Genomic DNA, 139,856 nt, shown 5'->3' with positions numbered 1-139,856 from the left:
TGCGCGGTGTACCTATCCAACCGATCGCCGACAAGGAGCGTGTGGGGAATGACTCCACAAGAAGCCTGGAGCGGGAGAAAGCCAGGAATTTCCCACCTAAAGGTATTTGGGAGCAAAGCCTACGTGCATGTACCAGATGAGAGAAGGAAGAAGCTCGACGATAAAAGCGAAGCATTCATCTTTATTGGGTACGACTCTAACTCTAAAGGCTATAAGTTATATAATCCAAATACCAAGAAAACAGTGATAAGTCGAGATGTGGAGTTCGACGAAGAAGGAGTGTGGGATTTTAATCCCAGTGGTGACTTCACCTTCATCCCACAATTCGATGATGAAAGGACAGTCGAGCAAGTTGGAGAAGTCCAACAAGAGGTAGTGACTCCGCCAGCTTCACCTATACAAGTTACTGAAGACTCGCCACCATCTTTCTTAAATGAAAGAACCACACCACGAGCAAGGAGTTTGGATGAGATATATGAAGACACTGAAAGGTTAGAAGATCTCACCTTGTTTTGCCTATCTGCTGATTATGAACCTGAAGCAGCAAATAGTGAAAATTGGCGAGTTGCAATGGACGAAGAGATCAAAGCTATAAACAAGAATGATACGTGTAAGCTCGTGACACTACCGGAAAGGCACAAGGCCATTGGAGTCAAGTGGGTGCATAAGATTAAGAAGAATTCCAAAGGTGAAGTTGAAAGATATAAAGCAAGGCACGTCGTGAAAGGATTTCGCCAAACTTCAGAGTTTTGCTCAGAATGACAAATCAAGTTTAAGGGGGAGTGTTGGAATAAAGTAATAAACTTGATTTGTAAGAATATTCTAGAATTAGAAGAAAAGAAAGAAAAAAAGAAATTAGAAGAAATTTGTAGAAATATCTAGAATAGTTGAGAATGAAGAAAAATGTAGAATGGTTGAGAATGTATTAGAGAAAGAGGAATAATCTAGAATAGTTGAGAAAAAGTTAGGATGAAAAGAAATAGCTAAACTAGAGAATTCTAGAGAAGTATTAGAAAAATAATAGTTGAGAATATTCTAGAGAATGTAGGAATCATGTACTCACCACTATAAATATGTAACCATGATTGGAATGTAATGAGAAGAAAGAAAGTTAGAAAGGAAGTGAATTGAAGAAAGATTGTGTTAGCAAACTCCAATCCTCCCACTCAAATTCCTAAGCACACACACGTCCACAACCAATTTCTCCAAATTTCCTCCTACCAATTAAATAAATTCTCCATTATATATACTTATATTCCAACACAACGCTCTGTACTCGATAACTCAGAAAATCAAGTTGCAGAATTGGATTTCCCAATCTCTCATAACTCCATCGTTGGTTGTTGCAATGGACTGGTTTGCCTTGTACGGAACAGACAGTTTGTGTTGTGGAACCCATCTACCAGAATCTCCAAGAAACTGCCTCACTTAGACGACTTAGACGATACCGACGATTACGGTGACGTACATATATTACGACAGTTGTGGGTTCGGTTGGGATGAATCGAGTGGCGATTACAAGGTTTTTGCGACTGCGACTGTGATGGCCGGGTTGAGACACACCATGGCTATAGCTATGATGTATAGCTTGAAGCATGAGTCATGGAAGGAAGTGAAGGGTTGGGATTCATGGAAGAAGACGAATGGTATTGGTATAGTTAGGGATACAATGAGGATGGGGATGTTAGCAAGTGGGAGTCTTCACTGGGAGAGGTGTGATAGACGAGGCGTGGTTGCTTTCGACTTGAAGAGGGAGGTGATCGGGGCGGTGGAGCTGCCGGAGTGCTCGGAAGGCTGCCGGTGGCTGGGAATTGGGGTGATCGGAGAATGCCTTTCGGCATACTACAGGCGCGAGTATTCGAGTTGCGTGGGGATTTGGATGAAGAAGAAGGAGTCTTGGGAGAAAGTGGTGGTTCTTGATCAGCTGTGTAATCCTCTCCATATTTCTCCGGCCTTGGCTCCTTTTTGGGGTGGTGGGTTTTTGTTGATCAAGATTGGGAATTTGATGGTTTTTGATAGGAAAAGGATTAGGGTTATGGTTTCTGATGTTTACATTGAAAGTTTAGTCTCACCGTTAGAGGCCTAGGGAGAAAGAGAGAGTACTATAGTTTCTTGTTGGTTTTGTGTGATTTTTAATTTTGAATATTATTGATTATTAATGGCTGCGTTGAGGCTAAATGTTTCGAATTTTATTTACTTTTAAAATTTCTATTTACTTCTGCTTAATTAATTAATTTATAAGATTCCGTTAATTGCAATGATATAGTAACAAAAGAAATCAATTGAAAAAAAATAAAATAGTTATACTATATGCACTTTCTTCTTACTAATTTACATGTTTCCAATTACAACAACAAACTTATAGGCTAAGAAGGATAATTGAAAAAGAATGCCATACAATTTTTTTGATCCATTTGCAGCCTGATCCCCTTGTTCATCACCTTCAGCAACAATGACATTTGGTGGTGTTCTAATTCTGCCGCAAAAGACTAGAGGATTCATACATACTTAATTGGCATCGGTTTCTGCAAATTGGGAGTTGGGAATGAAGTAGTAATAGTAGAAATCCCCAACACATCTTCACAATCATAAATATCTAGTTCTTTCAATGTTCGCCCAACCCAGTCATAGACTAGTAGTTGACGGCAGCCCTGAGAAGTTTCTCGTGAAACTTACATCAATGAACCACTCCAAATCTGCTACGAATTTATATTTTTATTGCAAGTTTCACCCGAGTTTGATTTTCGAAAAAATTAGAGCTTAATTGACAGTCGAAAGTTCACTTGATGTTGGTCTAATAACTTGTGATGATGATGAGTATTTAGAAGCTCGAATGGTTTAAGAAGGCAAAAATTAATATATGTGACTTAATTTCGACTGTCAATTTATTGCGTGAGAAATCAACTGATGTAAACTTTGTCCAACTAAAAGAGTGATAGAAATCAAGTTGGATTGTTTTAAAAAATCAGGAAATCTTTTTAGGTTGCAGGAAATCAAGTTGGATTGTTTTAATATTAGTTTTTTTTTTTTTTTAATTTTAAAATATATATAGATATATATATTTATACCTATTATAAAATAATTTTATTTTATAAAAGAGTATTTGGTTATTATATTCTCTCATATAGTCATATATACTTAATTTAAGGATAATTATGTTATTTAAAACTATATAATCTATGAAATATTGTTTGTTATTATTACTATTATACTTGTCTTTTAATAAAAAATGCCAAATATGTATGAAATGCTAAAAAAAATTATAATGTATTGAAACTAATTTGTAATATATAGAAAATATATAATCTATGAACATGTTGTTTGTTATTAATATTATTATTATGCTTGCCTTTTAATAAAAAATGTCTTAAATATACGGAACGTCAAAAAAAAGTTTTGTGATATATTGAAACTATATAATCTATGAAAATATTGTTCGTTATTATTAGTATTATGCTCGTATTTTAATTAAAAAAATACCTTAAATATACAGAATGCCCAAAAAAAAATTCTCGGGGGCTACCGCCCCCGAACCCCCGTACAAGTTCAGCCCCCCCGAACTTAATTCCTAGCTCCGTCCCTGTACACGTTTGAATATTAAATTTATGGAGAAACTAATAACAAAATATACAAGTGTAGGATTCAAAATAGAGAAATTATTAAAACAAACGCTAGAGAAGCTTCGTCGAAGAAAAGAGGAGATAAATTATGGACACGAGTATGGAATATAACTCTTCTAAAAATAAATTATGATTTTCCATACACTTGATTTCACAAGTGTATGAACACGCAAATTAACACTTTTTGAACGTAAAAGAATTATTTGTTTAGATATCTTGAGAAATATTAGTTGAGTGCAAGATTACGCATTTATTATTATTATTTTTAAATTATTGGTAAATCTTAAATTTTTTAACATTAATATTACTCTACAATTATAAAGTGATACATTTCGAATGCAAAATTTGTATGACTTCTCATAGTATGATAATTATTCTTAATTAATTTATGTAAATTAATTAAATCGCGTGCAATGCAGGCTTTCTATATATGCCTAGAATATCTAAAACAAGACAAATCTGATATGTGCTAATTCTCGTAAAATAAAATGACATAGTTAATTACCAACACACAGAATCTCTTTTACAGCTTAAATTAAAGAAAGTTACATGCAAAAAAAAAAAAAAAAAAAAGCTTCAAACTTACATCAAACACTAAACACCCTTGTTTATATCGTCAACTTCTCTGCTGTCTCCTAATCTCTTTTCTCATCTCTACTCTTTTTCTTCTTCTTTCATGTCTTCTTCTCCTCGCTCTCTCGTAGAAAATCTTGTCAACAATCTCTTCTATTTTCTCGAAATATCTTTCTCTGAAGCTTCTGCGGCATAAAAGCGTCCACGCAATGCTTCCTAATCCCACAACATAACCAAGCGCAGAAGATACATACTCCCACTCGATCTCACTCTTCTCTTCCCCGTTTTCATCTTCTTCTGGCGACAAATGATCACTGTCATCACTATCAGTAGTGCAGCTTATGTTGAGATTGAAACCACACAACCCCGCATTCCCTTTGAAGGAATCAGCTGAAAATGTTTGTAACTGACGCCCATTTGGGATCTCTCCAACCAGCTTATTGTAGGACACATTCAAGAATGAAAGGAATGTGAGCCCTGCAAGCTCCACTGGTATTGGCCCGATGAGTCGATTTACAGAGAGGTCGAGTGATTCGAGATTCCTCAACTGACCAAATGAGTTTGGGATGCTTCCATTGAGGGCATTGTGGGAGAGGTTGAGCTGATGAAGTGAGGTAAGATCACCAATTGCATTTGGTATCTCTCCTCCGAAATTATTGCAAGAGAAATCAATGATACCAAACTCTGACCAAATCGTGTGATACTCTGAATCTGTCCCTTTCATGATTAATGTGATGCTTAATGAAGTCCACAATTGTGAGTAATTGAAATCTGAATTGCCGTACCTCAATTGGAAGATATATCTAGAATTTGGAGATCTTCCCAGCTCATGTCGTGACATCTTACTTCTCCATAGAATCTGTTAGAATGCAAAACAAGAACTCGCAACATCGATGATAGCATGCATGGGAAACTGTCAGTGATGTTGTTGTTCCCAACATTCATGAACCGCAACCGCTCGCATTTTTCAAGGGACTTTGGGATTTTCCCTTCTAAAGTATTATTGTTAAGATCCAAATATCCAAGTTGACAATCCATAGGAAAATCATCTGGAATGCTACCGCTGATGTTGTTTTGGCTTAGATCTAACTCTGAAATGTTTTCAAGTAAGCAAGGGGGTATGCTGCCACTTAATCTATTGCCAGACAAATCAAGAACAAGGCGGCTCGTGGCACTGCAAAGGGAGGTTGGAATCGATCCACTTAAACTGTTATTACCAAGAGATACGGACCAAAGTTGAGACGCTGGTGGAATGGGCAGGTATAGCTCACCCTTGAGCTGGTTAGACTGCAAGAATAGGTCTTCAAGAGAAGCAGGGATATGGTAAGGCTTTTGCAGATGTGTTAGAAGATTGAAAGAGAGGTTCAAATACTGAAGTTGTGTTCCCCAAATCCAACTAGGTATCTCCCCACCAATCCGATTGTATGAGAGGTCTAGTGTTCTCAAATCATCAGAATGTTTGATGAAATTAGGAAAATGGGACAAGTTACAAGAAGCTATTCTTAACTCTTTTAGTTGGAGACTTCCATGTGAAGTTGAATTGACGTTGCCCACATCTACTGACGACAATCTATTGTAAGATAGATAAAGTCGGGTTAGACTTGGAAAGTTGTCAAGTTGCAAAGTGCCATTGAACTGATTGCTGCTAAGATCAAGTTCCACCAATGAAGGGAGAGCAAAGAGAGAGTGGGGAATATTACCAGAGAGTGAATTACTTGATAAATCTAAATATACAAGATTGGAAAGACCTTCAAACAGCGTAGAAGAAAGTGAGCCTGTGAATAAGTTACTTGACAAATCGACACGAATCAGGTTGGTTAGGTTAGCAAAGGTGGGTGGAATCGAACCCTTCAATCTATTGTGAGATAGATCAAGTAGGGTTAGATTGGCAAGGTTTTGACATTTGTCTAGTTGCAAAGTGCCATTAAACTGATTATTTCTGAGATCAAGTTGCAACAATGAAGGGAGAGCAAAGATAGAGTGGGGAATGTTTCCAGAGAATGAATTACTATTCAAATCTAAATAAATAAGATTGGAAAGACCTTCAAACAGCATAGAAGAAAGTGAGCCTGTGAAGAAGTTATATGACAAATCGAGACGAATCAGGTTGGTTAGGTTAGCAAAGGTGGGTGGAATCGAACCCTTCAAACTGCAGCCATAAAGAGACAAAGTGGTCAAACTTGGAAAATTGGCGAACAAGTCTGGAAGTTCTGTCCCAAGAGGGTTAAAATCTAGTCGAAGGATGGAAAGGGAATGGAGTTGCGAAAAGGACTTATCTAAAGGGCCAGACAAATCACAATACGTCAAGCTCAAGGCGGTGAGGTTGGGTAAATATGATGGTATAATGTGGCTCCATTTTCTTCTCTCATGAGAGGAAGTAACATCAACAAGATCAAGATAGAGCTCTCCAATTTCACAGATATTATATAGGAGATATTAAGATTTAGATATATCCCATACGCGTTAGAGATATCGAGACTAACCAACCTCCTCAAGGAAGAAATTTCAGCGGGAACCTGCCCACCAAATCCAGCATCGGATAAATTCAAGTGTGTCAAATAGGTGAGATTGTGAATACCTTTCGGAATGGGAGTGTTGTTGAAATCATTGAAGGCTAGATTTAGCTTCTGCAGATGCATAAGTTTGAAGAGACTCGATGAATCCGCGATTCCACCAGAAATGGACTCATTATGGAGCTGCAAACTAACGACATAGCCAGCAACATCATATTCCACACCGTGCCACTTGCAGCACTCATCACTTTGATTCCATCGCACCAATTTTGTTGAAAGAGAAGAATTGAAACTCAACTCATCCTTGAGTTGAAGCAACAAGATTTTCTGATGGTGAAGACACTGGGTATTATAAGAATGAGTAGTGAAAATAAAGGAGGAAATTAGTGTAGAAATGACGAAGAACAACTTTGGAAGCATTGTGATGAAGAGGCTATTAATTGATAGTATTGTGATTTGTGTTTTCTACAAACTTGTGCAAGTGGCTTTAAATAAGCCACTTATAAGTATCTATTAATTAACTTAGGGCGAGCTTTTTAGAATGGACCATAGGTAGTTTTATCTCATAGCATCACTCAAAAATTGAATTTAATAATTACTAAAAATTAATTAGTTATTTGCAAGAGTTTGCTAAGTAATAAAAGTCGTTATTGCATTAGGATTACAGAGTCTAGCTGATAGTTAGTCAAATATCTATACATATTATAAAAGTGCCTTATTTTATAAAATTTTATTTGCCTATTATATCCCTCATATATACTTAATTTAAGGTTAATTGTGTAATTTAATATATTATACATATAATGTATCTATAAATATATTATGGTTTATCTTTTATATTTTAATAGTTATTTAAGTAGTAGTATCCATTAGGACTCTTCATCATATGTTATTATTATTTTTATTATTTAATTTTAATAATTTAGAATTAAAATACAAAGGATTACTTAATATGTAGTTGTTTTAGAAGTTTAATTAATTTTGCTTGAATCTTGGAATTAAAATTAATTATGTAAAGATGAAACTTATAAAATAAATATCACGACAAAATTATGTGATGTTTAATTAATTAAAACTATTATTTTTATACTAAATTTATTTTTTTGTTTTAATTTTATGAGTTCTATATACTTTTAAAAAATTAACCAATAATTGGTTCAAAAAATACATTAAAATGATAAATATTGCTATAAAACAAAATAAAATATAAATGTACACTCATAAAAAATTATTCATTAAAATAGTTTCTTTTTACGTGCGAACGCACGTTATCTCTGCTAGTATTCCAAAAGTAGGCCAATATGCGTAACGAATTTTTGTAGCTAGTAATCATAAATATATAGAAAGACACAAAAAAGTGGGAATAGAAGAAATTGCCATTGATATGCTTGTGGATGTGGTGAGAGGAAGACTTTTTTTTTTAGAGAAGGAAAGACTAAATGGTTGACATGGAAGACTAAATCAATTAATTCGTGTACAATATTAATATATGTATCATAATTTAGTTCATAATTGGTGTCCCATTTTGTACTTAAAACTAAATGGTTGCAACTTAAAACTACCCATTTCTTCTTAAAACTCGTGTCATATCTTTTGGTCCATATAATTTTTAGGGACAGAGTGAGTGATAATTTAGTTCATAATTGGTGTCTCATTTTGTACTTAAGAACTAATCATGGACTAAAAAGTTCCATCTCTAATAAACCATGTAGACTTGTAGGCAATTTGTTGATCTTTGATGAGAAAGAAATTAATGCAACGAAATTTTTGCAAAATATATACTCTTTTTATTAATTTAATCGTTATTGTACATTGATTTTTAGTCTCCTACGTTATTTAATGTAGTGTTGTTGAATTAATAGTTGATAAAAGTCTAGGTCCACAGGTAGGCCATCTCTAATAAATTAACCATGTAGACTTGTAGGCAATTTGTTGATCTTTGATGAGAAAGAAATTAATGCAAAGATTTTTTGCAAAACATATAGTCTTTTTGCATTGAGTGGCTGGCATTAAAAAGCCAAAGATAATAAATTTAGGATTGAGTATAAAATGGTTTCGGAAAATTCTTATCAACGAGAAAATTTCACTAATCAATATCTGAATAGCAAAATAGAATAAAAAGAAAAGGAAAAATCGCTATCCTGCAGTATACGTGTATGTGGAAATTACAAATCGTGAAAGATGGCTTTGTCTGATTAGCAACTAAACCCATTAACACTCTTAATTAAGGTGGAGACCAATTCAAAATTCTAATGCTAGAATTTAGCCCAAGGATTGATTGGTCGAGCCGTCAAGCTTATATGCTTTTTTCCAAATAATTCATAGTTAGGACTTAGAAGAGTCTCAAGTCAACGATGTGTGGCCCACGTTAAAGCCACATATCAGTTATATCATTTTCTTCTAATCCCAATCACGTAGGCCTACTTGTGGAATTTACAAAATACAGATTTATCCTAATTTCAAAACATTAGTAAATTAAATAATACACTTAGCCTGCGATAAATTAATCTAGTATTGGTTCAGACAATTGATCGAACACCTTTAGTTCACTTTCTCCATTGGCAGCTGAATCAGTCATTTTGTCGAACATCTATTGAACATCTATTGCTCAGTCTGGTCTTGAAACTCAACCATGTTCGTATGATTCACGCACAATTTATGTATTTCTACTTTTAGGTTTTTCTTTTCACATAAAATGAGACAAAGATTATAAATATTTGGGTTAAGTACCAAATACCCCCTCAACGTCGGGGCCCCTATCACGTATAGGACTCTATAGTCAGGGGTAGGCGCTGTTTACTACCTCAACGTGGCTAAACCTAAGCAACCCCCCCCCCCCAACGTTGGGTATTAAGTACCAAATACCCCCCCAACGGTGACTTAACGCAGGGGGGGATTTGCTTAGGTTTAGCCACGTTGGGGGGGGGGGGGATTTGTTTAAAATTAGCCACGTTGAGGTAGTAAACAGCGCTTACCCTGAGTATAGGGTCCTATTTGCGATAGGGGCCCCAACGTTGGGGGGGGGGGGTATTTGGTACTTAACCCTAAATATTTTATTATTAAGATGTATTAAAAAACGTTCATAATAAAACAAAAGAAGAAATTGTTCATAACTAAATTTATTTCATGTATACGCTCACATATTTATATTTCATATAATTAAATACTATTCTCTAATAATGTAATAAAAATTAATTAATTTATCGTGTTGATAGACTAGTTGTTACAAAGATAAATTTATCTGAGTAAAAATTTAAAATGCCCACTTCCTTATCTTTTTTTGTAAAAATGACCTCTCTTATTATACAAAGCATTCTATGCCCACTTTCCTACTTCCTTCATCCCAATAATATTGTCTCAAATTTCCTTTTTAGGTGTTTCATTTATAATGTCACAACGTAAAAAATAAAATAATTTACTTTATTCACTCTCTCTATCTCTTTTCTCATTTACTTTATCTTTCTCTTACTTTTTCACTACTCTCTCTATCTCTCTCCTCATTTACCTTATTATCTATACTTTTTTAATTTGTGTACCCCATTTTTATAGAAAAGAAATTGTTCATAACTAAATTTATTTCATGTATACGCTTAGATATTCATATTTCACATAATTAAACTAATATTCTCTAATAATGTAATATAATATCAAGGAATTGAAGAGATATATAGTGTAAGGTTTTATTGAGAAATTAAATATTTTTGTTCAAATATTCCACATATATGTCAATCAATCATGTTTTCATGATAGTTATGGTGATTAGCATGTATAGAAAAGAAAAGAAAGTGTGAAAACAAAGAAATTGCAAAGTGGGCCATGCTAGTTGACTTGAATAATTGACTTGAAAGACTAATTCAACGGTATTCATTTAGCTAATAAGATCCCAGCTGTGACCTGATAAGCTCACTCAATAACTAATCTAGCCTACTCAATTTATTTTCACACTTTACACGAACGATTTAAATTATTAAAGTGTTTTCCTTTGAATTTTTAAATTTAAATTTGAATAATATCTATACTAATATAAAAAGTGACTTGGGAACAATATGTGAACCTATTTCACCCTTATTACATATTTTATTTTAAAATTAAGTTCATAAATTACATATTATATATTATTACAAATATATATTAATTCATTAGATATTAAACTAAATCTATTTGATATACATCAGAAAACGTAGAATCTTATAGAAAAAACTATACAAAACCAACTTGAAGCCCACCAAACTCAACCAAGTTGAACCCACGGACGAACATGCCCATTTCAATCCACAAGCATGGGCCCAGCCCAGGCCCGCTATAAAGGTTATCCGTGAATAGTGAAAGGCGATTTTGTCTCATTAGCAACTAAACCCAATAACACGCTTAACGTGGAGACCAATTCAAAATTCTAATTGTAGAATTTAGCCTGCGGATTGATTGGTGGAGCTTATAAGATTTTTATAATATAAAAAATATAATACATTAAATTACACAATTGACCTTAAATTAAGTATATATATGAGGAATATAATAGATCAATCAAATTTTATAAAATAAGATTTTTTTATAATAGGTATGGATTTAAAAATAATTATATATAATTGCAATTGCATTGGATTTTGGCAAATTGCAATTTAGATCCCCTTGTCATTTTGAGTAACTCCCTAAAAATAACTCATTTTGAGTAACAAGTTTTACCGAAATATTGTAGAGGCGTTTATCAATAAGCATTTATTTTCCATAAATTAACCTCGTTTTCCCTGTTCTACATACTTAAAAACCTTATATCCCCATTTCCCGTGCAGTATTATTTGGGTAGAGAGAAGACTTAGTCATACTGCATCTATTAATGGCAGTCTTATTCCAAGGAAAAAAAAAAAGTGGAAAAAATCTAAAATGTAGGACCACGTCGTGGAATTTGCTACTGAAATGAGTTCAACAAATAGAGTTAATTAGTGATCTAATACAATTATATATTATCAATTTTACTAGATAAATATGAGTTGTGCCTACTAATTATTTATATTTTTCAATCTGACTCATTTAAAAAGTATGTTCACGAATACTATAAAACTCAAGTTTGATTTGTTTATTTTTCAAACTTCACTAAACGAACTTGGACGAGCTTTTTTCCAACCAAATTTCGAATAATTAGCAAGGGGCTTTATTTTTTTTACAGTCCTATGTTTAATGATGATTTTTTTTAATGAAATTAAAATCTATAATGCCCCTCAATAGAACCCACATTGTGAAAGGGGGTTCTAAAAAAAAGTGGAGAATTGTAGAAATTGTCAAATTGCCATTGATTTGCTAGATATACTTGTGAATGTGGTGAGAAGAAGACATTGGATTCCAAAGAGGCCATGAATTTCGTTTTCAAATTGTTAGAAAATCTATGTACTGCGTGTTGATTTTTGGGCAGACAACCAAAGCATGTTATCATTTTTCTAGGGATAATACATCCATTTGCTACAACTCATCCTTTTATTCACAAAAAGTAACTTAGCCTACTAATTACATCAAATAATTAACATAATATATAAAATGCCACAAGAAATCACAAAGTTTTTGGTGACATAATCAACCTAACCCTTCTGAACTTTCTTCACAAAGCTTACTCCAGTAAACATTCCAAGATCTGCTGCACTTTGAAAGCGACCGCATTAACAAATTTAAAACTTGGTCATTATACAATGTTGATAATATAAGCAAAAGATAATTCTTATCAACCAGAAAATTTAGGATTAATGGAAAGACTTTTTGCAAAACATATAGTCGTTTTGCATTGAGTGGCTGGCATTAAAAAGCCAAAGATAATAAATTTAGGATTGAGTATAAAATGGTTTCGGAAAATTCTTATCAACCAGAAAATTTCACTAATCAATATCTGACTAGCAAAAATAAAAGGAAAAGAAAAGGAAAAATCGCGACGTGTATACGTGTATGTGGAAATTACAAATAGTGAAAGCGGGTTTTGTCTGATTAGCAACTCCCCATTAACACGCTTAAGGTGGAGACCAATTCAAAATTCTAATGCTAGAATTTAGCCCAAGGATTGATCGGTCGAGCCGTCAAGCTTATATGCTTTTTCCAAATAATTCATAGTTACGACTTAGAAGAGTCTCAAGTCAACGATGTGTGGCCCACGTTAAAGCCACGTATCAGTTGAAACTCAACCACGTTCGTATGATTCACGCACAATTTATGTTTTTCTTTTCACATAAAATGAGACAAAGATTATAAATATTTTATTATCAAGATGTATGAAAAACGTTCATAATAAAACAGAAGAAGAAATTGTTCATATGTATACGCTCACATATTTATATTTCATATAATTAAATACTATTCTCTAATAATGTAATAAAAATTAATTAATTTATCGTGTTGATAGACTAGTTGTTACAAAGACAAATTTATCTTTTGTTAAGATATTCCACAGAGATGTCAATCAATCTATGTGTAGAGAAGAAAAGGAAGTGTGGAAACAAAGAAATTGAAAAGTGGGTCATGCTAGTAGAACTATCGAAAGACTAATTCAACGGTATTCATTAGCTAACAAGATCCAAGCCCACCAAATAAAAAACTATACAAAATCAACAAGAAGCCCACCAAACTCAACCTAGTTGAACCCACGGAAATGCCCATTGCAATCTACTAGCATGGGCCCAGCCAAGGCCCACTATACATGTTATCCTGAGCCAAGCCGGGCCTAAATATTTACGAAAGCTGACCCAGGCGATTATATGTACTATCAAAATAAATAATCATACTTTCGTCGTAACATATCTTGCACAGATTTTGCCCTAATTCTCGCTGCGACGACGACGACGACGCGGCGGTTTGGTGATTCCTGTCGTCGGAGGCGAAAAATTTGTCGTAGACGGAGCTGAGATTCCAATTATTCTGGCAGAGGAGGGTGCAGGCGGCGCCTCTCGAGACGGAGAGAACGTCGGAAACTGTGGAGATATCGTCGTCGAGGAGTTGCTGGATGTCGTCCTCTGTTAGGATTTTGTAGGGTTTCTGGAGGCGGCTGACGGCGGCGTAATCAGCGAAGCTGTCATCCGCCGCCGTATCACTGCTGCTGCTGTAGAAACCCTCGCCTTCAGAATCCATGGAATCTTTGGCGTGTGTAAATAATGAAATTTAGTTTTGTTTGGATCGTGGTAAATTCCGGTTTTAGGTTAACTAGGTTTTGGTATAATAATAATGGCCCACAAGCCTAATCTAATGGACAACTACATTAAAAAAATATACTATTAATAAATAAATTGAAAATATTATTTTAGAGTTATAATAATAATAATGATGCAACGAGACTCATAGTGATCGATACTCGCTAACGTGATAAGGACTACTATGTCAGGGGCTTATTTGATACTTTGCCCTAGATAAAATTAGTAATGCTAATCCCTTATATATTTTAGGCTCTTATTATTTCTATCATTTGAGCTAGTTTTGCGTGTTTTTTATCACGTCATTTGAGCTAGTTTTGCGTGTTTTTTTATCACGTTTGAAATGGTGAGATTGGAGAAATCCTAAGTTATTATTCATGAGAAAACTTCCTCAACAAATCGGAATCAACTTTGAAATTCTTGCAATGTATCATTTCCAAGCATAACGACACGAGACATAACACAAGATATAGGTAAAAAGCCAAAGCCTTATCACAGTAAATGTGGGTTTTCTTTCGAGCTTTCATGGCTGGATGTCGATCTTCTGAAAACCTTCGAGGACGAATTCTTCAGCATTTTGTGAGCTGTGGTTAATTGTTTAGATAAAACATTAGTTAGTCAAGTTATTGCACAAATTAATGATAATATAAACTCATATTTGGTGAAACATAAACCACTTACATTTTTGCATCATTCGGCAGCAGAGCACAATTCTCAGCATAATAAAAAACCTTCATCGAAATCCAGTCATAAACTAGCTCAACTCTATCATCAACATGAGAGACAACACTCACGTTTTGTGCACGAGCATCAGTATCATATTTCTTCAACTCCTTCGTAATACAATCATAAACTACTAACTGATAGGGCTTATCACTACCGAATATCTTCCTTTTAAGAAACAAAAATCGACCATCCTTCAATCCCAACGGGTTTTCAATGCCGTAAAGAGCAACAACATATGATTTGGCCCACGAACTTTCTTTCCATACCAAAAGCTCAAAAGACTTGGCTCCACACTTTGATTCTTCATCGGTAGATTCATAGGCAATAGCACCCAGAAACCCACGACACTCGACAAGATCATATGTCAACCCATCATCTCCAGTCGGGGAAGGGATGCAAGAGAAACATTCACTGGTGAAGTCAAATGATAGAACATCTAATGCTGGTTCACTTGATGGACCACCAAAGGCCGAACCAAGTCTTGCTTGCCAATAGCAACTCCCCTCAACGTACACACCACAATGGGCGCAAATACAAGCATCAGGACTCGGAATCTCCTTCCAAGAACAACTTTTAAGCGAATACAACTCAGTTTTCGTCTCTTCATAATCAGAACGATGTCGGACATTGCACCAAGACCATAGGTGATACTTCTGTATCAACTTGTAGTCGCCGGATTTAGCATCGTATCCGAGACCACAACCCTGGAAAAGGATATTACATTGAATGGGTTTCTTCGGCGGAGCAATAAATTTCAGCTCTTTAGTTGTTAGGTTGCAAAGAACAATTTTGCCTTGATAATAGAAATACAACAGCATCCGGCAAATATTACCACTAACATAATTTTCATTATCATAAAAGAAGAGATTGGTAATTTCAAAGCCTTCCTTGGGAGACATATCTTGGGGAGACGTAATAGATAAATAATACTCCTTATTATCGCCACCACCATCGAAACATTTCAAAACAAGCTCATTCATCTACAAAAACAAATTAACAATAGAATTATACATCATCGACCAACTCGAAAATACTTTCTCCTAGATAGAATCAAATATCAAATATATATGTAGTTTGTAAAAATTCACATACCTTTCTTGTACTATAGAATCAAAGCTTAATAACGCTTCAAGGCAACCCAATCAGGCGAATCCGCCAACTCTAGAGAGGTGAGGGAGAGAAGAGAGAGTGAGATGAGGATCAGTCGTTAATATGATTCTAATTAAAATCTAATTAGTGCAAAACTTGCGGATCATCAAGCCTTAATATAAAAAGGATTACGAGGGATTAAGATATCTATAATCTATAATATATTAAAAAATAACTTTAATCAACGTGCGGAACAAGTCAGGGTAAAAAAAAAGGTTATAAATTTCAACCTGTGAACTCGCACAAGAGACTAGCTCAATATTATATTTGGTTAGATCTATTAATTTTTATTTATTTATAAATAACTTATGGTAGGAGAATCGTATACTGCAATTGATTGAATTCGCATTCGCAATTCCCTCTCTATTCTCCCCTCTCTAGAGTTCCGAATTAGGTTGGCTTTTGAAGCGTTAGTATGCTTTAATTCTATAGTATAAGAAAGGTATGCGAATTGATGATGTACGTATATTTATACATATATTTGATAGTTGATATTTGATTGTTTGTAGAAGAAAGGTGGGTAAGTGATCGGTTCTGATATTTGATATTTGATTGTTTGTAGGAGAAAGTATTTTCGTGTTCGCCGCCAGCTATGGAGACCCGAGACATTTACCCATCTCTTTCCAAAGAAATCATCGAAGAAATACTGTTAAGACTACCGGTGAAATCACTCCTGAGATTCAGGTGCGTCTCGAAAGCATGGCAATCTCTGATCGACAGAAAACGATTCATCAGAACCCACCTTCAAAATTCGGCAAGAAACCCTAGTTTAGCCCGCCACAAGGTTTTGCTGCTCAAATATGTGTCTTCACTGCCAACGCTGTTGCAACGCTCTGTACTCGATAGCTCAGATACTGATGATGCTCTAGAATTGGAATTCCCATTCGATTTTATTAAGATCGTTGGTTGCTGCAATGGGCTGGTTTGCCTTTTACTGGATAGAGAAAGACAAAGAGAGTTTGTGTTGTGGAACCCATCTCTCAGAATCTCCAAGAAACTGTCTGAGACAGACATGATGTCATTCTTTCAATTCTACTGTTGTGGGTTCGGTTGGGATGAATCGAGTGGCGATTACAAGGTTTTTGCGATTGCGAAGAGAGCCAGCGGCAAATCTATATATTGGATATATAGCTTGAAGAGTGATTCATGGAAGGAATCAGAGGAAGTGAAGGGTTGGGATTCATGTAAGAAGGAGGATCGTAGTAGGTATGACAAATGTGAAATGGGGGTATTTGCAAGTGGGAGTCTTCATTGGGAGACGACTGATAGACGAGGCGTGGTTGCTTGCGACTTGAAGAGAGAGGCGTTGGGGGCGGTGGAGCTGCCCGAGTGCTCGGAGTGCTGCCGGTGGCAAGGTATTGAGGTTATTGGGGAATGCCTTATGGTATATTACTGGTGCGAGGATTCGAGTTGCTTGGATTTTTGGATGAAGAAGAAGGAGTCTTGGGAGAAAGTGGTGGTTCTTGATGACTACTTCTTTAGTCCTCTCTATATTTCTCCCACCTTGGCTCCTTTTTGGAGTGGTGGGTTTTTTTTTATCAAGATTGGGAATTTGTTGGTTTTTGATGGGAAAAGGTTTAGGAATGTGGTCTCGTTGAAATATGCCGATGTCTACATTGAAAGTTTAGTCTCACCATTAGAGTTATAGTCCCCATGCCCATGGTAAAGGTGTAGCTTCTTGATTTTTTTGTCATGCATTTTTGTTTTTGACTATTATTAATGTTTCAAATTTGAATCCATCTTAACGTGACTTTTAATTTAAAACTTGTAGTTATTCAATAAGCGAAACTTACAAGGATACATGCTTTTATAATTGCAACAATAGAAATTCGATTGTGAAAAATAGTAATTATATTTATATGCACTTTTGCTTGATTTACAAAGGTGTAGCATGATTCAAGTGTAAAGATATTTGATATGTGTGTATTTTAATTATTTATATTCTTAAATTATTTGTGTTTTAATTAATGGAATTTAGTATACATAATTAGGTTTAATTTGATGCAAAAATTGAAGAGTTCGACGGAATCGAGTAAAAGGAATTACAATAAAAAGAGATTTTTGGTGCATTTTTGAAGAGGCCGTATGATGCTAGAAGTAAAAGAATATACCGGCTATATATCCTGGAAAAATATTGAAACTAAGGTACACCAAACTTTTCGGTTAAAGTATGATCTGATAGATACCGAACCGGTTATACCGTACTAGAAAAAATACTAAACTTAAGGTATACCAAATTAAAGTATGATAGATACCGAACCGGTTATATCCCACCCTCCCGAAAAAATAATAATTAATTTCATATCAAATTAAATATTATACCAAAATTTGATTATACATATTATAAATATAAATGTGTTAAAATTTTCATTTATTAAATAAGTACACATTACAATTGAAGAATAAAGTACATTGAATAAAGTACACATTACAATTTTCATTTAATACGTTAAAATAATAAATATAATAGTAATACACAAAATTATGAGAATTGGATCTCATACCATGTATGCAGCTGATTAGAGAAGAAAGGTATGATTTTTCGGATATATGGCTGAAAATAACTCATAATTTGTGTATTTCCTTTTAAAAGATTGATTTTAATTCCAAAGAAAAATTATAATAAAATTTATTTTAGAATATTTTTTTTAAAAAAATAAAATTTATTATAATATTATGAATTATTCTTATTTTTAATTTTGAATATTAAAATATTTCAAAATTCTATACCATAATTTTATGTTTACCGCTTTTATTATTAGCTGATAAAAAGAAGATTAAGGTAAAAAATAATTATTATTTGGGTTTTTACGAATTTTTGAACTACACATGGAAACAAAACAATTGTTGCCCATATAAGGCCTGAAACCCTAGCTAGGCTTAAATCCCCAAATCACCTCTCCTTTTCCGGCGATAGAGGAGCCTCCACTAGCAGCAGCAGCAGCCGCCGTTTCGACGGAAAGCTTCAAGACTCTATTTTGAGGTAGGATTTTATTTTGTAGGGATACCATTTTTGTGATACGATTGAAAGGCAGTTCCGATGGCTGTCGCTGTTTACAGGCTATTTGATATTTGATTGTTTGTAGGAGAAGTATTTTCGTGTTCACCACCAGCTATGGAGACCCGAAACATTCACCAATCTCTTCATCTTCACGAAGAAATGATTTTCCCATCTCCTGAGATTCAGGTGCGTCTCGAAAGCATGGCAATCTCTGATCGACAGCAAACGATTCATCAGAACCCACCTTCAGAATTCGACAAGAAACCCTAGTTTAGCCCGTCACAAGGTTTTGTTGCTCAAATCTATCGCTACACTAGAGCTAGAGCTAACGCTGGTGCAACGCACTGTACTCGATAACTCAGAAAATCAAGTTGTAGAATTGGATTTCCCAATCTCTTACAACTCCATCGTTGGTTGTTGCAATGGACTGGTTTGCCTTGTACGGAACAGACAGTTTGTGTTGTGGAACCCATCTACCAGAATCTCCAAGAAACTGCCTCACTTAGACGACTTAGACGATATCGACGATTACGGCGACAATCGTGCATTCGACAGTTGTGGGTTCGGTTGGGATGAATCGAGTGGCGATTACAAGGTTTTTGCGACTGCGACTGTGACGGCCGGGTTTAGACACACCATGGCTATAGCTATGATGTATAGCTTGAAGCATGACTCATGGAAGGAAGTGAAGGGTTGGGATTCATGGAAGAAGACGAATGGTATTGGTATAGGTAGGGCTACAATGAGGATGGGGATGTTAGCAAGTGGGAGTTGTTAGAAAATGGAGGTGATTATATAGTGGTTGAGTGTGGTGAGTGATTGTAGTGAAGTGGTGTAGAGAATATTGTGAGTGTAGTGTGGGTAGAAGATAGAGAGAATGATTTTAGAGTGGAGCTCTTGTCTCCAAAGAACTTAGATAATATTAGATAGAGTGATGTTTTTGAGATGTTTTTGAGATTGGTTACAAATGGCTCACAAGAGCTCTATTTATAGGTGTGGGAAGATCTCTCTAGATCCCACTACACTAACTTGTATCTAGAATTCTCTACTAGCATCCACTTAAGGAATTCTCTAGATACTATATAGAAAATATCTAATCTCTAGAATACCATACATGTCCTAGGTATTATTTAGAATACTCTAGAGTAATCTAGCTAGTAGTGAATTCTCTAGATTATGCATAGTATATTCTCACTTAGAATATTCTAGATAAATGCATCACACTTCAATAGGAGTCTTCACTGGGAGAGGTGTGATAGACGAGGCGTGGTTGCTTTCGACTTGAAGAGGGAGGTGATCGGGGCGGTGGAGCTGCCGGAGTGCTCGGAAGGCTGCAAGTGGCTGGGAATTGGGGTGATCGGAGAATGCCTTTCGGCATACTACAGGCGCGAGTATTCGAGTTGCGTGGAGATTTGGATGAAGAAGGAGTCTTGGGAGAAAGTGGTGGTTCTTGATCAGCTGTGTAATCCTCTCCATATTTCTCCGGCCTTGGCTCCTTTTTGGGGTGGTGGGTTTTTGTTGATCAAGATTGAGAATTTGATGGTTTTTGACAGGAAAGGGATTAGGGTTATGGTTTCTGATGTTTACATTGAAAGTTTAGTCTCACCGTTAGAGGCCTAGGGAGAAAGAGAGAGTACTATAGTTTCTTGTTGGTTTTGTGTGATTTTTATTTTTGAATATTACTCCCACCGTTTCACAAAAACATGACATTTGTAAGTGGCACGAGTTTTAAGAAATGTTAGATAAAAGTGTATTGTGAGTGGAGAAGGGGTCTCACTTTATAAAAAGTAGAGATGAAAAGTAAAGGGGTTGTGATGGAGTAGTGTCCAAAAATAGAAATGTTCATATTTTTGTGAGACACCCAAAATGAAAAAACGTTCATGTTTTTGTGAGACGGAGAGAGTATTAATTATTGATGGTTGCGTTGAGGGCTAAATGTTTCGAATTTTATTTACTTTTAAAATTTCTATTTACTTCTGCTTAATTAATTAATTTATAAGATTCCGTTAATTGCAATGACGATAGTAACAAAAGAAATCAATTGAAAAAAAATAAAATAGTTATACTATATGCACTTTCTTCTTACTAATTTACATGTTTCCAATTACAACAACAAACTTATAGGCTAAGAAGGATCATTGAAATTAAAAGAATGCCATACAATTATTTTGAACCATTTGCAGCCTGATCCCCTTGTTCATCACCTTCAGCAACAATCACATTTGGTGGTGTTCTAATTCTGCCGCAAAAGACTAAAGGATTCATACATACTTAATTGACATCAGTTTCCGCAAGTTGGGAGTTGGGAATGAAGTAGTAATAACATCTTCACAATCAATGTTCGCCCAACCCAGTCATAGACTAGTAGTTGACGGCAGTGAAACATACATCAATGAACCATTCAAGTTCAATGGTTTATCAACATTATCAATTTAGACCATTCTCCATCTATTCCATATTCCCAAACCTCAAAAGACTTTACCTCTCCAAATCTGCTACGAATTTATATTTTTATTGCAATTTTCATCTGAGTTTGATTTTCGAAAAAATTAGAGCTTAATTGACAGTCGAAAGTTCACTTGATGTTGGTCTAATAACTTCTGATGATGGTGAGTATTTAGAAGCTCGAATGGTTTAAGAAGGCAAAAATTAATATATGTGACTTAATTTCGACTGTCAATTTATTGCGTGAGAAATCAACTGATGTAAACTTTGTCCACAACTAAAAGAGTGATAGAAATCAAGTTGGATTGTTTTAAAAAACAGGAAATCTTTTTAGGTTGCAGGAAGATAGGCTTAACTTCTTTAGTTGGGAAAATGTAATGACTATCAACTATGTTGGGATAGAAACTATAGATCACTATCAACTTTATAATTCTAGTAATTTTGAAAATTACACGTCAAAAAAAAGCAAAACAAAAAATTATTTAACAAACGAAATTAATTAGAGATTTAGTATAATTATTAATTTTAGCATACGCGTTTGAATATTAAATTTATGGAGAAACTAATAACAAAATATACAAGTGTAGGATTCAAAAATAGAGAAATCAAGAAAATAAATTTATGGTTTTCCTTTAACATAGAGATGCTAGGTGTTTGGTTTGAGTGATAAGACATTACTGATAAAATAATTCACCTTAATCAAGTGTTTGATTATGATTGAATTAGCGATTGATAATATGGCCCGCATCTAATCATGCAATTGAGTGATTATTTAAGTTGGGTGCATTATTTAACCACTTCTCAAATCCTATCAATCTTATCAATCATATCTATCTCATCCATTAAACCAAACGCTAGAGAAGCTTCGTCGAAGAAAAGAGGAGATAAATTATGGACACGAGTATGGAATATAACTCTTCTAAAAATAAATTATGATTTTCCATACACTTGATTTCACAAGTGTATGAACACGCAAATTAACACTTTTTGAACGTAAAAGAATTATTTGTTTAGATATCTTGAGAAATATTAGTTGAGTGCAAGATTACGCATTTATTATTATTATTTTTTAATTATTGGTAAATCTTAAATTTTTTAACATTAATATTACTCTACAATTATAAAGTGATACATTTCGAATGCAAAATTTGTATGACTTCTCATAGTATGATAATTATTCAATTACATTAATTAATTTATGTAAATTAATTAAATCGCGTGCAATGCAGGCTTTCTATGCCTAGTAATAACAATAAAATAACAAATGAGAAATCCTAGAATATCTTAAACAAGACAAATCTGATATGTGCTAATTCTCGTAAAATAAAATGACATAGTTAATTACCAACACACAGATACAGCTTAAATTAAAGAAAGTTACATGCCAAAAAAAAAAAAAAGCTTCAAACTTACATCAAACACTAAACACCCTTGTTTATATCATCAACTTCTCTGCTGTCTCCTAATCTCTTTTCTCATCTCTACTCTTTTTCTTCTTCTTTCATGTCTTCTTCTCCTCGCTCTCTCGTAGAAAATCTTGTCAACAATCTCTTCTATTTTCTCGAAATATCTTTCTCTGAAGCTTCTGCGGCATAAAAGCGTCCATGCAATGCTTCCTAATCCCACAACATAACCAAGCGCAGAAGATACATACTCCCACTCGATCTCACTCTTCTCTTCCCCGTTTTCATCTTCTTCTGGCGACAAATGATCACTGTCATCACTATCACTGCAGCTTATGTTGAGATTGAAACCACACAACCCCGCATTCCCTTTGAAGGAATCAGTTGAAAATGTTTGTAACTGACGCCCATTTGGGATCTCTCCAACCAGCTTATTGTAGGACAGATTCAAGAATGAAAGGAATGTGAGCCCTGCAAGCTCCACTGGTATTGGCCCGATGAGTCGATTTACAGAGAGGTCGAGTGATTCGAGATTCCTCAACTGACCAAATGAGTTTGGGATGCTTCCATTGAGGGCATTGTGGGAGAAGTTGAGCTGATGAAGTAAGGTAAGATCTCCAATTGCATTTGGTATCTCTCCGCCGAAATTATTGCAAGAGAAATCAATGATACCAAACTCTGACCAAATCGTGTGATACTCTGAATTTCTCCCTTTCATGATTAATGTGACGCTTAATGAATACCACAATATTGAGGAATGGACAACTGACTGTAGCATCATTAATGTCTTCCAAGTAGAAAAGTTTATTGATTCCAGATTTCCGCTGAACTGATTGGAAGATATATCAAGAATTTGGAGATATGGCCAGCTCATGTTTTGACATCTTACTTCCCCATAGAATCTGTTAGAGTGCAAAATAAGAACTAGCAACCACGTGGATGATAGCATGCACGGGAAACTGTCAGTGATGTTGTTGTTCCCAACATTCATGAACTCCAACCGCTCACATCTTTCAAGGGACTTTGGGATTTTCCCTTCTAAAGTATTATTGTTAAGATCCAAATATTGTAGCCTACAATCCATAGGAAAATTATCTGGAATGCTACCGCTGATGTTGTTTTGGCTTAGATCTAACTCTGAAATGTTTTCAAGTAAGCAAGGGGGTATGCTGCCACTTAATCTATTGCCAGACAAATCAAGAACCTCGAGCCTCGTATCACTGCAAAGTGAGGTTGGAATCGATCCACTTAAACTGTTATTAGCAAGAGACAACTCCGTGAGTTGAGACGCAGGTGGAATGCGCAGGTGCAACTCACCCTTGAGCTGGTTAGACTGCAAGTGTAGCCATACAAGAGAAGAAGGGATATGGTAAGGCTTTTGCAGATCTGTTAGAAGATTAAAAGAGAGGTCCAAATCCCCAAGTTGTATTCCCCAAATCCAACTAGGTATCTCCCCACCAATCCGATTGTATGAGAGGTCCACTATTTCCATATCCAAATGTTTGATGAAATTAGGAAAATGCGACAAGTTACATGAAGCTAGTCTTAACACTTTTAGTTGGAGACTTCCATATGAAGTTGAATTGAGGTTGCCAACATCTACTGACAATCTATTGTGAGATAGATCAAGTCGGGTTAGATTGGCAAGGTTTTGACATTTGTCTAGTTGCAAAGTGCCATTAAACTCATTGAAGTTAAGACGAAGTTCCAACAATGAAGGGAGAGCAAAGAGAGAGTGGGGAATATTACCAGAGAGTGAATTACTTGACAAATCTAAATAAACAAGATTGGAAAGACCTTCAAACAGCATAGAAGAAAGTGAGCCAGTGAGGGAGTTATATGACAACTCTAGATCAATCAGGTTGGTTAGGTTAGCAAAGGTGGGTGGAATCGAACCCTTCAAACGGCAGTTAAAAAGAGACAAAGTGGTCAAACTTGGAAAATTGGCGAACAAGTCTGGAAGTTCTGTTCCAAGATGGTTAAAATCTAGTCGAAGGATGGAAAGGGAATGGAGTTGCCCAAAGGACTTATCTAAAGGCCCAGACAAACCACAACTAGTCAAACTCAAGGCAGTGAGGTTGGGTAAATATGATGATATAATGTGGCTCCATTTTCTCCTCTCATGAGAGGAAGTAACATTGGCACCATCAAGATAGAGCTCTCGAAGCCCTGTTAGATTTTGAACAAGCATCTCCAGTTTCACAGATATATCATTATAGGAGATATCGAGACTAACCAACCTCCTCAAGGAAGAAATTTCAGCTGGAACCTGCCCACCAAATCCAGCATGGGATAAATTCAAGTGTGTCAAATAGGTGAGATTGTGAATACCTTTCGGGATGGGAGTGTAGTGGAAATAATTGTGGGCTAGATTTAGCTTCTGCAGATGCACAAGTCTGAACAGACTCGATGAATCTGCGATTCCACCAGAAATAATGGACTCATTATCGAGCTGCAAACTAACGATGTAGCCAGCAGCATCACAGTCCACACCGGGCCACTTGCAGCACTCATCACTTTGATTCCATCGCACCAATTTTGTTGAACGAGAAGAATTGAAGCTCAACTCATCCTTGAGTTGAAGCAACAAGATTTTATGATGGTGAAGACATTGGGTATTATAAGAATGAGTAGTGAAAATGAAGGAGGAAATTAGTGTAGAAATGACGAAGAACAACTTTGGAAGCATTGTGATGAAGAGGCTATTAATTGATAGTATTGTGATTTTGTGTTTTCTACAAACTTGTGCAAGTGGCTTTAAATAAGCCACTAGAAAGACTATTGCACTTATAAAGTATCTATTAATTAATTTAGTGCGAGCTTTTTAGCAACTTTCATTTGTTCTAGAAGGTGGATGAGTTGATTTGTTAATTAATGCAATAAGCTTGGTATTAGAATGGACCATAGGTAGTTTTATCGAATAGCATCACTCAAAAATTGAATTTAATAATTACTAAAAATTAATTAGTTATTTGCAAGAGTTTGCTAAGTAATAAAAGTCGTTATTGCATTAGGATTACAGAGTCTAGCTGATAGTTAGTCAAATATCTATACATATTATAAAAGTGCCTTATTTTATAAAATTTTATTTGCCTATTATATCCCTCATATATACTTAATTTAAGGTTAATTGTGTAATTTAATATATTATACATATAATGTATCTATAAATATATTATGGTTTATCTTTTATATTTTAATAGTTATTTAAGTAGTAGTATCCATTAGGATTCTTCATCATATGTTATTATTATTTTTATTATATAATTTTAATAATTTAGAATTAAAATACAAAGGATTACTTAATATGTAGTTGTTTTAGAAGTTTAATTTTGCTTGAATCTTGGAATTAAAATTAATTATGTAAAGATGAAACTTATAAAATAAATATCACGACAAAATTAGGTGATGTTTAATTAATTAAAACTATTATTTTTATACTAAATTTAATTTTTTGTTTTAATTTTATGAGTTCTATATAACATTATACTTTTAAAAAATTAACCAATAATTGGTTCAAAAAATACATTAAAATGATAAATATTGCTATAAAACAAAATAAAATATAAATGTACACTCATAAAAAATTATTCATTAAAATAATTTCTTTTTACGTGCGAACACACGTTATCTCTGCTAGTATTCCAAAAGTAGGCCAATACGCGTAACGAATTTTTGTAGCTAGTAATCATAAATATAAAGAAAGACACAAAAAAGTGGGAATAGAAGAAATTGCCATTGATATGCTTGTGGATGTGGTGAGAGGAAGACTATTTTTTTTAGAGAAGGAAAGACTAAATGGTTGACATGGAAGACTAAATCAATTAATTCGTGTACAATATTAATATATGTATCATAATTTAGTTCATAATTGGTGTCTCATTTTGTACTTAAAACTAAATGGTTGCAACTTAAACAAAACTACCCATTTCTTCTTAAAACTTGTGTCATATCTTTTGGTCCATATAATTTTTAGGGACAGAGTGAGTAATATTTTAGTTCATAATTGGTGTCTCATTTTGTACTTAAGAACTAATCATGGACTAAAAAGTTCCATCTCTAATAAATTAACCATGTAGACTTGTAGGCAATTTGTTGATCTTTGATGAGAAAGAAATTAATGCAACGAAATTTTTGCAAAATATATACTCTTTTTTATTAATTTAATCGTTATTGTACATTGATTTTTAGTCTCCTACGTTATTTAATGTAGCGTTGTTGAATTAATAGTTGATAAAAGTCTAGGTCACAGGTAGGCCATCTCTAATAAATTAACCATGTAGACTTGTAGGCAATTTGTTGATCTTTGATGAGAAAGAAATTAATGCAAAGATTTTTTGCAAAACATATAGTCTTTTTGCATTGAGTGGCTGGCATTAAAAAGCCAAAGATAATAAATTTAGGATTGATGGTTTCGGAAAATTCTTATCAACGAGAAAATTTCACTAATCAATATCTGAATAGCAAAATAGAAGAAAAAGAAAAGGAAAAATCGCTATCGTGTATACGTGTATGTGGAAATTACAAATCGTGAAAGATGGTTTTCTCTGATTAGCAACTAACCCCATTAACACTCTTAATTAAGGTGGAGACCAATTCAAAATTCTAATGCTAGAATTTAGCCCAAGGATTGACTGGTCGAGCCGTCAAGCATAGTTAGGACTTAGAGGGTGTTTGACTGAGCTTATAAGCTCATCAAAACAGCTTATAAGCTGTTTAGGAGCTTATAAGATCTTTCAAAGTGTTTGGCAAAATAAGCTCCCAAACAACTTATAAGCTCCAAAAATAAGCTCCAAGAGCTTATAAGCTCCCCAAAAAATAAGTTCCTCTACCCCAACTTATTCTTTTATAATCTCATATGCAACGATCATTTTACAAATATTTTTCAACTATAATTTATTATTTTCATTATATATCATTCAAGTTCATTTTTCTTCGATTTTCTCTTTCTAAAAAAATATTTTCTATCTCTAACAAAAAATTCTCTTTCTAGCTTATAAGTTCAATTATCCAAACAGTTTGACAACTTATAAGCTCTTAAAAATTATATTATAAGTTCTTAAAACATCTTATAAGCTAAGCTCTTTAAAATAAGCTTAGCCAAACACCCTCTTAGAAGAGTCTCAAGTCAACGATGTGTGGCCCACGTTAAAGCCACATATCAGTTGAGTATATCATTTTCTTCCAATCCCAATCACGTAGGCCTACTTGTGGAATTTACAAAATACAGATTTATCCTAATTTCAAAACATTAGTAAAATAATACACTTAGCCTGCGATAAATTAATCTAGTATTGGTTCAGACAATTGATCGAACACCTTCGGTTCACTTTCTCCCTTGGCAGCTAAATCAGTCATTTTGTCGAACATCTATTAATTGAACATCTATTGCTCAGTCTGGTCATGAAACTCAACCACGTTCGTATGATTCACGCACAATTTATGTTTTTCTACTTTTAGGTTTTTCTTTTCACATAAAATGAGACAAAGTTTATAAATATTTTATTATCAAGATGTATTAAAAACGTTCATAATAAAACAGAAGAAGAAATTGTTCATAACTAAATTTATTTCATGTATACGCTCACATATTTATATTTCATATAATTAAATACTATTCTCTAATAATGTAATAAAAATTAATTAATTAATCGTGTTGATAGACTAGTTGTTACAAAGACAAATTTATCTTTTGTTAAGATATTCCACAGAGATGTCAATCAATCACGTTTTCATGTGTAGAGAAGAAAAGGAAGTGTGGAAACAAAGAAATTGCAAAGTGGGCCATGCTAGTAGACTTGTTGAAAGACTAATTCAACGGTATTCATTAGCTAACAAGATCCGTCAAACTCAGCCTAGTTGAACCCACGGAAATGCCCATTGCAATCTACTAGCATGGGCCCAGCCAAGGCCCACTATACATGTTATCCTGAGCCAAGCTGGGCCTAAATATTTACGAAACCTGACCCATGCGATTATATGTACTATCAAAATAAATAATCATACTTTCTAGAGTATGTATTTTTTTTTCCCAAATGATTAGTATTTGAATTTAAATCTAAATTTAGAATGATCATTTAAACTTGAATAGAAATAGGGGTTATGACCAAAAAATACACGAACTTTGGAAAAAGTTATAATTTTTACATGAACTTTTAAGTAAACCAAAAAATACATAAATTTATATTTTTGTTACAATTTTTACAAAAATACACTATACATTGTCTTCCAATCCCAATCATGTAGGCCTACTTGTGGAATTTACAAAATACTGATTTTTTCCAATTTCAAAACATTAGTAAAATAATACACTTAGCCCTGCGATAAATTAATCTAGTATTGGTTCAGACAATTGATCGAACCCTTCAGTTCACTTTCTCCATTGGCAACTAAATCAGTCATTTTGTCGAACATCTATTGCTCAGTCTGGTCTTGAAACTCAACCACGTTCGTATGATGCATGCACAATTTATGTTTTTCCTTTCACATAAAATGAGAAAAACGACCAAATATTTGTGGAAGTCCTAAAACTTAAATTCATTAATTACTAAAATGTTCATTGGTTTTTTTTCTTCAATAAATTCCACAGGTAGGCTGTAGGCTTATGTGACAATCCATATTTTAAAATTAACCTCCAAAAAATTGAGAAAGACTAAACCAACTCATATAATATTTTTATTAGCAAGTATACAAGATTATAAATATTTTATAATCAAGATGTATTAAAAACTTTCCTACTTCCTTCGTCCCAATAATATTGTCTCAAATTTCCTTTTTAGGCGTTTCATTTATAATGTCACAACGTAAAAAATAAAATAATTTATTTTATTCACTCTCTCTATCTCTTTTCTCATTTACTTTATCTTTCTCTTACTTTTTCACTACTCTCTCTATCTCTCTCCTCATTTACCTTATTATCTATACTTTTTTAATTGGGTAAATATCATATTAAACCTTGAATTATACCCGTTTTATCAAAAATACCCTGAAACTTTCAAAATGCTCTCTAAACTCTCAAAGTATCATGGTTTTATCAAATATATCCCGCATCTTTTTTACGGCCACCAGACTTGTGACGTGGCTTGTCGGATGCCACAGTGTAATTTAAAATCTTTTTTTTAAATGATGTCATTTAATAATCTTTTTTTTAAAATCCATGTCATTCTATAGATCAAAATTTATCCTGAAAATTAAAACCCAAATGAAAACCCTTCTGCCCAGTCTCTATTTTCCAAATGAAAACCCTTCTGGAAATTTAACAAATGAGGGATAATATTTTTTTCTGTGATAGAATCCTGAACTCAATTTTGCTTCCAACTAAACAGCACTGGTCCATAGTAGTCATCACCACTCAATGAGAAATTGACATCAAATCCATCAACCATTTTCTCAATTATGCTAAAGCAGTTTCAAGTTTTTAGAGTGGAGGAAAATATCTGCTTCTCGAGCTCACAATTCGAAGCCCTGCAATATTCCCATGGCCCAGAATGCTTCTTCACCGCTTCCGCCATTGAAATGCGAAGCCAAGCCCCAAAACCCCGTGTTTGGTCCTCACGGTTTAGACCCTGTTAGAGTATTTATATACTCTTAAGTATTATTGTCATTGTGTAGATAAAAAGGAGTTTCTGCTGAAGTCTCACAGAATGTCTCTTGTTGAGTTGCTTGTTCGGTTGCAAGGTTCTGCTGGTTTGTTTCCTTGCGGGTTTTTTGAAGTTTTTTGGAAAGATATCTTTAAGATATTGCTTTTGCTTGAAGAGTCCGTTTCTTTAGGGTGTCCTCGTACCCTAGGACTTGCTGCCTTATGGAAACCCTACAGGGCCCTACGTTGGTTTGGTTTGACAGTTCATGGGCTCTCTACTTCTTGGCAAGGGTTTCATATTTAAAGAGACGTCATCGATCGAAGGCTGCGGCTGCACTCATCGTTATTCTACTTATTTTGAGAGAGTATTTTCGTGCATCTAGAGAGCATACAATACGTGAGGGTGTGCTGTTGCTTTACTCCTTATTTCTTTGGAAGCGTGTGTTGGTTTTATGTTCGTTCATCTGTACTCTGGCTTGTAGGAGTGTTTCTTGATGTTGGTTTGAACGTGGATTGAGAGGCAATCACGTTCTGTGGGTAAGTTCTATCTTGCTCTCTTTTTGTTCACGTAGGTGAAGGTTTGGGAAGAAATAGAGGCTAGGAAGATCGAGTCTTCGCGTGTAAGTCCTTTGTATTTCTTATCTTCACTAGTGAACTGTTGGAACTGGGCGTGGCCCCCCAGACGTAGGTGTGTTATCACCGAACTGGGTAATCATTGTTGGTGTCTTGTGTTCTTTACTTTCCGCACGTTTTGCTTTAAGTTTCGCTGCTTACGTTATTTGTGTGTGGCCGAGACAATTGATTGTTGGATAGGTAAAATTTCAATTGGTACCAGAGCGGGATCACCCAAGTTATCGGTGTTGATTCCTGGTGTATCTATCCTGTTCTTTCCGCTGCTGTGTTCGTGTGTTTAATGGCGCTGCAAAGAGAAGGTGGGTTTGTTGTGAGACCACCCCTACTTGATGGAAGCAATTATATCTACTGGAAAATGCGAATGACTTCCTTCATTCGTGCGGTTGATGAGAATGCCTGGACCGCTGTGGAAGAAGGGTGGACTGCTCCTTGTGATGAGGAAGGGAAACCCAAGCCAAGGATCAAGTGGACGTTCAATGAATTGGCTGCTTCTAATGCCAATCAAAAAGCTCTGAATTCTATCCAGAATGCTGTAACTATGGAGGTGTTTGCTCTTATATCAATGTGTGCTAACGCAAAAGAGGCGTGGGATGTTTTAATGAGTACTTATGAGGGGAATTCTAAAGTTAAAAAACAGCGTCTCCAACAACTTGCTACGAAGTTTGAAGAACTGAGGATGGACGAGAATGAGGATATTAGCACCTTTCATGGCAAACTACTTGCTCTTGCTAATGAAAGTTTCTCTCTTGGAGAAAGAATTCCTGAGGAAAAGCTTGTGCGAAAGGTGATGCGTGCTCTACCTGAAAGATTTGACTACAAACTCACTGCCATAGATGAAGCAAGAGACGTCAGTGATATGAAGCTTGAAGAACTCATAGGTTCTTTAAGAACGTTCGAAATGAATCTTCGGCCAGAGAGAACTGAGAAGAAGAAGAGTATTGCGTTTGTCGCTGATTCCGGAAACAGCAAGAAGGGCTCTACCAAATATGATTCTGATGATTTAATTGAATCTCTTGCTCTTTTTACCAAAAAATTTGGTAAAGCTTTCAATAAGTTCAAAAAGAGAAATGATGGAGGTAGAGGTTTTCAGAATGCAAAAAGCTTTCAACTATCTCAAGGGAAGAAGGATCAAGGGTCTGCTTCAAGATCTGGAATTCAATGCCATGAATGTCATGGTTATGGTCACATTCAAGCTGAATGTGCGAACACTCTGAAGAAGCAGAAAAAGTATAACAAATCATACAATGCTTCCTTAAGTGATGATGAAACGGATGACAGTGGAAGTGAGTCTGAAGATGAACCAATTGCACTTATAAGTTCTGCTGATCATACAAAGGAAGAGGAAATCATCGATGATCCCCTGAAAATTGGAGTAGATTCTGACTCTGAAGAAAAAGTTGTCGCCTTTACTGCAAAATTGGAGGAAGTCGCTCCAAGTACCTCTTCAGATGATGTTACTGTGGAAGAGACTGAAAGTGATAATGAGGATATTGATGAGAGCTTCTTGACAGAGAATTATGAACTGATGTACAAGAAGTGTGTAGCTGTGCTTGAGCTGAATAAATCTCTTTCCACTCAACTTACCAATGTCTCGAAGGAACGTGATGAACTTGTGGATCTCTGTGAAAAACAAAAGGCTGAACTGGTGGCTCTTCGACAGACTATGAAATCTAAGATTGATGAACTGGAGCATCATCAAAAACTTGTTAAAATGATGAATACCGGGACTGAAAAGTTGGACGAAATTCTGGAAAATAGTCAAAGCTCTGGAAATAAAGCTGGATTAGGCTTTCAAGGAAAAGGATGGATTCCCAAAGATGATGGAGGAAAAGCTAAAGCCACGCCCCCCAACGCAGTTGATCAGCCGCCTAAACCACCTGTGCTTCGACCAGCTGCTTATAAAAATGCTCATTCGAAGAAAAACTACAATAGAGCTTTCGTTCCAACTTGTCACTACTGTGGAAGGAGAGGTCATATCAGACCTAGATGTCGATTTCTTCTACGCGACATCCAAAATATGAGAAATTCCCAAAATTATCGGCCAAGGATGAACAGAGGATATGTTGTTCACAACTCTCTTTGGTCTGGCTTTCATCGGTCATGGTATTTAGATAGTGGTTGCTCTAAGCATATGACTGGAGATGAGAAGCATCTGGAGGATATTCATACAATTGTTGAAGAAAGAGTAACTTTTGGTGATGGTGTCCAGGCAAAGGTCGTAGGAACAGGTACTTTGAATGTTCCAGGTATGCCTAAACTAAAAAATGTCATGCTAGTTGAAGGTTTGAAGGCCAATCTGATCAGTATCAGTCAGCTCTGCGATGAACAAATGACGGTCATTTTCGACAAAGATAAGTGCATTGTTAAAGATGGAGATGAGGAGTATATCTCGGGCAAGCGATCAAGTGATAATTGCTACATTGTATCTCCTGATAATTCATGTATTCAGGTTCTTGGAGATGATACTGATACATGGCATCAAAAACTTGGACATACCAGCCTGAGAAACATGAAAAAGCTCGTGAAGACAGATGCTATCAGATGTCTTCCCAAGCTGGTGATTAATACTAAACACATCGAGATTCACCATCATTTTATTAGAGAATTGGTAGAGGAGAAAACTCTCAATTTGGAGTTCTTGCCTACTGAAAGACAGATAGCGGATATTTTGACGAAGCCATTGGATGCCGAAAGATTTGAGAAGTTACGTGGAGAGCTGGGGCTCTGTATCTTATGACTATCCGTCTTGAAGAAAAAAATGGGTACTCTGCTATTTTGTGAATTTTTCTAGCATAAGTACCAGCTCTTGTTCGTGTTTCAAATGGAGTTCCTTCAAAAGTGTCATCCTTGCAGATAAGTACACTTATCTTGGTCGATCTTCTGTTAATCAAGTCAAACTTGACAAGATTTATGTTTATTGGTCCTGTGATCATTCAAGTGTTGTGCGAATGGATCAATTTTTATTAGCTATTTTGGGCTTCAATTTCTATTGGTTAATTAGTTGGGCTTTCATTATTTCTCTTCCTAAAAGCAGCAACTGGGCTTCTCCTATTTTAGCCCATTGGTATGAAAAAAAAAGCCCAAGCCAGGAGACCTTTCATCCCCTTCTACTGTTCACTTTGTTCAGTCTACTCGTGTGGTTAAAGAAATTGAACGAGAAATTAATCATATCTCTGTTCACTCTGTTCAGTCTACTGCTCACGCAAGACAGCCCTTGAAGCTCTGTTATTTTATCTGAAGCATGGTCCTGCTGGTGCAATAGCTTCTAAAGCAAGTGAGCTACCTGATGAAGGTTCTGAGGATGAAGTTTCTGATGGCAAAAAGGGGGAGAAAATATGATTGCAGATGATGGCATGTAATCCTTCAGGGGGAGAGTTCTTGTTAAGGGGGAGTGATTTCTGTTTCTGCTGTGTACTCTTGTGTTGTGCAGAAAAGTGATTTTGTCTACACCAATGACAAAGGGGGAGATTGTTAGAGTATTTATATACTCTTAAGTATTATTGTCATTGTGTAGATAAAAAGGAGTTTCTGCTGAAGTCTCACAGAATGTCTCTTGTTGAGTTGCTTGTTCGGTTGCAAGGTTCTGCTGGTTTGTTTCCTTGCGGGTTTTTTGAAGTTTTTTGGAAAGATATCTTTAAGATATTGCTTTTGCTTGAAGAGTCCGTTTCTTTAGGGTGTCCTCGTACCCTAGGACTTGCTGCCTTATGGAAACCCTACATGGGCCCTACGTTGGTTTGGTTTGACAGTTCATGGGCTCTCTACTTCTTGGCAAGGGTTTCATATTTAAAGAGACGTCATCGATCGAAGGCTGCGGCTGCACTCATCGTTATTCTACTTATTTTGAGAGAGTATTTTCGTGCATCTAGAGAGCATACAATACGTGAGGGTGTGCTGTTGCTTTACTCCTTATTTCTTTGGAAGCGTGTGTTGGTTTTATGTTCGTTCATCTGTACTCTGGCTTGTAGGAGTGTTTCTTGATGTTGGTTTGAACGTGGATTGAGAGGCAATCACGTTCTGTGGGTAAGTTCTATCTTGCTCTTTTTTTGTTCACGTAGGTGAAGGTTTGGGAAGAAATATAGGCTAGGAAGATCGAGTCTTCGCGTGTAAGTCCTTTGTATTTCTTATCTTCACTAGTGAACTGTTGGAACTGGGCGTGGCCCCCCAGACGTAGGTGTGTTATCACCGAACTGGGTAATCATTGTTGGTGTCTTGTGTTTTTTACTTTCCGCACGTTTTGCTTTAAGTTTCGCTGCTTACGTTATTTGTGTGTGGCCGAGACAATTGATTGTTGGATAGGTAAAATTTCAGACCCCAATCTGCTGGCTGCTGCAGAGAATCGCGCGCGTATGATGCTCTGGTTTGAAGCTCTCTTCGCGGGCTTCTTGTTCGAGACAGGGCTTCGCAGGTTTGTTCCGATCTCTAATATTACCCAAATGAAAACCTTCCTGGAAATTTAATCTCTATTTTCCTTCATTGCACAATCCGCCTCCTATCTCAGATACCACCGACCACAATTATCCCATAAACGCCGAGAACATGTCGAATTTGCAAGTAATTCCAAATGGTTTCCGACGAATTTGACAAGCGAATCGGGCAGGAGGGTTTTCATTTGGGTTTTAATTTTCAGGATGGATTTTGATCTAGACATGGATTAAAAAAAAGATTATTAAATGACGTCATTTAAAAAAAATAGATTTTAAATTACACTGTAGCATCGGGCAAGCCACATCACGTTTTTGGTGGCCGAAAAAGAGATTCAGGATATATTTGATAAAACTATGATACTTTGAGGGTTTAGAGAGCATTTCGAAAGTTTCAGGATATTTTTGATAAAACGAGTATAGTTCAAGGTTTAATATGATATTTACCCTTTTTAATTTGTGTACCCCATTTTTATAGAAAAGAAATTGTTCATAACTAAATTTATTTCATGTATACGCTTAGATATTCATATGTCACATAATTAAATTAATATTCTCTAATAATGTAATATAATATCAAGGAATTGAAGATATATATAGTGTCACAGCCCGGCCTAAGCTAGTGTAGAATTAAGCCGGGGAAAGGTGTGACTGGGAAAGGGAGTAAGAAAATGCAAAAGAAAAGAGATTTAAATAATAATAATGAACTCTCTTTAACGATGAATTACTTTAATATTGGATAATCATAAGCAGTCACTTTTAAAACTCATGAGTAGACAACTTACAATACTCAACGACAAGTTGTCTAACTTTCAAGTGATATAATTCTCAAAGCTATTGATTTAAAATATGTACAACACATCAACAAAGTAGAATAGACTGAGTGTTGCAGCGGAATAATTCATGTGGATTACATGTATGAAGACATGGAATCCTGAGCCTAATTTAATATACTCTGAAGGCTTTGCTCTGCTTGCATCCATCTACATCACAGCTTAACCTGCATATTTAGAAACATACGCAGGGCTGAGTACCAAAAAGCACTCAGTGGTTACATGCCGAAATAACTTTAAACTTGCTCTTAGAGCTATATATTGAACTTGCCATCTCAAGCATCACACAGGAGTTTTATTTAAATAACATGTGCATGCAAAACTGTAAAATATCTCCATAATCATCATAACATCATATACGTCTGCAGACATTAACATGTATGTACCATATCTACGCATCATATAACTCTGAGTGTTGAGAAGTAGGCCTCCTTCTCAAACACGATGACAAGCTAACTCAAAGGTTAACTGTCAACTCTGTGTACACAAATCCTGACTCGCTCAGGACCCGAATTCGTTCTTCTATGTAGATGGTATCATACAAATCTCAAACATTGGCAAGTCAATAATTTGAAAATAAATGCATACACTCAAACTTCATATAATAAAGTATGCATCTTTACTTCTTGAGTTAGTAAGCCCACCTGATATACTTAACGATGTAGAAACTCTTGCTCACTTATCTAGCATTGTTACTGTCACCTTCATAATAGCAAGATTATAAAATAAGGTTGGATAACTAGATAAGAAGAAATAACTATAAATAGCATCCCGATAAACTTTTAATCTTTTGCAAAACTAGGGTTGCATCAACTAAACTAACCAAAAGCAAACAGTAACATCATATCTCTTGGGATATCTCAAGTTGAAAAAGTAAGAGTAACTAACCCATTCTATATAGATTAGTTTATAATTGATAACCAAAATATCAATTCAAGAATTGACCAATGACTTAAGCATAGTTTTACTCAACTATCCCAAGTAAGTAACTTCAAATATGTAATCATATATGAATCTCAACTTTGAAAAATCATATAAAATCAACCTCTTCAAAGAAAAATACAAACTTTACATTTTTAGAAATCTCTCAGAGTCTATTTTTATTAGAAAGTTACAAAAATACAATATCTCAAGTGTATATGAAATTATCTCACAAAAGGCAAAATCTGCCACAGAACTACGCTGCTTCGCGCAGTACATTTCAGAAACTCGTTTGACACATCTAATGGTCTCGGATTTAGCTGAAATTTTGCAGAAACGTACTACTCATGATAAAGTTATTACAGTAAAAATTTCAAAAGATTTGGACTACGGGAACATCATCAAAAGCACCTCGAAACATACTGCCCTGTCAAGCCGAAAACTGACAGCAAAGCCCCTTTGTTTCAACTTAACATATAATTCATACGTTTGTTAAATACAAACCATAGGAACTCAATTACATCATCTTGCTACATGTTAGAATGCTTTAACTCAAAACTTCACACACGTTTACCACATCAACATATAACAAGCAAATTATAACACAATCAATCACCTCAACTTCTCCAATCAATATTAAAAGTAGTTCTTCCCTTATTCTTAAACTAAAATTGGCTCAACACATAGTAACATGCTCAATATCCCCCAATTTCTATCATATAATCTCATTCCACGCTCCTAAGAGTTCAATTATATAAGCATCAAACATTTAGCTATCTTACCTCAAGAATGCCCAAATTCTAGGGTTTTCTGCCTCCACTTTCCCCTCTAAAATCCGCCCCTCCGGCAAGGCCCGCCGTCACCGCCGCTGTCTCCATCACACCGCCACCCCTGCCTCAGGTATGCTCCCTCTCGATCTTTCTCTCTCAACCTCTCTCGCTGCTCTCCCCCTCGGCTCTTCTTCTTCTGTATCTATTCTATTTGTTTTTCTGACTTGAATCTCTTGATTTCAAAAATAGGTGCTCTTCAATGAACATTGTCGGCTGAAGGCGTTACCGGTCCGACGAAGCTGCCTTAGTTCTCACTGTTGCTGGTGTTTTTAAGTTTGCAGATTGAGGAAGAAATGATCAGAGTGAGAGAGGAGAGAGTTATGCTGGGTGGAGTCGGTTCTTGAAGTTGCTAGAAGAGTTATATCCAACAAATTTAAAAAATGATTGCTAGTCTCTTTGAAGCTTGAACCAAAAATAAAATGAGATTTAGGAGGCGGTGGAAAGGAAATGACGAACTCGCGAGAATAAGAAAAGAAATAAAGGGTAGCTTCCTTCTTAAGATTTGTTAATAGATATCCCCAAATAAAATAAATAAGTAAATGTAAAAATATCTACATTCTTGTGAAAGCTTATGGATTGCTATTGCTAATAGCCACAAATATTATTCTAACTAATATAATAATATAACTCTCACATGTAATCAATTAATACATGTATATACATAATGCCTCAGTTCAACTAAGTTAATAAATATAAACTTATAAGTGCCATCGTCATTGATATATCATTTACACTATTGATTTAGTAATTAATCTTGATTACTAAATCAATAAACTCATTAATAAGTAATACTCAAATAATTAAATAACATCCGTCACTTCAATTAGTCGAGCAATAAGTCGACTAATAATATCTCTTATTTATCATCATTCTCATCTCTGAAAATAATAAAATAATCCCTTTAACTAGGAATTATAACTTGCTTCCAAGAATAAAATTAATAACGGATGCAAATTAAAAGCTCAGGATATTATAATAATATCTCATCTCATCTCAGTGATTCTACTTCTCTTTCTTCTTTTAGATAATAGAAAATAGAAAATAAAATTAATAATAACATATATACTGTAGTGAAAAAACCGGGTGTTACATATAGTGTAAGGTTTTATTGAGAAATTAAATATTTTTGTTCAAATATTCCACATATATTTCAATCAATCATGTTTTCATGATAGTTATGATGATTAGCATGTATAGAAAAGAAAAGAAATTGCAAAGTGGGCCATGCTAGTTGACTTGAATAATTGACTTGAAAGTCTAATTCAACGATTTAAATTATTAAAGTATTTTCCTTTGAATTTTTAAATTTAAATTTGAATAATATCTATACTAATATAAAAAGTGACTTGGGAACAATATGTGAATTGCCTAGTTCACCCTTATTACATATTTTATTTTAAAATTAAGTTCATAAATTACTGCTGAAATAGAAATTTTATTAAAAAGAAAAGAAAAGAAATTTTATTAAGTTCATAAATTACATATTATATATTATTATAAATATATATTAATTCATTAGATATTAAACTAAATCTATTTGATATACATCAGAATACAAAACCAACTTGAAGCCCACGAAACTCAACCGAGTTGAACCCACGGACGAACATGCCCATTTCAATCCACAAGCATGGGCCCAGCCCAGGCCCTCTATAAAGGTTATCCGTGAATAGTGAAAGGCGGTTTTGTCTCATTAGCAACTAAACCCAATAACACGCTTAACATGGAGACCAACTCAAAATTCTAATTGTAGAATTTAGCCTGCGGATTGATTGGTGGAGCTTATAAGATTTTTATAATATAAAAGATATAATACATTAAATTACACAATTGACCTTAAATTAAGTATATATATGAGGAATATAATAGATCAATCAAATTTTATAAAATAAGACTTTTTTATAATAGGTATGGATTTAAAAATAAGATGGTTAAAATCTAGTCGAAGGATGGAAAGGGAATGGAGTTGCCCAAAGGACTTAGCTAAAGGGCCAGATAAACCACAACCACGCAAGCTCAAGGTGGTGAGGTTGGGTAAATATGATGATATAATGTGGCTCCATTTTCTCCTCTCATGAGAGGAAGTGACATTCACACCATCAAGATACACTACTAGAAAAACGCTCATAGATAACGGATTTTTTCCGTTATCTATGAGCAAAAAAACCGTTGTGTATAGTGGTGTTATCTATTCTATACGTCATACACAACGGTTTCAAAACCGTTATGTATAGTAGCATAGATAACGGTACAATGCGTCATACATAACAGTACGCATCCGTTATCTATAAAGGTTATACATAACGGTTTTTCACCGTTATGTATTAAGATTTTTCGTTATGTATTAATTTTTTTTTTATCATAGTTAACAGTTTTTTGCACTTTTTATAACGGTTTTAACCGTTATCTTTGATAGAATACATAACGGTTTTTTGCACTTTTTATAACGATTTTTTGCACTTTTTATAACGATTTTTGCAGTTTTTATAACAATTTTAACCGTTATATTTAATTAGAATACATAACGATTTTTTGCACCTTTTATAACAGTTTTTTGCACTTTATATAATTGTAGTATATTTTTAAATTTTGTAATTTTTATAAAACGACAAAATGATAAAATCAACGATAACAATATTATATATCATCCAAAAAATTCATACATTATTATACAAATGAACCAAATATCAAGTATACATCATCATTGCATATTCCGATTCAAAATTGAAAATACCAACTACCTTATAGCTAAAACAAAAATCTATCATACAATGTTTCTATCACCAAGTCCTCAAGAACTAGTTAATCAACCTGCTATGATTCTCTGGTTGTCTTTTGACCTCAAGCCATCCCAAGCTACCATAGCCCATGTACTTTACTGAGATTCTCACAGTCCCCACAGCCCATGTACTTTACTGGTTCTCCTGCATCACTTTTCTTCTTCTTTATCTGGAATAAAGGTTGAATAGGTTTTTGAGAAAAAACTAAACCGTAAACCCTAGAATAAAGGTTGAATAGTTGTTTAAGCATTTAAGCATCAATTAATGGCCGATACATTCTGTGACAGTTGCATCAAAATATATACTCTTTTACTTGAGAAAATGAGACACAACCTTGAGAGTAAAAGCTCTTCCTTGCACTCCACATCCCTGCAATCGAAGTGCTACCTCCTTGTATAGATTTTTTAGAAAGTGCTGAGCCTGAGACCAGAAAACAACAGTCACAGAATTTAACTTTCATTTACAGAAGGTATGTGGAGCAAAACATTTATTTTACAATATTAATAACTTGTCATTTAATGCTATTAACTAATTCTTTCACTTATGTTTATGATCTTTGTAACTCACCTTATCATTGAGCATCTGGTCAAAACTAAATGTATAGTTCGTTGTCCGGTTATTCTTCAGATCAGCATATCTGTTTTATGGACAAAAATTGACTATCATGAGAGATCTTGTTAGCAACAGCTAGTGAAAGATTTATAATCTCTCTAGCCAAAACATCATAGAACAATACTCATCAGAGAAAAACAGCCCAAGATGCAGGAAACTTACTTAACAGCCCCATATCCAACTGCATCAGCAGTTTTATCAAGCTCCTCCTCAGTCCATTCTTTATCTTTGCCTGGCATGCATTTAAGTACTTGTTAGGTCCGGTTTTCTCATTTCAGAGCATAAGCAGAACAATATGAATCAACTCAGGTATTAGAGCCGAGGAGAAAGAATACACAACTAACCTCTTTCAATTAAAGCGGTTTTGCATCTACTTTTGGCTTCAATTAGTAAATCAACCAGTTTGACAGTTTCAGTACTGCGAGTACGGAATCGTTTTCCATCTTCTCCAAGGACAAGCCCAAACCCGACATGACTAGCTTTAGGATACTTACTGCCATCAGCTGGAAGCCAACCGGCTCGTTTGGCCGCCTGAAAGTGCATCACTCTCTCAGCATGAAATTCAGCATGCAAGGGAGTTTATGTAAAGACATGAAGTGTAAGACATTCAAACTTACAGCAAAAAGCATTTCAAAGTGCTCTCTTTGGCCAACATCAGTAACATATATAATCCATTTAGCCTTTTCCTCGTTCAGTCGGTACCTACATATTGTACATGTAAGTCTTAGAACAAGAACACTTTCCAAGGCTTACATTTACAAGTTTTTTATCAGCACCTGTTATAGCAATAACAGTAAAAAGGCACCAACATTGTAGGTATCTGACCCTATTCTAAACCAGGGGTACACTACTCCTAGCAACTAGTAGTGTGCTACAATAAGAAAAAGGATCAGAAAGAACCTTTGCTAAATGTGGCAACTCACCACAGAGCAGCAAGATCTGTTGATGCATAATTGTACCCACCAAACTCTTCAACAATTTTTATGTTTTGAACAGCTATCTGTCAAACAGTGAAACACTAAAATAAACACTAAACTGCCGTCTACTGTTATTAAAAAGGGCTGCGTTAAGCAAAAGAACCTTTGGGTTAAAAGCTTATCAAATCAGCATAATTTCAATTACATAATTACCTGCAGCCTCTTCGTTCCAAACATATAATCAAACTGCAAATAGAATATCATTCACATAAATGTAACTCAGCATCCCACATCACAATCTATAAAGTCCCTGGGCTAAATAAGCTCATTTCTTAATGGATAAAACTCAATCACTTGTTAGTGACTATAGTGTTGAACATAACACTCCCTGAAATTGAGGTAGTTCAAGCATGATAAGATTCACAATAAATGCATTGGAAGATGAAGTTAGAGGCTACAATAAAATCTTCACTACTAAGAATCACCATATTTGATAGCTCTGCTGAGGCTCTAAATAAACATCTTCGGCAGGCAGCGTGCTTATAATGAACTGAACAAGTTTCACAGCAAGCTCCATCACATGGGAACTCTACAATGCTTTACATCAGTTTTCATCACATGAAGGGACAACGTTACACAAATCAACATTTTCAACACCAACTTCACTTGAAAACATCAAGAGAAATTGGTAATCCACAGAACGGGGATGAGCTGCAGGTAATCATTCAAAAGAAAAAACAGCTACTCAATCCGCATAGGTAATAAGAAAAGAGCAGGCCTGAAAATCCATTTGAAAAATTAGCATGCAGCAGATGAAGTTATAAAAGCATGAACCTGTTGTTTAGCATGTAAACTCATGTAATGTCTCAGCTTAATTAAAATTTCAGTTTGCATCATTGACATTTTAACATTTCAGTTTGCATCAAACACACCCAAACCTAGGTTTCATCCTAGGGGTTGCATGCCAATACAAACAAGCAATCGAAAACCAACTAATAACCCACAATCATAACCCCAAGTAAGCATCACAATGCCTCAGCATCCAAAGAAGAAACAATCAGATTGCATCATTGACAAATTAACCAACAATCAGTTTGCACCAAACACATCCAAACTTAGGTTTCATCCTAGGGGTTGCATGTCAATACAAACAAGCAATCGAAAACCAGCAAATAACTCACAATCATAACCCCACATAGTTAGGGTTCATCCAAACTAACAATCACAACCTCAGATTCCAAATAAACAAAAATCAAAGAGTGATAGAACCAAAAATTATCTTAGCTGGATCGAGAGAAACTAGGGCTCGATCTGTGAGCAGAGGAAGGACTTTAGCGGTGTTGCGATCTCCGACCAAGGGAGACGCGGCGGCGTCAAGCCAGGGCGGCGACCGGCGATTTCAGACAGAGAAGCTAGGGCTCGACTTCTTCCCTTCAATTGTGCGCTTCCAGTGAGGGATTAGAGAGGGAAACCGAGACGAAGAGAAAAAGAGGGAAAGAACGGCAAAAATCAGTCGCCAGATTTTACAGAAGCGGCGCCGGAGTTTCAGAGAATGATACATCAGCGGCGGCGGCTCGGACCGCTGCTGTTCGCAAAAGAGAAAGGGATAAAGGGCCTCAGCGGCGAGGATGGTGGCGAGGACGGCGGCGCGAACAACTATGCGGCGGCGAGGACGGTGGAGAATGGCGGCGAGGATGGGGGCTGGCGGCGACAGTAGCCGCCTGGTTTGAAGGGAGTAAGGCGGTGGCTAAGAGAAAAGGAAGAGGAGAGAACGGTGAGAGAGAGAGAGAGAGAGTGGATTGGATGGGTGTATTAGGAAATTAGGGTTTTAATTTTTTATAATATTATTAAAATTAAAAATAAATACTATAAAAGTAATACATAACAGTATTGAGGCGCTCATATATAACGGTTAAAATAACCGTTATAAAAGATGGTCATAGATAACGGTGGCACAACGGTTTTGTAATACCGTTATGTATGCAACTAATAGATAACGCAAAAACATAACGCATTTGTTCAAACCGTTATCTATGCATTTAGACAACACTACATAAATAACGGATTTTCGCAAAACCGTTATCTATTCCTAAAAGTGCGCTCATACATAATGGTTTTTGAAAAAAACCGTTATCTATTCACTGTTATGTATGTAAACTTTTGTAGTAGTGATAGAGCTCTCGAAGCCCTGTTAGATTTTGGACAAGCATCTCCAGTTTCACTGATATTGGATAATCAGAGAAGATATCGAGACTAACCAACCTCCTCAAGGAAGAAATTTCAGCTGGAACCTGCCCACCAAATTCAGCATCGGATAAATTCAAGTGTGTCAAATAGGTGAGATTGTGAATACCTTTCGGAATGGGAGTGTCGTTGAAATTATTGTCGGCCAGGTTAAGATTCTCTAGATATTCAAGTCTGAAGAGACTCGATGAATCCGCGATTCCACCAGAAATGGACTCATCATCGAGCTGCAAACTGACGACGTAGCCAGCAACATCACATTCCACACCGTGCCACTTGCAGCACTCATCCCTTTCATTCCATCGCACCAATTTTGTTGAAAGAGAAGAATTGAAGCTCAACTCATCCTTGAGTTGAAGCAACAAGATTTTCTGATGGTGAAGACATTGGGTATTATAAGAATGAGTAGTGAAAATGAAGGAGGAAATTAGTGTAGAAATGACGAAGAACAACTTTGGAAGCATTGTGATGAAGAGGCTATTAATTGATAGTATTGTGATTTGTGTTTTCTACAAACTTGTGCAAGTGGCTTTAAATAAGCCACTTGAAAGACTATTGCACTTATAAAGTATCTATTAATTAATTTAGCAACTTTCATTTGTTCTAGGAGGCGGATGAGTTGATTTGTTAATTAATGCAATAAGCTTGGTATTAGAATGGACCATAGGTAGTTTTATCGAATAGCATCACTCAAAAATTGAATTTAATAATTACTAAAAATTAATTAGTTATTTGCAAGAGTTTGCTAAGTAATAAAAGTCGTTATTGCATTAGGATTACAAAGTCTAGCTGATAGTTAGTCCATATATTCCACAAGTAGTTCCGGCCCGGACCGTTGACCGACGGGCCGGTTCAGGGCCGAACCGCCAGTTATCCGGGCCGGTTAAGGTTCCCATTTCCCCCAACCCTGAACCGCCGGTCCGGTGCGGGGGCCGAGGAGAGCAGCTGGCTGGGGCGCAGGGGGGCAGGGGCGCAGGCTAGGGGGCAGGGGGCTAGGCGCCTAGCGGCCTAGGGCTTGACCGGCCTTCTTGGCTTCTTCAATTCAAAATTTGAAATGTTTTGCTTTTTTTATTTTGTTTTTTCAAATTTTCAACATTATATTTATACTTTTCCCCCACACAATTTTATCTAATTCACATTTTCCCCCACCCAATTTTATCTATAAATACCCCCCTTCTTCCACCTTCAAAATCACTCCATTGTATTAACAATTCTACACTCTCCTCTCTTCTACTTCTAATTCTCCTCCATTCTTTATGTGCTATTGCTCTTGCTCTATAATACTTTAGCTATTCTCTTGCTTATTCAATTGCTATACTTTATTGTTCTTGCTTTACATCACAATCATTTAATTTCATAAAATATAAATTTTCAACACAAGTCATTTAATTTTAAAATGACATAAATCATTTAATTGCATAAAAGGAAAAAAAATATGACATAAATCATTTAATTTCATCACAATCATTAAATTTTCTACACAAGTCATTTATATTATATATTTTAAGATTTAAGTTAAATTAGAATTTTGAAATTTCATCACAAATCATTTAATTTCATAAAAAAGAATACAAAAAAAAATTAAAAAAAAAACGAAAAAGCCCGGAACCGCCGATTTTCGGCCCTTGAACCGCCGGATCTTGGCCCGGACCGGAACCGCCGGTTCAGGGTCAGAAAACCGGCCCTTTTAATTTCATCCGGGCCGGTTCAGGTTCGCCGGATTCCGGACCCTGAACCGCCGGTTCGGGCCCGGAACCGTCGGTTCCTGAACCGGCGGCACCACTATCCACAAGTAGGCCAATCCGCGTAACGATTTTTTTGTAGCTAGTAATCATAAATATAAAGAAAGACACAAAAAAGTGGGAATAGAAGAAATTGCCATTGATATGCTTGTGGATGTGGTGAGAGGAAGACTATTTTTTTTAGAGAAGGAAAGACTAAATGGTTGACATGGAAGACTAAATCAATTAATTCGTGTACAATATTAATATATGTATCATAATTTAGTTCATAATTGGTGTCTCATTTTGTACTTAAAACTAAATGCTTGCAACTTAAACAAAACTACCAATTTCTTCTTAAAACCCGTGTCATATCTTTTGGTCCATATAATTTTTAAGGACAGAGTGAGTAATATTTTAGTTCATAATTGGTGTCTCATTTTGTACTTAAGAACTAATCGTGGACTAAAAGTTCCATCTCTAATAAATTAACCATGTAGACTTGTAGGCAATTTGTTGATCTTTGATGAGAAAGAAATTAATGCAACGAAATTTTTGCAAAATATATACTCTTTTTTATTAATTTAATCGTTATTGTACATTGATTTTTAGTCTCCTACGTTATTTAATGTAGTGTTGTTGAATTAATAGTCGATAAAAGTCTAGGTCCACAGGTAGGCCATCTCTAATAAATTAACCATGTAGACTTGTAGGCAATTTGTTGATCTTTGATGAGAAAGAAATTAATGCAAAGATTTTTTGCAAAACATATAGTCTTTTTGCATTGAGTGGCTGGCATTAAAAAGCCAAAGATAATAAATTTAGGATTGAGTATAAAATGGTTTCGGAAAATTCTTATCAACGAGAAAATTTCACTAATCAATATCTGAATAGCAAAATAGAAGAAAAAGAAAAGGAAAAATCGCTATCGTGTATACGTGTATGTGGAAATTACAAATCGTGAAAGATGGTTTTGTCTGATTAGCAACTAACCCCATTAACACTCTTAATTAAGGTGGAGACCAATTCAAAATTCTAATGCTAGAATTTAGCCCAAGGATTGATTGGTCGAGCCGTCAAGCTTATATGCTTTTTCCAAATAATTCATAGTTAGGAGGGTGTTTGGCTGAGCTTATAAGCTCATCAAAACAGCTTATAAGCTGTTTAGGAGCTTATAAGATCTTCCAAAGTATTTGGCAAAATAAGCTCCCAAACAACTTATAAGCTCCAAAAATAAGCTCCCCAAAAAATAAGTTCATCTACCCCAACTTATTCTTTTATAATCTCATATGCAACGATCATTTTACAAATATTTTTCAACTATAATTTATTATTTTCATTATATATCATTCAAGTTCATTTTTCTTCGATTTTCTCTTTCTAAAAAAATATTTTGTCTCTCTAACAAAAAATTCTCTTTCTAGCTTATAAGCTCAATTATCCAAACAGTTTGACAACTTATAAGCTCTTAAAAATTACTCCATATCTTATAAGCTCTTGAAACATCTTATAAGCTAAGCTCTTTAAAATAAGCTTAGCCAAACACCCTCTTAGAAGAGTCTCAAGTGCTCATTTTGTATCAAGTGCTCATTTTTCGCATATGTTTGCTCCAATAAAAATGTATTGATGTTGCATATCAGCTTCAGTGATTCTCCTCTATTCCATTTCATTTCCAAATAGCATATATATATGTTCCTCTCCATTGATTGATAAATTCAACGTGATTGATTTTTTAACAGTGTGGATAGGGCGAAGCACGGGTTTGGCATGAAAGTTCCAAGATTCATCGCCCGATTCCAGAGCTAGATCTCATGGTTGCAGTCTTCATCAGGAAAGTAAGATGCTCAATTTTTTCAGGCAACATCGTAGTTAGGAAGTCCTCACGACTGCTTCGACATCATACTGTTATGGCTCGAATTACAGTTCCTTTAAATTCCCATTTTGCACTTTTGGCTTATTGCAAGTTGAGGCATGAAAGCAAATCACAAGATCTGCCGTAGTGAAGTCGCTACGACTGCTTTGACATCGTATTGTTGATACCAGTGCCTGGTATTCTTGTCATGATTTTGGCATTATGTGCATAGATTTACTAGAATTAATACATTTTTTACCTGTAAAAAGATCAATAATACTCGTGTGATGAGTTTTACTTTGTTATCCCTCCTTTGTAGTGTAAATGAGGAATGAGTAAGGGTCAAGTAGGAAATGTGGGAAAAGAAAGAAAGGATTTAAAGGGTGAAATTTTGTTTATCCTTTACAACCAAAGAGAACACAACCTCAAAGTATATGTATTTGATTGAATTAAGATAAATTTTATGAGAATTGAATTCATAGGACCGGTCTCTTATTATCTTATATGAGATTGGGTGGGTCTTTCCCACTCGTTTTGTTGACCCGTTTTTGCGACCCACTCAACCCGCTAGACCCACACTTAATAAAAGGAAGTGTGGAAACAAAGAAATTGCAAAGTGGGTCATGCTAGTAGACTTGTTGAAAGACTAATTCAACGGTACTATTCATTAGCTAACAAGATCCAAGCCCACCAAGTAAAAAACTATACAAAATCAACAAGAAGCCCACCAAACTCAGCCTAGTTGAACCCACGGAAATGCCCATTGCAATCTACTAGCATGGGCCCTGCCAAGGCCCACTATACATGTTATCCTGAGCCAAGCTGGGCCTAAATATTTACGAAACCTGACCCAGGCGATTATATGTACTATCAAAATAAATAATCATACTTTCTAGAATATGTATTTTTTTTTCTTTCAAATGATTAGTATTTGAATTTAAATCTAAATTTAGAATGATCATTTAAACTTGAATAGAACCAGGGGTATGACAAAAAAATACACGAACTTTGGAAAAAGTTGTAATTTTCTCATGAACTTTTAAGTAAACCAAAAAATACATAAATTTATATTTTTGTTGCAATTTTTACATGAGTTTGACTGCGACGAAATTAGAGCTTAATTGACGGCCAAAATTAAGTCAAGTGCAAGTTGTTGCAAGAGAGATAGAGAGCTGTTGGGATAGAAACTATAGATCACTATCAACTTTATAATTCTAGTCATTTTGAAAATTACACCAAAAAAAGAAGAAGCAAAACCATCACATTCACATTAAACTCTAAACTGCCTTAGTTTTTCAATATTATTAATGGTTGCGTTGAGGCTACATGTTTCGAATTTTAATTACCTTTAAAATTTCTATTTATTCAATAAGAAAAGTCACATAAGGTAAGGTGTCAAAATTTATAAGAATGCATGCTTTTATAATAGCAACAATAGATATTCAATTGGAAAAAAATATAATATACTTGGTTTTGATTGTTTTTTGAGTATGTTGAAGTAGCGATTCAATGAGAATAAATAGATTGTATTTATATATGTATTGGAAAATGGCTAAACTTTTGTTTATCTTTTTATATCAGCAAGTTTTATTCTTGCCAGCTTGAGAGTATTAGAGTTTTCTTCTATGCTAACAAGGTGTTCGACCAAATTCCTCAACCATATTCTTTTCATCAAAATTTGCTATTGAAAGTGTATTATTCATGAGAAATCTTCCTCAACAAATCGGAATCAACTTTGACATTCTTGCAATGTATCATTTCCAAGCACAACGACACGAGACATAACACAAGATATAGGTAAAAAGCCAAAGCCTTATCACAGTAAATGTGGGTTTTCTTTCGAGCTTTCATGGCTGGATGTCGATCTTCTGAAAACCTTCGAGGACGAATTCTTCAGCATTTTGTGAGCTGTGCTTCATTGTTTAGATAAAACATTAGTTAGTCAAGTTATTGGACAAATTAATGATAATATAAACTCATAATTGGTGAAACATAAACCACTTGCATTTTTGCATCATTCGGCAGCAGAGCACAATTCTCAGCATAAGAAAACACCTTCATCGAAATCCAATCATAAACTAGCTCAACTCTATCCTCAACGTGAGAGACAACACTCACATTTTGTGCACGAGCATCAGTATCAAATTTCTTCAACTCCTTCGTAACACAATCATAAACTACTAACTGATAGGGCTTATCACTACCGAATATCTTCCTTTTAAGAAACAAAAATCGACCATCCTTCAATCCCAACGGGTTTTCAATGCCGTAAAGAGCAACAACATATGATTTGGCCCACGAACTTTCTTTCCATACCAAAAGCTCAAAAGACTTGGCTCCACACTTTGATTCTTCATCGGTAGATTCATAGGCAATAGCACCCAAAAAGCCACGACACTCGACAAGATCATATGTCAACCCATCATCTCCAGTCGGCGAAGGGATGCAAGAGAAACATTCACTGGTGAAGTCAAATGATAGAACATCTAATGCCAGTTCACCTGATGGACCACCAAAGGCTGGACCAAGACGTGCTTGCCAATAGCAACTCCCCTCAACGTACACACCACAATGGGCACAAATACAAGCATCAGGGCTCGGAATCTTCTTCCAAGAACAACTTTTAAGCGAATACAACTCAGTTTTCGTCTCTTCATAATCAGAACGATGTCGAACATTGCACCAAGACCATAGGTGATACTTCTGTATCAACTTGTAGTCGCCGGATTTAGCATCATATCCGAGACCACAACCCTGGAAAAGGATATTATATTGAATGGGTTTCTTCGGCGGAGCAATAAATTTCAGCTCTTTAGTTGTCAAGTTGCAAAGAACAATTTTGCCATGATAATAGAAATACAATAGCATCCTACAAATATTACCACTAACATAATTTTCATTATCATAAAAGAAGAGATTGGTAATTTCAAAGCCTTCCTTGGGAGACATGTCTTGAGGAGACATAATAGATAAATAATACTTATTATCGCCACCACCATCGAAACATTTCAAAACAAGCTCATTCATCTACAAAAACAAATTAACAATAGAATTATACATCATCGACCAACTCGAAAATACTTTCTCCTAGATAAAATCAAATATCAAATATATAAGTAGTTTGTAAAAATTCACATACCTTTCTTATACTATAGAATCAAAGCTTAATAACGCTTCAAGGCAACCCAATCAGGCGAATCCGCCAACTCTAGAGAGGTGAGGGAGAGAAGAGAGAGAGAGATGATCATGAGGATCAGTCGTTAATATGATTCTAATTAAAATCTAATTAGTGCAAAACTTGCGGATCATCAAGCGTTAATATAAAAAGGATTACGAGGGATTAAGATATCTATAATATATTAAAAAATAACTTTAATCAACGTGCGGAACGAGTCAGGGCTGCATATCCGGATGCACAAGAGACTAGCTCAATATTATATTTGGTTAGATCTATTAATTTTTATTTATTTATAAATAACTTATGGTAGGAGAATCATATACTGCAATTGATTGAATTCGCATTCGCAATTCCCTCTCTATTCTCCCCTCTCTAGAGTTACGAATTAGGTTGGCTTTTGAAGCGTTAGTATGATTTAATTCTATAGTATAAGGAAGGTATGCGAATTGATGATGTACGTATATATATATACATATATTTGATATTTGATATTTGATTGTTTGTAGAAGAAAGGTGGGTAGGTGATCGGTTCGGATATTTGATATTTGATTGTTTGTAGGAGAAAGTATTTTCATGTTCGCCGCCAGCTATGGAGACCCGAGACATTTACCCATCTCTTTCCAAAGAAATCACTAAAGAAATACTGTTAAGACTACCGGTGAAATCACTCCTGAGATTCAGGTGCGTCTCGAAAGCATGGCAATCTCTGATCGACAGCAAACGATTCATCAGAACCCACCTTCAAAATTCGGCAAGAAACCCTAGTTTAGCCCACCACAAGGTTTTGCTGCTCAAATATGTGTCTTCACTGCCAACGCTGTTGCAACGCTCTGTACTCGATAGCTCAGATACTGATGATGCTCTAGAATTGGAATTCCCATTCGATTTTATTCATATCGTTGGTTGCTGCAATGGGCTGGTTTGCCTTTTACTGGATAGAGATAGACAAAGACAGTTTGTGTTGTGGAACCCATCTCTCAGAATCTCCAAGAAACTGTCTGAGACAGACATGATGTCGTTCTTTCAATTCTACTGTTGTGGGTTCGGTTTGGATGAATCGAGTGGCGATTACAAGGTTTTTGCGATTGCGAAGAGAGCTAGCGGCAAATCTATATATTGGATATATAGCTTGAAGAGTGATTCATGGAAGGAATCAGAGGAAGTGAAGGGTTGGGATTCATGTAAGAAGGAGGATCGTAGTAGGTATGAAAAATGTGAAATGGGGGTGTTTGCAAGTGGGAGTCTTCATTGGGAGACGACTGATAGACGAGGCGTGGTTGCTTGCGACTTGAAGAGAGAGGCGTTGGGGGCGGTGGAGCTGCCCGAGTGCCGGGAGTGCTGCAGGTGGCAAGGTATTGAGGTTATTGGGGAATGCCTTATGGTATATTACTGGTGCGAGGATTCGAGTTGCTTGGATGTTTGGATGAAGAAGAAGGAGTCTTGGGAGAAAGTGGTGGTTCTTGATGACTTCTTTAGTCCTCTCTATATTTCTCCGACCTTGGCTCCTTTTTGGAGTGGTGGGTTTTTTTTGATCAAGATTGGGAATTTGTTGGTTTTTGATGGGAAAAGGTTTAGGAATGTGGACTCGTTGAAATATGCCGATGTCTACATTGAAAGTTTAGTCTCACCATTAGAGTTATAGTAGTCCCCATGCCCATGGTAAAGGTGTAGCTTCTTGATTTTTTTGTCATGCATTTTTGTTTTTGACTATTATTAATGTTTCAAATTTGAATCCATCTTAATGTGACTTTTAATTTTAAACTTGTAGTTATTCAATAAGCGAAACTTACAAGGATACATGCTTTTATAATAGCAACAATAGAAATTCGATTGTGAAAATTAGTAATTATATTTATATGCACTTTTGCTTGATTTACAAAGGTGTAGCATGATTCAAGTGTAAAGATATTTGATATGTGTGTATTTTAATTATTTATATTCTTAAATTATTTGTGTTTTAATTAATGGAATTTAGTATACATAATTAGGTTTAATTTGATGCAAAAATTGAAGAGTTCGACGGAGTCGAGTAAAATGAATTACAATCAAAAGAGATTTTTGGTGCATTTTTTTTTTTTTTGATGAAATTACATAATAAATAATACAAACCACACACACACCCCACCTAGTGGTTATTGTGGCCGAGAGTATTCGAACCTGTGACCTCTTGGACAACAGGCAACCACCCCAACCACTAGGCCATCCCAAGGGGACATTTTTGGTGCATTTTTGAAGAGGCCGTATGATGCTAGAAGTAAAAGAATATACCGGCTATATATCGTACTGGAAAAATATCGAACCGGTTATACCATACTGGAAAAATATTGAAACTAAGGTACACCAAACTTTTCGGTTAAAGTATGATAGATATCGAACTGGTTATACCGTACTGGAAAAATACTAAACTTAAGGTATACCAAAATTTTCAGTAAGATATGATAGGTATGAATTTTTCAGTTACAGGGTAATACCGATGTGTACCAAATATAACAAAAAATAAATAAATACGATATTAAAAATATAGTATATCAGAACAAGGTAGCTAGGAGAAATATATACTGAAAATAAAATTGTGATTGAATTCGTATCTCTTCTCCCCTCTCTAGGGTTCCGAATTAGGTTGGGTTTTGAAGCGTTAGTAAGCTTTACTTCTATAGTATAAGAAAGGTATGTGGAATCCATCTCTCAGAATCTCCAAGAAACTGCCTCACTCAAAGACGATGTCATGCTTTTATTTCTACTGTTGTGGGTTCGGTTGGGATGAATCGAGCGACGATTACAAGGTTTTTGCGATTGCGGCTAGAGCTAGCGGCAAATCTATATATTGGATATATAGCTTGAAGAGTGATTCTTGGAAGGAATCAGAGGAAGTGAAGGGTTGGGATTCATGTAAGAAGGCTGATCGTCCTCAAAATAAAGGAAGTGAAATGGGGATGTTTGCAAGTGGGAGTCTTCATTGGGAGACGACTGATAGACGAGGCATGGTTGCTTGCGACTTGAAGACAGAGGTGTTGGGGGCGGTGGAGCTGCCGGAGTGCCGGGGGAGCTGCCGGTGGGAGGGTATCGGGGTGATCGGAGAATGCCTTTCGGTGTACTACTGGTGCAAGGATTCGAGTTCGTTGGATATTTGGATGAAGAAGAAGGAGTCTTGGGAGAAAGCTATGGTTCTTGATCAGTTCTGTAGTCCTCTCCATATTTCTCCGGTCTTGGCTCATTTTTGGAGTGGTGGTGGGTTTTTGTTGATCAAAATGGAGAATTTGTTGGTTTTTGATAGGAAAGGGTTTAGGGATTTGGTTTCGTTGAGATCTTCTCATGTCCACATTGAAAGTTTAGTCTCACCATTAGAGTTCTAGGCCCATGCCCATGATAAAGAGGTATTAGTTTCTAGCTTCTTGATTTTGTGTCATGCATTTTTGTTTTTGAATATTATTAATGGTCGAATCTGATTCCATCTCAGCCCATGTTTGGTTGAGTGTTTTTGGAGGTTGGAAAGTGAATCAGTTAATTGAATTCGTTACTTATTGTTTGGTTTGAATAATAAGATAACCATATACCCTTACTTGGGAGTAATCCAATCATCCAATTTGTTACCCCTCAAAATAGAGGGGAAACAAAAAAAAATGAAATCCCTTACTAATGATTCATTTCTATTAAACCAAACACTCAATAAAAGTAATGCTTATTGTTACCATTCCACTCCTTTATTTGATTTCATTCCCTTTCCATTCCTCTACTCAAATCAAACGACCACTTAATGTGACTTTTTAAACTTGTAGTTATTCAATAAGCAAAACTTACAATGATGCATGCTTTTATTATAGCAACAATAGAAATTCAATTGTGAAAAGTAGTTATATAATTGTATGCACTTCTGCTTGATTTACAAGTCTCCGTTAATTGCAATTATACGATGGTAACAAAGGTGTAGTATGATTCAAGTACAAGGAATTAATTAAGGATGTTTGAAGTGGGTACACAATCGAGTTGCATCCTTACTAAGACCATGACTTGCATCCTGATCCGAATCCATATCTTAACTCGAATAGCATAAATAACGCTATTATAAATAACACTTGATTCTACCCAAATTTTTGCGTTCCATAATCATGACGGCATTCAAATTTAAATCATATCATAATCCTTTTGATCTTATCCACGAATATCCCATATAATTTATTTTAAATCCCATATATGTTTATTTTTTAAGTTTAAAGACGACCTGACATCAATATAAACAAAGGTTATTTTTCTCTTGATTTGATGATATAAATATTGTTGATGCATTAATATAAAAATATGAATATCACAAATTCACAATTGTGGAATTTGGGGTTGGTGTTGGTGTTGTGGGGCTGGGGGTGCATTAATCATCACAAATTTGGACCAGCATATGCAACTACTGAAGCCCACTTATCACGGTAATGGGCTTTCACATGCTTAGGCCCACACAATATTTTAATTTCCACTATAGATTTGGCTAATGTTATCAACAATATTTTAATTTCCACCATAAATACAATAATTATACTCAAATTTTAATTTCCGGGCGACCGGATAATCCTCGCAATGCTGCCGGTGAAGCCGAATCCAGCAAGGAGGATGGGATCACCTGCGGTGGAGGTGATGGTTTGCGGCGGCACTTATTTGAAGGCCATGAAGGGGAACGACGACATTACTTATGAATTTGGTTGTTATGTAATAATGTCATTGGCTTTATTATTACTCCCTCCGAAAGATAAATAAGGAGAGAGATAGACTGAGTAGTGAAAATGTATGAATTTAGCTGTTATGTCATAATTTTATTTGTTTTATTATTACTCCGTCCGTAAGATAGATAAGGAGAGAGATAGATAGAGTAGTGAAAAAAATAAGATAAAGATAAAGTAAATGAAAAGAGATAAACAAAGTAAGTAAATTATTATTTTTATTTTTTTATTGAATTGAAACATTATAAATGAGACGTATACGTATATAAAAAATTGGACCGAGTACAAATTAAAGCTCTTGAATATATAGGCAATATTCATTGCTCTCTTTTCTATATTTAACAAGAATATTATACTACCAAAACCAATAACAAGAATATTGTACTACCAAAAATTTCATAATTCAACATGCATAAATTAATGAATAGTCTATGATTTTCTAATCATAAAGTTACTATTGAAACAATCTCAATAATCCTAAAACCAAAAAAAAAAAAAAAAAACTATACTATTCTCACAATAATAATCATCCAAAACAAACGTGCACGTTCATCATCAATACTTAATTACGAGAAAACCTAAAAGCATAAGTTGCTCTTTTCCTAGGAACATTCCTCTCATCATCATCCTTCTTCTTTCTCTTCTTCTCCAAACCCTTCCTCTCATCGTCATCCTTCTTCTTCTTCTTCTCCAAACCATTCCGGCGGCGGCCGCCCACAACTTCCGCTCGATTATTCTCCAAATCCCTCACCAAATTCTCAAAATAATTCCCGGTCACCACAGTCAGATCAACAACCCTAACCCTAAATTCCTGGAAATCCTCCCTCGGTCGCCGGAGGTACTCCCCCATCTCCTTCTCCACGCAGTGGTGAAGCCGCTCCAGCTGCTTCTCCGCCTCCCCCTGCGAATGCTCGAACAACGCCACCTTCTTCGGCGCCTCCCTCTCCATGTAGTAACCATAGGCGTAGCTCCATTTCAGCACGCGCCGGCACTCCGCAATCTGCTCCCACGCCTTTGTCACGAACTGCAGCTGCGCCGGCGCCTCCGCTTGCGCCTCGCCGAGCTTAGAGACGCCGTCGTCGTCTCTCCACGTCTTCAGATCCTTCACGGCCGCCTTCCTCGACTGCTCGTTGGCGTGCCACCGCTCGTAGTAATGCGTGTATCTCTGCAGATCCTTCCTCGCCTTCTCTCTCTTAGCATTCTTTTCATAGCCGGCGGCGGGGCCGCCGTATTTGTTGCAGCGGGAGTGGAACCTCGAGTCCTGGCCGCAGAGCCAGCAGAATCGGAATCCGCAGGGGGGCGACATGTCATCCAATTGCAGCCTTGGTTTTTCTCGATGGAGCGGCGGCATTTGGGGCAGGGTTTGGTGTAGGCGAGGATCCACTGCGTGTTCTCCGCCTCCGAATTGTTCTTCTCCGACCAGCTCGCCACCGTCTCGCAGCCGACGGGGCGGTGGTGCTCTTCCCCGCAGTTCCAGCAGAATTTGTGAGAGCAGCCGCACGTCACATCGTAGCCTCCGCCGCCTCCGCCTTCGTCGAATTCGACGGCGAAATTGCATCCCGGGGCGGGGCACCACTTTCTCCGGCGGCTGGCCTCCACGTAGGATTGGCGGAGATATCTATGGTACTTCTCCTTGCCGTCGGTGGAGGCCAGCGATTCGATCAGATCTACGCCTACGGCGACGCCGCAGCCAGGCTCCGGACACCGCAGCGTCAGGCATCCGGCGCCGTCGTCGATCGCCGCCGCGACGTAGGTTTTCCAGCAATCGGCGCAGAAGGGATGGCCGCAGGCGGCGGAGACCGTGTTTTGGGGGCTGATTTCGTCGTAACATATCTTGCACAGATTTTGCCCTAATTCTCGCTGCGACGACGACGACGACGCGGCGGTTTGGTGATTCCTGTCGTCGGTGGCGAAAAATTTGTCGTAGACGGAGCTGAGATTCCAATTATTCTGGCAGAGGAGGGTGCAGGCGGCGCCTCTCGAGACGGAGAGAACGTCGGAAACTGTGGAGATATCGTCGTCGAGGAGTTGCTGGATGTCGCCCTCTGTTAGGATTTTGTAGGGTTTCTGGAGGCGGCTGACGGCGGCGTAATCAGCGAAGCTGTCATCCGCCGCCGTATCACTACTGCTGCTGTAGAAACCCTCGCCTTCAGAATCCATGGAATCTTTGGCGTGTGTAAATTATGAAATTTAGTTAAGGGTTAATTGCCTATAAATACACAAACTATACCCAAATTTTGGTTTTTAACCAAATCTATTTTTTTGGTCAAAAAATACATATACTTCTATTTTTTTTGGAATTTGACATGACCCTAAAAATTTGTTGGCCAATAACTTGACTGTCTAAATTCTGATGGTCAATTTGAAGGTACAATTGGAAAGCTATTGACGTTGTCTTTCTAATGATACTTATATTATTGGATTTTGGTAACCGAAAATGATCGAAAAAGGGAAAAATATACAGTTTCGTGACATCGACTTTCATGCCATTTTTTTTACTACTTCCGATTATCAAAACCCAACAATATAAGTATCATTAGAAAGATAACATTAAGAGTTTTCCAACGGTACCTTCGGATTGTCCATCAGAATTCAAATAATCAATTTATTAGCCGACGAATTTTCGGCTCGGTCAAATTCCAAAAATATAAATGTTTATGTATTTTTTGACCAAAAAAATAGATTTGGTCAAAAACCAAAATTTGAGTTTAGTTGATGCTTGCGAGATTGGAGTTATCACATGTATTTTGCTGATTCTGATTGCAAAATACTCATTTGCAACCTAATAAATAACGAATTAAAGTTTCTTAATCCACCTGTTAAGTCCAATGAAGTCCAATGAAGTAGCTAAAGACCTTTTGTATGGCTGTGGTCTCGGGTATGATATTATATCCGACGAATATAAGTTGGTAAGAACTTATAGTCGAGATTTCAGACATGGTCCGTCGGAGATGAAAACTGAGTTGTATTGTCTTAAATCGTATTCTTGGAAGCCGATTTCAAACCCCGATTGTTGCATTGCCCTCGATTCTAATGGGGGTGTGTATGTAGAGGGTATTTGTTATTGGGCAGCATCTTCATTATCCAGAAACCAATTTGAGAGTCCAAGTGTTGTATCATTCGACTTTAATGCCCAAGCTTTCTCTTCCATCCCTTGCCCTCCACTGGTGGTTATATCTTTATATCTTTTTCGATACATAACTAGTATTACTCCCGTGCGATGCACGGCAAAAAAAATTATATTTTTTGGAATATTATATTTAGAAAATAAAATTATATAAGTTACTTATATTATTATATAAAATAGCTCTAATAAAGATAATAGAATTAAAATGAAGATAAAACCATCTTATAATTGGAGGATATAAAATGAATGACCAAGATCTTGACAAAATCTTTTTAACTAACGATTATTATTATCTATTTAAAAAATTTCCACCAAAATATCTAGATATTTTTCTTTCAAATTTTCTATTAGTTTTGAAAGGCTTTTTGGAACTTTTAATTACTTTTTACTGATTTGCATTTCATAATTTTTTTTGAGGCATTAATTGACTGTAAATCCACAAACAATTAGTGAATTTTACTATTTTTTCAAGGGCAAATAGCATTAAAATACCCAAAGTTTCGCCGAATTCGCGAATTTCCCCTGACATTCAAAACATGGTATTAAAATTCTTGATCGTGGTTCCGATGCTTAATTTTCCCCTAATTACGTTTTCCGGCCACTAATGGTTTCGACGTGGCACATACGTGGAATGACTAATGTTGAGTCATAAAACAAGAGCCCACTGGAGCCATACGTCGTCGTTTAACCAATAAATAAAATAACATGGTTGTAATTAGGATTAAAAGGTAAAAACTTGAGAAGTAAAAATACCAACAGTCGCAAGCAATTCTGTTTTCCGTCATCGTCGTCCGAGGAAGAATAAGGTGTCTTCGTACCGTTTTCAAGTGTTCGAGTGTGTTCTTCATCACCAGCGATGTCTAATCCGTAAGTTGTTACTGAAACACAGTTTTTTGGTGGTAGATTTTTTACTGTTGCTGAGGGTGACTATTGTATTGCATGTAGTTGTTGTTTGAGATTTTTCTTGTAATGTATGTTGCCGATCTTAGTTTCTGAAATATGGTTTATTGTTTTGCTTGTTTCAGTGATAAGTTTACTTTGTTTGTGCGTCACGGGGGGGGGGGGTTGAACCAGTTCATGGGGAAGATCATTACGTTGGTGGTGTGATAGAGATTAAGTCTCGACTTGATCCCAACTTGTTTGGCTATTTCGATTTAACTGAAATCATAGAACAAATAGGCTACACAAAATGGAAAGACATTTGGTGGAGACTAAGTGGAACTAGTACTTATAAGACTATTAATTCAGATAGGCAAGTGATGGAACTTTTGGGTACTTTAGAAAGTAAACAAAGAGTATTAACAGTCTATCTTGAGGGTGGTGAGATGATAGATTATGATGATGTTGTCGATTTAGGAGATGACATAGAAGGGCAGGTGGGTATAGAGGGGCAGTGGGGTATAGAAGGGCAGGGGGGAATAGAAGGGCAAGAGGGACAACATGATGGAGTAGAAGGGCATGAAGGAGTTCAAGGGCATGAAGGAGTAGAAGGGCAGGAGGGAGTACAAGGGCAGGGGGGATTAGAGGGTTCTGATGGTGATGATGAGAGTGTAGATAGTGATTACACACCTTCAGGGCAGGGTTCTGATGATGAGGAAGAAGAATTAGATGGTTTAGCAGATGATGAATTAGTTTCAGATGATGAAGAGTATCTACACTCTAGGAGAAAGTTAGCAAAGGTTGCAAATAGGGCCAATATCTTCGAGTTGATCGATGAGGATGTCTTAACAGAACAAAACTTAGGAGGGCAGGTTGATGTAGAATCTGATTATGCTAATAGTGAGGGTGATGTTGATTCTTCGGACCCTAGTGAAGAGGATGATGTGGTTAGGGTAAGAAGGGAGAAGCCAGTGTACGACCCTAAATGCAACCATAAGGAGACATTCTGCAAGGTATTTATTTCTAGTGTGAGGCATTCTGTAAGTCTAGTTGTCCATGGAGGATTCTGCAAGGTATTTCTTTCTACCAATGTGTGCTCTGATATGGTGGATAACAATATATCCGAGACATTCAACGGATATATCTTGAATGCTAGAGGAAAACATGTTATACACATGTTAGAGGAGATCCGGATAAGCTTGATGGTTAGGCAGGTGAAGAAGTTAGGGGATATTGAGAAAGTTGATGACATTTTGACTCCATTGATTAGGAAAAAATTGGAAAAATTGAGTACACAATCTAAACACTGCATTCCTTACCCTGCATTGGGGGGTAAGTTTGAAATAGACATGGAAGGTGATAAGTTTGTAGTCAATGTAGAAGCTAGAACATGCACTTGTAGGGTATGGCAGATGGTGGGCATTCCTTGCATCCATGGCATAGAAGCCATTGAGTTTATGGAGCAAGACCCTGCAAAGTATGTTAATGACTACTACACAGTTGTAACATATAAAAAAGCTTACGCATTTGGATTAGAGCCTCTGAATGGCCAACGGTTGTGGCCGGTTGTGGAGGGATATGTTGTCAAACCCCCTGCCATCAGGAAGATGCCAGGCAGGCCTAAGCTCAAGAGGAAGATGGCAGCCCATGAGGTGGATCCGAGCAACCCAAACAAGCTTAGAAGGCAAGGTCAAAAAGTGACTTGCAAAAACTGTGGTCAAACAGGACACAACTCCAGAGGTTGCAAGAACAAGACAGTGGTCAAACCACCAAAAGAGAAGGTATGTATGTTGATTGCTTTCTATTTTTCATAGAGATGATATCAATATTTAACATAATGTTATGCTTTGTAGGGCAAGCCTGGAAGGCCAAGAACAAGGAATGTTACATCAGATGCAAGTGGGGGGATCAACACTGAGGCAGGAACACAACCAATGGAGGAGAGTTCTAATACAAATGCACATGGTAGTTCTCAAACAAGAGGAAGAGGTAGGGGAAGAGGAAGCAGCCGTGGCAGGGGGGTGATTACTGAGACTGGGACAGTGGCAAGGGAGAGGAATGTGGCAACAAAAGGTGTAGGTTGCTATGTTGCAGGCTCTGGCAACATCTATTATAGGGTAACATGCTTTAAACTCTCCAATATCACTATAATTTACTGTTGATAGATGCTAACTATATCTTCATTCATCCATCATGCAGTCACCACAACAAAGTGGAGTGACTCATGTGAAGAGGGCTGGAGCTTCTACAAGCAAGGGAAATTCATCTACACAACTACTCACAGAATTTCTTGCTAGTTTGGAATAGTTTGTTGTCAGTTTGCAAAGACATATGAATCAATGATGGTTTGTTGGGAGTTTGGAATGGTTTCTTGCATATTTATGTTAGTTATCAGTGATGGTTTTTAAACTCGCTTATTGCATACATATGAATCAATATATACTCTGAAATTGGTGAAGAAAAGTTTCATTTCATTAAGCCAATAAGGATACATAGTTGTCTAAAACAGGAAGAACTAATTCCTTACAATTAACTTTCATTTCAAAGCAATGCACACAACAAAGCAAACCATAAACACAACAACCAATCTATACATATTCTTTATCTTCAATGTCGGTTGATTGAGTTCTACTTGAACTTCTCTTATCATTGACTTCATCTCAATATCATCTTCTCCACCATCATGCTCTGTTTCTGCAAATTGAGAACTCCTATGATGCTTCAAGGTATTGAATGCGTGCTTGTAGTATGGAGACAGCTCGGGATCAATCCAATTCCACAACCCACACGACTACATGATGAACAATCTAAGTGAATCATTCCACCATTTACAGCGCACCAAAAACCACAGTTCAAGCATTAAAACTTACCGGCGTATGAGGGCATGTAACAAATCGCCGCTCGGGATTCTTCTCAGTGTGCGATACATGCATTGTAGCTGGGAGTCCGTGGCCACAAATTACTCGACCGTCGTGGCTCCAGTTCAGACGGCTTGTAGATGACAAAGACATTGAATTTGATTGATGGCTATTAACTCATGAACCCTAAAATTGGAATGAAGAAGAAATTAGTACTTGATTTACTTTAAATCCTTAAATTCAATATAAAACTACGTCGTTTTAGGGTGATAGGCTAAACTATGTCGTTTGAGCAGCCGGAATTTTAATCCTACGTGGATTCCCGGCTGCCATGTCATCATAAGTTTTGACGCCGATAAAAAACTGGGGAAAACCACATCTCCGCATTAACTTCAAGAATTTTAATACCATGTTTTGAATGTCAGGGGAAATTCGCGAATTCGGCGAAACTTTGGGTATTTTAACGCTATTTGCCCTTTTTTCAACTATATAAAGTTGCAATATAAAATACATAAACTTTAGCTCATTCATGAATTTGCCCTGAATTTTAATTTCGTTCATACATGACAAAATTAAAAACGATATAATATATGCACATTAGTGAATTTTAATTACTTTTTACTGATTTGCATTTCATAATATTTTTTTTGAGGCGTTAATTGACTGTAAATCCACAAACAATTAGTGAATTTTGCTATTTTTTCAACTATATAAAATTGCAATATAAAATACATAAACTTTAACTCATTCATGAATTTGCCGTGAATTTTATTTTCGTTATAATTTTTCAATCACACCCATATATATTTTTTAAATTATACCCCCCCCCCCCACCCTCCTAATTAATTTCATATAAAATTAAATATTATACCAAAATTTGATTATACATATAAATATAAATGTGTTAAAGTTTTCGTTTATTAAATACGTACACATTACAATTGAAGAATAAAGTACATTGAATAAAGTACAAATTACAATTTTCATTTAATATGTTAAAATAATAAATATAATAGTAATACACAAAATTATGAGAATTGGATCTCATACCATGTATGCAGTTGATTAGAGAAGAAAGGTATTTTTCGGATATATGGCTGAAAATAACTCAGAATTTGTGTATTTCCTTTTAAAAGATTGATTTTAATTCCAAAGAAAAATTATAATAAAATTTATTTTAGAATAATTAAAAAAAATAAAATTTATTATAATATTATGAATTATTCTTATTTTTAATTTTGAATATTAAAATATTTCAAAATTCTATACCATAATTTTATGTTTGCCGCTGTTATTTTTAGCTGATAAAAGGAAGATTAAGGTAAAAAATAATTATTATTTGGGTTTTTACAAATTTTTGAACTACACATGGAAACAACCCTAGCTAGGCTTAAATCCCCAAATCACCTCTCCTTTTCCGGCGATAGAGGAGCCTCCACTAGCAGCAGCAGCAGCCACCGTCTCGACGGAAAGCTTCAAGACTCCCTACCATTCGGAATTTCGGCGCTCCTCACAAACCCCTACATTTTCAATGGAGAACGAAGGAAGCAGCGGCAACAGCACTGAAGCCTCTCCATCTCAACCGCTACAGTCTCTCTCCATTTCGCCTCAACCGCAGTAAGTTCTCTTTATTTCCTCTTCGCAGAATTGTGTATGTATACTTTTCCAATCTGTCCGTTTAACTATGTATTTTCTGGGAGATTTTATTGCTGTGGGCATGATCTAGAAGTTTTATGTTTTGGATTAAACTGTATTTAGGTTGAGTTTGAAGGAGAGGTTCGATTTAATAAGGAGCATCGCTGTGGGCATGATCTAGAAGTTTTATGTTTTGGATTAAACTGTATTTAGGTTGAGTTTGAAGGAGAGGTTCGATTTAATAAGGAGCATCGGCGAGGAGTGCATACAGGAGGATGAATTGGAGAGATTATTGGCGAACAAGCCTCAGATTGTCTGCTATGATGGATTTGAACCATCGGGCAGAATGCATATTGCTCAGGTTGCTGAATTGAATCCATTTCCTTCTACAGTCTCGCAGAAAAGTCTCTCTTGTTTTGTTTGAATTTGGTATTGTTTAGCTTGTGCCTAACTTGATGCATTCTAGTTATTCTTTCAACTGCAGAAAAGTCTCTCTTGTTTTGTTTGAATTTGGTATTGTTTAGCTTGTGCCTAACTTGATGCATTCTAGTTATTCTTTCAACTGATGGAAAAGTGCTCAATTGGGTATTTCTGGAAATTGTTTGACTTGTATTGTGTAACACTTTTTGTAATATGACGAGTTAATAAATTTAGTTTGTCATTAGTGTGGATCTGTGGCTTTTGGTTGATCTATATTTGATTTTTATAGAACATGTTACCGCAGAGTGTTTTTAGCACCAAAATTGACTTTCTTACAAGTGGAATGCTTTTGGCTTATGTGCAAAATTTAAGATGCTGACCAAAATTTTGAGGACTTGATCTCATATAGTAGGATAGTGATTTATGGTTCTTGAATCTTGATTCTATTTTGTTCTCTTGGGATGTGATGGTGCAATAGTACTTTCTGGTTATGGATTTCACTTTTGTAGCAGCACTTATCTTTGCTGCTGGAAGGTGAATATACCTGTAAATTTTGAAAATAACATAGTTTAGATGCTTATGTCTGATAATGTCTGATGGAAAGTGCAAACATCTATGTGCAGGGAGTTATGAAGGCAATTAATGTCAATAAACTGACTTCTGCCGGATGCATAGTGAAGATATGGATTGCAGATTGGTTTGCACAGCTGAACAACAAAATGGGTGGTGACTTAAAAAAAATTCAAGTGATATGGCAATACCTGATTGAGATTTGGAAAGCTGTAGGAATGAATATTCAAGGAGGTCAGGTAGAATTTCTGTGGTCTTCTGATGAGATCAATTCCCGTGCTCATGAGTACTGGCCCCTTGTAATGGACATAGCCAGGAGAAATAAGCTACCTAGGGTTCTGAGGTATGGATATCCTTTTCTCATTCTGCTTAGTGAATGTCTAATCACTAATGTCATATCTTACCTGTTGTCCTCATTTAGGTGCTGTCAAATTATGGGCCGCTCAGAGCAAGATGAATTGTCAGCTGCCCAGATATTCTATCCATGCATGCAATGTGCTGATATATTCTTTCTTAAGGTGACTTTTCATAAACACAATATATAGTTATGCTTTTGTCGCTAGGATTTATTTGGGAATGAAATACTGTTCGACGTATCAAAGGAAAACTAGCATCACATGTGTTTTGTTTTGTTTTGATTTGTTAATTACTACTCCCTCCGTCCACGAAAGAACTTCCTATCTTTCCTTTTTGGGACGTCCACAAAAGAACTTCCTACCTATTTTTGGACTATACCCCACCACTTATAATCCTCTTACTTTTTACTTTTCACAACTCCTAATATTAATTATAACACCTTTTCACCACTCCCAATACACTCAACTACCTTTTATCCACTCTCAATACACTCAACAATATTTTTTCTTAAAACCCGTGTTACTCCCTCAGTCCCTCCTAGGAAGTTCTTTCATGGACGGAGGGAGTATAATTTATTACTTTCCTATACTGAGGGGAAAAGGGAATATTAACAATGAACTTTAATGGCAAGACATATCAGATATTAACATTGTGTTTGAGTGAGGTATGGACGAGACAAATAAGCTCACTATTGCTACCAGAAAAAAATACAAGCATATATCAGGACTTGACTTGCTCTACATGTAACTCATTTACTCCTTTACAGAACATAGTGAAATATTTTTGTTGCATTGAGGATTACATATGTACCAATGAAGGATATTAATTATTGATTATCACATGATGGGTTCTTGTTTTATAATTAAACTGATCTGCCATCAGGATATTGCTGTACATTTAGAAAGAACATGATACTGATTACTGAACTGCCATGCTATTACTTTATCCAAGTTTTTAATTGCTATACTCTTTCTTTGTAGCCTCTTCTGAACTGTGAGTGTCGAGTTTTCTTATGTTCACCCTGCAAATAGATTATACAAGTGGTTAAGTATTATAATATTGACAGAATGACAGTTGGACATATGTAATTGTGAGGTTTGGCCAGTGAATTGGAGTCTAATGCATCTGGTACTCAGGATGCTTTGTCCCCATTTTGTGATTCAATTGGGCCTTCTCAAATTTTCATAGCTTTTTAGAATCACTAATGGCAGAAAACCAGTATTTCAATGCACACATGCTCGTCTTTTACAAGTACTTTCATGCTCAATAGAGTTTAGATGATGCCTTCTTTATATTCATGTGGATCCTCTTGGTGTAATGGTGGTTTCCTGGTAACTGATGTAGCTTGACATCTAATGTGATAAAATGTGACTTGAGTTTGTGTATTCAAATAGGCTGACATCTGCCAGTTGGGTATGGATCAACGCAAAGTGAATATGTTGGCTAGGGAGTATTGTGATGACATCAAAAGAAAAAACAAGCCTATTATACTGTCTCATCGTAAGCATAATAGAATCTTTTTCAAAAAAGTGATAGTCCTAGTAAAAATTATGTGAGCTGTAACTGTTTTTATTACTTGCAGATATGCTCCCTGGTCTGCAGGAAGGACAGGAGAAGATGTCAAAGAGCGACCCATCTTCTTCTATCTTCATGGAGGATGAAGAGGTATTATCTGTTCCCAATTTCCAACAAGGATCATGATCATCAATTTCTTATAATAGTTTGGCCCCAATTTTTATTAAGTTGTGATATGTTTTGGACCACAGTCTGCTGCTTTCCAAATTCTTTTACACTCTTACTTGTGAACTTCTGTCAGCTTGATAAAAACAAATATCACAGGCTGATGTAAATTTGAAGATAAAGAAAGCTTTCTGCCCCCCAAAAATGGTCGAAAAGAACCCATGCCTGGAGTACATCAAATACATTGTTATCCCATGGTTCAATGAGTTCACAGTTGAGCGAAAACCAGAGAATGGGGGTGATAAGTAAGTCCTGTTGTATCCTTTTCTACTAGTCCCAGAAGTGAATTGCCCAATTTTATAGTTTTCAATTCATAGTGCAGACATGTATACTTTGCTTTTAAATTAATTTGGAAATTTTATAGCTATCTTCTTTACACATTCACATCCTTCAGGACTTTCAAGAGTTTTGAAGATTTAGTTGTTGACTACGAAAGTGGAGAGCTGCATCCTGGTGATCTCAAACCTGCTCTTGCAAAAGCACTAAACCGGATACTGCAGGTAATATATAATTTTACCTTACATCTGATTTATGTTTGATCCTAAAATATTGATTTACATATATAATAACTCTTTGCATCCCAAGCATTTGCCTCTGATAAGATGAGGCACTTTATATTGCATTTCAATGAATAGTGCACCTTCTGAATCGTCATTCCCTTTAGCATTTGAGTATGAAACATATTGAGCTTATTATCCAAAAGTTCCCCACACATTGTATAGCCTAAATTTTAAGGCATCACTTTATTGTTATGAATGTGCATCTCTTTTATATTTAAGTCAGATGTTAATTACATAAGAAATCTGCTTCGAAAATGACTGTTTTGCTTATATTTTTTGTTCTTCTCCATGCGAATTTATCAGCAAATTTTGTACTTAGATGTAGATCTCATTTAGCTACTATGTACTTAATTCTTGTTAGTTTGAGTATCTAAACCTGTCTGGTTGGGTAATAGGACAAACACATAATCAAACCTATATGAAAAACTGATATCATTACTCAAATCATTCCTCGTTCTTTTATAACCTGTATATTTACTTAGCCTTGTAACGTTATGTAGCCAGTACGTGATCACTTCAATAACGATCCTAAGGCTAAGGAGCTAGTGAAAAGGGTGAAGGTATGCACATTTGATTTCTTTCTCTAATTTGAATTGCATGGAACTGATGAAAAGCAAATGTGGATTGTTAGTCTATAAATACTCTCAGTTCAAACTTCAAATAATTAACTAAGGCATCTTTCAGTTATGAATATGATATATATGATTGATGAAAGTTATTGTAGACGATGAGCTAAGTAATTCAATCCCTGTGGAGACAATTTACTGTGTAAAAACAAAAAAAATTATATGATTAAGCTTGCCCCTGTGTTTTGGTTCAGGAAGAACATACATAGAAACTTCCGGATACTTCTGGACACACATTGTTAGATGTCCAGGACACGAAGAGATAATTTAGGGAAAAATAAAAAGAATTTATTACATAAGTGACTGAGGGTTATATGTTTCAAGTTGATGGAGAAGTGGTGATGAATGGAAATAAAAAGAATTTATTACATATGTTTCAACTCCTGGAACCTGTTTGTTATATGTTAGGAACTTGGAGAAGTGGTGATGAATGGAAATAATTTCACTCCTTGAATAATTCAGAAGTGACCTCTCAACACCTTTTGAATCTTATATACACTCTGATTGTTATATTGATATGATAATTGAAATATCATAGGTATCTGAAATTTATATTTACACCGTAATTTAAACTCCATTGCTTCTGTTCTTTTTTGTGTTTATTCCCTGTTAATTTTACTATTCATGTTTATTATGCCTTATTTTTTGTATAATATTTTGCATATATGCTCTCTGCACTGCAGGGTTACAAGGTAACCATATGATGTCTAATGAAAGCAAAACTACAGACACTCTTCCGATAGGAGCTTGCAAACTTTTGGTCTTATTATCACAATAGCAATGGTATTTACTTTTTTGGGATTGGTATTACTTTTTGATGTTGAGAGTCTTGTTATTCCAGCAGATATATTTATTTGAGCACCTATTTATTTGAGTAGAAATGTAGTATTTACTGTATTAGGATGAAACATCTCAAATCCTCCAGCCATGGGATTTGTTTCTCAAATCTGTCTCTCTCAAATCTGTCTCTAACGTGCTAACGCTGTGGCAACGCCCTGTACTCGATAGCTCAGAAAATCAAGTTGTAGAATTGGATTTCCCAATCTCTTATAACTCTATCGTTGGTTGTTGCAATGGACTGGTTTGCCTTGTACGGAACATACAGTTTGTGTTGTGGAACCCATCTACCAGAATCTACAAGAAACTGCCTCACTTAGACGACTTAGACGATAACGACGATTACGGCCACAATTGTGCATTCGACAGTTGTGGGTTCGGTTGGGATGAATCGAGTGGCGATTACAAGGTTTTTGCGACTGCGACTGTGACGGCCGGGGTTAGACACACCATGGCTATAGCTATGATGTATAGCTTGAAGCATGACTCATGGAAGGAAGTGAAGGGTTGGGATTCATGGAAGAAGACGCATGGTATTGGTATAGGTAGGGATAAAATGAGGATGGGGATGTTAGCAAGTGGGAGTCTTCACTGGGAGAGGTGTGATAGATGAGGCGTGGTTGCTTTCGACTTGAAGAGGGAGGTGATCGGCGGTGGAGCTGCCGGAGTGCTCGGAAAGCTGCAGGTGGCTGGGAAAGTGGTGGTTCTTGATCAGCTGTGCAATCCTCTCCATATTTCTCCAGCCTTGGCTCCTTTTTGGGGTGGTGGGTTTTTGTTGATCAAGATTGGGAATTTGATGGTTTTTGACAGGAAAGGGATTAGGGTTATGGTTTCTGATGTTTACATTGAAAGTTTAGTCTCACCGTTAGAGGCCTAGGGAGAAAGAGAGAGTACTATAGTTTCTTGTTGGTTTTGTGTGATTTTTATTTTTGAATATTATTGATTATTAATGGCTGCGTTGAGGCTAAATGTTTCGAATTTTATTTACCTTTAAAATTTCTATTTACTTCTGCTTAATTAATTAATTTATAAGATTCCGTTAATTGCAATGACGATAGTAACAAAAGAAATCAATTTTTTAAAAAAAATAGTTATACTATATGCACTTTCTTCTTACTAATTTACATGTTTCCAATTACAACAACAAACTTATAGGCTAAAAAGGATAATTGAAAAAGAATGCCAAACAATTATTTTGATCCATTTGCAGCCTGATCCCCTTGTTCATCACCTTCAGCAACAATTCCCCAAACCTCAAGAGACTTGACCCCTCCAAATCTGCTACGAATTTATATTTTTATTGCAATTTTCACCTGAGTTTGATTTTCGAAAAAATTAGAGCTTAATTGACAGTCGAAAGTTCACTTGATGTTGGTCTAATAACTTCTGATGATGATGAGTATTTAGAAGCTCGAATGGTTTAAGAAAACAAAAATTAATATATGTGACTTAATTTCGATTGTCAATTTATTGCGTGAGAAATCAACTGATGTTAACTTAGTCCAACTAAAAGAGTGATAGAAATCAAGTTGGATTGTTTTAAAAAATCAGGAAATCTTTTTAGGTTGCAGGAAGATAGGCTTAACTTCTTTAGTTGGGAAAATGTAATGACTATCAACTATGTTGGGATAGAAACTATAGATCACTATCAACTTTATAATTCTAGTAATTTTGAAAATTACACGTCAAAAAAAAAAAAGCAAAACAAAAACCTTGACACTCACATTAAACTCTAAACAGCCTTGTTTATTTAAGTATCTAAATTGTATATCATCTTCTCTGCTGTCTCCTAACCTCATTCCTCATCTCTACTCTTCTTCTTCTTCTTCTTTCATGTCTTCTTCTCCTGGCTCTCTCGTAGAAAATCTTGTCAACAATCTCTTCTATTTTCTCGAAATATCTTTCTCTGAAGCTTCTGCGGCATAAAAGCGTCCATGCAATGCTTCCTAATCCCACAACATAACCAAGCGCAGAAGATACATACTCCCACTCGATCTCACTCTTCTCTTCCCCGTTTTCATCTTCTTGTGGCGACAAATGATGACTGTCATCACTATCACTGCAGCTAATGTTGAGATTGAAACCACACAACCCCGCATTTCCTTTGAAGGAATCAGCTGAAAATGTTTGTAACTGACGCCCATTTGGGATCTCTCCAACCAGCTTATTGTAGGACAGATTCAGGACTTGAAGAAATGTGAGCCCAACAAGCTCCACTGGTATTGGCCCGATGAGTCGATTTACAGAGAGGTCGAGTGATTCGAGATTCCTCAACTGACCAAATGAGTTTGGGATGCTTCCATTGAGGGCATTGTGGGAGAGGTTGAGCTGATGAAGTGAGGTAAGATCACCAATTGCATTTGGTATCTCTCCTCCGAAATTATTGCAAGAGAAATCAATGATACCAAACTCTAACCAAATCGTGTGATACTCTGAATTTGTCCCTTTCATGATTAATGTGATGCTTAATGAACTCCACAATTCTGAGTAATAGACAAATGCAATGGTGTGCCTCAATTGTTCATCACTCTGTAGCATCATTGTCTTCCAACTAGAAAAGTTTATCGATTCCAGATTTCCACTGAACTGATTGGAAGATATATCTAGAATTTGGAGATCTTCCCAGCTCATGTTGTGGCATCTTACTTCTCCATATATAGAATCTGTTAGAGTGCAAAACAAGAACTCGCAACATCGATGATAGTATGCACGGGAAACTGTCAGTGATGTTGTTGTTCCCAACATTCATGAAGTTCAACTCCACGCATCTTTCAAGGGACTTTGGGATTTTCCCTTCTAAAGTATTATTGTTGAGATCCAAATATCTAAGTTGACAATCCATAGGAAAATTATCTGGAATGCTACCGCTGATGTTGTTTTGGCTTAGATCTAACTCTGAAATGTTTTCAAGTAAGCAAGGGGGTATGCTGCCACTTAATCTATTGCCAGACAAATCAAGAACAAGGTTCGTGGGACTGCAAAGGGAGGTTGGAATGGATCCACTTAAACTGTTATTAGAGTCCAAGTATAGCTCTTCAAGAGAAGCAGGGATATGGTAAGGCTTTTGCAGATCTGTGAGAAGATTATAAGAGAGATCCAAAATCTGAAGTTGTGTTCTCAAATCATCAGAATGTTTGATGAAATTAGGAAAATGGGACAAGTTACATGAAGCTAGTCTTAACTCTTTTAGTTGGAGACTGCCATATGAAGTTGAATTGAGGTTGCCAACATCTACTGACAATCTATTGTAAGATAGATCAAGTCGGGTTAGATTGGCAAGACTTAGAAACTTGTCCAGTTGAAAAGTGCCATTAAACAGATTGCTGCTAAGATCAAGTTCCAACAATGAAGGGAGAGCAAAGATAGAGTGGGGAATGTTTCCAGAGAATGAATTTCCCCTGAAATCTAAATAAACAAGATTGGAAAGACCTTCAAACAGCGTAGAAGAAAGTGAGCCTGTGAAGAAGTTTCTTGACAAATCGAGATTAATCAGCTTGTTTAGGTTAGCAAAGGTGGGTGGAATCGAACCCTTCAAACTGCAGTTAACAAGAGACAAAGTGGTCAAACTTGGAAAATTGGCGAACAAGTCTGGAAGTTCTGTCCCAAGATCGTTAAAATCTAGTTGAAGGATGGAAAGGGAATGGAGTTGCCAAAAGGACTTATCCAAAGGGCCAGACAAACCACAAGAACGTAAGCTCAAGGCGGTGAGGTTGGGTAAATATGATGATATAATGTGGCTCCATTTTCTTCTCTCATGAGAGGAAGTAACATTGGCATAATCAAGATAGAGCTCTCGAAGCCCTGTTAGATTTTGGACAAGCATCTCCAGTTTCACAGATATTGTAAAATCAGAGATATCGAGACTAACCAACCTCCTCAAGGAAGAAATTTCAGGTGGAACCTGTCCACCAAATTCAGCAAAGGATAAATTCAAGTGTGTCAAATAAGTCAGATGGTGAATACCTTTCGGGATGGGAGTGTTGTTGAAATCATTGTAGGCTAGATTTAGCTTCTGCAGATGCATAAGTTTGAAGAGACATCACATTCCACACTCGATGAATCCGCGATTCCACCAGAAATAAACTCATAATCGAGCTGCAAACTGACGACGTAGCCAGCAACATCACATTCCACACCGTGCCACTTGCAGCACCCATCCGTTTCATTCCATCGCACCAATTTTGTTGAAAGAGAAGAATTGAAGCTCAGCTCATCCTTGAGTTGAAGCAACAAGATTTTCTGATGGTGAAGACATTGGGTATTATAAGAATGAGTACTGAAAATGAAGGAGGAAATTAGTGTAGAAATGACGAAGAACAACTTTGGAAGCATTGTGATGAAGAGGCTATTAATTGATAGTATTGTGATTTGTATTTTCTACAAACACTATTGCACTTATAAAGTAGTAACTATTAATTAACTTAGGGCGAGCTTTTTAGCAACTTTCATTTGTTCTAGATGAGTTGATTTGTTAATTAATGAATGGACCATAGGTAGTTTTATCTCATAGCATCACTCAAAAATTGAATTTAATAATTACTAAAAATTAATTAATTAGTTATTTGCAAGAGTTTGCTAAGTAATAAAAGTCGTTATTGCATTAGGATTACAGAGTCTAGGTGATAGTTAGTCAAATATATTCCAAAAGTAGGCCAATCTGCGTAACGATTTTTTGTAGCTAGTAATCATAAGGGTAGTGATATTTGGACACCTAGTGTCCTGGACACCTGCGAAAAACCGGTTTTTAGTGATTTATTGATTTACTAATTTATCCATCATTAAATATATATATATATATATATATATATATATATATATTTTTTTTTTCTGTTTTATGATTTTCGAAATAAATGGTTCTTTTTGTTCCTAATTTTTCAGTTTTTTTGGTTTCCTTATTTGTTGGTTTTTTTATTTTCCTTATTGGTTTCATTAAATAATTTAGTGTTTCTTGTTAAAATAATCCTATATTTTTTTCCAGCTATTACTTTTTTCGAAATTATTTTTTTTAAGATTAAATTATTTATTTTATTTCAAAAATTATGTTTTATTTATTTGTTTCCACATATTTATGATTCTCTTAAAAATAATCATAGATTTGTTTCTACACACATTATTTGTTCCGAAAATTATATTTTTTATTGTTTTACACTAATAATTTAGTAAGATTCATATTTTTAAATAATTGAATAATATTTTTATTTAAAATTTTTCGTCAACTTCACTAATTTATTTCAATTATATTATTCAACTTTATTACATTGAGTATAATTATACGAGCTCATTACTCACACTATAGTAGTTCATAATAATAATTTTGACAATATTACCTCCCGTTCACTACTTTATTATAATACATTTTTAAAAAAGCTAACGTTAATTTGTTTTTCACTCGATTTCCCTACGTATGATTCATTCAGTATAATTATTTCGACTTTGTTATTCACACTATAGTAGTTCATTTTCTTAGAACTGTATCGACTACAATACATTCTTGTAATACTTTGTCTTCAAGTGTATGTCATATAGTAATTGAACTTTATTTCATTGAGTATACTATATTTTTTTTCTTTCTAATTCACTAATTTATTCCTTCAACATTAATATTTTTTCTAATTCACTAATTTATTCCTTCAACATTAATATTTCTTCATTTATAATATATACTCCCTCCGTCCCAGGCCAATAGGCTCAGTTGCTTTCGGCACGGAGATTAAGAAACTTGTTTTTTGATAGATAAGTAGTGTGGTCCACTAAAGATTAAGCTTTTAAGTATTCCCTTATTTTTCCTTAATCATTTTTTCTTTGTTATCTCATTTATACCTTCTTCATTAAATTTAAGTGAATTAAAATAAAATGTGAACTGAAATTAAATTGAAATATGCGGCTGGAATTAAACACTGAATTAAATAGGCAAAACATTCAAAAAGGCGGCTGAATTCAATAAATTTTCATCAAAAAATGGCGGCTGTTTACACCAAAAAAAAGGCGCCATATTTTTCCTTCAACACTCGAAAGCTAAAGCCATTACTCCTATAAATATTCATTTACTCCTACACAACATTCTACACTTCTAAACTAAAAGCTTCATACTAAAAGGAAACACATCAGAATGCACTTGAGGGATCTTGAAGATGATAAGAAGATGATGGTTGTCCAGTTTCTCCTTCAACACTCGAAAGATGGCATCCCCAAGTACGGCAAAATGAAAAAAGCCGGCATCAAATTCAACTTAGGGCGCCGAACTGTTACTCGTTTGTGGGCTGAAGCAAAGAAACAGAAAGAACAAGGTCAGCTTATCAATTTGACATCAAAAAAAAAGATTCACACCACGTTTGAGGAAGCGAGTCCAGATAGACATAGCACAAATTCAGGCTCTAGAGCTATGTAGAAGAGGCACAATCAGAAAATTGGCAGTTGGCATACAAGTTAGCAAGAGCACAGTGGGACGCTGGGTTCATTTGGGCCTAATCAGAGCGCATACGAATGCCATAAAGCCTGATCTCACTGCCCCTAATAAGCTACTGAGGTTAAGGTTTTCTCTTGAAGCCTTAGAGTATGGTAGGATTGCAAATATTCTGAAATTTAAGACAATGCATAATGTAGTGCACGTAGATGAGAAATGGTTCTACATGACAAAGGCAAATAATCGATATTACCTCACAAAAGAGGAGCCTGAACCTTACAGGAGCTGTAAGAGTAAAAAATTCATCACCAAGGTGATGTTTTTGTGTGCAGTTTGCAGGCCACTCTTTGATGAGAATGGCAATGTATTGTTTGATGGGAAAATTGGTATTTTCCCATTCACACAAGTCATTCCAGCCCAAAGAAGAAGCAAGAATAGGAATGCAGGAACACCAGAGACTAAACCAATTCAATCAATCACTCAAGCAGTGATGAGGGAGTGTTTCATCAACCAGGTATGGAGACACACAAGGACTTGTATGCAATGCCAAAATGTACTTTATGTCATAGAATTAGTATGCAAAGTGTAATGCAGCCTTCATTTATTAAAGTTGTTGCTTTTTTCAGCTTATTCCAGCTATCATGAACAAATGGCCTCAAGGTGCATCAAAGTTGATCTTCATTCAACAAGATAATGCAAAGCCACATATAAGTGATTCAGATATAGAGTTCAGACAGGCTGCCTCTCAGAATGGCTTTGATATTAGACTTGTTCAACGACCCCCCAACTCACCTGACACAAATGTCAATGACTTGGGGTGGTTTAGAGCAATTCAAAGCATTCAAGAGGAGTCAATTTGCACCACAGTGGATCAGTTAGTTAATGCAGTATGCAAAAGCTTCATGGATCTCAGTCCAATAGCATTGAACAAGGTTTTCTTATCACTACAAGGCTGCATGATAGAAACAATGAAGATGAAGGGGCATAATGCTTACAAACTGCCCCATATGAGCAAATATGCTCTAATAAGGCAGAATGCCCTCCCTCTAACATTGGAAGTGGACAAAGATCTTGTCGATCAGTGTATTATGCACATGATAGAGTCAGGGGAAGCAGAAAGCATGCAGGACCTCAGTTTACAGTTAGGTTTTGGAAATCAGGCTCACCACACAACAATTCAAGCCTAGGATGAAGAACATGTGACTCTTTTTGTAAGCTTAAATGCACATGAATGTGATTGAAAGTGAAATCCTTTTTGTATAGACAGATGATCCTTTTTGTAAGCTAGAATGCACATGAATGTGCTTGTAAGTGAAATCCTTTTTGTATAGGCAGATGGCTCATTTTGTAAGCTTAAATGCACATGAATGTGATTGAAAGTTTAGAAACAATGCATCATTTTAGACACTTAAAGTTAAGAATATAGCAACCATCAACCATCACACACAATCAGTGGTAAGCAAACAGGGGCAATGACGATCGGCAGCCTCAAATTCATCTATTCATACTCGAATCAAAGATGAGTTCAGTTGGCCAAACTAAATCCCACAAACACAAACACAAAAATCATCATTTTAGGCATTAACTCAATCCCACAAACACTCTTGCCAACAGATGCAACACAACCAAATAGGCATCACAGATGCAACACAACAAATAGGCATCACAGATGCAACAATCCAGGGGTTCACCAAATAGGCATCACAGATGCAACACAACCAAATAGGCATCACAGATACCATAGCAAGAAAAGGAAAGTCCTCACCCGTTTGATAGTGGGAAAATAGATTTCAGTGAACCGATCTACAATCCTCTGGAATCGGTAGGGCGGAGGCTCCGCCTTTTCCTCCAACGCAGGCGCCGCCACTTCATCTTCTACAGCCACCACCGCATCAGGTGGCTCGGACTCCGGGACGAAGGTCTCCGGTAGATCCACAGGAACCGCCTTCCTCTTAGCCTGTCGAACCGCCTTCCTCCTAGCCTGTCGATCCGCCTTCCTTTTACTCTCTCGAGGAAGACATGGGAAGTAGCCATCAAGATCTATACGAGAGTCACAGCCATCGGAAAATTGCGAGTCGGAGACGTGACCACCGCTCAGAGACTCGGAATCGACCAAGGATTGGTTGAATTCTGGACAAATCGAAGGGGGTTTTGGAGTACACATCACAACGGGAGATCGAAGAGGTGGGTTGCGGTTGATCGGTGGAGGAGCGGCGGCGGAGGTTGAAGAAGGGTCGGCGCCTTTTCGATTCTAGGGTTTGAGTAGAGAGAGAAATGATAGAATGAGCTCGAGGAATGAATGGGCTGAGTGTTTAAAAATGAGAAATAATTAGGAGTATATCTCCCTTAATTAAGCCTCAAACTTACACTTACATAAGCCCTAATTCTTTCTATAATAAGACTGGGCCTATTGGATTGGGACGTCCCAAAAAGGAAACTGAGCCTATTGGGCTGGGACGGAGGGAGTATAATTTTGTGTATGTCATCATAGTTTTTGGCCACATATATATTACAACATTTTTAATATATTAAATTGTGTACTTGTCTTCATTATTTTGCCAACATATATATTCCTTCATTTTAAATAAATTTTCCTTCATTATTTATATCTTATCTAATTCAACTTAATTTAATTTTTTATTATCATTCCGACTTATTACATTATTATGATACATTCAGATCAAGAATATGTTATTTAGTTTTTTGATTGATGAATCATCGTACGATTCTTTTTATTTTAATTTTCCTCAACTCCACTAATTTATTTCAATTATATTATTCAACTTTATTCCATTGAGAATAATTATTACGAGTTCATTACTCACACTATAGTAGTTAATTTGCTTATTATTATATTGCCTTTAATACTTTATTGTAATACATTGACATAAAGTATATGTTATTTAGTTTTTCGATAAATGTCCCATCATACGATTCATTTTATTTTTATTATTGATTATAATTAATTCGACATCTTTATTTACACTAGAGCAGTACATTTTCTCATTGACATATTGTGTTTTATTAATACTTCATTCTAATACATTGTTATTTCATTCAAGTATATGTTTAAAGTGTTTTCCGAGCGAAATCCAATCGTTTGAATCATTTTACATTATTTTTTAATCTGAAATTCACTAATTTATTTCTATTAATTAATAAAACTTTATTTTTTAAAGAATAATTATTTCGATTTCGTTATTTTCACTAGAGATGTCCAATCGTTAGATTCATTTTATCTTAAATTCTAACCAAGGATTAATGCGGTTGTCACTACTGGACAAGGTGACAAAGTTTTATTCACATATTAAGGAGGTTGCAGGTTCAAATCCCCCAACTCCCTTTTTCCATTTTTTTAAAAATTATATTCTAAATGTTTTTTTAACATAAAATTCGAAAAAATCAAAATAATTATTTTTAGGAAAATCTCTAAATTAGTGTAATCCAATCTATAATTACTTTTGGGAGAATTAGAATCCCTAAATTAGTGAAAACAAATCTAACATTATTTATAGCAAAATTAGAATATCGAAATTAGTGGAAACAAATCTATTGTTATTTTTAGAAGAATATACCAATTAGTGGAAACAAAAAAAAATCCGAACGAATTAAAAAAATAAAGCTGGGAAAAAAATAACATAATTTTCTAAAAAAATAAATTAATTTCAGAAAAAAAATATTATTTTCGAAACAATATTTTTTCGAGAATCACAAAAATTGGTTGAAACAAATAAAGAAAAAATAATTGGATAACAAAATGAAAAAAAATTAAATAATATAAATTTCTAAAAAAATAATAGCTGGAAAAAAAATTAGGATTATTTTACCAAGAAACACTAAATTATTAGTAAAAAAATCAATAATAAAATGCTGCACCAAATAAATCAACAAATTTCCGGAGTAAAAAAACATATAATCTTCGTCTTATATTATTTATAAAATTTTGTGACACAAAAATCGAAAAAAAATAGAAACAAACCAACGAAAAATTAGGAAACAGTATAACTAAAATCTTGGATATTAAAGAAACCGAAAAATACAAATCAATTAATTGAGTATATTTAGGAGGGATATTTAAGTAAAAACACAATACATTAAAAAACCGGCCCACTCACCAAAACCCGGTTTTCCACCCAGTGTCCAAGACACCGAGTGGCCAAAACTCATTTCCGTAATCCTAAATACTCCCTCCGTCCCTGAAATAAGTTCCTCTTTTTCCTTTTTGGGACGTCCCCCAAATAAGTTCCTCTTTCTTTCTTTCCATTTTTGGACAACTACCCCACCACTAATAATACTTTATTTATTCTTACTTTTCACTTTTTCACCACTTCCAATACTAATTATAACACCTTTACACATTTTCACTACTCCCAATACTAATTATAACATATTTTTCTTCACTATCAATACACTTTACCATTTTTCCTTAAAACCCGTGCCATCCCCAAAGAGGAACTTATTTTGGGGACGGAGGGAGTATAAAGAAAGACACAAAAAAGTGGGAATAGAAGAAATTGCCATTGATATGCTTGTTGATGTGGTGAGAGGAAGACTAGTTTTTTTAGAGAAGGAAGACTAAATGGTTGACATGGAAGACTAAATCAATTAATTCGTGTACAATATTAATATATGTATCATAATTTAGTTCATAATTGGTGTCTCATTTTGTACTTAAAACTAAATGCTTGCAACTTAAACAAAACTACCAATTTTTCTTAAAATCCGTGTCATCTCTTTTGGTCCATATAATTTTTAAGGACAGAGTGAGTAATAATTTAGTTCATAATTGGTGTCTCATTTTGTACTTAAGAACTAATCGTGGACTAAAAAGTTCCATCTCTAATAATTTAACCATGTAGACTAGTAGGCAATTTGTTGATCTTTGATGAGAAATAAATTAATGCAACGAAATTTTTGCAAAATATATACTCTTTTTTATTAATTTAATCGTTATTGTACATTGCTTTTTAGTCTCCTACGTTATTTAATGTAGTGTTGTTGAATTAATAGTTGATAAAAATCTAGGTCCACAGGTAGGCCAATCCGAGCAATCGTAAATATAGATCACTTCAAAAAAAGTGGGAAATTGAAGAAATTGCCATTGATATGTGGATGAGGAGAGAGGAAGACTTTTTTTTAGTGCTCGTTTGGTTCAAGTAGATGAATGAAAAGTGAATAGAATCAAATAAAGGAGTGGAATGAGAATAATAACTATTAGTCTATTACTTTTATTGAGTGTTTGGTTTAACAAAGGAAATGAATCATTGGTAAGGAATTCCATTTCTTTTGTTTTCCCCCTATTCTGAGGGCAACAAATTGGGTGATTGAGTTATCTTTAATTATGAGTGATGGTTAACTCATTACTCAAACCAAACAACAAGTAATTGATTCAATTGAATCCCTTTCCAGATTGTGAAAACACCCAACCAAACATGGGCTAAATGGTTGACTTGGATGACTAAAGCAATTCGTGTATAATATTAATATATGTATCCAGTTATTTTAATAATTTTGATCCTTTGATGAGAAAGAAATTAATGCAAAGATTTTTTGCAAAACATATAGTCTTTTTGCATTGAGTGGCTGGCATTAAAAAGCCAAAGATAATAAATTTAGGATTGAGTATAAAATGGTTTCGGAAAATTCTTATCAACAAGAAAATTTCACTAATCAATATCTGAATAACAAAACAAAAGAAAAAGAAAAGGAAAAATCGCTATCGTGTATACGTGTATGTGGAAATTACAAATAGTGAAAGAGGGTTTTGTCTGATTAGCAACTAACCCCATTAACACGCTTAAGATGGAGACCAATTCAAAATTCTAATGCTAGAATTTAGCCCAAGGATTGATTGGTCGAGCCGTCAACGATGTGTGGCCCACGTTAAAACCACATACCAGTTGTATCATTTTCTGCCAATCCCAATCATGTAGGCCTACTTTTGGAATTTACAAAATACTGATTTATCCCAATTTCAAAACATTAGTAAAATAATACACTTAGCCTGCGATAAATTAATCTAGTATTGGTTCAGACAATTGATCGAACACCTTCAGTTCACTTTCTCCATTGGCAGCTAAATCAGTCATTTTGTCGAACATCTATTGCTCAGTCTGGTCTTGAAACTCAACCACGGTCGTATGATGCATGCACATAAAATGAGAAAAACGACCAAATATTTGTGGAAGTCCTAAAACTTAAATTCATTAATTACTAAAATGTTTATTGGTTTTTTTTCTTCAATAAATTCCACAGGTAGGCTGTAGGCTTATGTGACAATCCGTATTTAAAAATTAACCTCCAAAAAATTGAGAAAGACTAAACCAACTCATATAATAATTTTATTAGCAAGTATACAAGATTATAAATATTTTATAATCAAGATGTATTAAAAACTTTCCTACTTCCTTCGCCCCAATAATATTGTCTCAAATTTTCTTTTTAGGCGTTTCATTTATAATGTCACAATGTAAAGAATAAAATAATTTACTTTATTCACTCTCTCTATCTCTTTTCTCATTTACTTTATCTTTCTCTTACTTTTTCAGTACTCTCTCTATCTCTCTCCTCATTTACCTTATTATCTATACTTTTTTAATTTGTGTACCCCATTTTTATAGAAAAGAAATTGTTCATAACTAAATTTATTTCATGTATACGCTTAGATATTCATATTTCACATAATTAAATTAATATTCTCTAATAATGTAATATAATATCAAGGAATTGAAGATATATATAGTGTAAGGTTTTATTGAGAAATTAAATATTTTTGTTCAAATATTCCACATATATGTCAATCAATCATGTTTTCATGATAGTTATGGTGATTAGCATGTATAGAAAAGAAAAGAAAGTGTGAAAAGAAAGAAATTGCAAAGTGGGCCATGCTAGTTGACTTGAATAATTGACTTGAAAGACTAATTCAACGGTATTCATTTAGCTAATTAACAAGATCTCAGCTGTGATCTGATAAGCTCACTCAATAACTAATCTAGCCTACTCAATTTATTTTCACACTTTACACAAACGATTTAAATTATTAAAGTGTTTTCCTTTGAATTTTTAAATTTAAATTTGAATAATATCTATACTAATATAAAAAGTGACTTGGGAACAATATGTGAATTGCCTATTGCACCCTTATTACATATTTTATTTTAAAATTAAGTTCATAAATTACATATTATATATTATTATAAATATATATTAATTCATTAGATATTAAACTAAATCTATTTGATATACATCAGAAAACGTAGAATCTTATAGAAAAAACTATACAAAACCAACTTGAAGCCCACCAAACTCAACCAAGTTGAACCCACGGACGAACATGCCCATTTCAATCCACAAGCATGGGCCCAGCCCAGGTCCGCTATAAAGGTTATCCGTGAATAGTGAAAGGCGGTTTTGTCTCATTAGCAACTAAACCCAATAACACGCTTAACGTGGAGACCAATTCAAAATTCTAATTGTAGAATTTAGCTTGCGGATTGATTGGTGGAGCTTATAAGATCTTTATAATATAAACAATTGACCTTAAATTAAGTATATATTATAGGGATATAATAGATCAATCAAATTTTATAAAATAAGACTTTTTTATAATAGGTATGGATTTAAAAATAATTATATATAATTGCAATTGCATTGGATTTTGGCAAATTGCAATTTAGATCCCCTAGTCATTTTGAGTAACTCCCTAAAAATAACTCATTTTGAGTAACAAGTTTTACCGAAATATTGTAGAGGCGTTTATCAATAAGCATTTATTTTCCATAAATTAACCTCGTTTTCCCTGTTCTACATACTTAAAAACCTTAAATCCCCATTTCCCGTGCAGTATTATTTGGGTAGAGAGAAGACTTAGTCATTCTGCATCTATTAATGGCAGTCTTATTCCAAGGAAAAAAAAAGTGGAAAAAAAGTATGTTATCATTTTTGGGCAGACAACCAAAGCACGTTATCATTTTTCTAGGGATAATACATCCATTTTCTACAACTCATCCTTTTATACACAAAAAGTAACTTAGCCTACTAATTACATCAAATAACATAATAAAATGCCACAAGAAATCACAAAGTTTTTGGTGACATAATCAAACCCTTCTGAACTTTCTTCACAAAGCTTACTCCAGTAAACATTCCACTCTGCTGCACTTTGAAAGCTGACTGCATTAACAAATTTAAAACTTGGTCATTATACAATGTTGATAATATAAGCAAAAGACTAGAGGATTAATTCATACATACTTAATTGGCATCGGTTTCAGCAAGTTGGGAGTTGGGAATGAAGTAGTAATAGTAGAAATCCCCAACACTTCTTCACAATCATATATATCTAGTTCTTTCAATGTTCGCCCAACCCAGTCATAGACTAGTAGTTGACGGCAGCCCGGAGAAGTTTCTCGTGAAACATACATCAATGAACCATTCAAGTTCAATGGTTTTTCAACATTATCAATTTAGACCATTCTCCATCTATTCCATATTCCCAAACCTCAAAAGACTTGACCTCTCCAAATCTGCTACGAATTTATATTTTTATTGCAATTTTCACCTGAGTTTGATTTTCAAAAAAATTAAAGCATAATTAAATCATCTGGAATGCTACCGCTGATGTTGTTTTGGCTTAGATCTAACTCTGGAATGTTTTCAAGTAAGCAAGGGGGTATGCTGCCACTTAATCTATTGCCAGACAAATCAAGAGATTGGAGGCTCGTGGCAGTGCAAAGGGAGGTTGGAATGGATCCATTTAAACTGTTATTAGCAAGAGATAAGAACAAGAGATAAGACGCAGGTGGAATGCGCAGGTGCAACTCGCCCCTGAGCTGGTTAGAGTCCAATTGTAGCCATCCAAGAGAAGCAGGGATATGGTAAGGCTTTTGCAGATCTGTTAGAAGATTAAAAGAGAGGTCCAAATACCGAAGCTGTGTTCCCCAAATCCAACTAGGTATCTCCCCACCAATCCGATTGTATGAGAGGTCTAGTGTTCCCAAATCATCAGAATGTTTGATGAAATTAGGAAAATGGGACAAGTTACATGAAGCTAGTCCTAAGTATTTTAGTTGGAGATTTCCATATGAAGTTGAATTGAGGTTGCCAACATCTACTGACAATCTATTGTGAGATAGATCAAGTATGGTTAGATTGGCAAGACTTAGAAACTTGTCCAGTTGAAAAGTGCCATTAAACTGATTTCTGCTAAGATCAAGTTCCAACAATGAAGGGAGCGCAAAGAGAGAGTGGGGAATATTGCCGGAGAACGAATTACCCCACAAATCTAAATAAACAAGATTGGAAAGACCTTCAAACAGCATAGAAGAAAGTGAGCCTGTGAAGAAGTTATATGACAAATCGACACGAATCAGGTTGGTTAGGTTAGCAAAGAGAGAGTGGGGAATATTAGCAGAGAATGAATTGCCTGACAAATCGAGACGAATCAGGTTGGTTAGGTTAGCAAAGGTGGGTGGAATCGAACCCTTCAAACCGCAGACATGAAGACTCAAGGTGGTCAAAGTTGGAAAATTGGCGAACAAGTCTGGAAGTTCTGTCCCGAGATCGTTAGAATCTAGTCGAAGGATGTAATTTTCACATGAACTTTTAAGTAAACCAAAAAATACATAAATTTATATTTTTGTTGCAATTTTCACATGAGTTCGACTGCGACGAAATTAGAGATTAATTGACCGTCAAAATTAAATCAAGTGACAAGTTGTTGCAAGAGAGATAGAGAGCTGTTGGGATAGAAACTATATCAACTTTATAATTCTAGTCATTTTGAAAATTACACCAAAAAAAAAGAAGCAAAACCATCACATTCACATTAAACTCTAAACTGCCTTATTTTTCAATATTATTAATGGTTGCGTTGAGGCTACATGTTTCGAATTTTAATTACTTTTAAAATTTCTATTTATTCAATAAGAAAAGTCACATAAGGTAAGGTGTCAAAATTTATAAGAATGCATGCTTTTATAATAGCAACAATAGAAATTCAATTGGAAAAAAATATAATATACTTGGTTTTGATTGTTTTTTTAGTATGTTGAAGTAGCAATTCAATGAGAATAAATAGATTGTATTTATATATGTATTGGAAAACACCTTCATCGAAATCCAATCATAAACTAGCTCAACTCTATCTCAACATAAGAGACAACACTCACATTTTGTGCACGAGCTCAGTGTCAAATTTCTTCAACTCCTTCGTAATACAATCATAAACTACTAACTGATAGGGCTTAACACTACTAGTAAATTTTTTTCTTTTTTTCGGGTACAGTTGTACCCCCATCGCCCCTTATAGATCTGCCACTATATTATTGGGACAGAGGGAGTACAAAATAAAGCTCTTGAATACATAGGCAATATTCATTGCTCAACTACATCTTCATAGATCTTCAATGTTTTCCATATTTCACCAAAACCAATAACAAGAATATTGTACTACCAAAAATTTCATAATTCAACATGCATAAATTAATGAATAGTCTATGATTTTCTAATCATCAGCTTACTATTGAAACAATCTCAATAATCCTAAAACCAAAAAAAAAAAACTATACACTCCTCACAATAATAATCATCCAAAACAAACGTGCACGTTCATCATCAATACTTAATTACGAGAATACCTAGAAGCATAAGTTACTCTTTTCCTAGGAACATTCCTCTCATCATCATCCTTCTTCTTCCTTCTCTTCTTCTCCAAACCCTTCCTCTCATCGTCATCCTTCTTCATCTTCTTCTTCAAACCATTCCGGCCGCCGCCGCCACCCACAACTTCCGCTCGATTATTCTCCAAATCCCTCGCCAAATTCTCAAAATAATTCCCGGTCACCACAGTCAGATCAACAACCCTAACCCTAAATTCCTGGAAATCCTCCCTCTGTCGCCGGAGGTACTCCCCCATCTCCTTCTCCACGCAGTGGTGCAGCCGCTCCAGCTGCTTCTCCGCCTCCCCCTGCGAATGCTCGAACAACGCCACCTTCTTCGGCGCCTCCCTCTCCATGTAGTAACCATAGGCGTAGCTCCATTTCAGCACGCGCCGGCACTCCGCAATCTGCTCCCACGCCTTTGTCACGAACTGCAGCTGCGCCGGCGCCTCCGCTTGCGCCTCGCCGAGCTTAGAGACGCCGTCGTCGTCTCTCCACGTCTTCAGATCCTTCACGGCCGCCTTCCTCGACTGCTCGTTGGCGTGCCACCGCTCGTAGTAATGCGTGTATCTCTGCAGATCCTTCCTCGCCTTCTCTCTCTTAGCATTCTTTTTATAGCCGGCGGCGGCGCCGCCGTATTTGTTGCAGCGGGAGTGGAACCTCGAGTCCTGGCCGCAGAGCCAGCAGAATCGGAATCCGCAGGGGGGGCGACACGTCATCCAATTGCAGCCTTGGTTTTTCTCGATGGAGCGGCGGCATTTGGGGCAGGGTTTGGTGTAGGCGAGGATCCACTGCGTGTTCTCCGCCTCCGAATTGTTCTTCTCCGACCAGCTCGCCACCGTCTCGCAGCCGACGGGGCGGTGGTGCTCTTCCCCGCAGTTCCAGCAGAATTTGTGAGAGCAGCCGCACGTCACGTCGTAGCCTCCGCCGCCTCCGCCTCCGTCGAATTCGACGGCGAAATTGCATCCCGGGGCGGGGCACCACTCTCTCCGGCGGCTGGCCTCCACGTAGGATTGGCGGAGATATCTATGGTACTTCTCCTTGCCGTCGGTGGAGGCCAGCGATTCAATCAGATCTACGCCTACGGCGACGCCGCAGCCGGGCTCCGGACACCGCAACGTCAGGCATCCGGCGCCGTCGTCGATCGCCGCCGCGACGTAGGTTTTCCAGCAATCGGCGCAGAAGGGATGGCCGCAGGCGGCGGAGACCGTGTTTTGGGGGCTGATTTCGTCGTAACATATCTTGCACAGATTTTGCCCTAATTCTCGCTGCGACGACGACGACGACGCGGCGGTTTGGTGATTCCTGTCGTCGGTGGCGAAAAATTTGTCGTAGACGGAGCTGAGATTCCAATTATTCTGGCAGAGGAAGGTGCAGGCGGCGCCTCTCGAGACGGAGAGAACGTCGGAAACTGTGGAGATATCGTCATCGAGGAGTTGCTGGATGTCGCCCTCTGTTAGGATTTTGTAGGGTTTCTGGCGGCGGCTGACGGCGGCGTAATCAGCGAAGCTGTCATCCGCCGCCGTATCACTACTGCTGCTGTAGAAACCCTCGCCTTCAGAATCCATGGAATCTTTGGCGTGTGTAAATTATGAAACTGCCTCACTCAAAGACGATGTCATGCTTTTATTTCTACTGTTGTGGGTTCGGTTGGGATGAATCGAGCGACGATTACAAGGTTTTTGCGATTGCGGCTAGAGCTAGCGGCGAATCTATATATTGGATATATAGCTTGAAGAGTGATTCTTGGAAGGAATCAGAGGAAGTGAAGGGTTGGGATTCATGTAAGAAGGCTGATAGTCCTCAAAATAAAGGAAGTGAAATGGGGATGTTTGCAAGTGGGAGACGACTGATAGACGAGGCATGGTTGCTTGCGACTTGAAGACAGAAGTGTTGGGGGCGGTGGAGCTGCCGGAGTGCCGGGGGAGCTGCCGGTGGCAGGGTATCGGGGAGATCGGAGAATGCCTTTCGGTGTACTACGTACTGGTGCAAGGATTCGAGTTCGTTGGATATTTGGATGAAGAAGAAGGAGTCTTGGGAGAAAGCTATGGTTCTTGATCAGTTCATTAGTCCTCTCCATATTTCTCCGGTCTTGGCTCCTTTTTGGAGTGGTGGTGGGTTTTTGTTGATCAAGATGGAGAATTTGTTGGTTTTTGATAGGAAAGGGTTTAGGGATTTGGTTTCGTTGAGATCTTCTCATGTCCACATTGAAAGTTTAGTCTCACCATTAGAGTTCTTGCCCCATATGCCCATGATAAAGAGGTACTAGTTTCTAGCTTCTTGATTTTGTGTCATGCATTTTTGTTTTTGAATATTATTAATGGTCGAATCTGAATCCATCTTAACCCATGTTTGATTGAGTGTTTTTGGAGGTTGGAAAGAGAATCAATTAATTGAATTCATTACTTATTGTTTGATTTGAATAATAAGATAACCATATACCCTTACTTGGAGGTAATCCAATCACCCAATTGTTACCCCTCAAAATAGAGGGGAAACAAAAAAAAATGAAATCCCTTACTAATGATTCATTTTTATTAAACCAAACACTCAATAAAAGTAATGCTTATTGTTACCATTCCACTCCTTTAATTATTTGATTTCATTCCCTTTTCATTCCTCTACTCAAATCAAACGACCACTTAATGTGACTTTTTAAACTTGTAGTTATTCAATAAGCAAAACTTACAAGGATGCATGCTTTTATTATAACAACAATAGAAATTCAATTGTGAAAAGTAGTTATATAATTGTATGCACTTCTGCTTGATTTACAAGTCTCCGTTAATTGCAATTATACGATGGTAACAAAGGTGTAGTATGATTAAAGTACAAGGAATTAATTAAGGATGTTTGAAGTGGGTACACAATCGAGTTGCATCCTTACTAAGATCATGACTTGCATTCTGATCGGAATCCATATCTTAACTCGAATAGCATAAATAACACTATTCTAGATATGGCTCAACCTGGTTGTACAGTACACTGATTCCACCCAAATTTTTGTGTTCCATAATCATGACGGCATTCAAATTTAAATCATATCATAATCCTTTTTATCTTATCCACGAATATCCCATATAATTTATTTTAAATCCCATATATGTTTATGTTTTAAGTTTAAAGACGACCTGACATCAATATAAACAAAGGTTATTTTTCTCTTGATGTGATGACATAAATATTGTTGATCCATTAATATAAAAATATGAATATCACAATTGTGGAATTTGGGGTCACATCCTTAGGCCCACAGATTTGGCTAATGTTATCAACAATATTTTAATTTCCACCATAAATACAATAATTATACCCAAATTTTAATTTCCGGGCAACCGGATCCTCGCAATAATTTTATTCGCTTTATTATTACTCCATTATTAAGATAGTCAGATAAGGAGAGATAGATAGAGTAGTGAAAAAAATAAGATAAAGATAAAGTAAATAAAAAGAGATAGATAAAATAAGTATATTATTATTATTATTATTATTATTATTATTATTGAATTGAAACATTATAAATGAGACGTCTATAAAAAATTAGACCGAGTACAAATTAAAGCTCTCGAATATATAGGCAATATTCATTAATTGCTCTCTTTTCTATATTTCACCAAAACCAATAACAAGAATATTGTACTACCAAAAATTTCATAATTCAACATGCATAAATTAATGAATAGTCTATGATTTTCTGATCATAAACTTACTATTGAAACAATCTCAATAATCCTAAAACCAAAAAAAAACTATACTCTCCTCACAATAATAATCATCCAAAACAAACGTGCACGTTCATCATCAATACTTAATTACGAGAATACTTAATTACGAGAATACCTAGAAGCATAAGTTGCTCTTTTCCTAGGAACATTCCTCTCATCATCATCCTTCTTCTTCTTTCTCTTCTTCCCCAAATCCTTCCTCTCATCGTCATCCTTCTTCTCCTCCAAACCATTCCGGCCGCCGCCGCCACCCACAACTTCCGGTCGATTATTCTCCAAATCCCTCACCAAATTCTCAAAATAATTCCCGGTCACCACAGTCAGATCAACAACCCTAACCCTAAATTCCTTGAAATCCTCCCGCCGTCGCCGGAGGTACTCCCCCATCTCCTTCTCCACGCAGTGGTGCAGCCGCTCCAGCTGCTTCTCCGCCTCCCCCTGCGAATGCTCGAACAACGCCACCTTCTTCAGCGCCTCCCTCTCCATGTAGTAACCATAGGCGTAGCTCCATTTCAGCACGCGCCGGCACTCCACAATCTGCTCCCACGCCTTCGTCACGAACTGCAGCTGCGCCGGCGCCTCCCCTTGCGCCTCGCCGAGCTTAGAGACGCCGTCGTCGTCTCTCCACGACTTCAGATCCTTCACGGCCGCCTTCCTCGACTGCTCGTTGGCGTGCCACCGCTCGTAGTAATGCGTGTATCTCCGCAGATCCTTCCTCGCCCTCTCTCTCTTAGCATTGTTTTCATCGACGGCGGTGGCGCCGCCGTATCTGTTGCAGTGGGTGTGGGACCCCGTGCCCTTGCCGCAGAGCCAGCAGAAAATGAATCGGCAGGGGGGGCGACACGTCATCCAATTGCAGCCTTGGTTTTTCTCGATGGGGCGGCGGCATTTGGGGCAGGGTTTGGTGTAGACGAGGATCCACTGCGTGTTCTCCGCCTCAGAATTGTTCTTCTCCGACCAGTTCGCCACCGTTTCGCAGCCGACGGGGCGGTGGTGCTCTTCCCCGCAGTTCCAGCAGAATTTGTGAGAGCAGCCGCACGTCACGTCGTAGCCTCCGCCACCTCCGCCTCTGTCGAATTCGACGGCGAAATTGCATCCCAGGGCGGGGCACCACTTTCTCCGGCGGCAGGACTCTACGTAGGATTGGCGGAGATATCTAAGGTGTTTAAATTGGTATTTGACATGATAAAGAAGAGATACAAGATGGCTGTAAAGATACTTTGTGTTTTGTATTTCATATGTTTTCATTACAATCGTTCCTATTTTATAGTGTTTAAGAAGAGCTGATAGTCATACCAAAATCCCTTTGATTAAGGGATTTTGGTTAATGTTTGACTGAAGTTATTGTGCTGCTTTTTCTGACTTCTATTTTCAACACTCCCCCTCAAGTTGAGTGACGGAATTTCCGATACTCAACTTGTGAAGAATTTCTGAAAAACTTTTGAAGTTCACAGCCTTAGTTAGGATATCAGCGAGCTGATCTTCGGACCTCACGAACGGGAGCTCCACAATCTTTTTCTCAATCTTCTCTTTGATAAAGTGTCTATCCACTTCGACATGCTTAGTTCTATCATGTTGAACTGGGTTTTCAGATATGCTGATGGCAGCCTTGTTGTCGCAGTATATTTGACACGTTTTTGTTGATTGAAGGTTTAATTCCATCAACAATCTTCTTAGCCAAAGTACTTCGGTTAATCCACTCTTGATCCCTCTGAATTCTGCTTCTGCACTTGAGAGAGCAACCACTTTTTGTTTCTTGCTTCTCCATGAGACAAGATTTCCTCCCACAGATGCAAAGTATCCTGCTGTTGATTTCCTGTCAACTGGATTTCCAGCCCAGTCAGCATCAGTGTAGGCTTGTATCTCGAGATGTCCAGTTTTCCTGAACAGTACTCCATAGTCAAAGGTTATTTTCAAGTATCTTACAATTCTGAGCGCAGCTTCCATATGGTCGGCTTGTGGTTGGTGCATAAACTGACTCACAACTCCAACAGCATACGCAATATCAGGTCGAGTATGGGAAAGATAGATGAGTTTCCCTACCAAACGTTGATATTTTCCTCGATCCGCCAATTCAGCTCCCTTCACAATCTGTAGCCCATGGTTGACAGCCATAGGTGTCTCAGCTGGCTTGCAATTTAACATCCCTGTTTCTGCAAGAAGATCAAGAGTATACTTCTTCTGACTGATAAATATCCCTTTCTTTGATCTGAGTACTTCGATCCCGAGAAAGTACTTCAGTCTCCCAAGGTCCTTCATTTCGAACTCCTTGAAGAGATTTTCTTTCAACTTCTGAATTTCTTCTAAGTCATCTCCTGTTATGATCATGTCATCAACGTAAATGACTAAGCAAGAAATAAGATCACCTCGTTTCTTCAAGAATAAGGTGTGATCTGAATTGCTTTGCTGGTACCCGAACTTCTTCATAGCTGTGGTGAATCTTCCAAACCAGGCTCTGGGAGACTGTTTGAGTCCATATAAAGTCTTTTTTAATCTGCATACCTCCCCTTCTTTGAACTCATCTGAAAAACCTTGGGGTGTTTCCATGTATACCTCCCGTTCTTCTTCAAGCTCACCATGAAGAAAGGCATTTGTAACATCAAACTGATGAAGATCTCAATCCTTGTTTGCAGCAATGGAGAGGAGCACCCTGACGGTGTTCATTTTTGCCACAGGCGAGAAGGTTTCTGCATAGTCGATCCCATATGTTTGTGTGTAGCCTTTTGCAACCAGCCGAGCTTTGTATCGCTCAATAGATCCATCGGGTTTTCGTTTGATTGTAAAAACCCATCTGCATCCCACAGTTTTCTTTCCTTTTGGCAACCTACACTTCTCCCATGTGTGATTCCGGTTTAGGGCTCCTATCTCTTTCTTCATAGCATTTCTCCAATGCTCGATCTTCAGGGCTTGCTCTGCTGTTTGTGGAATCTCCTCATCATATAAGGCCGCTTCATAGGCTGTGGCATTTTTGGACAAGTTTCCTTTGGCGATATTCCCAATTGAGTATCGGGAATTCCTCACAATTTTCTCTGGGGTATACCGTTTAGGAGGTACACCCCGATTACTTCTGGATGGTAGCACATATCTCCCAGTATCTCCATCCACTGTATTATCCTCCTGTTCTTCTTCAATGACTTGAGAAATATTATCAGCAGAATCAGGAGTCACAATAGTAGGTTCAGAAGCCCTTACCTCAGATATCAGTGGCGAAGAAGATATTTGGGGCGGCGGTGGATTGGATTGCTCAGATGTGGATGAAGTAAGCTCGGTGGCTAGGTTAACTTTTTCTGTTGGATCTGCTTCCGGGACTGGCATTGGTAACCATCTTAACAAGTCTATCCCACTCTCATTCTCACTTTCACTCTCCCCCTGACTGTTATGGTGGTTACTGTAAAAATACTCAGTTTCGAGAAAGTTACAGTTCATGGTGGTCACAATTTGACGGTTTTGGGGGTTGTAACATCTATACCCTTTTTGATTGACCCCATAGCCCACGAACACACACTTAATGGCACAAGGAGAGAGTTTTGTCCGCTCATGTTTGGGAACATGAACGAATACGGAACAACCAAAGATTCGTGGTTGCAGTGTAAGGGCAGTGGGTATATTAGCCAAAGTGGACAACTTCTGTAAAGGAGTTTTCATCTGAAGAGTTCTGGTTGGGAGACGATTTATAAGATAAACAGAAGTTGCAACAGCTTCAGGCCAGAAGGAAATGGGGACATGAGACTCGATCATCATAGCACGAGTCATTTCGAGTAGAATACGATTCTTTCTCTCGGCAACACCATTTTGTTCAGGGGTGTGGGGGCAGGTTGTTTGATGAATCATTCCTTTTTGTACAAAAAATTCTTTCATAGAATTGTTAACAAATTCGCCCCCATTGTCAGTCCTAAGAGTTTGGATATTTTTCTGAAATTGAGTTTGGATCATAGTATAAAAATGAGTAAATTTTTCAAAAACCTGAGATTTATGTTTAAGAAAATAAACCCAAGTCATCCGTGTGCAATCATCAATAAAAAGCAGAAAATATCTCAAACCCTGACCCCCCATAACAGGTGATGGTCCCCAAACATCAGAATGTACGAGTGAAAAAATAGAGTTCACTTGAGTGTTATTAGGTTTAAAGGATTGTCTGTGGCTTTTAGCCAGAACACAGACTTCACAAGATAAAGTTTCATTTTTCACTAATTTAGGAAATAAAAGCTTAAGATAACCCGTGGAAGGATGCCCTAAACGACGATGCCAAAGCCAGGCTTCCCGGTCTGCAGTTCCGTGAGCCAGCATCACCTTGCCTTGTTGAGCTATCTCATCCACATAATACAATCCATTCTGCTCAGTGCCACGCCCAATAATCTTCCCCGTCCTGATATCCTGAAGAAAACAGAAGTGAGGATGCATTAGCATAGTACAATTGAGTTCCTTCGTAACATGGCTGATTGACATTAATTTATGAGAGAGAGACGGGACATAAAGACAGTTTGACAGACGTAAGGTGGGAGATATTTCTATAGTTCCAGCCCCTTCAACCCGAGTTAAATCCCCGTTGGCAGTTTGGACATGTGTTCTAAAAGACTTGGATGACTCAATAATGTCTGATTTATCGAAAGTCATTGTGTCTGTAGCCCCACAATCAAAAATCCAACCCTTTTCCTTATCAATTTTCTTATTAATTTTCGAATTTATCGTTTGGCATGTAATAGGGGTGTTTAAAGAATTTTGATAAAGATTAGGGTCAGATTTAGAATTTCCTATGACTTGTGGGTGCCTTTTAGAAAGATGGGGTATTTCTTGTAATTTCCAAAAATTTGAGGGGTGTAAGGGAAAATTAGTATAAGTTGGTGGGTTTAGTGGAAAAGTACCACCAAACCCTATACCTTTCTCCTCAAAAGTTCCGCCTCCTTCTCCACATTTTCGTCCGTCTCCTCCTTTTCCTCCTGTACGTCCGTCTGCTCGTTCCACCGCCACCGGTCGCCGGCCGCTCATAGCCACCGCCGATTCGGCCACCTCCTGGCCGTCCACGGCAACCACCGACATCGCCACCGCCGATTCGGCCTCCTCCTGACCGTCCATGGCAGCCATCGACTTCCCTCTTGTTGTTTTATGGTTGTCCTCCCACCAATCGGGGTAGCCGACGAGTTGAAAACACATCTCCTTGGTGTGTTTTTGCATTCCACAGTGAGTGCAGTATAATTTTGATTTGTCGACTTTCTTCCGTGTTGGTGGGTGTCCGGATCGAGCTTGGGGTGGTCCTTTGGCGGAGGTTTGCGGTTGGAATACCTCTGGCCGGTGTCGAGCAGTCACGAGTCCCATTCCGATGCCTCCTCCCGATGATGTATGGTCGGAGTTTGCGGGGTTGGTTGCCGGTTGTAGAATGTGCAGCCGGGCGGCCTCCCGTCTCACCTTTGAGAACGCCGACTCCGCTGAGGGAATGGGAGTCTCTTTGAGGATGTCTCGTCGGATTCCATCATATTTGGGGTCCAATCCAGATAGGAATTGGTACAATCGCCGATTTCCGATCAATTTTCGGTACTTGTTAATCCCCTCATCACAGCAGCCAAGGGGGTTGGGCTCCCTTCGGTCGATGGTAAGCCAAATAGCCTGGAGCTCGTTCCAGTAGTCCTCTAGCGTGAGTTGTTTTTGACTGACTTTGTTAGCTTTCACTTCCAGATCGTATATCTGAAATGGGTCCATCCCACTTCCGTAGGTGATGGCCAGACTATCCCAAACGGCCTTAGCTGTCTGGTGTTGAGCGAAATTGATCACCAATCTTGTTTCCATATTCTGTATTAGCCAGGAAAAAACGGACAAATCCGTTTCTTCCCATCTATAGTACTCCGGGTCTGTCGCCGGAGGTGGGGAAGGTTGCCCTGTAATGTGACTTGATTTTCCCCTACTTCCGATGGCGACTTTCATAAGACGTGCCCATAGGGGATAGTTATTTCCATCGAGTTTGAACCCCAGAGTAACATTGTCTGAATTTCTCACCAGATTTGCGATCTGTAGAGTTAATTCATTTGTGTTTGGATTTGAACTGGTAGCTTCTATTTCTTCTGACATTCTGTATGATATTTTTCAGGAGAAAAAGAAAAAAGAAGGCAGAGGCTGCCTTGATGGGTTCAAAAGGTTTGAGAAAGGTATGGAACGATGATGATATTTTTTCTGAGTTCCTGCTCTGATACCATGTTTAAATTGGTATTTGACATGATAAAGAAGAGATACAAGATGGCTGTAAAGATACTTTGTGTTTTGTATTTCATATGTTTTCATTACAATCGTTCCTATTTTATAGTGTTTAAGAAGAGCTGATAGTCATACCAAAATCCCTTTGATTAAGGGATTTTGGTTAATGTTTGACTGAAGTTATTGTGCTGCTTTTTCTGACTTCTATTTTCAACATAAGGTACTTCTCCTTGCTGTCAGTGGAGGCCAGCGATTCTATCAGATCTACACCTACGGCCATGCCGCAGCCAGGCTCCGGACACCGCAGCGTCAGGCATCCGGCGCCGTCGTCGATCGCCGCCGCGACGTAGGTTTTCCAGCAATCGGCGCAGAAGGGATGGCCGCAGGCGGCGGAGACCGTGTTTTGGGGGCTGATTTCGTCGTAACATATCTTGCACAGATTTTGCCCTAATTCTCGCTGCGACGACGACGACGACGCGGCGGTTTGGTGATTCCTGTCGTCGGCGGCGAAAAATTTGTCGTAGACGGAGCTGAGATTCCAATTATTCTGGCAGAGGAGGGTGCAGGCGGCGCCTCTCGAGACGGAGAGAACGTCGGAAACTGTGGAGATATCGTCGTCGAGGAGTTGCTGGATGTCGCCCTCTGTTAGGATTTTGTAGGGTTTCTGGAGGCGGCTGACGGCGGCGTAATCGGCGAAGCTGTCATCCACCGTCGCATCACTACTACTGCTGCTGTAGAAACCCTCGCCTTCAGAATCCATGGAATCTTTGGCGTGTGTAAATTATGAAATTTAGTTTTGTATATTTATAATACTTTGTAAACGGTTTGGATTTTATGGCTGATTTGTTTGTAAACTCCGAGGATTAATCTTGGATTACACGAAATACAAGTGCATGACAAAATTGATAATCGACTTAAAAGTTAGAATTTTGCAAATGGGATCCTCTGTCCCACAATTTAGTGTGTACCACTCTTAATTTGATATATTTTTAATTATTTTTTCTTTAATTTTAATTTATTATGCTTTAATATAATATAAAGATAATTATCAAGGGTTCACTCATCCAAGTAGTGTTTATAATTATTTTTTTATATTTAGTTGTATTAATAATAGATTATTTGGATTAATTAATTCAAAGTTAGGGTATATAATTTTTAAAAATTTCAATTTTCAGTGATAAATATTAATTAGAGTTCATAATCTAATAATAATTTTTATTTTTATAAAAAATAATTATAAAATAAAGAGAATAAGAGTGGTACACGGTGGTACACACTAAATTGTGGGACAGAGGATCTCATCCGAGAATTTTGATATATAGTTCCGAACATTTACGTAAATTTCCAAATTTATCGGGATATATATATTTCTCTAAATTGTTTGATCCTTGATTGCATGTAGGATATATAATGAATTGAATATTTCAATGAATCAAAACATTTACGGTATTTTATTGTAAGAATAATTAAAAAAGTTATAATCTTTTATAATTCATAATATAAAAAAAAATCTTAAGTATCTCAAAATATTGATTTAATATTTACAATTTTAAAAAGTACTACTAGATGGAATTGAAAAGACTTGCATTAAAAATAAGCATAGTCAAAACCTATTGCTCGACTCGCATGCCGAGCATTGGAATATTTATCACTATTGCTCGACTCGCATAAGTCGAGCATGTCGAGCATTGTAATATTTATCACTATTGCTCGACTCGCATAAGTCGAGCATGTCGAGCATTAATATATTTATCACATATACGCAATGCTCGACATGCTCGACTAATGCATGTCGAGTGTATTTATCACTGATGCTCGACATGCTCGATATGCATTAGTCGAGCAAAGTTCGCGATTCCAGCATTTTTTATGAATTAAGTAAGAATAGCTTTGTCATTTCAAACTCAAAATGGTTAGTTTTTATAGTTTTATTTTACATTGGGTATTTTTTATTGTTTGCCTTTGAGAATGGGTAAAAAAAATCATTAATTAACCCTAAAAAAACCAAGATAAAACTTTATGCGATTCTTTCTTACTCTTTATATAGAGTCTTTTGTCATGAATGGAAATAGGTAAATATGAGAAATCATGAAGATGAAAAAAATTTCCTTACTTGCGAAAAGAATAAAAGATATTGAGTCAAGGAAAAAGGTAAATATTAATAATTATTATTTTTATTATTATTATTATTATTACTCTAAAATAATATTTTAAATTATTTATTAATATATTTTTCTTTAAGGTAGTGGCCCATTAGATTAAGCTCGTGGGCCATTATCATAATTCCAAAAACCTAGTTAATTAACCTAAAACCGCAATTTACCACGATCCAAACAAACCCTCATCCCCTCTCTCTCTATTCTCTCCCTCTCTAGAATTGGCGACGCGCAGGGATTCGCCGATTTGGGTTGCTTTGAAGAGTTTTCAAGTTTTGATTCTATAGTATAAGAAAGGTATGTTAATTTTTACAAATCGATTTATGATATAAATTTGATATTTGATTGTCTCTAGGAGAAAGTATTTTCGAGTTCGTAGATGATGTATAAATATAGTTCTGTTTTTGTTTTTGTAGAATGGATGAGCATATTTTGAAAAGTTTTAATGGTGGTGGCGATAAAAAGCATTATTTATCTACTATGTCTGCCCAAGACATGTCTCCCAAGGAAGGCTTCGAAACTACCAATCTTTTCTCTTATGATTATAGAACACAACATGTTGGTGGTAATACTTGTCGCGGGTTGTTGTATTTCAATTTTGATGACCAAATTGTTCTTTGCAACTTAAGAACTAAAGAGCTGAAATTTGTTGCTCCGCCCAAGAAACCCATTCCATCTCACACCTGGTTCAATGGTTGTGGTCTCGGATACGATTCTAAATCTGGCGACTACAAGTTGATACGAAACTATTATCGATGGTCCTGCTGCAATGGAGGAGACGATGAAGATGAAGATAGTGAATATTTTTATCAACATCGTTGTGGTCCTCACGAGGAAAAAACTGAGTTGTATTCGCTTAAAAGTGATTCTTGGAAGGAGATTCCAACTCCTGATGCTTATATTGACCTCATTCACATGTGTGGTGTGTATGTAGAGGGGAGTTGTTATTGGCCAGCACGACAAGGTTCGGCCTTTGGTGGTCGACGATCACGTGAAGACGTATGTGATATTCTATCATTTGACTTTACTGATGAAAGTTTCTCTTGGATTCCTTCACCGATTAGTGATTATAGGTTCGAATATGATCTTGTCGAGTGTCGTGGGTTTTTGGGTGCTATTGCGTATGAAAATACCTATGGAAGTCCCAAGTGTGGAGTCAATTCTTTTGAGCTTTCGGTATGGAAAGAAAGGTCGTGGGCCAAATCATTTGTTGTTGCGGTTTATGGTATTGAAAAACCGTTGGGATTGATAGATGGTCGTTTTCTCTTTCTTAAAAGAAAAAGAGTAGATCAGTTACTAGTTTATGATTATATTACGAAAGAGATGAAGAAACCAGATATTGATGCTCATGCACAAAATGTGAGTGTTGTTTCTTATGTTGAGAACAGAGTTGTGCTTGTTGGAATTGTGTTAAAAATGAAAGTGGGGATTTTGTCCCACATTGGTTTTGCTATCAAAGTAGGTGGAGACCCTTAGGCTATTTAAGGAGTTCCAAGGTCTTTGATACAATTGCACCAATCACTACCTTTAGTCTTGTGATTACTTCTAGTTTGAAATTCCTTGCTCTTTGTTTTAGAGGGGTGAGAGGTTTTCAAAGGCTTGTAAGAGTGTAGTGGTTGTGAGTCGAGAGGGTGAGAAATACTGTGTGATTGTAGAAATTTATCATATAGTAATTTTTCAGTGTGTCGTGGTTTTTCTCCGGATTTGGAGTTTCCACGTTAAATTCTTGTGTTGTTAAATTGTGTCTATTTTTATTCTTATTTCTTGCTTCTACCAAGTTTGGATGGGGAACTGATTTCCCAACAATTGGTATCAGAGCCTGGTTGAGGTCTCTTGATATTCCAAGTATGCTCTGTGGTTGCAGCATTGTCTGATCTTCCACATCAGAAAGGATTTCTTGAGAAAGATCCGGGCGGGGTGTCTCTTGCGAGACGACTGTTCATTTTGGTGGAGAAGCGGTACGTCAAGTTAACTTCAAGTCCAAATGAAGTTCGACGTGGAGAAATTCGATGGAATAATAAATTTTGGCTTGTGGCAAGTGCAAGTCAAAGATGCGCTGATACAATCTGGGTTACACAAGGCCCTGAAAGGACGTCCGGGTGCAGTCAAAAAGCCTGGTGCAGATGATGACGCAAACAACAAGTCCGGTATGAGTGATGAAGATTGGGAGGATCTGGATCTGAAGGCGGCAAGCACAATTCGTCTCTGCTTGGCCAAGAATGTACTTGCAAATGTACATGGGATTTCGAGTGCGAAGGAGCTTTGGGAAAAGCTGGAAGCTCTGTACCAAGCAAAAGGCATCTCAAATCGGTTGTATTTGAAGGAACAATTTCATACCTTACGGATGGATGAAGGTGTGAAGATTTCAGATCACTTGAGTATTCTCAATGGCATTATCTCTGAACTGGAGAGTATTGGAGCAAAAATTGAAGATGAGGATAAGGCGTTGAGACTCATCTTGTCTCTTCCACGTTCCTATGAACACATGAAGCCAATATTAGTTTATGGGAAGGAAACTCTGGTCTTTGCTGAAGTCACGGGCAAACTTCTTTTGGAAGAAAGAAGGCTGATGAGTGAAGGACGTACTTCATCGGAAAATTCAGCAATGGTGGCCTTTAGCAGAGGGAGAAAGAAAGACTCCAAGGGCGTTGTTTGTTGGAGGTGCGGAAAACCCGGCCATACGAAGCGAAACTGTCCAGGTGGAGCTTGTCGAGGTGGAGCGGATTCGGCAGAAAGCTCCGAACAAGCAGCTAACATCGTGTTTGATGATGTCCTTTGAGGACATGAATATCCTTATGGCATGTCCAATGGCCATGATAGAGGATGTGACGATGTTAGTTGGACCACATGTGCATGGTTTTTGGCATGGATGCAGGTGTGTGGTGAAAAGTATGTCGATGGCTGATGACTTCTAGGAGGGCCAAAAGCTAGAAGGTTGCACCAAAAATTTCAGCAAGGTTTTTTCGACATGTGCCGAAGCAAAATTCTTAGAATGGTTTATTCTAAGTGTTCTACTCATTTGGTGGAGTAGGTTTATTCTCTTTTGAGGATGATGATTCTTTGTGATAAGAATCATGATTGTCGGTGAAGACAATGGTGTTTTTTTTTTCTTTCATTTTTAACAAGGTGGAGATTGTTGGAATTGTGTTAAAAATGAAAGTGGGGATTTTGTCCCACATTGGTTTTGCTATCAAAGTAGGTGGAGACCCTTAGGCTATTTAAGGAGTTCCAAGGTCTTTGATACAATTGCACCAATCACTACCTTTAGTCTTGTGATTACTTCTAGTTTGAAATTCCTTGCTCTTTGTTTTAGAGGGGTGAGAGGTTTTCAAAGGCTTGTAAGAGTGTAGTGGTTGTGAGTCGAGAGGGTGAGAAATACTGTGTGATTGTAGAAATTTATCATATAGTAATTTTTCAGTGTGTCGTGGTTTTTCTCCGGATTTGGAGTTTCCACGTTAAATTCTTGTGTTGTTAAATTGTGTCTATTTTTATTCTTATTTCTTGCTTCTACCAAGTTTGGATGGGGAACTGATTTCCCAACAGTGCTAGTTTATGATCTGGTCACAGAAGAAAAAGCGAAGAAGGTTCTTTCTTATGTTGAGAATAGTGCTATGCTGCCGAATCATGCAAAAATGTAAGTGGTTTATGTTCAGTATCTTCATCAAATATGAGTTTAATTATATTATAGAATTGAGTTTTTATTTGTCCAATAACTTGGCTAACTCATGTTTTATCTAAACAATGACCACAGCCCACAAAATGCTGAAGAATCCGTCCTAGAAATTTCTCAAAACCCTCAAAAATCGATATCACCGCGGGTGGAGATCCATAAAGAAATCACCGAAGAAATACTGTCAAGACTGCCGGTGAAATCAATCCTAAGATTCAGGTGTGTTTCGACATCATGGCGATCTCTGATCGACAGCAAACGATTCATCAAAACCCACCTTCAAAATTCGGCAAGAAACCCTAGTTTAGCCCACCACAAGGTTTTGTTTCACAATAAATCTATCTATAAAAAAGTGCCAACGCTGATGCGACGGCCTGTACTCGATAGCTCAGAAGATCAAGCTCTAGAATTGGAATTCCCAATCGATTTTCATTGTATTGTGGGTTGCTGCAATGGACTGGTTTGCCTTGTAGGGTATAAACAGTTTGTGTTGTGGAACCCATCTACCGGAATCTCCAAGAAATTGCCTCCTTACTTTGACGACTACAAGACGAGGTCCATATGTTACAACAGTTGTGGGTTCGGTTGGGATGAGTCGAGTGGCGATTACAAGGTTTTTGCGACTGCGACTATGAGTGCCAGGGCTATAGCTAAGATGTATAGCTTGAAGCGTGATTCATGGAAGGAAGTGAAGGGTTGGGATTCATGGAAGACTCCTGATTGGTGTACAACAATATGGGAAATGGGGGTTTTAGCAAGTGGGAGTCTCCATTGGGAGAGGTATTATAGACGAGGCGTGTATGCATTCGACTTGAAGAGAGAGGTGTTGGGGGCGGTGGAGTTGCCGGAGAGCCGGGAGGGCCGCTGGTGGGAGGGTATTGGGGTGATCGGAGAATGCCTTTCGCTATACAACGGGTGTGAGGATTCGAGTTATTTGGAGATTTGGATGAAGAAGGAGTCTTGGGAGAAAGTGGTGGTTCTTGATCAGAAATGTAATCCTCTCCATATTTCTCCGGCCTTGGCTCCTTTCTGGGGTGGTGGGTTTTTGTTGATCAAGATTGGGAATTTCTTGGTTTTTGATGGGAAAGGGTTTAGGAAGGTGGTTTCGTTGAAAGATTCCAATGTCTACATTGAAAGTTTAGTCTCACCATTAGAGGCCTAGTTTCTTGTTGATTTTGTATTAATGGCTGAGGCCAAATATTTCTTTTTTTTTTAGGGGACACTATGCAATTTCTTTGTCTCCACACTTCCTTTTCTTCTCTATACTATACATGATAATCGCCATAACTAGCATGAAAACATGATTGATTGACATATCTGTGGAATATTTGAACAAATTTTTTATTTTCTGAATAAAACCTTTCTCTATATATATCTTTGATTCCTTGATATTCTATTACATTATTAGAGAATATTTAATTATGTGAAATATGAATATATATGTAAGCGTATACATGAAATAAATTTAGTTATGAACAATTTCTTTTCTTTTTTAATACTCCCAATAATAATGTCCTAAAAAAATGGGGCACATAAATTAAAAAAGTATAGATAAAGTAAGAGAGACATAAGGTAAATGAGGAAAGAGATATAGAGAGTAATAAAAAATAAGAGAAAGATAAAGTAAATGAGAAAAGAGATAAAAAGAGTGAATAAAGTAAATTATTTTCTTTTTTAGGTTATGACATTATAAATGAGATGCTTAAAAAGAAAATTTGGGACGATATTATTGAAATGGAGGAAGTATGAAAGTTTTAAGCTTATTTAGTCTCCAGTTCATATATAGCCCCAAGGTGATGAGAGTTCATAACTTACTGAAATTTATACTAGATTTCCACTTGAAATTGATTTTTTCACACATTGAATAAATAAACCCCAATTTGTTAGAAAAGAGAAAACTCGAATTATTAAGTCCCATCATATTTTCTTTTCAAATTTTTAGGTCTACGTGATAATGTTTATAAATTTTACTAACTTTTTAATTAGAGCCTACAAGGGTGAAATAGTATTTTTATTAATATTTTTAATATTTTATTATATCAGATGCTACAAAAAATAAAATTGGGGCTATGAATAGAATCACCCATTAAAATATTCAGCTCTGATTAAAATATTAGGCCCCCATCGGCCCACCCAAATGTTTTGAAATTATGATGTTGTGGAATCAACTCAATTTATTAATTTAATCGTACTTTTCTAGGTTGTTTACAGTTCATAATATTTTTTTTTCTTTCTAAGTAGTTTGCAATTAATTTAGGAATCATCAGCTCCATGTAGAAATTAGGAATCCATTTGATTTGTAAATTTTGATTAATTACATGACCATGATTGATTTTCCTTGTTCATTGATGCATCTTTGTATGTACAATAATATAATTTTTAAAGGTTTTGGGTTCGTCTCCCATGTGATGCGGCCTTTAAATTTTGTTATTTAATATTATTGATTTATCAAATAATAATAATAATAATAATAATAATAATAATAATAATAATAATAATAATAATATACTTTTTAGGATAACACACACACTTTAAATACGAAAGCTTTAATCTATAAAATTTAAACTAATTATGTCTCCATACACAAACATCTATGGCCCATTTTTGTTAGTATAATTTACACGAAGCGAAGACTTCGATGATGAAGTGAGTGAAAGGAATTACAAGAAGAAGAGATTTTAGAGATTTTTTTTGGGGGTGCATTTTTGAACGGCCCGCATGATGCAAAAGAAGTACTGTTATATTATTATTATTATTATTATTATTATTATTATTATTATTATTATTATTATAACTCTAAAATAATATTTTAAATTTATTTATTAATAGTCCCTCCGTCCACGAAATGAGTACCATTTCCCTATTTGTCAAATGTATCCCACAGATCTCTTTAATTAATACACTAAAAAAGTGATCGAGACCCTTAAACTATTCACACTACACTCCATACATTTCTTAAAACCCATGCAGTCCACAAATAAGTACTCATTTCGTGGACCGAGCAGTGGCGGATGCAGCTAGGAACATGGGGGTGCAGTTGCATCCCCCCAAATAGTAATATTAATATTCATATATAAATTATTTTAGATTTAGTTTTTGCACCCCTAATTAAAAGTTATAATCCAAAATAAAAGAGAAATTCAATTTTTAAAATCCTAAATTTTATTGGCCCAACTAAAAAGAGAGCTCATCATCTCTTTCTTTTTCATTCTTTTGATCAATCCCATCATTTAATCAATCAATTACCTCAATTCTTAATTAAACAAAAAAATTGCAAATACACATTTTGCATTTGAAATAGAGAGTTATTATTATTATATTTGTAATTTAGTAAAAAAAATGTCTAAAATGTATTGAAGGCCTCAAAAAAAAAATTCCCGGATAGAAGTTCAGCTCTCTCCAAAAAATCCTACCTCCACCTGTGTTTATAAGATTATTTTTTGCACCATCAATTTAAAAATCCTAGAGCCGTGACTGGGCCATCATATTAGGCTTGTGGGATATTATTATTATTATACCAAAACCAACCGCAATTTACCTTGATCTTCACGTTCCAAACAAACCCTCATCCCCTCTCTCTCTATTCTCTCCCTCTCTAGATTTGGGTTGCTTTGAAGCGTTTTCAAGTTTTGATTCTATAGTATAAGAAAGGTATGTGAATTTTTACAAATCGATTTATGATATATAAATTTGATATTTGATTGTCTCTACGAGAAAGTATTTTCGAGTTCGTAGATGATGTATAAATATAGTTCTGTTTTTGTTTTTGTTTTTGTAGAATGGATGAGCATATTTTGAAAAGTTTTAATGGTGGTGGCGATAAAAAGCATTATTTATCTATTATGTCTCCCCAAGACATGTCTCCCAAGGAAGGCTTCGAATTTTTCTTTTATGATTATAGAACACTAGATGAAGTCAGTAGTAATACCTGTCGCGGATTGTTGTATTTGGATTTTGATGAAGAAATTGTTCTTTGCAACTTAAGAACTAAAGAGCTGAAATTTGTTGCTCCGCCGAAGAAACCCATTCCATCTCACACCACGTTCAATGGCTGTGGTCTCGGATACGATTCTAAATCCGGCGACTACAAGTTGATACGAAACTATCATCGACGGTACTGCTGCAATGGACGAGAAGATGGTGAATATTTTTATCAACATAGTTGTGATTCTAATTTCGAGAAAAAAACTGAGTTGTATTCGCTTAAAAGTGATTCTTGGAAGGAGATTCCAGCTCCTGATGCTTATATTGACCACATGTGTGGTGTGTATGTAGAGGGGAGTTGTTATTGGCCAGAACGCCTAGGTTCGGCCTTTGGTGGTGAAGACGTATGTGATATTCTATCATTTGACTTTACTGATGAAAGTTTCTCTTGCATCCCTTCATCGGTTAGTGAGATTCATTTTGTATATGATCTTGTTGATTGTCGTGGGTTTTTGGGTGCTATTGCCTATGAAAATACCTATGGAAATTGCAAGTGTGGAGTCAAGTCTTTTCAGCTTTGGGTAAGGAAAGAAACGACGTGGGCCAAATCGTTTGTTGTTGCGGTTTATGGTATTGAAAAACCGTTGGGATTGAAAGATGGTCGTTTTCTTTTTCTTCTTAAAAGAAAAGGATTAGATAGTGATGAGTCCGATCAGTTACTAGTTTATGATTATATTACGAAAGAGTTGAAGAAACCAGATATTGATGCTCGTGCACAAAATGTGGATGTTTCTTATGTTGACAACAGAGTTGTGCTAGTTTATGATCTGATCACAGAAGCAAAGATGATGAAGGTTCTTTCTTATGTTGAGAATAGTGCTCTGCTGCCGAATCATGCAAAAATGCTGTCGAATGATGCAAAAATGTAAGTGGTTTATGTTCATTAGCTTCATCAAATATGAGTTTAATTATATACTCCCTCCGTCCACTAATTCAAGGCCTACTTTTCTTTTTGGTCCGTCCACTAACTCAAGGTCTATCTATTTTTAGTAAGTTTTTATTCATATTTTAATTGGTGGGTCCCAATAATCAATACACTTTTTCTCCACTCAACTAATAAATACTCCCTCCGTCCACCAAAAATATGCCACTTTACTTTCGGCACGAGTTTTAATAAAATGTGAGTAAAATTGGTAGTGGAGTAAAGGTTCCACTTTAAATGTGAGTGGAGTGTAGACCCTACTACTAAAAATGGATGTGGCATATTTTTTGTATTTTTGGTGGACGGAGGGAGTAATACACTTTGTGGGTCCATTTCTCCACTCAATCAATAAACAATACATTTTGTGGGTCACTTTCTCCACTCAACTAATAAAAATACACTTTTTCTTAAAACTCAGTGTTTTTTCATGTAGGCCTTGAATTAGTAGACGGAGAGAGTATTATAGAATTGAGTTTTTATTTGTCCATAACTTGGCTAACTAATGTTTTATCTAAACACCACAGCCCACAAAATGCTGAAGAATCCGTCCTAGAAATTTCTCAAAACCCTCAAAAATCGAAATCAGCGAGGGTGGAGATCCATAAAGAAATCATCGAAGAAATACTGTCAAGACTGCCGGTGAAATCACTCCTAAGATTCAGGTGCGTTTCGAAACCATGGCGATCTTTGATCGACAGCAAATGGTTCATCAAAACCCACCTTCAAAATTCGGCAAGAAACCCTAGTTTAGCCCGCCACAAGGTTTTGTTGCTCAAATCTGTCTCTAAACAAATGCTGATGCGACGGCCTGTACTCGATAGCTCAGAAGATCAAGCTCTAGAACTGGAATTCCCAATCGATTTTGATTGTATTGTGGGTTCCTGCAATGGACTGGTTTGCCTTGTAAGTAATAAACAGTTTGTGTTGTGGAACCCATCTACCGGAATCTCCAAGAAACTGCCTCCTTACGTTGACGACTACAAGACGAGGTACATATATTACGACAGTTGTGGGTTCGGTTGGGATGAATCGAGTGGCGATTACAAGGTTTTTGCGGCTACGACTACGACTAGGAGTGCCAGGGCTACAGCTATGACGTATAGCTTGAAGCGTGATTCATGGAAGGAAGTGAAGGGTTGGGATTCATGGAAGAAGACGAATGGTATTAGTATACTTGGGGATGGAATGAGGATGGGGATGTTAGCAAGTGGGAGTCTTCACTGGGAGATGTGTGATACTGATAGACGAGGCGTGGTTGCTTTCGACTTGAAGAGGGAGGTGATCGGGGCGGTGGAGCTGCCGGAGTGCTCGGAAGGCTTCCGGTGGTTGATTGGGGTGATCGGAGAATGCCTTTTGGCATACTACATGCTCGAGGATTCGAGTTGCGTGGATATTTGGATGAAGAAGAAGGAGTCTTGGGAGAAAGTGGTGGTTCTTGATCAGAAATGTAATCCTCTCCATATTTCTCCGGCCTTGGCTCCTTTTTGGGGTGGTGGGTTTTTGTTGATCAAGATTGGGAATTTCTTGGTTTTTTGTGGGAAAGGGTTTAGCAATCTGGTTTCGTTGAAAGATTCCGATGTCTACATTGAAAGTTTAGTCTCGCCATTAGAGGCCTAGTTTATTGTTGGTTTGGTGTAATTTTTGTTTCTGAATAATTTTGTCATTTTTGTTTCTGGATATTATTAATGGCTGATCGATGCCAAATTCTAATAGAATGATGCATGGTTTTATAATAGCAACAACAGAAATTCAATATATGCACTTCTGCTTAATTTACAAGTTTCCATTAATTGAAATTGCGATAGTAACAAAAGAAATTCATCAATTAAAATAAATAAATTATAGTACTATATACACTTTCTTCTTACTAATTTACAAGTTTCCAATTACAAAAACAAACTTATTGGTTGGAAAAGAAAAGGGAAAATTTAAAAAGAATGCCATATATATACACAATTATTTCGAGCCATTTTTGTAGCCTGATCCCCTTGTTGATCATCACCTTCAGCCACAACCAGATTTGGTGATTAAAATATTTACTATATCCTATTCCTATATGTAATCAAGGATCAGACCATTTAGATAAATATACATAGTTTTTTTTATATACATATATTTAGATAAATATACATAGTTAAGGACCTATTTATTTGTTGCTACAAACGTTAGAGACGTATTTATATTTATAAAAGAAGTGTTATTGTAAGTTGCATATGTACTAATAGTGCACAAATCAAATCATGTTGAAGTACCATTGGTTTGTTAATTTCGAAAATGAAATTGAACACACACACAAAAACAGATACACATATATATGTCTAGTATTTAAAATTAAATTAAATGAAATTTAAATTTATGTAACCATGATAATATGAAGCTTCCATGGATCCCTTGTTGCAATGATGGACATGCAAGTTGCCTTTTGAATAGATCAACTAAATTTAAATATCTTTAAAAAGGTGCCTAAAGTTGAATCTTAATGGAGTAAGCAATGATGCTTCTTGGCCTCCAAAAATATCTATATTATGATGATATGCTATCCGTAGTTGTACTTTAATAACTATTAATAATAACTAAATCGAAATTTATGCCATCAAATTAGTTCAGATCATGATTCATGATGTGAAAGGGGGAGACAAAAAGAAGCCCTTCAATCAAGGGATAAAATACATATATTTGGATAATTAATATCCCAATCTTCAAATTAAGTGCACTAAGAGAGTTGTCTTATTTAAACAAAATATGTTCAGATAAAAAAATTAAATATTTTAAAGAGTCCATTTATTTAAAAAAATCTATTCATATTTAGAAAGTAGAAAAATTAATTCATAACCGGCGATCATTATCTGACACGTATACATCGATATACTAATATATACAATGGTCAAAATGAAGCCTCGATTAGTGGACTTAATTAATCATCGAAAAATTATATTAATTGGACATGCTTACATATAATTGAGTTTAACTTTTGGGGTGGGACTCACCACTATAAAATACACCAAACTGACCTATGCTAAAAGTGGACTTAATTACCCAAAATTATATTAATTACACATGTTTTGACGACATTTCTTACAAATGTTTATGCTCTAATTGGACAGTCTCTTTCCATAATCATGATGGCATTCAAATTTAAATCATATCATAATCCTTCTTATCTTATCCAAGAATATCCCACATAATTTTATTTTAAATCCCATATATGTTTATTTTTCAAAGTTTAAAGGCGATCTGACATCAATATAAACAAAGGTTGTTTTTCTCTTGATTTGATGATATAAATATTGTTGATGCATTAATATAAAAAAATGAATATTACAATTGTGGAATTTGGGATTGGTGTTGTGGGGCTAGGGTTAATCATCACAAATTTGGACCAGCATATGCAACTATACCGAAGCCCACTTGTCACGGTAATGGGCTTCCACATGCTTAGGCCCACACAATATTTTAATTTCCACTATAGATTTTGGCTAAGGTTATCAACACGCCTTAATATTTATCTAGCATTGATAAAATTAGCATTAAAAAAAACATTTATAAAATTAAATTTTTATAAAGTTTTTCCTACATTGAGTTTGGGACTGAGGATTGGAGATTGAAGAAAAATTTATTGCAAATATAAGTCTTGAAACAAAAGTACGATTAATTTAAAAGAGGATTGTTATTATTGACGTGTAGCTTTTTTCTTTCTAATTATTATTTCCTCCGTCCCAATAAACTTGTTCCATTTTTTTTAGCACGGTTATTATGACAAGATTAATGAGACGGAAGGAGTATTATTTTATTCTCTTACATCTCATAAATTATGACCAGAATCATCATATTTATAAATTATATAAAAAATTAAAGTCTATTTTTTTTTCCTCTTAGACATTAAATAGAATAATAAAATAAATAAAATTTATAACCTCGATAATCATGATCATTATTTACGAAGTATTAAAATGAAACTATACGTTATACGTATGATCACATATGGATCTTTCGACGTCATTTTTTGTATAAGCAAAACAAGAGTGTGAATAACATATTTAGGGGAAACGTGACAAATTATTTGTGATCACACTTTTCTACAAATGCATCATTGCGTAACCACACACTTGTACGAATTCGTTCATTACAAATCCTTTCAAATTATGAATGCTGTGATAATTCCCACTTACCTCAATCATGACCCTAGAGAGTAAAAAGAAAAAACACGCAACATAAATCAAGATTTTGGCTTATTTGTTTCATACGAAGATTTTTTTGGCTTATTATATTAACCTTATATAAATAAAGAAGTATTAAAAAAAAGGGGATAATTATTCATAAATACATTAAGTATCACCAAATTCTGGTACTGCTCACCACCTTTAAAATTCGCCTCATAATACATCACCTTTGTTTATTTTCTGATTTTTTCCACGACCACTTAAACCCCCAAATGTGAAAATGACATGAAGATCGGAAATACCACGTATACACGCCGAAAAATGGAATTAAATGACATGCCCTTAGTTTAGCTGATGCTTGCGAGATTGGAGTTATCACCAATGATTTATCAGTGAACGAATTTGAAAAATGTTACAACTCGTAAAACACATTAAATTCGTAATTTACTACTTAATGCTTCAACTTTTGGCCCATTTGGCCCAACGTTCCGCTAGAAGGCTCCAACGAGAACTCGACACGTGTCCGAGCCCCACGCGCTCACACAAAAGAGAGAGCTCAGACTTCCTTTACTCACTCAGCTCTTCTTTCTCTCTTAATTAGTACATTCGCCCGTGCGATGCACGACGAACATGTATGCCTAGTTTTTCAAAGTTTTTTTGTTTCTTGTTTTTTCTTTTTGTAGAATGGAGTCAATGGGCGAACTTTTCTCGACATGTGTTGCTGGGGAGAAGTATTATCTGTCTATTGTGTCCCCATAGATAACTCTCTTATCCCCAACCTTCAAAAGGATAGTATTCTCTTTTACGATGGAAAAATTAAGGACAATATTTGCAAAGATATGATGTATTTTGCTGATTCTGATTGCAAAATACTCATTTGCAACCTAATAAATAACGAATTAAAGTTTCTTAAGTCGAGATTTCAGACATGGTCCGTCGGAGATGAAAACTGAGTTGTATTGTCTTAAATCGTATTCTTGGAAGCCGATTTCAAACCCCGATTGTTGCATTGCCCTCGATTCTAATGGGGGTGTATGTAGAGGGTATTTGTTATTGGGCAGCATCTTCATTATCCAGAAACCGATTTGAGAGTCCAAGTGTTGTATCATTCGAATTTAATGCCCAAGCTTTCTCTTCCATCCCTTGCCCTCCACTGGTGGTTATATCTTTATATCTTTTTTCGATACATAACTAGTATTACTCCCGTGCGATGCACGGTAAAAAAAATTTATATTTTTTGGAATATTATATTTAGAAAATAAAATTATATAAGTTACTTATATTATTATATAAAATAGCTCTAATAAAGATAATAGAATTAAAATGAAGATAAAATCATCTTATAATTGGAGGATATAAAATGAATGACCAAGATCTTGACAAAACCTTTTTAACTAACGAATATTATTATCTATTTAAAAAATTTCCACCAAAATATCTAGATATTTTTCGTTCAAATTTTCTATTAGTTTTGAAAGGGTTTTTGGAACTTTTAACCAGGGGGCTTAGCTCACCTGGCCACCGGGTCCTCACTTTAGTGATGAGACTCGGGTTCGATCCCCATTGGGAGCGAATTTGGTGATTGGAGAGATAAGGTGGGCTTGGTGATTTCTTGGAGTGTTTGGGGTACTAGAAGAAAGGTATGATTTTTCGGAGCCTTCAAAATTATTTAAGGCCATTATCTTAGGGCGATTTGCAAAAATAGGCCACTATTTCTCGAACTTGCAAAAATAGGCCAATTATTTTAATTTTTGGTATTCTTAGGCCACATATGTACCCACTCAAGCTATTTTGGGCCACATTTTGACCCCGAAAAGTGGCTTATAAATGCTGAACCGGGTTCAAATGTGGTCTAAAAATACTAAAAAGGTATTCTTAGGCCATATATGTACCCACTCAAGCTATTTTGGGCCACATTTTGACCCCGAAAAGTGGCTTATAAATGCTGAATCGGGTTCAAATGTGGTCTAAAAATACTAAAAACTAAAATAATTTGCCTATTTTTGCAAGTCCAAAAAATAGTGGCCTATTTTTGCAAACCGCCCTAAGATAATGGCCTTAAATAATTTTAAACTCAACTTTCTGTAGTTCATTTCGTAGCTCCCTCCGCCAGTCGTTATATTTATTGTCTGATTTAGACATATCCTTTTCTTGCTTTTCAGCATTCCTCTTACTGACTTTTCTTTCTCTACCACTTCTTTGAGCTTCTTGAGAGCCGCTTTGTGCTTCTCAATCCCTGTTTTCTCATTCCTGACGACTTGTTCTGTCGTCGCCAATGCTCTTTCGGTCCTTTTCAGTTTTTCGATAGCACTCTTTTTTGAGGCGATTATCACTTTATGCGATCGGGCAGCAGCAATATACTCACGCAAGAAGTTGGAACTTGGCGGGTCTGGTGCCGTTCTGTTGAGAATTTTGGGAATCTATATATATAAAAGCACAACCACTTCCAAAAATAGTAAGTTGTATTTTCCCACCAAAAATCACCTTATTATTTTTGGAAATAATTATATTTTTAAATTTTATTTGTTAGTTTATTTCGTCTACCCTAGATGATACAAATATCTTTTTATTATATTTTTTTCTACTCATATGATTTATTACATTTTCATGATTTGTAGTTTTTATTTTGAAATGAGTTTGTAGCCTAACTTTACCTTATATGACCATATTAATAACATATTTTTTTTTTCTGATAATAAAATATTATATATATATATATATATATATATAATTATCAAAATATTAATATAGATAAGATTTATGATCATATATGGACTTTTAACATTTGTATTTATTTATCTTTCTTTCATGAATATTTAGTCACAAGTATAAACAAAATTTTGAACATTTAAAATTAATCAAGCCGCTATAATCTATATAATATATATAATAACGACTATATATTGTCGTAATTAATAACTTTTATTTTCAATTATGTTTGTTTCGTATGTAATTTCTAAAAATAATATGTATAAATGTACAAATTTCCTATTCTAGCTTTTGCAGTGTTTTCCAAATCGTTTCCCCCGATTTGAAGCACTATAGGCTATGAACTAAATGCCCCTTTTTCTTCAGCATAGAGAAATTGGATTGGAAACGTACGCACCACAAATTTGTGTGTTTATCAATTATCATACAATTCTAGAAAACGATTATGAAGTTTCCCTAAGCAAATTGTTCTTTTATATATATATATATATGGTTAGGTTCAATGAAAAAGGCCTAAATTTAAGAAAGAAGAGAGAAGTAATCTCATCCGTTGATCTTATCTAATTTAACGGACATGATTTAGTCAAGCCATGTTCAACAGATTTTTTCGTTGAACATATACAATATTTTTTGGGGTTCTAGGTTTCGACCCCCCATATGTTCAACGAAAAAATTCGTTGAACATGGCGTGAGTAAATCATGTCCGTTAGATTAGATAAGATCAATGGATGAGATTACTTTTCTCTTCTTTCTTACATTTAGGCCTTCTTCATTGAACATTTGCATATATATATATATATAGAGTTCAAAATTATTTAAGGCCATTATCTTAGGGCGATTTGTAAAAATAGGCCACTATTTCTCGAACTTGCAAAAATAGGCCAATTATTTTAATTTTTGGTATTCTTAGGCCTCATATGTACCCACTCAAGCTATTTTGGGCCACATTTTGACCCCGAAAAGTGGCCTATAAATGCTGAATCGGGTTCAAATGTGGTCTAAAAATACTAAAAACTAAAATAATTGGCCTATTTTTGCAAGTCCAAAAAATAGTGGCCTATTTTTGCAAACCGTCCTAAGATAATGACCTTAAATAATTTTAAACTCATTTTTCGGATATATGGCTGAAAATAACCCAGAATTTGTGTATTTCCTTTTAAAAGATTGATTTTAATTCCAAAGAAAAATTATAATAAAATTTATTTTAGAATAATTTTTTTAAAAAAATAAAATTTATTATAATATTATGAATTATTCTTATTTTTAATTTTGAATATTAAAATATTTCAAAATTCTATACCATAATTTTATGTTTGCCGCTTTTATTATTAGCTGATAAAAGGAAGATTAAGGTAAAAAATAATTATTATTTGGGTTTTTACGAATTTTTGAACTACACATGGAAACAATCTACAAATATATATGGCAGAATCTCGGCTTTAGAGGGACTAATTTGTTGCCCATATAAGGCCTGAAACCCTAGCTAGGCTTAAATCCCCAAAATCACCTCTCCTTTTCCGGCGATAGAGGAGCCTCCACTAGCAGCAGCAGCAGCCGCCACCGTCTCGACGGAAAGCTTCAAGACTCTATTTTGAGGTAGGATTTTATTTTGTAGGGATACCATTTTTGTGATACGATTGAAAGGCAGTTCCGATGGCTGTCGCTGTTTACAGGCTATTTGATATTTGATTGTTTGTAGGAGAAGTATTTTCGTGTTCACCACCAGCTATGGAGACCCGAAACATTCACCAATCTCTTCATCTTCACGAAGAAATCACCGAAGAAATACTGTCAAGACTGCCGGTGCGTTTCCAAAGCATGGCGATCTCTTATCGACAGCAAACGATTCATCAAAATGCACTATCAAAATTCGACAAGAAACCCTAGTTTAGCCCGCCACAAGGATTTGTTTCTCAAATCTGTCTCTAACGTGCTAACGCTGTGGCAACGCCCTGTACTCGATAGCTCAGAAAATCAAGTTGTAGAATTGGATTTCCCAATCTCTCATAACTCCATCGTTGGTTGTTGCAATGGACTGGTTTGCCTTGTACGGAACAGACAGTTTGTGTTGTGGAACCCATCTACCAGAATCTCCAAGAAACTGCCTCACTTAGACGACTTAGACGATACCGACGATTACGGCGACAATCGTGCATTCGACAGTTGTGGGTTCGGTTGGGATGAATCGAGTGGCGATTACAAGGTTTTTGCGACTGCGACTGTGTGTGCCTGGAATAGAAGCGACAATGGCAAAGCTATAGCTATGATGTATAGCTTGAAGCGTGATTCATGGAAGGAAGTGAAGGGTTGGGATTCATGGAAGAAGACGAATGGTATTAGTATACTTGGGGATGGAATGAGGATGGGGATGCTAGCAAGTGGGAGTCTTCACTGGGAGATGTCATGTGATACTGATAGACGAGGCGTGGTTGCTTTCGACTTGAAGAGGGAGGTGATCGGGGCGGTGGAGCTGCCGGAGTGCTCGGAAGGCTGCAGGTGGCTGGGAATTGGGGTGATCGGAGAATGCCTTTCGGCATACTATCGGCGCGAGTATTCGAGTTGCGTGGAGATTTGGATGAAGAAGAAGGAGTCTTGGGAGAAAGTGGTGGTTCTTGATCAGCTATTTTATCCTCTCCATATTTCTCCGGCCTTGGCTCCTTTTTGGGGTGGTGGGTTTTTGTTGATCAAAATTGGGAATTTGATGTTTTTTTATGGGAAAGGGATTAGGGTTATGGTTTCTGACGTTTACATTGAAAGTTTAGTGTCACCGTTAGAGGCCTAGGGAGAAAGAGAGAGTACTATAGTTTCTTGTTGGTTTTGTATGATTCTTATTTTTGAATATTATTACCATTCTTATTTTTGAATATTATTAACGCAAAATCTTGCGTGCGGCTGTTTGAAAGTTTACATTTCTTCACAATAATGTTTACTTTTATTTATAAAAACTTATACTTTTAGTTATTTTCACTCATTAGTACATATATATATTCTTAACTATTTGGTCAAGTAATCATTGTCGTAATAAAAAGTAATTATTGTTACAATGAAATGTAATATTTATTGTTACAATGAAATGTAATATTTTTAAAGTATTACATTTATTCATAAGAACTTGTACTATTATATAAGTATATATTTGTGCGAACAAATGTATATCTTATGCGGCCGGCTGCATGCAAGACCAACCCTCTTATTAATGGTTGCGTTGAAGCTAAATGTTTAAAATTTCTACTTATTCAATAAGAAAAGTCACATAAAGTAAGGTGTCAAAATTTATAAGAATGCATGCTTTCTGCTTAATTAATTAATTAATTTATAAGATTCCGTTAATTGCAATGACGATAGTAACAAAAGAAATCAATTGAAATAAAAATAAAATAGTGACAATCTATTGTGAGATAGATCAAGTCGGGTTAGATTGGCAAGACTTAGAAACTTGTCCAGTTGAAAAGTGCCATTAAACTGATTGTTGCTAAGATCAAGTCCCAACAATGAAGGAAGAGCAAAGAGAGAGTGGGGAATGTTCCCAGAGAATGAATTACCTGACAAATCGACACTAATCAGCTTGGTTAGGTTAGCAAAGAGAGAGTGGGGAATATTGCCAGAGAACGAATTACTAGACAAATGTAAATAAACAAGATTGGAAAGACCTTCAAACAGCGTAGATGAAAGTGAGCCTGTGAAGAAGTTACTTGACAAATCGACACTAATCAGGTTGGTTAAGTTAGCAAAGGTGGGTGGAATCGAACCCTTCAAACTGCAGTTAAAAAGACTCAAGGTGGTCAAAGTGGTCAAAGTTGGAAAATTGGCGAACAAGTCTGGAAGTTCTGGTCCAAAATTGTTAAAATCTAGTCGAAGGATGGAAAGGGAATGGAGTTGCCAAAAGGACTTAGCTAAAGGGCCAGATAAACCACAACCACGCAAGCTCAAGGCGGTGAGGTTGGGTAAATATGATGATATAATGTGGCTCCATTTTCTCCTCTCATGAGAGGAAGTAACAATGACACTATCAAGATAGAGCTCTCTAAGCCCTCTTAGATGGTTCCAACTCCGATGATAGAGGATGCGGTAGAATTGCCCATATACAGTTTTCTGTCGCCAGAGAGAGCTTCATACGAGGAGAACATTGTCTTGTCGGCGCAGATATGCCGGGTAGCACCGGTGTCGATCCACCATCCTTTTGGACTGCCGACCATATTGACCTCGTCTACGACGGCACACAAGTCAAGTTCGCCTAAGTCGAGGGGCACAGACTTTGTCTCCGTCACGTGGGCTTGATGGTGACCATTGTGCTTGTCTTTCTTCGGTTTGCGACAATCTTTTGCCATGTGGCCGGGTTTGCCGCAGTTGAAGCAATCTCCTTTGATCCTCTTCTGACCTTTTGAGTCTGGATTTTTGCCTTTGAACTTGCGTTTCTTCTTGTTGCTAGACTCGGCTAGATTAGCTTTTGCCTCCATGGAAGTTTTGTTCGTCTTGTTTTCGGAGATTCTATTGTCCTCTTCGATTCTCAAGCGAACGATCAAGTCTTCAAGTCCCATCTCCTTGCGTTTGTGCTTGAGATAGTTCTTGAAGTCCTTCCAATGTGGTGGTAATTTCTCTATCACCGCGGCCACCTGAAAAGATTCAGACAATTCCATACCTTCGGCAAGAATGTCGTGCAGGATCAGTTGAAATTCTTGCACTTGCTCCACAACGGTTTTGCTATCAACCATTTTGAAGTCTAGAAAACGACCGACTATGAACTTCTTCAAGCCAGCATCTTCTGCCTTGTACTTCGTCTCCAAGGAGTCCCATAGTTCCTTGGACGTCTTGGCGCTAGAGTAAACATTATAGAGAGTGTTGTCTAGCCCATTCAGAATATAGTTGCGACACAGAAAGTCGCTATGATGCCATGCATCATATGCTATCCGCAGTTGCGAATCAGTCTCGTCTTCCCCCACAGTTGGAGGAGATTCATTCACAAAACGAGCCATATTCAAGGTAGTAAGATAAAACAGCATCTTAGACTGCCAACGTTTAAATTCAGAACCTGCGAATTTTTCCAGCTTTTCGGCAGCAGCAGGTGCTGGAGCATGTGGTACGTTGGTCGGAACTGGTGGAGCATTGTTGTTGGGTGGTGGAACATTGTTGTTGGGTGGTGTCGTCATCTTCTACACGAATTTTGTCTTACGATTGTTATTGAGGAGTGTAGAAATGCGGACAGAGTAACGATGTGAATGTAGGAACCGAGGCAAGAGTTGGACTCTTTCTCCGTAAGACAAAATTGCCCCGCACAGTACACACGGTTCGATGGCAAATGTCCCCAAGATACAACGGTTTGAATGAGTACGAGACCTTGTACTAGGAACTCGAACTTCCGGCGAACTACAGAATACTCGGGACTTGAGTATGAACTAGAAGACAGAATGAACGAATTAATTATCTGAATTAATTGTTGGTGTGTCTAATCTCATTCTGCAGGGCTGTATTTATAGGAGTAGGAAGGGTGCGATGAAGAGGTGTCTGCAGAGGGGTGTCTATTCGAACCAAGCAGTGGTCCGAACCATCACACTGGTTCGGTCAAGGGGTGCGAGCCAACCACCCCACCTCCTGATCCATCCGCTGCCACGTCAGCAACCCCATCCACCCAGATTCCTTATCCGCCACGCGGTGCCACGTCACCGAGCCACATGGTCCACGTCACACGAGCCACCGTTTCAGTTGTCAAAACTAAAGGCTCCTCAAAACTAAAAATTATGCAAAGTGCGCCTACAAAGCGCCCATTGCGACAAGTGCGACGTGCACGGCCTCGGCCTCGGCCTCGGACTCGGAAGGTGCTTCGCACCTTCCTCGTAGGAATTTGAGTTTTAGCCTTAAAAGGCTAAGTCAAAACCCACTTGGGTGCACCATAAGGTCCACCATAGAGAAGCACACTTGATTGTTCCTTTATGGTGGAGAGCACTTTATAAATAGCTTTCAACTTCCTCATTTTTCCAATGTGGGATGACACTCCACATTCCATTTTCAATGGCTATCTTTTGGCATTTAATTACTCATTCAATTCTTAATAGATTTGAACAAGTAAATATACCAAATTAATCTACTCAAAATGTAGATTCCAAATATGCCATTTAATCCCATTAATTACAAAGTAATTATGGACTAATTAAGCCATTTATTCCAACAAAATGAACTCATTATCGAGCTGCAAACTGACGACGTAGCCATCAACATCACATTCCACACCGGGCCACTTGCAGCACTCATCACTTTCATTCCATCGCACCAATTTTGTTGAGAAAGAAGAATCGAATGTCAAGTCGTTCTTGAACTGAAGCAACAAGGTTTTTTGATTGTGAAGGCATTGGGTATTATAAGAATGAGTAGTGAAAATGAAGGAGGAAATTAGTGTAGAAATGATGAAGAATAGCTTTGGAAGCATTGTGAAAGTTGCAGGTATGAGATCATGTGCATGTGGCTTTAAATAAGCCACTAGAAATTATTGCAACTATTTTTATTTTACTTTAATTTTTTAAATAAAAATTATGGAAAATAAAAAAAAACACCTACAATGTGGACAATGCATCTAGGTCCATATATTTAGTGTAGTGTGTTGAATTAATGGTTGATAAAAGTCTAGGTCCATATATATTCCACAAGTGGGAATTTGAATAAATTGCCAATATTGATATACTTGTGGATGTAGTGAGAGGAAGACTATTTTTTTTAAATCGATCGAGAAGGAAAGACTAAATGGTTGACTTGGAAGACTATGGACGGAGGAAGTATAAAGTAGGTGGGATCCTTATTTTATTTTAGATCGTCCTATATTTTAGACTTTTAGTAAAGTAGGTGGGATCCTTACTTTATTTTAATTATTTTAGGGAAAAGTATCAATTAAGCCCCTGTCGTGGTGGCCCTTTTCACGTCTGGCCCCCTATACTTGAAGGGGTATCAACTAAACCCCTGAACTAATTAAAATCGAATAATTGCACCCCTTGCCCTAACGCCCAGTTTGACGCCGTTTGTGTAAGTTATTAATTTTAATTTTTTTTTGGCGGGCCCCACAATTAACGACCTCAACCCCCTTTTTAAATTTGGGGCAAAATTCAAATTTGATGAACCCTAACTCGCGATAGGGCTTCAGAAATTGGGAGAATTTGCGCTTAGGTTAGTGAAATTGGTGAAGGGTTTTTCGATGTTCTTCGTCTTCGAGTAGATTCATGAGTTTCAATACAGTTTCCGGTGGGAATTCGTCGAGCTCATGGAGCAGTCGACGTCAGTGCGATGAATGGGAGAATAATCCAAAGTTTTGTGCGTGCGAAGGTAAAAAGTGTAGGGCTTCCTTGATGACATCATGGACAGAAGAGAACCCCGGTAGGAGGTTCTACGGTTGTCGGAATTGGAAGGTATGTGCGTTGGTTTCATTGGTTGTGTTAGTTGAATTTTAAGTCGCTTGAAGTCCTTTTTTTTCATATGTTAGACAAAAAATTGTGGTTATTTTGATTGGATGGACGAACCTATGAGTGAAAGAGCAAATGAAGTTATCAATGACTTGAAAAGGGAGAATCTCAAGCTCATGAAGGTCAAGGAAAGCTCAAGGTCAACCATTGATGTGGATAGTGAAATTGCTAAGCTTTGGGATGTTTTGCAAGCTTTGAAAGAAGAATCAAGGAAGATTACGCATTTATTATTATTATTATTTTTTAATTATTGGTAAATCTTAAATTTTTTAACATTAATATTACTCTACAATTATAAAGTGATACATTTCGAATGCAAAATTTGTATGACTTCTCATAGTATGATAATTATTCAATTACATTAATATTTAATTTACGTAAATTAATTAAATCGCGTGCAATGCAGGCTTTCTATGCCTAGTAACAATAAAATAACAAATGAGAAATCCTAGAATATCTTAAACAAGACAAATCTGATATGTGCTAATTCTCGTAAAATAAAATGACATAGTTAATTACCAACACACAGAATCTCTTTTACAGCTTAAATTAAAGAAAGTTACATGCAAAAAAAAAAAAAAAAGCTTCAAACTTACATCAAACACTAAACACCCTTGTTTATATCATCAACTTCTCTGCTGTCTCCTAATCTCTTTTCTCATCTCTACTCTTTTTCTTCTTCTTTCATGTCTTCTTCTCCTCGCTCTCTCGTAGAAAATCTTGTCAACAATCTCTTCTATTTTCTCGAAATATCTTTCTCTGAAGCTTCTGCGGCATAAAAGCGTCCATGCAATGCTTCCTAATCCCACAACATAACCAAGCGCAGAAGATATTACTGTCATTACTATCAGTACTGCAGCTTATGTTGAGATTGAAACCACACAACCCCGGATTCCCTTTGAAGGAATCAGCTGAAAATGTTTGTAACTGACGCCCATTTGGGATCTCTCCAACCAGCTTATTGTAGGACAGATTCAGGACTTGAAGAAATGTGAGCCCAGCAAGCTCCACTGGTATTGGCCCGATGAGTCGATTTACAGAGAGGTCGAGTGATTCGAGATTCCTCAACTGACCAAATGAGTTTGGGATGCTTCCATTGAGGGCATTGTGGGAGAGGTTGAGCTGATGAAGTGAGGTAAGATCACCAATTGCATTTGGTATCTCTCCTCCGAAATTATTGCAAGACAAATCAATGATACCAAACTCTGACCAAATCTTGTGATACTCTGAATTTGTCCCTTTCATGATTAATGTGATGCTTAATGAACTCCACAATTGTGAGTACTGGAAAGGTGAATTGCCGTACATCAATTGTACGTCACTCTGTAGCATCATTGTCTTCCAACTAGAAAAGTTTATTGATTCCAGATTTCCACTGAACTGATTGGAAGATATATCTAGAATTTGGAGATATGGCCAGCTCATGTTGTGACATCTTACTTCTCCATAGAATCTGTTAGAGTGCAAAACAAGAACTCGCAACATCGATGATAGTATGCACGGGAAATTGTCAGTGATGTTGTTGTTCCCAACATTCATGAACTGCAACTGCTCGCATCTTTCAAGGGACTTTGGGATTTTCCCTTCTAAAGTATTATTGTTAAGATCCAAATATTGCAGGCTACAATACATAGGAAAATTATCTGGAATGCTACCGCTGATGTTGTTTTGGCTTAGATCTAACTCTGTAATGTTTTCAAGTAAGCAAGGGGGTATGCTGCCACTTAATCTATTGCCAGACAAATCAAGAACAAGGAGGCTCGTGGCACTGCAAAGGGAGGTTGAAATCGATCCACTTAAACTGTTATTAGCAAGAGACAAGTACGAGAGTTGAGACGCAGATGGAATGGGCAAGTGCAACTCACCCTTGAGCTGGTTTGACTGCAAGTGTAGGAACTGAAGAGAAGTAGGGATATGGTAAGGCTTTTGCAGATCTATTAGAAGATTAAAAGAGAGGTCCAAATCCCGAAGTTGTGTTCCCCAAATCCAACTAGGTATCTCCCCACCAATCCGATTGTATGAGAGGTCTAGTGTTCTCAAATCATCAGAATGTTTGATGAAATTAGGAAAATGGGACAAGTTGCAAGAAGCTAGACTTAACACTTTTAGTTGGAGACTTCCATATGAAGTTGAATTGAGGTTGCCAACATCTACTGACAATCTATTGTGAGATAGATCAAGTCGGGTTAGATTGGCAAGACTTAGAAACTTGTCCAGTTGAAAAGTGCCATTAAACAGATTGCTGCTAAGATCAAGTTCCAACAATGAAGGGAGAGCAAAGAGAGAGTGGGGAATATTACCAGAGAATGAATTTCTCCTCAAATCTAAATATACAAGATTGGAAAGACCTTCAAACAGCGTAGAAGAAAGTGAGCCTGTGAATAAGTTATTTGACAAATCGACATGAATCAGGTTGGTTAAGTTAGCAAAGGTGGGTGGAATCGAACCCTTCAAACTGCAGGCATAAAGACTCAAGGTGGTCAAACTTGGAAAATTGGCGAACAAGTCTGGAAGTTCTGTTGAAAGATCGTTCTCATCTAGTCGAAGGATGGAAAGGGAATGGAGTTGCCAAAAGGACTTAGCTAAAGAGCCAGATAAACCACAACCACTCAAGCTCAACGCGGTGAGCTAGGTTGGGTAAATATGATGATATAATGTGGCTCCATTTTCTCCTCTCATGAGAGGAATTAACAACGACAGCATCAAGATAGAGCTCTCGGAGCCCTGTTAGATTTTGGACAAGCATCTCCAGTTTCACAGATATTGTAAAACCATAGGAGATATCGAGACTAACCAACCTCCTCAAGGAAGAAATTTCAGCGGGAACCTGCCCACCAAATTCAGCATGGGATAAATTCAAGTGTGTCAAATAAGTCAGATTCTGAATACCTTTCGGAATGGGAGTGTCGTAGAAATAATTGTAGGCTAGATTTAGCTTCTGCAGATGCATAAGTTTGAACAGACTCGATGAATCCTCGATTCCATCAGAAATAATGGACTCATTATGGAGCTGCAAACTAACGACGTAGCCAGTAGCATCACATTCCACACCGGGCCACTTGCAGCACTCATCCCTTTCATTCCATCGAACCAATTTTGTTGAAAGAGAAGAATTGAAAATCAACTCATCCTTGAGTTGAAGCAACAAGATTTTCTGATGGTGAAGACATTGGGTATTATAAGAATGAGTAGTGAAAATGAAGGAGGAAATTAATGTAGAAATGACGAAGAACAACTTTGGAAGCATTGTGATGAAGAGGCTATTAATTGATAGTATTGTGATTTGTGTTTTCTACAAACTTGTGCAAGTGGCTTTAAATAAGCCACTAGAAACACTATTGCACTTATAAAGTATCTATTAATTAACTTAGGGCGAGCTTTTTAGCAACTTTCATTTGTTCTAGAAGGTGGATGAGTTGATTTGTTGATTAATGCAATAAGCTTGGTATTAGAATGGACCATAGGTAGTTTTATCTCATAGCATCACTCAAAAATTGAATTTAATAATTACTAAAAATTAATTAGTTATTTGCAAGAGTTTGCTAAGTAATAAAAGTCGTTATTGCATTAGGATTACAAAGTCTAGCTGATAGTTAGTCCATATATTCCACAAGTAGGCCAATCCGCGTAACGATTTTTTTGTAGCTAGTAATCATAAATATAAAGAAAGACACAAAAAAGTTGGAATAGAAGAAATTGCCATTGATATGCTTGTGGATGTGGTGAGAGGAAGACTATTTTTTTTAGAGAAGGAAAGACTAAATGGTTGACATGGAAGACTAAATCAATTAATTCGTGTACAATATTAATATATGTATCATAATTTAGTTCATAATTGGTGTCTCATTTTGTACTTAAAACTAAATGGTTGCAAATTAAACAAAACTACTCCCACTCGATCTCACTCTTCTCTTCCCCGTTTTCATCTTCTTCTGGCCACAAATGATCACTGTCATCACTATCAGTACTGCAGCTTATGTTGAGATTGAAACCACACAACCCCGCATTTCCTTTGAAGGAATCAGCTGAAAATGTTTGAAACTGACGCCCATTTGGGATCTCTCCAACCAGCTTATTGTAGGACAGATTCAGGACTTGAAGAAATGTGAGCCCAGCAAGCTCCACTGGTATTGGCCCGATGAGTCGATTTACAGAGAGGTCGAGTGATTCGAGATTCCTCAACTGACCAAATGAGTTTGGGATGCTTCCATTGAGGGCATTGTGGGAGAGGTTGAGCTGATGAAGTATGCTAAGATCACCAATTGCATTTGGTATCTCTCCTCCGAAATTATTGCAAGACAAATCAATGATACCAAACTCTGACCAAATCGTGTGATACTCTGAATTTGTCCCTTTCATGATTAATGTTAATGAACTCCACAATTGTGAGTAAAATTGAGGTGAATTGCCGTACCTCAATTGTTCATCACTCTGTAGCATCATTGTCTTCCAACTAGAAAAGTTTATCGATTCCAGATTTCCACCGAACTGATTGGAAGATATATCTAGAATTTGGAGATCTTCCCAGCTCATGTCGTGACATCTTACTTCTCCATAGAATCTGTTAGAGTGCAAAACAAGAACTCGCAACATCGATGATAGTATGCACGGGAAACTGTCAGTGATGTTGTTGTTCCCAACATTCATGAACCGCAACTGCTCGCATCTTTCAAGGGACTTTGGGATTTTCCCTTCTAAAGTATTATTGTTAAGATCCAAATATTGTAGCCAACAATCCATAGGAAAATTATCTGGAATGCTACCGCTGATGTTGTTTTGGCTTAGATCTAAGTCTGAAATGTTTTCAAGTAAGCAAGGGGGTATGCTGCCACTTAATCTATTGCCAGACAAATCAAGAGCATTGAGCCTCGTGGCACTGCAGAGGGAGGTTGGAATGGATCCACTTACACTGTTATTAGCAAGAGACAAGTACGAGAGTTGAGACGCAGATGGAATGGGCAGGTGCAACTCACCCTTGAGCTGGTTAGAGTCCAATTGTAGCCATTCAAGAGAAGCAGGGATATGGTAAGGCTTTTGCAGATCTGTTAGAAGATTAAAACAGAGGTTCAAAGACTGAAGTTGTGTTCCCCCAATCCAACTAGGTATCTCCCCACCAATCCGATTGTATGAGAGGTCTAGTGTTCTCAAATCATCAGAATGTTTGATGAAATTAGGAAAATGGGACAAGTTACAAGAAACTAGTCTTAACTCTTTTAGTTGGAGACTTCCATATGAAGTTGAATTGAGGTTGCCAACATCTACTGACAATCTATTGTGAGATAGATCAAGTAGGGTTAGATTGGCAAGGTTTTGACATTTGTCTAGTTGCAAAGTGCCATTAAACTGATTATTTCTGAGATCAAGTTGCAACAATGAAGGGAGAGCAAAGATAGAGTGGGGAATGTTTCCAGAGAATGAATTACTCTTCAAATCTAAATAAATAAGATTGGAAAGACCTTCAAACAGCATAGAAGAAAGTGAGCCTGTGAAGAAGTTAAATGACAAATCGAGACGAATCAGGTTGGTTAGGTTAGCAAAGGTGGGTGGAATCGAACCCTTCAAACTGCAGTTATAAAGAGTCAAGGTGGTCAAACTTGGAAAATTGGCGAACAAGTCTGGAAGTTCTGTTCCAAGAGGGTTAGAATCTAGTTGAAGGATGGAAAGGGAATGGAGTTGCCAAAAGGACTTAGCTAAAGGCCCAGACAAACCACAAAGACTCATGCTCAAGGCGGTGAGGTTGGGTAAATATGATGATATAATGTGGCTCCATTTTCTCCTCTCATGAGAGGAAGTAACATTAACACGATCAAGATAGAGCTCTCGAAGCCCTGTTAGATTTTGAACAAGCATCTCCAAATTTGGGAGCTCAGGACTTAGAGGTCTCAAATACCCGTTGGAGATATCGAGACAAACCAACCTCCTCAAGGAAGAAATTTCAGCGGGAACCTGCCCACCAAATCCAGCATCGGATAAATTCAAGTGTGTCAAATAAGTCAGATTCTGAATACCTTTCGGAATGGGAGTGTTGTCGAAATAATTGTAGGCTAGATTTAGCTTCTGCAGATGCACAAGTCTGAAGAGACTCGATGAATCCGTCATTCCACCATAAATGAACTCATTATCGAGCTGCAAACTGACGACGTAGCCAGCAACATCACATTCCACACCGGGCCACTTGCAGCACTCATCCGTTTCATTCCATCGCACCAATTTTGTTGAAACAGGATAATTGAAGCTCAACTCATCCTTGAGTTGAAGCAACAAGATTTTCTGATGGTGAAGACATTGGGTATTATAAGAATGAGTAGTGAAAATGAAGGAGGAAATTAGTGTAGAAATGACGAAGAACAACTTTGGAAGCATATTGTGATGAAGAGGCTATTAATTGATAGTATTGTGATTTGTGTTTTCTACAAACTTGTGCAAGTGGTTTTAAATAAGCCACTAGAAACACTATTGCACTTATAAAGTATCTATTAATTAATAGCACGTTATCTCTGCTAGTATTCCAAAAGTAGGCCAATCTACGTAACGAATTTTTGTAGCTAGTAATCATAAATATAAAGAAAGACACAAAAAAGTGGGAATAGAAGAAATTGCCATTGATATGCTTGTGGATGTGGTGAAAGGAAGACTATTTTTTTTAGAGAAGGAAAGACTAAATGGTTGACATGGAAGACTAATTAAATCATTAATTCGTGTACAATATTAATATATGTATCATAATTTAGTTCATAATTGGTGTCTCATTTTGTACTTAAAACTAAATGGTTGCAACTTAAACAAAACTACCAATTTTTTCTTAAAACTCGTGTCATCTCTTTTGGTTCATATAATTTTTAGGGACAGAGTGAGTAATAATTTAGTTCATAATTGGTGTCTCATTTTGTACTTAAGAACTAATCGTGGACTAAAAAGTTCCATCTCTAATAAAGCATGTAGACTTGTAGGCAATTTGTTGATCTTTGATGAGAAAGAAATTAATGCAACGAAATTTTTGCAAAATATATACTCTTTTTTATTAATTTAATCGTTATTGTACATTGATTTTTAGTCTCCTACGCTATTTAATGTAGGGTTTTGTTGATTAGCAACTAACCCCATTAACACGCTGTGTTTTCAAAAAACTTGCAGGTGTGAGATAGGTGCAAGTGGCTTTAAATAAGCCTCTAGAAACACCATTGCAGTTTAGTGGGAGCTCTTATTTCACTTATAATAATGATTTTATGAATGCCGCGTCATGACGAGCTACCAACTAGTTAAATGGAGAAAATTTTGATTTATTTAATTTATTTTTTTAAATAAAAATAAATTTAATTACATTTGTAGCTATTTGTTTCTTCTTGTAATTTCTTATTTTTCTGAAAAAGATATAATAAAAATACAAAATAACAAAAAAAAAAACTAAAAAAAATCTACTCCAATGTAAACGATACAGTAAAATAACTAAATTCTTTTTTTATTTAAGAAATAATTTAAATATTAAAAATTTCCCTATTTAATTACTTTGTAGTTGTGGATGCATAGATTTATTGAACACGTGAAGCATCTACTAATTAATTCGGGTTATGGCCAAAAGTTACACGAATTTAGTGAAAATTACAATTTTTACTTGAACTTTTAATTAATCAAAAAAATACATGAACTTATATTTTAGTTTTAATTTTTACTTGAGTTTGATTTTCGGCGAAATTAGAACTTAATTGTGAGTCGTATTTTTTTGGCTATAAATCAAACTCAGGTGAAAATTGTAATTAATATATAAATTCATTTTTGTTTTTACTTAATTTGAATATTGCAACTAATATATATCGAGAAGAAGACTGAATGGTTGACTTAAGATAGGACTTTGAACTTTGAAAGACCTCAGTCAACTTTGGTAGCCCACGTTAAAGCCACATGTCAGTTCTATCATTTTCTTCAAATTCCAAATTATGTAGGCCTATTTTTTGAATTTACAAAATATAGATATTTATTAATTTCAAAACATTTGAAAAATAATAATATTTTTATTCTCTATATTATGATTTTTAAGTGGAATATAAATCACACAAAATTAACTCAAATAACAGAAATTATCATGAGCCAGCCTTGAAATATTCGAAAGTTCCAATCCATCTAAGTAAATAAGGGAAAATCTTAGGAATTGACGGCCATTTGGGATCGTTCCGACCAGACAGATTCAAGAATGTAAGGAATGTGAGTTGTCCAAGCTCGCTAGTTACCGCCAAAAGTGTGTTGTTTGCAAAAGTGTGTTGTGTTAATTTGATAATAAATTTGAAATGAGATTATAATGTTTAGTTGACGTGCTGCAAGGGTTGAACTTTTTCCACACTCATTGTGGAATATAAATCAAGTAGGCCAATGCAATAAAACATTTTCTTGGTACCAAACTTTTTGTCACTTTGTAAAAAATAAACCAAGTTTAATTTGACTGCCTTTTGATTCTTGAGATATGTGTGTCGGCAGTTGGAGCCTTTAGCCCTATTCTCACGTCTATCGGTCTCCGCCGTTGTTTATTCGGATAATATGGTATTAGAGTAGATCTAAATTCGAAGACGCCTTTTATTTGTTTATATTGTAGATGTCGATGAATCATATCGGCTTACACGTGCAGAAGCGTGTGTTAAAACTATTCTTTCTAGGGTTATTAGCCTGTAAATACATGAACTTTTTATATTTTCTGAAATTTAACATGATTTTTATTTTTAAGCCCGCAAATACACGAACTTGGCATTTTTTTTTTTTTTTGACATCGACATGAAAAAACTCTATTTATTGTTGAGGTGGAGGCCGGAATACATGACGTGAACTACGAGATATGTACTTAAATAGAGTAATTTGATTCATTATTTTGATTAGAGAGTGAATGGCATGGTATACTGGCTTTCACGTTAATAGTAAATTAAAATTTATTCTTGTCGATGTCAAAAATCAGAAAAAAATGCTAAGTTCGCGTATTTGTTGGCTAAAAATAAAAGTCATGTTAAATTTCAGAAAATATAAAAAGTTCGTGTATTTAAAGGCTAATAACCCTTCTTTCTATCCCACATTGACTCGGTAATGATCCGGTCTCCAAATCCAATATATAAGTATGGAATAATAAAAGGTCTTTTAAGAAGAAGATGGCTCATTAAATTTTAATATTTCTTCGACTATTTCATATAGAGAAAGACTACTTGTGGATGTGGATGTGGTTGAGAGGAAGACTACTTTTTTTTTAGAGAAGGAAAGACTAAATGGTTGACTTGGAAGATTAAAGCAATTCGTGTATAATAGTATATAGTAATATATGTATCCAGTTATTTTATTAAAAAAATATACCGTAATCATTTAGTTCATAGTTGGTGTCTTATTTTATATATAGTACTTAAGAACTAATCGTGGACTAAAAAGTTTCCTGTCTAATAAAAAGAAGCTTACCACAAACCATGTAGACTTGTACTAGTTTATACAAATGGCAATTTGTTGATCCTTAATTTGAGAGTCGGAGGATTTTTTAGGATAGTAACTTAAGCATTTACAAATTATGATAAAAAAAAGTTCGGGCTTGAAAAAATAGAATACTAATTAACAAGTGATGCACCCACATGTTCTCGGCTTATTATCGAATTTATGGACTTAATCAAGCTAGTGTTATTATCTCATTAAAATTGAAACCAAATAGAAGAGAAAGTCTAGCTCACGTTAGAATTTTGAAGGCCTTTTTATTTCAGGTAATTCTATTCACAACCCCAATTTACTCACTATAGCCCCCATATAAAATAATAAAAAAATTAATTATAAATTTACAATTTTACCCCATAAACATAGCCCAGAATTAAATCCCTACTTTTGTATAGCCCCCAACCAACCATACGCAAACACAATTCCCGGTAAAAACTCTTTTTGATTCTTTTCATAGCCAGATTAAATTTCAAATTTTATTACCCCCTCCGTCCACGAAATGAGTACCCATATTTCCTTTTTCGTCCATCCACGAAATGAGTACCCATTTCCTTTTTTGGCAAGTGTACCCCACACATCTCTTTAATTAATACACTCAAAAAGTGGGACTCTTAAACTATTCACACTACACTCCATACATTTCTTAAAACCCGTGCCGTCCACAAATGAGTACTCATTTCGTGGACAAAGGGAGTATTTTAATCGAGGAAATCATTGATGCAGGACTATCAGCGTCTCTGATGGTGACGCTGGCTTAGGTCTTTTCATAGCCAAGTCATCGAGGCATAAATTTAACATGCACACTAAAATTACTTATAACATAAAATAGCGAGCATTTTAATTGAAATACAACCTAACAAAGACAAATCAAGAGAGTGGGAAATCTCAAGATTTGCTTAGGTCTTTCTGCTATTCTTGCTTACTCTTTATATACAGTTCGCTTTTGTCATGAAGGAAAAATTTGTTCCCGTCAATTGCTTTTGAGTGAATAAAAATCAATAAATTATTGTTTCCAGCCACATCCACAATATATATATATATATATAGAGAAAGGTTAAACAAAGAATGCTAAATATTTAGAGAATAGAGAAATCGGAAACAAAAACGAACAGATCTACAAATTTAACGAACAGATCAATGTACCGCATGAACAACAATTTGCCCAGGGTTCGAATCCTGTTGGTGGCGAGATTTTCTTTTTTTTTTACTAAATACGTCTGTTCAAATTGCTGTTCATGCGGTACATTGATCTGTTCGTTAAATTTGTAGATCTGTTCGTTTTTGTTTCACGATTTCTCTATTCTCTAAATATTTAGCATTCTCTGTTTAACTTGACCCTATATATAAATTATCTGTTGATTGTGATTTGTGAGAATGGAAATTTGCAGCCGTGAATTGAACGAATCTACCGAAATCATGAAGATGAAAAAGTTTGCAATTTTAATTAGATGTGATCAATTTTGTTTTGATAAGTTTTGAGATGTGGGTCTATTCACATCAATGGCAATTTTTTCAATTCCCCACTTTTTCTTTTTCTCTTTCTCTATATTTATGATTACTAGCTCGAGAAAACGTTACGCGGATTGGCCTACTTGTGGGAACTTGGTCTTTTTTGTACAAATTTTTTTGACAAAAAATGAAATGAACATTGTTTGTTAATTGTAAAAAAAGATTATATCAAAATTGTCAAAAAAATATACTCCCTCCCATATTTATATCTTTTAGTATCCATATTTCTATTTTAATTCGTCCCATATTTTTATATTTATTTTTATTTTTAGTAAAAGTAAGTGAAACTCTTACTCCACTTTAATCAATTTAATACTCTCATAAAAATTGAACCCATACAACGACTTAATTAAAACCCATAATTAAAAGCCATGACATTCTCAAATAAATACTAAAAGATAAGACTATACAGATTTTTCTAGGGATAATACATCCATTTGCTACAACCCATCCATTTGATACTAACATCAAATAACATAATAAAATGCCATAGGTGTCAACCTAAACCTTTTGAACTTTCTTCACAAAGTTTACTCCAGTACACATTCCAATCTGCTGCACTTTGAAAGCTACTGCATTAACAAATTTAGAACTTGGTCATTATACAATGTTGAAATAAAGGGAAAAAAAAATCACAAGATGAATAATATAAGCAAAAGACTAAAGGATTCATACGTACTTAATTGACATCGGTTCCCGCAAGTCGGGAGTTGGGCATGAAGTAATAGAAGGAATTACCAACACTTGTAAAAAATCATGAATATCAAGTTCTTTCAATGTTCGCCCAACCTAGTCATAGACTAGTAGTTGACGGCAGCCCGGAGAAGTTTCTCGTGAAACATACATCAATGAACCATTCAAGTTCAATGGTTTCTCAACATTATCAATTTAGACCATTCTCCATCTATTCCATATTCCCAAACCTCAAAAGACTTGACTACGAATTTATATTTTTATTGCAATTTTCACCCGAGTTTGATTTTCGAAAAAATTAGAGCTTAATTGACAGTCGAAAGTTCACTTGATGTTGGTCTAATAACTTCTGATGATGATGAGTATTTAGAAGCTCGAATGGTTTAAGAAGGCAAAAATTAATATATGTGGCTTAATTTCGACTGTCAATTTATTGCGTGAGAAATCAACTGATGTAAACTTTGTCCAACTAAAAGAGTGATAGAAATCAAGTTGGATTGTTTTAAAAAATCAGGAAATCTTTTTAGGTTGCAGGAAGATAGGCTTAACTTCTTTAGTTGGGAAAATGTAATGACTATCAACTATGTTGGGATAGAAACTATAGATCACTATCAACTTTATAATTCTAGTCATTTTGAAAATTACACGTCAAAAAAAAAAAAAAAAGCAAAACAAAAACCTTGACACTCACATTAAACTCTAAACAGCCTTGTTTATTTAAGTATCTAAATTGTATATCATCTTCTCTGCTGTCTCCTAACCTCATTCCTCATCTCTACTCTTCTTCTTCTTCTTTCATGTCTTCTTCTCCTCGCTCTCTCGTAGAAAATCTTGTCAACAATCTCTTCTATTTTCTCGAAATATCTTTCTCTGAAGCTTCTGCGGCATAAAAGCGTCCATGCAATGCTTCCTACTCCCACAACATAACCAAGCGCAGAAGATACATACTCCCACTCGATCTCCCTCTTCTCTTCCCCGTTTTCATCTTCTTCTGGCGACAAATGATCACTGTCATCACTATCACTGCAGCTTATGTTGAGATTGAAACCACACAACCCCGCATTTCCTTTGAAGGAATCAGCTGAAAATGTTTGAAACTGACGGCCATTTGGGATCTCTCCAACCAGCTTATTGTAGGACAGATTCAGGACTTGAAGAAATGTGAGCCCTGCAAGCTCCACTGGTATTGGCCCGATGAGTCGATTTACAGAGAGGTCGAGTGATTCGAGATTCCTCAACTGACCAAATGAGTTTGGGATGCTTCCATTGAGGGCATTGTGGGAGAAGTTGAGCTGATGAAGTGAGGTAAGATCACCAATTGCATTTGGTATCTCTCCTCCGAAATTATTGCAAGAGAAATCTATGATACCAAACTCTGGCCAAATCGTGTGATACTCTGAATTTGTCCCTTTCATGATTAATGTGATGCTTAATGAAATCCACAATTGTGAGTTATAGAAATTTGAATTGCCGTACCTCAATTGTACATCACTCTGTAGCATCATTGTCTTCCAACTAGAAAAGTTTATCGATTCCAGATTTCCACTGAACTGATTGGAAGATATATCTAGAATTTGGAGAGATGGCCAGCTCATGTTTTGACATCTTACTTCCCCATGGAATCTGTTCGAGTGCAAAACAAGAACTCGCAACCACGTGGATGATAGCATGCACGGGAAACTGTCAGTGATGTTGTTGTTCCCAACATTCATGAACCGCAACTGCTCGCATCTTTCAAGGGACTTTGGGATTTTCCCTTCTAAAGTATTATTGTTAAGATCCAAATATTCTAGCCAACAACGATCCATTGGAAAATTATCTGGAATGCTACCGCTGATGTTGTTTTGGCTTAGATCTAACTCTGAAATGTTTTCAAGTAAGCAAGGGGGTATGCTGCCACTTAATCTATTGCCAGACAAATCAAGAACATAGAGGCTCGTGGCACTGCAAAGGGAGGTTGGAATCGATCCACTTAAACTGTTATTAGCAAGAAACAAGTACGAGAGTTGAGACGCAGATGGAATGGGCAGGTGCAACTCACCCTTGAGCTGGTTAGACTGCAAGAATATGTCTCGAAGAGAAGCAGGGATATGGTAAGGCTTTTGCAGATCTGTTAGAAGATTATAAGAGAGGTCCAAATCCCGAAGTTGTGTTCCCCAAATCCAACTAGGTATCTCCCCACCAATCCGATTGTATGAGAGGTCCAAGTATTCCATATCCAAATATTTGATGAAATTAGGAAAATGGGACAAGTTACAAGAAGCTAGTCCTAACCCTTTTAGTTGGAGATTTCCATATGAAGTTGAATTGAGGTTGCCAACATCTACTGACAATCTATTGTGAGATAGATCAAGTAGGGTTAGATTGGCAAGACTTAGAAACTTGTCCAGTTGAAAAGTGCCATTAAACTGATTGTAGCTAAGATCAAGTTCCAACAATGAAGGGAGAGCAAAGAGAGAGTGGGGAATATTACCAGAGAATGAATTGTCTGACAAATCGAGACGAATCAGGTTGGTTAGGTTAGCAAAGGTGGATGGAATCGAACCCTTCAAACTGCAGTTAGAAAGAGACAAAGTGGTCAAAGTTGGAAAATTGGCGAACAAGTCTGGAAGTTCTGGTCCAAGATTGTTATAATCTAGTCGAAGGATGGAAAGAGAATGGAGTTGCCAAAAGGACTTAGCTAAAGGGCCAGATAAACCACAACCACTCAAGCTCAAGGCGGTGAGGTTGGGTAAATATGATGATATAATGTGGCTCCATTTTCTCCTCTCATGAGAGGAATTAACATTCACATCATCAAGATAAAGCTCCCGAAGCCCTGTTAGATTTCGGACAAGCATCTCCAGTTTCACAAATATATAATCAGAGGAGATATCGAGACTAACCAACCTCCTCAAGGAAGAAATTTCAGCGGGAACCTGCCCACCAAATCCAGCATCGGATAAATTCAAGTGTGTCAAATAGGTGAGATTGTGAATACCTTTCGGGATGGGAGTGTTGTTGAAATAATTGTAGGCTAGATTTAGCTTCTGCAGATGCACAAGTCTGAAGAGACTCGATGAATCCGCGATTCCACCAGAAATGGACTCATTATCGAGCTGCAAACTGACGACGTAGCCAGCAACATCACATTCCACACCGTGCCACTTGCAGCACTCATCCCTTTCATTCCATCGCACCAATTTTGTTGAAAGAGAAGAATTGAAACTCAACTCATCCTTGAGTTGAAGCAACAAGATTTTCTGATGGTGAAGACATTGGGTATTATAAGAATGAGTAGTGAAAATGAAGGAGGAAATTAGTGTAGAAATGACGAAGAACAACTTTGGAAGCATTGTGATGAAGAGGCTATTAATTGATAGTATTGTGATTTTAATTTGTGTTTTCTACAAACTTGTGCAAGTGGCTTTAAATAAGCCACTAGAAACACTATTGCACTTATAAAGTATCTATTAATTAACTTAGTGCCAGCTTTTTAGCAACTTTCATTTGTTCTAGAAGGTGGATGAGTTGATTTGTTGATTAATGCAATAAGCTTGGTATTAGAATGGACCATAGGTAGTTTTATCTCATAGCATCACTCAAAAATTGAATTTAATAATTACTAAAAATTAATTAGTTATTTGCAAGAGTTTGCTAAGTAATAAAAGTCTGATGTGTGTATTTTAGCTACCTAATTTAGTGTACGTTTTGCCGTGGTTTCATGTGATATTACATGTTTTGCTATGTTTTAGCGCAGGAATGAGAAGAATTGGAGATGGAGCTACTAATTGGAAGAAAGTGGAGAAAGACAAGCTTGCGATGAGATTCGACGTGAAGATGGAAGATTTTTAGAGATTGGGCTTGAAGATAATTATTCCAATTTTAATTAAGTCCAAAACTCATTTTTTTAATTAGTTATTCTTGGGTTTGATTCTTTTTGTTAAGGGCCGAAGCCCGTGTAGTTATGGTAGGCGGCAGCTTAAGGGAATTTTAATTCCCTACTTTTGTTTCCATAAGTGCCGCATATAGTATTTTTATGAGATTAGGACTCTTATGAGAGGAGGACTCTTATTTTATTTGCATTAGACCTAGCCGCATGTGTGGACTAAGGATTATTAGGTTTTACTTTTGATTAGTTTATACACATTCACTTTGCAGTAGCCGCAACTTTTGATTTTTTTAAGCATAGTTGACCTTTAATTTTTCATGCAATCTTTTCTTTCATGCAAATTGTGCTTTACGTGTTTTGGCAATTGATTCCAAGGTTGCTTTAGTTTTAATTCTTGTTCACTCAACTATTGATAGCGGCTGGATTGGAAACAAAGGAAGCAGCCGAGTATTGGGTTAATTCAAGTTTGATTTATTTCTTGCAAATTTATTTCTCAGCTTATTTCGATTATTTCCGTATGTTTAATTTTAATTATTTGATTGTTTTTATTTCAAGCATGAGTAGCTAAATCTTTTAATTCGGCGAGAATAATGAAACTCTAATTTAATGATCTGTGAGACCTAATTGGTTTAAAATTGATTCCTATTGATTCCGATTAATTCCTAGGTTCCAAGATAATTCTGATTTTATTTAAGCCTGATCAACTTAAGTTTAATTGAATTACAGTCAATTAGTTCCTGCCAATCCGTAATTGTTGGAATTGGACTAATTAGTGATACAACTACCGTGTTCGTAGGGGGAATTAATTGGTATATTAATTATTACTAGCGTCTCTAGGATAATTGATATAAATTGGGTTCCTTCATCTTAATGCTATTAGAATATTAAATCTAGGTCTGACGTCTCCAGCTAGGTTATATTTTAATAAGGGAAATAAGCAGGTCTGGCATCTCCCGCTGTTTATCGACACAGTAAGTAGGAATTGGGGTACGTCCGTTGCGTTTCACGGTATCCTATAACTGGTTGGTTGATAGGGATTGATTAATTATTGCGTCGAGGATCAGAGTTGAATTAGAGTGGATTTATTTGAGCCGAATTACCCTTTTTATTGATTTACTTCAAGCGTATTTTATTTGATTTAATTCTGCATTCTTAGTTTAATTAATTCCTCTTAAATTTAAGGCGTGGTGGCATCACCGTTTTTATAGATTAGGGATTTGAATGAATTTTAACTGCTCTCTGTGGGATCGACCCTGCTTACCAATATACTAATTTATTTTGGTAATTCCGCAGGAATTATTTGGTGGTTGGCGACGTCCACCAAAGTCGTTATTGCCCAAAAAAGAAACGTGTCAAGATTCGTGGGACGGCCCAAATAGGAAAACGTGTCAAGACTCGCGGGACGGAGGGAGTAATATATATCGAGAAAAAGACTGAATGGTTGACTTAAGATAGGACTTTGAACTTTGGAAGACCTCAGTCAACTTTGGTAGCCCACGTTAAAGCCACATGTCAGTTCTATCATTTTCTTCAAATTCCAAATTATGTAGGCCTATTTTTTGAATTTACAAAATATAGATATTTATTAATTTCAAAACATTTGAAAAATAATAATATTTTTATTCTCTATATTATGATTTTTCAGTGGAATATAAATCACACAAAATTAACTCAAATAACAGAAATTATCATGAGCCAGCCTTGAAATATTCGAAAGTTCCAATCCATCTAAGTAAATAAGGGAAAAGCTTAGGAATTGACGGCCATTTGGGATCGTTCCGACCAGACAGATTCAAGAATGTAAGGAATGTGAGTTGTCCGAGCTCGCTAGTTACCGCCAAAAGTGTGTTGTTTGCAAAAGTGTGTTGTGTTAATTTGATAATAAATTTGAAATGAGATTAGATGTTTAGTTGACGTGCTGCAAGGGTTGAACTTTTTCCACACTCATTGTGGAATATAAATCAAGTAGGCCAATGCGATAAAACATTTTCTTGGTACCAAACTTTGTCACTTTGGAAAAAATAAACCAAGTTTGATTGCCTTTTCATTCTTGAGATATGTGTGTCGGCAGTTGGAGCCTTTAGCCCTATTCTCACGTCTATGGGTCTCCGCCGTTGTTTATTCGGATAATATGGTATTAGAGTAGATCTAAATTCGAAGACGCCTTTTATTTGTTTATATTGTAGATGTCGATGAATCATACCGGCCTACACGTGCAGAAGCGTGTGTTAAAACTATTTTTTCTATCCCACATTGACCCGGTCTCCAAATCCAATATATAAGTATGGAATAATAAAAGGTCTTTTAAGAAGAAGATGGCTCATTAAATTTTAATATTTCTTCGACTATTTCATATAGAGAAAGACTACTTGTGGATGTGGATGTGGATGTGGTTGAGAGGAAGACTACTTTTTTTTAGAGAAGGAAAGAATAAATGGTTGACTTGGAAGATTAAAGCAATTCGTGTATAATAGTATACTAGTACACTCTCCCGTGCGATGCACGGGCTACGATTACACTAAAGCATCAATATAACTAAATTAATAGCCGTCATTTAATATAATAATTTTGGCTCGTAAAAGTCTAAATCGTATATTATTAAATTGTTATATAAATAAATAAATAATTTGTACACATAATTAAATTAATATATATTTTAAATTCTAATTTTAAGATATATTACTAATATCTTATTTACAAATTCATATTAAAATTAATACAAATTTCCTCCTCCTTAATTGCATTAAAAATTATTGTAGTTAAATAATTATATTTAAAAATCATGTAAACTTTTTTAAAAGGAAAAAAATGACATATGCTTATGTTTGTCACCAATAAATGAAAATAGAGTACGATGAGAGCGAACAAAAATTAATTTTAATATTTTAATTGATC

The 139,856-nt window shown here is 36.3% G+C and overlaps 23 protein-coding genes, 1 long non-coding RNA gene and 3 pseudogenes across 32 annotated transcripts; 14 read left to right on the top strand and 13 right to left on the bottom strand.

Annotated features, from left to right (window-relative positions):
• The first annotated feature begins 1,543 nt into the window (after positions 1-1,543).
• LOC131013458 (uncharacterized) lies at positions 1,544-2,086 on the top strand. Its single transcript, XM_057941553.1, has one exon. The coding sequence runs from the start codon at positions 1,544-1,546 to the stop codon at positions 2,084-2,086; it is 543 nt and encodes a 180-aa protein (XP_057797536.1).
• Positions 2,087-4,080: 1,994 nt separating this feature from the next.
• On the bottom strand, positions 4,081-7,126 carry LOC131013452 (receptor-like protein 7; annotated as a pseudogene).
• A 7,092-nt stretch (positions 7,127-14,218) lies between these two features.
• Positions 14,219-15,832, bottom strand: LOC131006214 (uncharacterized). Of its 2 annotated transcripts, none has more exons than XR_009095431.1 (3): positions 15,685-15,832; positions 14,548-15,296; positions 14,219-14,450 (listed from the first exon to the last, which is right to left on the bottom strand). XR_009095431.1 is itself a non-coding variant. In XM_057933395.1 (3 exons), exons 2-3 carry the CDS (start codon positions 15,570-15,572, stop codon positions 14,390-14,392), a joined length of 1,086 nt encoding a protein of 361 aa, XP_057789378.1. In that variant the 5' UTR covers positions 15,685-15,832; the 3' UTR covers positions 14,219-14,389. The 2 variants fall into 2 exon arrangements, 1 of the variants encoding a protein (XP_057789378.1); XM_057933395.1 differs by having other exon boundaries at positions 14,548-15,572.
• A 207-nt stretch (positions 15,833-16,039) lies between these two features.
• LOC131006213 (F-box/kelch-repeat protein At3g23880-like) lies at positions 16,040-17,635 on the top strand. 2 transcript variants are annotated; one of them, XM_057933393.1, is made up of 2 exons: positions 16,040-16,200; positions 16,304-17,635. In XM_057933393.1, the coding sequence occupies exons 1-2, from the start codon at positions 16,186-16,188 to the stop codon at positions 17,387-17,389; spliced, it is 1,101 nt and encodes a 366-aa protein (XP_057789376.1). In that variant the 5' UTR covers positions 16,040-16,185; the 3' UTR covers positions 17,390-17,635. The 2 variants fall into 2 exon arrangements, with proteins under 2 accessions (XP_057789376.1, XP_057789377.1); XM_057933394.1 differs by having other exon boundaries at positions 16,042-16,183; positions 16,304-17,629.
• Positions 17,636-18,250: 615 nt separating this feature from the next.
• On the top strand, positions 18,251-20,362 carry LOC131013443 (F-box/kelch-repeat protein At3g23880-like). Its single transcript, XM_057941528.1, has 3 exons — positions 18,251-18,273; positions 18,929-19,498; positions 19,975-20,362. The coding sequence occupies exons 1-3, from the start codon at positions 18,251-18,253 to the stop codon at positions 20,360-20,362; spliced, it is 981 nt and encodes a 326-aa protein (XP_057797511.1).
• A 2,268-nt stretch (positions 20,363-22,630) lies between these two features.
• Positions 22,631-25,279, bottom strand: LOC131013437 (receptor-like protein 7). Its single transcript, XM_057941518.1, has one exon. The coding sequence runs from the start codon at positions 25,277-25,279 to the stop codon at positions 22,631-22,633; it is 2,649 nt and encodes an 882-aa protein (XP_057797501.1).
• Positions 25,280-30,067: 4,788 nt separating this feature from the next.
• Positions 30,068-34,802, top strand: LOC131013436 (uncharacterized). The gene is made up of 8 exons (XM_057941512.1): positions 30,068-30,146; positions 30,202-30,276; positions 30,652-30,665; positions 30,742-30,789; positions 31,005-33,528; positions 33,993-34,118; positions 34,317-34,391; positions 34,768-34,802. Exons 1-8 carry the CDS (start codon positions 30,068-30,070, stop codon positions 34,800-34,802), a joined length of 2,976 nt encoding a protein of 991 aa, XP_057797495.1.
• A 1,133-nt stretch (positions 34,803-35,935) lies between these two features.
• LOC131006212 (uncharacterized) lies at positions 35,936-38,690 on the bottom strand. Of its 2 annotated transcripts, XR_009095430.1 has the most exons (3): positions 37,760-38,288; positions 36,701-36,758; positions 35,936-36,223 (listed from the first exon to the last, which is right to left on the bottom strand). It is a non-coding gene; the product is annotated as an uncharacterized LOC131006212 (long non-coding RNA). The 2 variants fall into 2 exon arrangements; XR_009095429.1 differs by lacking the exon at positions 36,701-36,758 and having other exon boundaries at positions 37,760-38,690.
• A 1,973-nt stretch (positions 38,691-40,663) lies between these two features.
• On the bottom strand, positions 40,664-44,824 carry LOC131013428 (uncharacterized). Its single transcript, XM_057941498.1, has 9 exons — positions 44,375-44,824; positions 42,330-42,362; positions 42,123-42,199; positions 41,817-41,901; positions 41,544-41,730; positions 41,362-41,431; positions 41,155-41,224; positions 40,921-41,007; positions 40,664-40,756 (listed from the first exon to the last, which is right to left on the bottom strand). The coding sequence occupies exons 1-9, from the start codon at positions 44,822-44,824 to the stop codon at positions 40,664-40,666; spliced, it is 1,152 nt and encodes a 383-aa protein (XP_057797481.1).
• Positions 44,825-49,648: 4,824 nt separating this feature from the next.
• On the bottom strand, positions 49,649-51,221 carry LOC131006205 (uncharacterized). The gene is made up of 3 exons (XM_057933385.1): positions 51,073-51,221; positions 49,939-50,960; positions 49,649-49,841 (listed from the first exon to the last, which is right to left on the bottom strand). The coding sequence occupies exons 2-3, from the start codon at positions 50,958-50,960 to the stop codon at positions 49,781-49,783; spliced, it is 1,083 nt and encodes a 360-aa protein (XP_057789368.1). The 5' UTR covers positions 51,073-51,221; the 3' UTR covers positions 49,649-49,780.
• Positions 51,222-51,674: 453 nt separating this feature from the next.
• Positions 51,675-53,012, top strand: LOC131006209 (F-box/kelch-repeat protein At3g23880-like). Its single transcript, XM_057933388.1, has one exon. The coding sequence runs from the start codon at positions 51,701-51,703 to the stop codon at positions 52,751-52,753; it is 1,053 nt and encodes a 350-aa protein (XP_057789371.1). The 5' UTR covers positions 51,675-51,700; the 3' UTR covers positions 52,754-53,012.
• Positions 53,013-53,831: 819 nt separating this feature from the next.
• LOC131013416 (F-box/kelch-repeat protein At3g23880-like) lies at positions 53,832-54,464 on the top strand. Its single transcript, XM_057941490.1, has one exon. It carries the CDS (start codon positions 53,832-53,834, stop codon positions 54,462-54,464), a length of 633 nt encoding a protein of 210 aa, XP_057797473.1.
• A 1,915-nt stretch (positions 54,465-56,379) lies between these two features.
• Positions 56,380-57,615, bottom strand: LOC131013406 (probable E3 ubiquitin-protein ligase ARI8). The gene has a single exon (XM_057941484.1). The coding sequence runs from the start codon at positions 57,373-57,375 to the stop codon at positions 56,380-56,382; it is 996 nt and encodes a 331-aa protein (XP_057797467.1). The 5' UTR covers positions 57,376-57,615.
• Positions 57,616-64,064: 6,449 nt separating this feature from the next.
• Positions 64,065-69,489, top strand: LOC131006203 (tyrosine--tRNA ligase 1, cytoplasmic-like). 2 transcript variants are annotated; one of them, XM_057933382.1, is made up of 10 exons: positions 64,065-64,298; positions 64,530-64,677; positions 65,360-65,649; positions 65,728-65,824; positions 67,058-67,163; positions 67,246-67,328; positions 67,503-67,648; positions 67,798-67,903; positions 68,464-68,523; positions 69,273-69,489. In XM_057933382.1, the coding sequence occupies exons 1-10, from the start codon at positions 64,213-64,215 to the stop codon at positions 69,291-69,293; spliced, it is 1,143 nt and encodes a 380-aa protein (XP_057789365.1). In that variant the 5' UTR covers positions 64,065-64,212; the 3' UTR covers positions 69,294-69,489. The 2 variants fall into 2 exon arrangements, with proteins under 2 accessions (XP_057789365.1, XP_057789366.1); XM_057933383.1 differs by having other exon boundaries at positions 64,142-64,298; positions 64,440-64,677.
• Positions 69,370-70,039, top strand: LOC131013398 (F-box/kelch-repeat protein At3g23880-like). The gene is made up of 2 exons (XM_057941473.1): positions 69,370-69,393; positions 69,491-70,039. Exons 1-2 carry the CDS (start codon positions 69,370-69,372, stop codon positions 70,037-70,039), a joined length of 573 nt encoding a protein of 190 aa, XP_057797456.1.
• Positions 70,040-71,055: 1,016 nt separating this feature from the next.
• Positions 71,056-73,789, bottom strand: LOC131006200 (receptor-like protein 7; annotated as a pseudogene).
• A 1,746-nt stretch (positions 73,790-75,535) lies between these two features.
• Positions 75,536-77,016, top strand: LOC131013390 (uncharacterized). Its single transcript, XM_057941460.1, has 4 exons — positions 75,536-75,713; positions 76,030-76,116; positions 76,162-76,343; positions 76,456-77,016. Exons 1-4 carry the CDS (start codon positions 75,536-75,538, stop codon positions 77,014-77,016), a joined length of 1,008 nt encoding a protein of 335 aa, XP_057797443.1.
• A 9,133-nt stretch (positions 77,017-86,149) lies between these two features.
• Positions 86,150-88,071, bottom strand: LOC131006201 (probable E3 ubiquitin-protein ligase ARI8). Its single transcript, XM_057933380.1, has one exon. The coding sequence runs from the start codon at positions 88,056-88,058 to the stop codon at positions 86,454-86,456; it is 1,605 nt and encodes a 534-aa protein (XP_057789363.1). The 5' UTR covers positions 88,059-88,071; the 3' UTR covers positions 86,150-86,453.
• A 2,028-nt stretch (positions 88,072-90,099) lies between these two features.
• Positions 90,100-91,463, bottom strand: LOC131013381 (probable E3 ubiquitin-protein ligase ARI8). Its single transcript, XM_057941450.1, has one exon. It carries the CDS (start codon positions 91,461-91,463, stop codon positions 90,315-90,317), a length of 1,149 nt encoding a protein of 382 aa, XP_057797433.1. The 3' UTR covers positions 90,100-90,314.
• Positions 91,464-95,116: 3,653 nt separating this feature from the next.
• Positions 95,117-96,605, top strand: LOC131006211 (uncharacterized). 5 transcript variants are annotated; one of them, XR_009095426.1, is made up of 2 exons: positions 95,117-95,802; positions 95,923-96,605. XR_009095426.1 is itself a non-coding variant. In XM_057933392.1 (2 exons), the coding sequence occupies exons 1-2, from the start codon at positions 95,533-95,535 to the stop codon at positions 96,364-96,366; spliced, it is 342 nt and encodes a 113-aa protein (XP_057789375.1). In that variant the 5' UTR covers positions 95,136-95,532; the 3' UTR covers positions 96,367-96,605. The 5 variants fall into 5 exon arrangements, 2 of the variants coding, with proteins under 2 accessions (XP_057789375.1, XP_057789373.1); XM_057933392.1 differs by having other exon boundaries at positions 95,136-95,802; positions 96,295-96,605; XM_057933390.1 differs by having other exon boundaries at positions 95,143-95,802; positions 95,886-96,605.
• Positions 96,606-98,675: 2,070 nt separating this feature from the next.
• Positions 98,676-101,333, top strand: LOC131013372 (uncharacterized). The gene is made up of 4 exons (XM_057941441.1): positions 98,676-98,851; positions 98,971-99,952; positions 100,419-100,512; positions 100,594-101,333. The coding sequence occupies exons 2-4, from the start codon at positions 98,972-98,974 to the stop codon at positions 101,331-101,333; spliced, it is 1,815 nt and encodes a 604-aa protein (XP_057797424.1). The 5' UTR covers positions 98,676-98,851; position 98,971.
• Positions 101,334-102,102: 769 nt separating this feature from the next.
• Positions 102,103-103,463, top strand: LOC131006204 (F-box/kelch-repeat protein At3g23880-like). Its single transcript, XM_057933384.1, has 2 exons — positions 102,103-102,188; positions 102,306-103,463. The coding sequence occupies exons 1-2, from the start codon at positions 102,166-102,168 to the stop codon at positions 103,384-103,386; spliced, it is 1,104 nt and encodes a 367-aa protein (XP_057789367.1). The 5' UTR covers positions 102,103-102,165; the 3' UTR covers positions 103,387-103,463.
• A 3,225-nt stretch (positions 103,464-106,688) lies between these two features.
• On the top strand, positions 106,689-108,814 carry LOC131013364 (F-box/kelch-repeat protein At3g23880-like). Its single transcript, XM_057941432.1, has 3 exons — positions 106,689-106,729; positions 106,834-107,073; positions 107,655-108,814. The coding sequence occupies exons 1-3, from the start codon at positions 106,689-106,691 to the stop codon at positions 108,745-108,747; spliced, it is 1,374 nt and encodes a 457-aa protein (XP_057797415.1). The 3' UTR covers positions 108,748-108,814.
• A 7,040-nt stretch (positions 108,815-115,854) lies between these two features.
• Positions 115,855-116,781, top strand: LOC131013355 (F-box/kelch-repeat protein At3g23880-like). Its single transcript, XM_057941421.1, has one exon. The coding sequence runs from the start codon at positions 115,855-115,857 to the stop codon at positions 116,779-116,781; it is 927 nt and encodes a 308-aa protein (XP_057797404.1).
• A 5,000-nt stretch (positions 116,782-121,781) lies between these two features.
• On the bottom strand, positions 121,782-124,734 carry LOC131006198 (receptor-like protein 20; annotated as a pseudogene).
• A 592-nt stretch (positions 124,735-125,326) lies between these two features.
• LOC131013334 (receptor-like protein 7) lies at positions 125,327-127,804 on the bottom strand. The gene has a single exon (XM_057941409.1). It carries the CDS (start codon positions 127,802-127,804, stop codon positions 125,327-125,329), a length of 2,478 nt encoding a protein of 825 aa, XP_057797392.1.
• A 5,859-nt stretch (positions 127,805-133,663) lies between these two features.
• On the bottom strand, positions 133,664-136,465 carry LOC131006199 (receptor-like protein 7). Its single transcript, XM_057933378.1, has one exon. It carries the CDS (start codon positions 136,423-136,425, stop codon positions 133,828-133,830), a length of 2,598 nt encoding a protein of 865 aa, XP_057789361.1. The 5' UTR covers positions 136,426-136,465; the 3' UTR covers positions 133,664-133,827.
• Positions 136,466-139,856: the final 3,391 nt, after the last annotated feature.

This window comes from Salvia miltiorrhiza, chromosome 1 (assembly GCF_028751815.1).
Source record: "Salvia miltiorrhiza cultivar Shanhuang (shh) chromosome 1, IMPLAD_Smil_shh, whole genome shotgun sequence".
NCBI classification, from domain to species: Eukaryota; Viridiplantae; Streptophyta; class Magnoliopsida; order Lamiales; family Lamiaceae; genus Salvia; species Salvia miltiorrhiza.
This window is presented reverse-complemented; position numbering and strand designations above follow the sequence as displayed.

Bases quoted from the DNA above. Each gene is read 5' to 3' on its own strand.
- LOC131013458 (XM_057941553.1), top strand. From the start codon at position 1,544: ATGGCCGGGTTGAGACACACCATGGCTATAGCTATGATGTATAGCTTG.
- LOC131006214 (XM_057933395.1), bottom strand. From the start codon at position 15,572: ATGAATGAGCTTGTTTTGAAATGTTTCGATGGTGGTGGCGATAATAAG. The intron at 14,451-14,547 runs GTAAGTGGTTTA...AATTAACCACAG, and splicing joins CTGCCGAATGATGCAAAAAT to CTCACAAAATGCTGAAGAAT.
- LOC131013443 (XM_057941528.1), top strand. From the start codon at position 18,251: ATGCAGCTGATTAGAGAAGAAAG. The intron at 18,274-18,928 runs GTATGATTTTTC...CCTGAGATTCAG, and splicing joins CAGCTGATTAGAGAAGAAAG to GTGCGTCTCGAAAGCATGGC. The intron at 19,499-19,974 runs GTTAGCAAGTGG...ACACTTCAATAG, and splicing joins GCTACAATGAGGATGGGGAT to GAGTCTTCACTGGGAGAGGT.
- LOC131013437 (XM_057941518.1), bottom strand. From the start codon at position 25,279: ATGCTTCCAAAGTTGTTCTTCGTCATTTCTACACTAATTTCCTCCTTC.
- LOC131013436 (XM_057941512.1), top strand. From the start codon at position 30,068: ATGGCCCAGAATGCTTCTTCACCGCTTCCGCCATTGAAATGCGAAGCC. The intron at 34,119-34,316 runs GCAAAAAGGGGG...GTCATTGTGTAG, and splicing joins TGAGGATGAAGTTTCTGATG to ATAAAAAGGAGTTTCTGCTG. The intron at 34,392-34,767 runs GTTTGTTTCCTT...TCTGGCTTGTAG, and splicing joins TCGGTTGCAAGGTTCTGCTG to GAGTGTTTCTTGATGTTGGT.
- LOC131013428 (XM_057941498.1), bottom strand. From the start codon at position 44,824: ATGCTTCCAAAGTTGTTCTTCGTCATTTCTACACTAATTTCCTCCTTC. The intron at 42,363-44,374 runs GTTAGTCTCGAT...TTCTATTTGCAG, and splicing joins TTTCTTCCTTGAGGAGGTTG to TTTGATTATATGTTTGGAAC. The intron at 41,008-41,154 runs GTGAGTTACAAA...TTCTGGTCTCAG, and splicing joins ACCAGATGCTCAATGATAAG to GCTCAGCACTTTCTAAAAAA.
- LOC131006205 (XM_057933385.1), bottom strand. From the start codon at position 50,960: ATGAATGAGCTTGTTTTGAAATGTTTCGATGGTGGTGGCGATAATAAG. The intron at 49,842-49,938 runs GCAAGTGGTTTA...AATGAAGCACAG, and splicing joins CTGCCGAATGATGCAAAAAT to CTCACAAAATGCTGAAGAAT.
- LOC131006209 (XM_057933388.1), top strand. From the start codon at position 51,701: ATGGAGACCCGAGACATTTACCCATCTCTTTCCAAAGAAATCACTAAA.
- LOC131013416 (XM_057941490.1), top strand. From the start codon at position 53,832: ATGTCATGCTTTTATTTCTACTGTTGTGGGTTCGGTTGGGATGAATCG.
- LOC131013406 (XM_057941484.1), bottom strand. From the start codon at position 57,375: ATGCAATTTCGCCGTCGAATTCGACGAAGGCGGAGGCGGCGGAGGCTA.
- LOC131006203 (XM_057933382.1), top strand. From the start codon at position 64,213: ATGGAGAACGAAGGAAGCAGCGGCAACAGCACTGAAGCCTCTCCATCT. The intron at 65,825-67,057 runs GTGACTTTTCAT...GTATTCAAATAG, and splicing joins CTGATATATTCTTTCTTAAG to GCTGACATCTGCCAGTTGGG. The intron at 67,329-67,502 runs GTATTATCTGTT...CAAATATCACAG, and splicing joins TCTTCATGGAGGATGAAGAG to GCTGATGTAAATTTGAAGAT.
- LOC131013398 (XM_057941473.1), top strand. From the start codon at position 69,370: ATGGTATTTACTTTTTTGGGATTG. The intron at 69,394-69,490 runs GTATTACTTTTT...TTACTGTATTAG, and splicing joins TATTTACTTTTTTGGGATTG to GATGAAACATCTCAAATCCT.
- LOC131013390 (XM_057941460.1), top strand. From the start codon at position 75,536: ATGCACTTGAGGGATCTTGAAGATGATAAGAAGATGATGGTTGTCCAG. The intron at 75,714-76,029 runs GTCAGCTTATCA...TGCATAATGTAG, and splicing joins AAAGAAACAGAAAGAACAAG to TGCACGTAGATGAGAAATGG. The intron at 76,117-76,161 runs GTAAGAGTAAAA...TTTTGTGTGCAG, and splicing joins GCCTGAACCTTACAGGAGCT to TTTGCAGGCCACTCTTTGAT.
- LOC131006201 (XM_057933380.1), bottom strand. From the start codon at position 88,058: ATGGATTCTGAAGGCGAGGGTTTCTACAGCAGCAGTAGTGATACGGCG.
- LOC131013381 (XM_057941450.1), bottom strand. From the start codon at position 91,463: ATGAAAACATATGAAATACAAAACACAAAGTATCTTTACAGCCATCTT.
- LOC131006211 (XM_057933390.1), top strand. From the start codon at position 95,533: ATGCCTCCTCCCGATGATGTATGGTCGGAGTTTGCGGGGTTGGTTGCC. The intron at 95,803-95,885 runs GTAAGCCAAATA...TTTCACTTCCAG, and splicing joins TGGGCTCCCTTCGGTCGATG to ATCGTATATCTGAAATGGGT.
- LOC131013372 (XM_057941441.1), top strand. From the start codon at position 98,972: ATGGATGAGCATATTTTGAAAAGTTTTAATGGTGGTGGCGATAAAAAG. The intron at 99,953-100,418 runs GTTGGAATTGTG...CTGTGGTTGCAG, and splicing joins TTGAGAACAGAGTTGTGCTT to CATTGTCTGATCTTCCACAT. The intron at 100,513-100,593 runs GTACGTCAAGTT...GCTTGTGGCAAG, and splicing joins TTCATTTTGGTGGAGAAGCG to TGCAAGTCAAAGATGCGCTG.
- LOC131006204 (XM_057933384.1), top strand. From the start codon at position 102,166: ATGCTGCCGAATCATGCAAAAAT. The intron at 102,189-102,305 runs GTAAGTGGTTTA...CAATGACCACAG, and splicing joins CTGCCGAATCATGCAAAAAT to CCCACAAAATGCTGAAGAAT.
- LOC131013364 (XM_057941432.1), top strand. From the start codon at position 106,689: ATGGAAATTGCAAGTGTGGAGTCAAGTCTTTTCAGCTTTGG. The intron at 106,730-106,833 runs GTAAGGAAAGAA...TCTTCTTAAAAG, and splicing joins TCAAGTCTTTTCAGCTTTGG to AAAAGGATTAGATAGTGATG. The intron at 107,074-107,654 runs GTAAGTGGTTTA...TAAACACCACAG, and splicing joins CTGTCGAATGATGCAAAAAT to CCCACAAAATGCTGAAGAAT.
- LOC131013355 (XM_057941421.1), top strand. From the start codon at position 115,855: ATGCACTATCAAAATTCGACAAGAAACCCTAGTTTAGCCCGCCACAAG.
- LOC131013334 (XM_057941409.1), bottom strand. From the start codon at position 127,804: ATGCTTCCAAAGTTGTTCTTCGTCATTTCTACACTAATTTCCTCCTTC.
- LOC131006199 (XM_057933378.1), bottom strand. From the start codon at position 136,425: ATGCTTCCAAAGTTGTTCTTCGTCATTTCTACACTAATTTCCTCCTTC.